At 43.1% G+C, this 130,790-nt stretch overlaps 1 protein-coding gene across 1 annotated transcript; it reads left to right on the top strand.

Moving 5' to 3' along the window:
- Positions 1–44,134: 44,134 nt before the first annotated feature.
- LOC134575071 (hexokinase-1) lies at positions 44,135–101,889 on the top strand. Its single transcript, XM_063434212.1, has 18 exons — positions 44,135–44,381; positions 67,765–67,927; positions 80,524–80,672; positions 83,023–83,142; positions 83,754–83,849; positions 85,226–85,325; positions 85,408–85,591; positions 86,093–86,248; positions 88,205–88,438; positions 89,574–89,878; positions 90,912–91,060; positions 91,229–91,348; positions 92,798–92,893; positions 97,019–97,118; positions 98,195–98,378; positions 98,836–98,991; positions 100,128–100,361; positions 100,586–101,889. The coding sequence occupies exons 1-18, from the start codon at positions 44,319–44,321 to the stop codon at positions 100,728–100,730; spliced, it is 2,754 nt and encodes a 917-aa protein (XP_063290282.1). The 5' UTR covers positions 44,135–44,318; the 3' UTR covers positions 100,731–101,889.
- Positions 101,890–130,790: the final 28,901 nt, after the last annotated feature.

Genomic DNA, 130,790 nt, shown 5'->3' with positions numbered 1-130,790 from the left:
TACCAAGTTCTTTTTATAGAACAAATGTACAAACAAAGGTGACATTTGTTTGACATATTTCTTCAATAGGAAAATCAACAATTGCAAGCAAAAAGAAACCCGGGCTTGGTTTGTTTGCTAACCTTTCTTTGATACAGCCAGTCTTTATAAAATGGACAAAACCAATCTCGGTGTTTGCAATAATCAGTAAAGTATTATAGCAGCACCTAAAATAAAAGTTTGCATTACAATATTCCCTCATTTAGTTAATATGATTTACTGAAATAGAGTAAATGACACTATGAAGAAGTGTGCAAAACAGAACCCAAATGTACTTCATGGACAACGTAAATGCTGCCATCAGTAATCCAGAAATCCAGGGCCCCTTAAAAAAACAAGTTAAATTGGTTGGGCCCCCTACCATGCCACACACAGAAACACACGCATACACTGTTACATCTATACACTCTTCCAAAATAAACACAGACACAGTGCCGGACACACATACACAAAGTCCACAATGTCAGATGTACACACAGATGCAAAATGTTAGACACACACACTCTGTTAGACATACATGCACAAATACACTGTCAGACACAAACAGAAAGTCCACAATGTCAGACACACACACACTCTCTTTATCTCTCTCTCTCTCTCTCTCTCTCTCTCTCTCTCTCTCTCTGGCACACATTAACAGACACACACTATCAGACACATACACAAAGGTAGACTCACCCAAACTGTCCCCTCCAAAGTACTCAGTGCAAATACATCCCATGCCCCTACTTTCTACTCCCCCCTACTCTTAGGCAGTTTTGCTTCGGATGCCATAGCAATCAATCCGGTGCTTGGCAGCACCGTGTGAGAGGCAGAGGGTGGGGATTTGGCATTTTATGCAACACACGTTACAGCATTTACCCCCTCAGCTTCTATTTTTCCAGTTATTCCACATTAATGCTGGGAGAAAATCATATCTATGATGCAAGCTCCCATCTGATAAGGGATCCAAATCCTGCTGGCCAATGTGGTCCCAATAGGGAAGATATAACTAGCTCCCCAACTGGACCACTAAGCACTACAGGGCCCTATGTTGGTCCCATAACTGGACTGGGCTGCTTACCAGGGTACTGTCTGTACCCCACTGATGGCAGCCTTGGCCAAAGTTTTGTGTAAACCTCTGCTTGCTGAAAATTTAACTAACTGCTGGATGCTATTGGCTCTGGTAACCTGTTGTGACAATCTGCGTCCATTTGACCTCAAAATGATTAGGGAGGGAAAACACTAATTTTAGCCAATTAGACCTGCTTCACAGGAGATGTTTTAATTTACCCCAAATACATTTGATGGGGCTGAAGATGTCAGGGTTCTAAACAGGCCAATTAAGTTATTCCACTTGCATGTCTAAATGGATTTTGTTTTAGTCAAAACAAATTTGTTTTCCTGAATTAGAAGAATACCTTCCCCGAACTATAGTTACAGAATTTGGAGCAAAATTATGTACAATGTCAGTATATACTATAGCAGTAAGGGTACACTCCACTAGAGATAAGATACTTAGCTTACACCATGAATCATTATTCCTCCTCCAAAACCATTAGAGATGGGACTATGAAATCAGGGAGGAAGTGTTCTCCTGGCATCACCAAACCATTTATAATTCAAATATTCAATTTACAATTCTCCAGAGTTTGATGGTAATGAGCTTCACACCACTTCAGTCAATGCTTGGCAATGACTTTGGGACCTTTTGTATCTCATTGCTGGGAAACTATTTCGCGAAGCTCCAAAGGGTCTGGTGCTGACCGTGATTTCAGAAGAACTTTGGTTCTCAGTAGTGAGTGTTCAAATTCAGGACCAAATTAAAGGTTTATTTACATACTACCAGCTACTATATTGCATTCTGTAATATTCAGATGCCTATAACATTATGGCTGCCACATATACAAAAAACAGAAATGTCTTTTAATATTAAAGGGACACTATAGGCTCCCTGACCACTTCATCAAATTGAAGTGGTCTCGGTGCGGTGTCCCTGTCCCCTTAACTCTGCAATAGAAAACAATGTAGTTTTAGATAAACTGCAATGTTTAACCCCTTAAGGACCAAACTTCTGGAATAAAAGGGGATCATGACGTGTCACACATGTCATGTGTCCTTAAGGGGTTAAACTGCAGGGTTAAGACTAGACTAGAGGCGCTTCCTCCTGTTTCACTGAATTTAACTCTGTGAGATGACACTGGATGTTTTCACACTTTGCATGAGGATGTGCAACTTCTTAAATAAAAACATTGTAAGACATTGATTCAATGCTTTTCTGTGAGAAAGTACCTCATAGGAAGGACTTCAGCATTGGAATCTGGAAAGTGTTTAAAATGGTTTTTAACCCTTAAAATGCCAGGGGAGCAAGGGAAATATGATCCACACTTGGTGGCACTGCCCTCGGCTCAGCAAATATCGTCAAGAAGCAGCGGACATGTAGAAGCACTGCACAAAAATAGACCTCCCCTTCCAACCCGAAACCTTTCTACTCCTGCTGCTGCCGAACCGGATTCCAAATAGCCAAAGGTACTTACTATACCACATCATCATAGCAGCCCTTACATTATCAGCAGGCAGTGGAAACAAACCTCTCCCCCCTAGATAGGTCAATGCATTAAAGGGACAAACCCGTTTTCCTGCCACTAGAGGATCCTGGAGTGCACCCCTCCTTCCGCCCCCCCCCCCCCCCATCCCACGTCGCTGAAGGGGTTAAAACCACTTCAGACACTTACCTGAATCCAGCGCCGATGTCCCTCGGTGCTAGGTCAGGCTCAGCCCACGCTCCTCCCCCGTCAATGCCGGTGGAGACCTAATGTGCATGCGTGGCAATGGCCAGGCGTGCATTACACCTCCCCCTAGGAAAGCATTACTGAATGCTTTCCTATGGGGATTCCGGTGACTCCATAGTAACAACACTAAAAACTCCAAGCTCAATGAGGCATCAGCCAAGCTAATCCGACGTCAGACTTTTAGGTACTCCTTCACGATCCTCCCTACACACCTATATAGTGATACAAAAATGGTTTTGTGACTAAAATTGTGAATGATGTAACACTACTCGTACTGAACAACATTTAAAACAAAGTTGATGGTTCAGTTTATCTTTTCCCCCTTAACGATTCCCCTTTTCCTCTCTGTACCCTGAAAACAATAATAAGTGTAAAATCGAAAAGTGCCAGGGGAGGATGGGTGTGGATATTGCCACTATAAACACTAAAACATAGCATATAACATTTAGATCCTGGTGGACTTTCCTGGTTGTGAATTATGATCCAACTCTTACAGGATTATTCACTAAAATCCAAATGAAATCTAAATTTAAAAACAGAGGTAAAAATTGTTAAACTATAAAAATTCTCAAATTCACTCACTATGTGGCCTCCGTTTTTCTATTAAGATTTAATTTGTGAAAATGTGGGGTTTAGTGAATAACCCTGTCAATGTTCTAGAGCAGGGGTAGGCAACTTTCGGCACTCCAGATGTTGTGGAATACATCTCCCATGATGCTTTCACAGGCATAATGCTGGCAAAGCATCAAGAAGACTTAGTCCACAACATCTGGAGTGGTGAAGGTTGCCTACCCCTGTTCTAGAGCTATATATTATTTCTTTATCTACCGATGTATCCACCTGCATTGTTCATTCTCTGGGTACTCTACACTGACGACAATCTAATTCTAGTGCCCAAATACTAAGTGCCAAATTCCCAATAATACCCAAGTAAAAGAACACACCCAGGCCTGGTCTAATGTTCTAAGCAGTGGGCATGAATTGTGTTGTTATAAAATTTATTCAGACAGAGGCTGATATTTGGAAAGTTGCAAGGTCATTCCTTTCATACAAAAACAAAATACCATTCCATGAAGAGGATTGAACAGCTGAATTGTTAAAGGATGAAATCTGCCTATTCAATAAGAATACTTAAAGGCAGCTCACAGTAGCAAAATAAAGTATATTTTCAGTAAGTCTGGAGTGGCACAATCATCCGTTAGCTGTTTGGAACACTGCACGTGTCAGTTTCTCTCATGTCAGCTAAGGTAAGTTTTCCAATGATTTACAGGCAAAATAAACAGTCTGTCTTAATTCTTGTCGCAGAACTTTCAAATGTCCTTCCGTCATTGGTACAGAGCTGTAATAGTAATGCATTATGTACCTCAGCCTCAATGTTGGTCTAGTGTCCAGAGCAATGCAGAAATGTTCAGGAAGACCACCGGGGACTGTCACCAGCGTAGGTGACTTTGTATATATTAAGACATTAATTGATGCATCTATGATTATATGAAATCATGTTACGGGTTACTTGAGAAGTAATTCTGAGGAACTAGATTTACATCATCAAATTTAAAATGAAATTCTTGGTTAGAATCTAGCTCCTGCAACCGTTCAGCACAAACGAGGATGACATGAGGCTGTAAATTGTGTGGTTTATGGTTTTTCTGGGGATTTTGTTAGCATCATGGAGTATCAGTCTGGCATCCAGATATTTTCCTACAATTTTGCAATTATAGAGATAATGTTCCTGTTTCAACTGTGCCTCACAAAATACCCCGTTTGGTTGGTGGCAGAGTTTTCATAGCAGCTCCCATTGTTATTTGATTGGATATTAGGAAATGTTTGCATTTTGTATTGCATTCAATGCTGTACTCCATGTTTTAATAAACCTGTGTTATATTACGTTATTACATATTTGATAAACATAGTCTATTCTTTGGTGATGTATTCACTTCATTCCTGTATTGCAAGACAAATTAAGCACCAATACAAGTCTCTAAACAATATTAGCTGAATATTTTCATAAATCCATATCCATACATCCACATGCCATCGATAATCGGTAATACCTAATATTACACGTCATCACATTCTCTTGTGCATTTGAGGTGACTGAAAAGTCTCAGGATAAAAGTTATGATTGAGGTTTAACCCCTTAAGGACCAAACTTCTGGAATAAAAGGGAATCATGACATGTCACACATGTCATGTGTCCTTAAGGGGTTAAGAGGTTGTGGCACAGTTCTACGGCTAATTGGTATTCGGGTGGACAAGTGTACAGCTGGATAGATGTCAGAGGACCCACTATTAAAGTCTGAGTTCAATAAAGTGTCGGGGGACATGTGTCCTGTAAAAGAGGAAATTTTGGTACATGTGGGTTTAAACGGGGGTTACAGACTCTCTTACAAATGCAGTCAAAGCCTGTGGTATATACAATCGTTTTGTTACAGGGATCTAATTTTATAAGCTCATTAGCGTGCCAAATAACCAGATGTCTATATTTTTCTCCATGTACTTCCAAAGCAAATAGGACAACAGGTAAGTTAATAGTGAGTCTTTCATTCTCTCTGATGTGACATTAACTATTAATAATAATAATAATAATAATAATAATACAAATTATAAAAAAACAATAAAAAACAGAGGTCGTTTACTGCTTCTCCCAGTTAAAACCCTGGGCAGCTGATGTCTTCAATTTTCAAAATAATGTTCTAGGAAAGTGGTGGAATATGACCGGGAAAACACGCAGATGAACATCATTTTGCCCTCAAACACACATTTTTTTTCCCCCCATCTTGGCCGCCAGATGTTTTTCGATATTAGGATTCCCCTTTCTTTTGTTACACAGTGCCATGAAGGTCCTCTGTCCACATTCTGGATGGGACCCGAATCTAACAGTAGGATTCTTCTTTGAAGGTCAAATGCATATTGTCTGTCTGATTACTAAATATAGGAGTTGAGTTGAAAGATTTTAGAATGAGAATTTTAGAGAATGAGTGACATGCAGGCCACACCGATATGTGGTAAGAATAAAAGTGTCCTCTAATGGAAATCTTACTTTGTGTGGCTAATCCCTTCCAGCAAATCACGATCACTTCCAGTCATTAACAGACTAATTACCTAACATCATTTTTTAATTGCAGGGTAATTATTTATGTGAACATTTACTTTCTATAAATTTGAGACTTTTGCTAAATTTTACGAGTATGATATTTCATAATGTAAGAAATCAGCTTACCACACTGTTTATATAACATTTAGCTGGAATTCAGTGGTTAGTTTTATGCAATATAAATTGTTGTTTGTAGACAAAATCAGCAGCTAATCTGTACTATGCATTAATCAAATGTAATCATATCTTACTGGTGGAGTTTTTTTGTATCCTCATTCAGGGTAAGAGATAGCAATTGCAAAGTACAATGGTAAGATGAGATAATATTTATCACTGTGTTTTACTGTGAAGGGTACAGTAATATGTCTAGAGTGGAGTTCAGATTTTATAATTACCCAACTCACTGACACACATTTAACTGACAAATATTGAAATTTGAGTTTTAATCAGGAACCAACTTTGAAACTAATTTAACATTCTACTTCATTACTCAGAATACATGCACCCTGAGCTTGTGTTAGTTAGATATTCACTTATATTCATGAAAACAAGTGAATGTCATCCATATTTATGGTCAAAGAAGAGGAATGGGCATGGACAATTTGAGATCGAGGAGTACAGATATCGGATAACTGAGATATAAAGATGGGTCACTGGCTACCAAGAGCAGAATATACAAAGTAGGGTTTAATAATACAAAACATACAGGATATTAACAAGGTTACACACAAAAGTGACAGGAATTCAACGTGAATTTCAAATTTAAGGTCAAAAGAGCTAAACTGGAAACATTTTCCAAGTCCGCTATCTATCCAGTTCGACTCCAGTTTTGGTTATAAATTCCTGCAAATTCCCAACAATTCTCACATTAGTTTCTAACCCTGAATATAATATACTTTTAAAAGTACCACAACAGGGAATATCACGGAGGTGAGTATTTATAGCACGCGACCCGTAGCTGTTTGCCAGAGTCATTCCTGCATACCCATGATGCAGTAGAAAGGGCTGTAGTCTTTTCTTAGAATTTTTCAAATTTACCACCCTCCCAAGTCTGGCAGAGCACCTGCCTCCGCGGTAGGAGACGTGATAGTGTGATATTCACTTCTACAAGATATGAGGCTTTTGCTGGCGGCCCTTCAGAGGAAGACACCTTATACTTTTGAAAGTTCCAACCTTACGTTTTTCCAGGACCTTAGTCTACAGTAGCGTAGGTCCCTGAACCCGGTCACGAGCCAACTAAAAGCGGCTGGAATAGAATATAGGTGGATGTCGCTCAGGCTACTGATGGTGACACATCATGGGACTGAACATAAAATCTCTATAGCAGCCAAATCACCTACCCTCCTCGGGGCTCTGGGTCTGCAGGTTCCAGCGATTCCTCCTGATTATTCCTATATCTGCTTGGAACCCTTCCCAAGTTGTACCTTTTTGTTTTTCTGCCCTCAAGTCATCTAACACCACAACCTGGTACTGGCACAACCTGGTACTTGATCTTGATAAGAGCTCTACTTATTGTCTGTGGCTCGAGTTTTCTTGTTTATTTTGCAGTTCCTACCGAATTTCTTTTCTATTATGTTTTTACGTTATCACACTTGTATGTCACCTCTCCAGAGGTATCAAAGTGTCTGGTTCTCCATGGCTCTATGTTCTGATGTCAAGGGCCTAACCCTTTCTTTTCAGTAGGTGCCTAACTCCACATCTACTTGACTCTCCCCTATCCCCTTGCAACCCGCTTGGTTAGGGGTACCTTATGGACACTGCCTGATCATCCCTATCGTGATTTTACCATACCTGACACTAGCTATTCATAGCAGTGTAGCATCAGTGTTTATCTTGCCATGCAGGCTGACTTTTACAATAAGTAGATACTTCCTCATGAAAAAAAATTGATGCTTGGTACTTGCTAATTTATGCACATTAATCTGATACAATTTTTTTGTGCTACTTTTACATGCATGTTTATGTTTTTTTGACTATTCATGTTCTGCCAAGTATAGTATTGATATGAAAAATTAATAAAACAGATTGTCAAAGGAAAAAAGACAATTTTTCTAAAAGCTTGATCCTTCTATTCCTGATCTTCTCATTACTCTGACCAACTATCTCAGCAGAATATCCTCCTGTACTGGAACAAAACTTTGTCTTATAATGCACTGCTACTGTTACTTGAATTTCCCTAGACTCCACTGGCGGCTGGTAAACTTTAACTTTAGAAATAAAATCTGCCCCTTGACTTGGTGGGTTCTACCCGTTTAATCCCATGTATTCAACCCCAGACCATCAACCACAATGCAAAGCCAATTAAGGACACCATATATTATGTTAGATGAAACTTAATTATATCTGAGGGGTCTATACCAAGAAAATGGCTTGAGATTTCAGAAATGCCCCCCCAAATGTTGCTATGATAAGTTACTTGTTAGCTTCACCAATAGAGGGTATGGGGCTGCAAAGATGAAGCTGACAACATGTTTTTTTTCTAACAACATTTATCATTAGTCCTTACCATAACAACAACCCACACAAATGGTCTAAAGATGTATAATCTGTTTTTATGTAATTTGGATGATAAGATTCTTAGATTCTAGCAGTTTTAAACGAAGAATTGTATTTCTCATAGATTAGTAAATGTTAATATTTTCCTTTTGGATATTGTTGAAACATTCCATTTTATTGGAATATGACGGACATACATGTGCAGGTTAGGTATTAATACATTATTCCTGCTATTTATTAGAAAGGTCATAGCGATCACTTGTCATTGAGATTTGCATACTAATACATTATGCATGATGCTAATATAGATTTTGTGCTTCTGAACAAAAATGTGGAACGTTTATTATCAACTAGAACCCTTTGTGATAGGTGGAGGGTGATATCACATAAACAATGAAAATTACAGATATTTCTAAAGAATTGATGTCATTGTAACCTGGTGCCTGCTCTTTCATTGGATCATTATGTAACAGTATTTACTACAGCAGAATGAAGTTAAGCTGTGACATGCACATTCAGGATATTACAAAACCGTGAGAGCAGATTGGTCCGATTTATCCTCTTCAGAGGCACACTTATGTGGCCTTGATTATGTCACTAACAGACTTCCTTAATCAGCCAGAACACAGAGTGGCATAGCCTGGCTGCATTCACTTCAAGCTGGCATTGATCTTATTATATAGTTCTTTTCATAACAGTGAACTCTGTCTTACAAGATGGATCACATCCCAGAATTCTAAATGGCTCAATAAGGACTTTGTATAGGGTAATCTGATGCTGTTCAGATTTTTAGGGTGAATAAAACTGTGTGGATTTCCTGCCCACATCGGTGGTCATTAGAGATGTCCCGAACAGTTCGCCGGGAACTATTCGCTGGCGAACATAGCTTGTTCGCAGTCGCCGCGGCGGGCGAACATATGTGATGTTCGGTCCGCCCCCTATTCGTCATCATTGAGTACACTTTGACCCTGTACCTCACAGTCAGCAGACACATTCCAGCCAATCAGCAGCAGACCCTCCCTCCCACCTCCATGACGAATAGGGGGCGGACCGAACATCGCATAAGTTCGCCCGCCGCGGCGACCGCGAACAAGCTATGTTCGCCGGCGAAATGTTCCCGGCGAACTGTTCGGGACATCTCTAGTGCCCATATTTACCAAAGGAGAACATTTTTAAAATCACTATTTAATACAATCACTTTAGAAATAAATACAGAGGAAACATAACTTATGAGTTGTGTACATGCTTAAATGTGTCAAGTCATACATTTTAGTATAGAGAAGCAAGGTATTCTACAGATAAGATATGGAGACAGGCTTCCTGTCTGCCTCTAAATGGAAGTTACTTTTTCAGTGTGTGCTCAGCTCTAGAATGCCTGGAAGCAGTTATTGAGTTCTATATTGCACTGTATATCTCACTAGTTTAGTGGCAGTTCCTTTAAAGAGAACTGGCTTCAAATTAAGCTGTCTAGAAATATACTAATAAGGACAACAAACCCTCCTCTAGGCCTAAAGGGAGTGAGATAGAAGTCATGGTACATGGTGCTGGCATTAATCTGTGGCATTCATCATATTACACAATATATAGGGTGTAACGGAGCGGCAGGGGTTAATCCAAGGGCTCTCCGCTGGTAATCAGGATTCAGCATACAGAAGGCAGGACACACAGCATAATTCCCATTCCCAAGGACCAGACGACACATAGCCTGGGAGTCAACTGACAATTTTTATTCACAGCTCCAGGAGTTAACTGTCAACTGTCAATGTTCTGCAATGCAGTAATAGCAAGATATATACAAGGACATTCTGTAAGTGGCTAGGTTTGCCACAGGGGACAGGGGCAAGTGATTGCCAAATACAAAGGGAAACACATACTCAATAAGGGAAAACCATCACAGTACATATTGGAGACACAAAATATAAAACCAAACCTCTGAATACTCAGGGGACATGGCACTTAGTGGCGATGTCCCGCCACATATCTCCCCCTTGTCCACTCCCGGCAGCCCCAGCCTGACTCACACAGGTCAGCTGGCTGCTGCCCGGAGTGGACACAGTCTTTTAGTGCCATGTCCCCTCCCCAATAGTCCTTGTCCCGACCAGCCCCCTTTGAGTCCTGGGCACGGCCGGCATTGCACCCTGCACCCTCCCTGGGTACAGGGTGACTTAGACATAAAGTCTCTTTAGCCTGGGGAGCCATCCATCCCAGGCTCTATTCCACAGGTGGATTTGCAACCGGGCCGCCCCCCACCCAAACAAGGGTGACCCCCTGGCTTCCCAAGCCCATAACAGCCCCCACCCAAACAAAGGTGCCCACCCAGCCCTTCTGTCACCTGGGTTCCTCCGACTGGCCGAGGATGATGGGAGTTGTCTGCTGGGCTCATCTTGGCTTGGCTTCTGGGAAGGGGAGCCGACTGTGCTCTCCCTCTGGCGCTGTTCGGGATCCTTGGTAGGGGGAGAGCCTTCCATCTCCCCCTGGATCTCACTCAGCTGCTGGGGGGCTGTACCGGCTGCCCCTTGGTTGGAGGTCCGCACCTCTGCGTTTACCGGCTCCGGGGGTCCTGTACAGCTGCTGGGACCCGGTTCAGGCAACAAGGGCGGGCAGAGGCTAGCTGCCCTCTGCCCAGAGGCCTGCTCCTCTACACTTAAGGGATCCTGGGGCAACAGGGGTGGACAGAGGCTGAAGGCTCTCTGCCCGGAGGCCCGCGCCTCCACACTCATCTGCTCCTGGGGAAGTAGCAAGCAGAGGCTGGGTGCCCTCTGCTCGGATGCCGGAGCATCCTTAGGGAAAGGGGTAGCGGATACCGTAGCTTCACCTGCTACTTGCTGACCCGACCATACCAGGTCTCTGGGCTCAGCTCCAGGGAGAGTAGGAGGAGCCAACTCTTCTACCTGCTGGGTGCCTGTGGCGACCGCAGTCCCAGCCATGACACCCTCCGTACCTGGGGTTATCTCTCCTGAAAACTCACACTACCGCTGGAGAACGAGAACGGTTGTCTCCGTTCCCTGGACTTCACACTGCCGCTGGGGAACGAGACCGACTATCTCCGTTCCCTGCACTTTGCACTACCGCTGGGGAGGAAGGATGGTACCTTCAGCTCCCTGTGATACATACTGCCGCTGGGGAGGAAGGACGGTACCTTCGGCTCCCTGTGACTCACACTGCTGCTGGCGTTTCTCCCTTGCCTGCTCTGCTTTGAACTGCAGTTGCTCTCCTACTATTCTCCTCACAAGCTGCACGGATTTCTCCTGTGGATTGGGTCCGAAGAAAGCCAGCAGACTTTTCAACATAGCGTCAAACTCCTCCTGAGTATAGCTGGGCACCATGCTTGCTCTGTAGCTGTCCTCCTGGGCTGTAGGAAGGATCCCGTCGCTTGCCACCAATTGTAACAGAGCGGCAGGGGTTAATCCAAGGGCTCTCCGCTGGTAATCAGGATTCAGCATACAGAAGGCAGGACACACAGCATAATTCCCATTCCCAAGGACCAGACGACACATAGCCTGGGAGTCAGCTGACAACTTTTATTCACAGCTCCAGGAGTTAACTGTCAGCTGTCAACTTTTAAATGTTCTGCAATGCAGTAATAGCAAGATATATACAAGGACATTCTGTAAGTGGCTAGGTTTGCCACAGGGCACAGGGGTAAGTGATTGCCAAATACAAAGGGAAACACATACTTAACAAGGGAAAACCATCACAGTACATATTGGAGACACAAAATATAAAACCAAACCTCTGAATACTCAGGGGACATGGCACTTAGTGGCGATATCCCGCCACATAGGGATATCACTTTTGATTATGGGGTAATAGCCTCCTGATCCAAGGAGATATCTGACTGCCATTCTGGGGTTAAGAAGGAATTTTTTCATAGTTTGCTGCAAAATTGGAAGTGCCTCAAACTGTTTTTTTTTTTTGTCTTCTTTTGGATCAACAGCAAAAACAAATGTGGGAAAGGATGAACTTGATGAACGCAAGTTTCTTTTCAGCTATGTAACTCTGTCCCCTCTTCTATCTCAGCTAGAAAGGGTCATCATCTTGTGAACTATAATAATTAGTCCTCCTGTGGAGTATGCATAATTGTGTAGTGGTAGCAAGACAAGACCTGAGCTTTATGTATAGTATACATACCCAGTGTACATTTCCACTTTTTTTTTCACCATGCGTATTCCGATTAAGGATACAGACTCTGAGAACACCATCCAATCAGGGACATGTAGTTATATAATACAATAGAAACACCCTTAGCAATCACAAGTGGAAAGACGTAAAGTGGGGAGGTAAAAAGCATGAATTCGGACGAATTTCGGGCAATTCGGACATTCGGGTACTTCCGAATGTCCGAATTGCCGAGGCTCCGAAGTTCCGAAGTGTTGAAGTTCCGAAGTGTCAAAGTGACGAAGTTCCGAAGCACAGTATTGCCTAAGTACTAATATACTTACCCAGTGAAAGAAGAAGAAGGTTACATTGTATACAATTTTAAATAAAAAGTATACAAACATAGCCAGGATTCAGCTGTAAGCATTTGCAACACTTACAACAATCAAGTAACATACATTCATATAAAATGTAAGTTACTTGGCCAGTCAATGTAATGACAGGAATGAATAAGTAAATAACTCCCTAATTCCCACGGTATTAGGGAGCTATCTATTAAAAGGCTGAAAGACCTAAATCGGTCTTTCAGCCAAATTTACTAATATTAAGTATTAGTATTACTATTAGTAAATTATGCCCTTACTCGCTATACCACGAGTAGGGGCATGTCTATTAAACAGTGCACAGCCTGTGGCTGCTCACTGTTGAAAAAAAAAAAAGGTCCCCCTTCCTGAGCCCCCACCCGCGCTTTTAAAATAAAGGGGGGACCAATTGCCCCCCCGCCCCCACCCCTGAGCGGCAGGTGGGGGCCCTAATGTAAAATAATGGGGGGGACCTATTGTCCTCCCCCGGGCCCCCACCCCTGAGCGGCAGGTGGGGGCCCTAAATCCGAATAGGGGGGGATCTAATGTCCTCCCCCTGGCCCCCACCCCTGAGCGGTGGGTGGGGGCCTTAAATTATAATAAGGGGGGAACCTAATGTCCTCCCCCTGAGCGGTGGGTGGGGGCCCTAAATACTAATAAGGGGGGGACCTAATGCCCTCCCCCCTGGCCCCCACCCCTGAGCAGTGGGTGGGGGCCCTAGAGTAAAATAAGGGGGGAGGACCTAATGTCCTCCCCCCCTGGCCCCCACCCCTGAGCGGCGGGTGGGGGCCCTAAATACCAATAGGGGGGGGACCTATTGTCCTCCCCCCCAGGCCCCCACCCCTGAGCGGCCCTAAAAAAATGTTAACCCCCCCCCCCCTCCCAGGTGACTAGGGGTCCCCAAACCCCTAGTCACCCCCCAAAAAAAATATTAACCCCCGACCTACCCCCCTCACCCTATAAATAATGAGGGGGGGGACCTTTACCTGTAAAAAAAAATAAAACTTACCAGTCGATGTTTTCTTTCTAAAATCTTCTTTTTTCAGCCCCAAAAAAGGGCAAATAAAAAACCATAATAACCGACGCAATAAAAAAAAAAAAACGAGCGCAAAAAAAAATAATCCTTCTTCACCCATGGAAGACTCTGCGCAGACTGAGCTCTGCAGGGCGGGGGAAGGCTTATAAAGCCTTGCCCCCAGGGCCGGCGCTACCATTAAGGCGAATAAGGCATTAGCCTGGGGCGCCGCCCACTGGGTGGTTTCCCGGTGGGCTGCCCTGCTGCTGTCTGGGGATGCTGTGCTGGGTGAGCGGCTCCTTAGCCACCCCCCAGCGCAGCCATTCAGCTGCTGGGCTCCCTCTGCAGCCGATTACCTGCTCAGGGAGTGGGGTTTACTGTAACCCCATCCCCCGAGCAGAGCACTGTGCAGGCTGGGGGAAGACGGGATGTAAACTGGTATCCCGGCTGCCCCCTGTCTCTGAACACCGGAAGCACTCAGAGGGGAACAGGAAGCAGCCTGTGCTCACAGTGCACGGCTCTACTGCTCCCCCAGCAGAAAGAAAAACAACATCCTGGATCCTGCTGCCTGGAACTCTTCACAGCACCCAGGTATGGCATGGGGGATTGTTTATAGTATGAATGTGTGTTACATTACTGTGTTTGTGTGTGTAAATAAAGTGTGACTATATGTAGAGTGGTGTGATTTTGTGTTTGACTGACAGTGTGTGTGTGTTAATGAGAGTGTGCAAGTGACACTGTGTTAGTATGTGCAAATGACACTGTGTGTGTGTGTGAGAGTGTGCAAGATACTGTTAGGGAGAGTGTGCAAGTGACACTGTGTGTGTGAGAGTGTGCAAGTGACACTGTGTGCAGTGGCGTACATACCGGGGTCGCGGCTGCGACCGGGCCCGGCCCACCAGGGCCAGCCTCTTCTCCTGGGGGCCCAAGAGCCGGCCACCTCAGGGCCCCCAGAGGCTGGCCCTGCTGTCACCCGGCTGGCTGGTCCTGCGGGCGCGCGAGGGAGCACTCTCCCCTGGGTGCTCCCTCTTCAGCTCCCTTGCGCGCCGCACTGAAACCGGAGCCGGAAGATGACGTCATCTTCCGGCTCCGGTATCAGTACGCAGGGCTGCCATCAGAAATTTTAGGGCCCCTGACACAGCTCAAGATCTGGGCCCCCGGGGCCAGCCCCGAGTCCGCCCACAAGGATGAAGTGTGTGTGTGTGTGTGTATAGTGGATGCGGTATGTATGTCATGGATGCAGTATGTATAGTGGATGTAGAATGTGTATAGTGGAGGCGGTATGTGTGTCATGGATGCAGTGTGTATAGTGGATGCAGTATGTGTGTCATGGATGCAGTGTGTATAGTGGATGCAGATTGTACGTTTTGTGTAATGTATGTAATGTTTGTATGCATGCATTAGATGCAGAGTGTGTGTGTAGTGAATGTAGGTGTGTGTATAGTGCATGCAGAGTGTGTGTTTTTGTAGTGGATGTAGTGTGTATAGTGAATGTAGTGTGTTTGTAGTGAGTGAAACGTGTGTATAGTGAATGTAGTGTGTGTGTGTGTGTAGTGCAAAGTGTGTTTAGTGAATGTAGTGTGTGTGTAGTACAAAGTGTGTTTAGTGAATGTAGTGCGTGTGTAGTGCAGAGTGTGTTTAGTGAATGTAGTGTTTGTAGTGAGTGCAGAGAGTGTATAGTGAATGTAGTGCAGAGTGTGTTTAGTGAATGTAGTGTGTGTGTGTAGTGCAAAATGTGTATAGTGAATGTAGTGTGTGTGTGTGTGTGTGTAGAGCACAATGTGTATAGTGAATGTAGTGTGTGTCTGTAGCGCAAGGGTGCAAGAAAGTTAGACAGAGAGCAGCTGGAAAGGAGGACAGAGTGTGCTGCTGGGCCCCCTCTTCATCGTACAGGTAGCAGGGGGCCCTCTGTGCACATATATATAGCGAAAATCGCTCTCTCTATATATATATGTGCTTCTCTATGACAAGCGTTCAGCGTCGACATGCAGAGCATGGAGATGTTGAATGTCAGTGCTGCACATTTTGCAACACTGACACAGGAAGCGCCTAGGTGTTCCTAGGCAGCAATGTAAACACTGCATTTTCTCTGAAAAGGCAGTCTTTGCAGCAAAAACCCTGCAGTGGTAGACTATACTCACCAGAACAACTACATTAAGCTGTATAATATAAATTAAGCTGTAGTTGTTCTGGTAACTAAATAGTGTCCCTTTATGTTTGTGTGTGCAAAGGGGAAGGGACTGCAGAGGGTGCCGAAAGGAAGGGGCTGTAAAGGGTGTGAGTGGAAGGGGCTGCAGAGGGTACAGGGGGGAATAGAGGCTGTAGTGGGTGCAGAGGAGGGACAGGATGTAGTGGGTGCAAAGGGTAATAGGAGCTGCAGTGGGAGCAGTTGGGTAGGGGATTCAGTGGGAGCAGGGAGGTAGGGGCTGCAGGAGGTAGGGGCTGCAGTGGGAGCAGGGGTAGGTGCTGCAGATGGAGCAGGGAGGTAGGGGCTGAATTAGGTAGGGGTTGCAGAGGGAGCAGGGAGGTAGAAGCTGTAGGGGGTATGGGCTAGGGGCTGCAGAGGGAGCAGGGGGTAGGGGCTGCAGAGGGAGCAGGGGGTAGGGGCTGCAGAGGGGGTAGGGGCTGCAGAGGGAGCAGGGGCTGCAGAGGGAGCAGGGGCTGCAGAGGGAGCAGGGGGTAGGGGCTGTACGGGGTATGGGCTGCAGTGGTCGCAGGGGGTAGGGGCTGCAGAGGGAGCAGGGGCTGCAGAGGGAGCAGAGAGGTAGGGGCTGTAGGGGTTATGGGCTGCAGTGGTCGCAAGGGTTAGGAGCTGCAGAGGGAGGTGGGAGGTAGGGGCTGTAGGGGGTATGGGCTGCAGTGGGTAGGAGCTGCAAGAGGTATGGACTGCAGTGGGATCAGGGGCGTAGGGGATGCAGTGGGAGCAGGGGGGTGGGGATGCAGTGGGAGCAGGGGGGTGGGGGCTGCAGAGGGAGCAAAAGGGGGGGCTGCAGAGGGAGCAGGGGGGTGGGGGCTGCAGAGGGAGCAGGGGGGTGGGGGCTGCAGAGAAAGCAGGGGGGTTTGGGCTGCAGAGGGAGGAGGGGATACAGTGGGAGCGGGGGGTAGGGGCTGCAGAGGGGTAGGGGCTGCAGAGGGAGCAGGGGATGCAGAGGGGCTAGAGGCTGCAAGGGAGCAGGGGGTAGGGACTGCAGAGGGAGCAGGGGATGCAGTGGGGTAGGGGCTGCAGTGGGAGCAGGGGGGTAGTGGCTGCAGAGGGAGCAGGGGGTAGGGGCTGCAGAGAGAGCAGGGGATGCAGTGGGAGCAGGGGGGGTAGGGGATGCAGGGGGGGTAGGGATGCAGTGGGAGCAGGGGGGTAGGGGATGCAGTGGGAGCAGGGGGTTAGGGGCTGCAGAGGGAGCATGGGGGTAGGGGCTGCAGAGAGAGCAGGGGATGCAGTGGGAGCAGGGGGGTAGGTGATGCAGTGGGAGCAGGGGGGTAAGGATGCAGTGGGAGCAGGGGGGGTAGGGGATGCAGTGGGAGCAGGGGGCTAGGGGATGCAGTGGGAGCAGGGGGTAGGAGATGCAGTGGGAGCAGGGGGGTAGGGGGATGCAGTGGGAGCACGGGGTAGGGGATGCAGTGGGAGCAAGGGGGGTAGGGGATGCAGTGGGAGCAAGGGGGGGTAGGGGATGCAGTGGAAGCAAGGGGGGGTAGGGGATGCAGTGGAAGCAAGGGGGGAGTAGGGGATGCAGTGGGAGCAGGGGGGTAGGGGATGCAGTGGGAGCAAGGGGGGGTAGTGGCTCCCAAAACCCTCCCAAACCTTACCTCTCTGGTGGTCCTCTTGTAAGTCTGCTCAGGGCAGCTCCGCATAGCTCACTGTGACTGGTGATGTCACTTCCTGCAAAACAAGCCTCACGGAGCTGCCCTGAGCAGTGTTACAGGCAGCTCAGTGAGGCTCTGTTTGGAGACAGGCACACTGTGGGGCAGCCTAGTGGGGTCTTTGGGAGGCCCCTATAGCTGCCCCTCAGTATGCCCTGCACGGAGGGAGAACATTTTTAGCAGCAGGGGCCCGCGGACGGCTGTGCGGGCCCCTTGCTGAGTGCAGGCTGGCTGGGGAGATTGTTTAACTCCCCAGCTCAGCCATTACTTACTGTAGCAGTATGTGGGGCTCGGGGCCCCCCAGGACTGCCGGGCCCATGACAACTGTTATGGTTGTCATGCCCTGATGGCGGCCCTGTCAGTACGCGGCGCGCGAGGGAGCTGAAGAGGGAGGGAGCACCCAGGGGAGAGTGCTCCCTCGCGCGCCCGCAGGACCAGCCAGCCGGGTGACACCACTGGACCCCAGGGAATCCCCTCAGCTCTCCCACAGGTAAGGAGGCTGGGGGGATTAAATAAAAAAAAAAATAAACGTGTGTGTGTGTGTGAGTGTATGTTAGTGAGTATGTTAGTGTGAGTGTATGTTTGTGTGAGTGTATGTTAGTGTGAGTGTATGTTAGTGAGTGAGTGTATGTTAGTGAGTGTGTGTTAGTGTGTGTTAGTGAGTGTGTGTTAGTGTGAGTGTATGTTAGTGAGTGTGTGTTAGTGTGAGTGTATGTTAGTGAGTGTGTGTTAGTGTGAGTGTATGTTAGTGAGTGTGTGTTAGTGTGAGTGTATGTTAGTGAGTGTGTGTGAGTGTGTGTGTGTATGTTAGTGAGTGTGTGTTAGTGTGAGTGTATCTTAGTGAGTGTGTGTTAGTGTGAGTGTATGTTAGTGAGTGTGTTAGTGTGAGTGTGTGTTAGTGTGTGTGTGTGTGTGAGTATGTTAGTGAGTGTATGTTAGTGAGTGTGTGTTAGTGAGTGTGTGTTAGTGTGAGTGTATCTTAGTGTGAGTGTATGTTAGTGAGTGTGTGTTAGTGTGTGTGCGTGAGTGTGTTAGTGTATGTTAGTGAGTGTGTGTTAGTGAGTGTGTGTTAGTGTGAGTGTATCTTAGTGTGAGTTTATGTTAGTGAGTGTGTGAGTGTATGTTAGTGAGTGTGTTAGTGTGTGTGTGTGTGTGTGAGTGAGTGTGTGTTAGTGTGTGTGTGAGTGTTAGTGAGTGTATGTTAGTGTGTATATTAGTGAGTGTGTGTGTGTGTGTTTTAGTGTGAGTGTATGTTAGTGAGTGTGTGTGTGTGTTAGTGAGTGTGTGTGTGTTAGTGAGTGTGTGTTAGTATTAGAGTGTGTGTGTTAGAGTGTGCGTGTTAGTGGTAGAGTGTGTGTCTGTGTGCGTCTGTTAGTAAGTGTGTATGTATGTTTGTCACTGAGTGTGTGTCTGTCAGTTAATGTGTGTGTCTTAAGCACTTACCTTTCTCCAGCGCCGGACTCCCTTGGCGCTCGGGATCTCTCCGCCCCGATCCGCCTCTCAGCTCCGAATGCGCATTCGTGGCAAGAGCCACGCGCGCATTCAAACCGCCCATAGGAAAGCATTACTCAATGCTTTCCTATGGACGTTAGGCGTCTTCTCACTGTGATTTTCACAGTGAGAATCGCAGAAAATCCTCTAGCGGCTGTCAATGAGACAGCCACTAGAGGCTGGATTAACCCTCAGTGAAACATGTTTTCAGTTGCAGGGTGAAAACTAGAGAGACCTGGCACCCAGACCACTTCATTGAGCTGATGTGATCTGGGTGTCTGTAGTGGTCCTTTAAGTGTATGTGTTTATGCATGCACTGGCGTACATACCGTGGTCGCAGGGGTCGCAGCCCTGCGATCAGGTGCCCGCCGCCATGTGTTGCGGCCCCAGCCCGCGCAGAGTAAGCGCGCGCACGGGGGGGCCCACGGATCAGTTTTCGCACCGGGGCCCCATGGGTTGTGTGTACGCCACTGACTGTGTGTGTGAGAGTGTGCAAGTGACACTGTGTGTGAGTGTGTGCAAGTGACACTGTGTGTGTGAGTGTGCAAGTGACACTGTGTGTGAGTGTGTGCAAGTGACACTGTGTGTGAGAGTGTGCAAGTGACACTATGTGTGAGAGTGTGCAAGTGACACTGTGTTGTGTTAGTAAGAGTGTGTAACTGGCAATGTGTGTTGGTGAGAGTGTGTAGGTGACACTGTATGTCAGTGAGAGAGTGTGTGTGTGTGTTAGTGAGAGTGTGTAAGTGACATTGTGTATGTCAGTGAGAGAGTGTGTGTGTTAGTGAGAGTGTGTAAGTGACACTGTATGTCAGTGAGAGTGTGTAAGTGACATTGTGTGTGTGTTAGTGAGAGTGTGTAAGTGACACTGTGTATGTCAGTGAGAGAGTGTGTGTGTGTTAGTGAGACTGTGCAAGTGACACTGTGTATGTCAGTGAGAGTGTGCAAGTGACACTGTGTATGTCAGTGAGAGTGTGCAAGTGACAATGTGTAGGTCAGTGAGAATGTGTATGTGTTAGAGTGTGTAAGTTAGTTAGAATGTGTAAGTGTGTATGTATGCCAGTGAGAGAGTGTGTGTATTAGTGAGATTGTGTAAGTGACACTGCAAAGGTAATTATTGCAATTTTTAAGAAACTGAAATAATTACTGTCCTGGGTTAATGGTAACTCCTCTAGTGGCTATGCATTGAGACGTCCAGCGTCACGCAAAACCTAGTGTCATGGAAATACCACTGCGAGCGCGGCCATTAAGGAGCGAAGGCGGACCCAAGCCAGCACAAAAGACATTGGTGCTGGACCCAGGTAAGTGACAGAAGGGGTTTTAACACAAGGGGGGTGCGTTTGACAGAGGGGGAAGCTATAGTGCCAGGATAACAAGCTTTTTCCTGGCACTATAGTTTCACTTTAATGCCTACTCAGTGCGTCTCTTTCCCTAAATGTATCTTCACTGTAATTCAGAGTTTAGTGAATAAACATCTAAAGGGAATGTAGTTGCATTCATGAGGGGGCGGCAAAATGGATTGTTGCCTAGGGCGGCAAGAATCCTTGCACCGGCCCTGCTTGCCCCGCCCTGCAATTAGGCTCAGAGCACTCTGATTGGTGGGTTTAAGCCATCCAATCAGAGTGCTCTGACAGGTAAATGAAGAGACTGACAGGTAAGTCTCTACATTTACCTGTCACAGCACTCTGATTGGTTGGTTTGAAATCCACCAATCAGAGTGCTCTGTGTCATTTTACACAGCGTGGGAAAGTTCTTTGGAATTTTCCCACGCTGTGTAATTTGACTCATAACTCTCTGATTGGTTACTTAATCCACCAATCAGAGAGTTATGAGTCAAATTACACAGCGTGGGAAAATTCCAAAGAACTTTCCCACGCTGTGTAAAATGACACAGAGCACTCTGATTGGTGGATTTCAAACCAACCAATCAGAGTGATGTGACAGGTAAATGTAGTGACTTACCTGTCAGTCTCTTCATTTACCTGTCAGAGCACTCTGATTGGATGGCTTAAGCCCACCAATCAGAGTGCTCTGAGCCTAATTGCAGGGCGGGGCAAGGCTTTATAAGCCTTCCCCCGCCCTGCAGAGCTCAGTCTGCGCGGAGCCCTCCATGGGTGAAGAAGGATTATTTTCTTTTTTTTTTTATTTGAAATTTGGTTTTATTAGTGTATCACAATAGTTAGCGTTTGGCTCCTGCTCGCCAGGGTACAGAATAAAAGAGGGGGTTATGCAGGACATTTTGTTACATCATTGGGGTCACGTACAGTTACAATTTTTCACATAATGCTTTAATACATTTCTGTCCTATATTCTGTTCAGTATAACTCTTTTAGTTATAGATTGGCTCGGACTCCCCTGGTCCCCTTGTTGTCAATACGTGTATTTTGTTCTAGGTATGAGTTGTTCGCTCAGTGTCCTGTCCCCTCTATTAGTTACCCCATCTCCTCACCGTTTTCCTTCTCAACTCTGTGTCTTCCCCCCTCAATCCAGTCAACCTGGGTGTTCGTCGAGATATGCTCTCCATCTGTCCCCCGCTTGGCTTGTGTGCTTCCTTCGCCCTATGTGTTTGTCTGCCATTAGCTCATATTTCCAGTTGAGGGATGTTTGTGTTATTAGTGCTTCTCTAGTGGGTGTCTGTGGTGATTTCCATGCCCTTGCTATTATGGTCACTGCTGCTATAAGTAGGTGGAATACCAATTTCTCTTCTGCTTTGCTCAGTATCGTAGGTATCATAAATAGTATGCCTTGTTCTATTGTTATAGGCCATGGTTTACCTAGCAGCTCCGTCGCTACCCTTTCCACATCTTTCCAAAACGGTTTTATGTTGTCACAAGACCACCATATGTGGTTCATTGAGCCTTCCCTCCCTCTACATCTCCAGCATTCAATTGTCATGCCCTTGTATATCGTCGCTAGTTTCTCTGACACCATGTACCACCTGTATTGTAATTTTCCGATTGTCTCTAGGTGTGTTGTGCATAGCGTGTTCCCCTTGTGTATTGTGAATGCCCTCTGCCATGCCTCCGCCCCAATGCTATCCCAATTCTGTGTGCCATGCTGTTTGGAAATTCATGACCGTCTCTGTGTCTGGTGTTAGGAGGGAGGTGTACATAGTAGACAATGCTTTCTTAAGGGGTCTGCCCGTCAGGCACAGTTTTTCAATGCTGTTCGTGTGCAGCGCCTCTTGTCTCAGTATTGTCGTGCCTGCCAGGAGCGACTTCATTTGTAAGTACGCGAAGAGCGCACTATTAGGTATATTGTAAAGTGTTTGGAGTTCTGGGAAGGGCAGCAGTTTGTTTTCCTCATAGAGATCCCTAACCTTTGTACAGCCCCGCTCTTCCCATTGCTTTGTGTCTAGAGAAGGGACTTCCACTTTGAGACATGTAAGTGGTGCTTCCTGCCTTATTACTCTTTGGTCTGTCTCGCTTTCCCTAACCTCATCCCAGTGTTTAAGTGTCAGACTAGTAGTCGGTAGGGGGTTCAGGTGTTGTGGGCGCATGGCCTTCGGGAGCCAAAACAGGTCCCTCAGGTCATGTTTATTGATCCAATGGGCCTCTATTTTGGTCCACTGTGGTGTTTCCCCCTCTGCTGTGGCCGCTTTGACTGTCGCTAGCTGCGCTGCCTTGTAGTAGTCTTTGATGCTTGGAAGGCTTAGCCCCCCTCTCCGAATGGGTTGTTGTAATATGCCAGCTGCCACTCTTGTTTTTTTGTTGGCCCACACGAATCGGGTTATTAATCTATGTAAGACGGCTAAGTGTGTAATTGGCAGTGCGATAGGTAGGGTACGTAACAGGTATTGGAATTTTGGGAGTAGCATCATTTTCACTGCTGCCATCCTCCCCACCCACGATAGATATTTCCATTCCCATGATCTGAGTGTGGTGGCTATGTCCTTCGTGAGTGCGGTGTAGTTTTTGTCCAGTAAGTTGTTGAGATTGGGTGGGATTTTGATGCCCAAGAACGTTAAGTGATCTGTTCTCCAGTCTAAAGGGAAAGCTGCTTTGAGTCTCTCTAGCGTGGTTGTTGGAATCCCTATACCCATGGCCTGTGTCTTGGTGACATTCAGTTTATAATATGATTGTTTCCAGTATTCAGGGATAGTTGCCATTAAGTTTGGTAATGATATGTGCGGCTGCGTTAGGGTCAGTAACACATCGTCTGCGAATAAGTTCGCTTTATATTCTCTGTCCCCTATTGTTACTCCATGGATTGATGTGTTTTGTCTTATGGCCGCAGCCAGCGGTTCTAGGGCCATCACGTATAGTAGCGGTGATAGGGGGCACCCTTGTCTTGATCCATTCGTTATTTTAAGAGGGTCTGAGACGAATCCCGCATTTAAAACCCTTGCTGTGGGTGAGTTATACAGTGCTCTGACCACTGAGAGGAAGCCCTCTGGCACCTCAAACCGAAGGAGGACCTTTTCCAGGAACTCCCAGCTCAAGCGGTCAAAAGCTTTTTCTGCGTCTAACGATACCAATAAGCCTCTCAGTTTCATACTGGGCACTCTGAATGATATCTAGTACTTTCCTGGTATTGTCCCCTCCCTGCCTATTCTTTATAAATCCTACTTGGTCGGTTTGTATTATGTGTGGTAGTATCTTGCTGAGGCGCGTTGCGTATATTTTAGCATACAGCTTAGCATCTGTGTTCAACAGGGATATGGGGCGGAAAATTTGTGGGCTAGTGGGGGTTTTCCCTGGTTTTGGGAGAGTGATAATGTGGGCTAGCAGGGTCTCAGTGGGCAATTGTTGTGCATGCGTGGCTTCATTAAACGTTTTAACCAAGTGTGTCGTTAGGGTTTCGTGAAACATTTTGTAGTAGCTGTTTGCGAAACCATCTGGCCCCGGGGATTTTCCTATCGGTAGGTTCAGGATGGCTTCTTTTACCTCTCCGTGTGTTATGGGGGCGGTGAGTTCCTGTTTTTGCAGTTGCGTGAGGGAGGGTCATTTTATTGTACCTAAATAAGCCTGTATGTCTTGGGGGCTCGGTTTGTGCATTTGTTTGTCCTTGGCTAGGTTGTATAGCGACGTGTAGTACTTTGTGAAAATGTTGCTGATGTCTTTGGGTGCTGTGACTTTATGTCCTGCTTCCGTGTATAGGTGTGCTATTTTTTGGTTGGTTTGTTTGGCCTTGAGGTGTTGGGCCACCAACTTTCCCGCTTTGTTACCCTGTGAGTATTGAGTCGCTTTGAGCCTATGTAGTTGGTGTCCTGTCTTTTCTAGAGCCTGTTTGTGTATATCTTGGGTAATTTTGAGTATTTGTTTTTTGAGCTCCTGTGTGGGTGTCCTTTGATTTTGGGTCGTTAGGCTCTGGAGTTCTTTTAGCCACTCCCTCATTTGTGTTTGTGCTTGCCTCTTTAGTTGTGCCGCTCTCTGTATCATCATTCCCATAACTACTGATTTGTGCGCTTGCCATATGGTGTTGTGTGGCATGTGTTCTGTGGCATTCTCAGTGAAGTAATGCTCAAGTTCCGTTTCCACGGTTTTTGTGAATGTTGGATCTGCGAGCAGGGAGTCGTTTAGCCTCCATGGGCTGGAGTCATATATATCGGCTAGGGTTGCCACCACCGGGGCGTGATCTGACCAGGTGATCTGTTCTATGGTGCAGTCCTTAACCTGTTCTAGGTGTTGACCGGTTATTAGTATGCCGTCAATTCTAGAATACGAGTTATGTGCGGTAGAGAAGATTGTGTATCCTCTCTCCCCTACACGTGTCGCTCGCCATATGTCATAGTAATGGTGTTCATTCAACAGTTTGCCTATAGCTTTTCACTGTCTTTTAAGTGGTCTCAATCTCGCTTCTGAGTGTACTGAGGAAGTGTCCATTGTGGCATCTAAAACATGGTTGAAATCCCCGCATACTATTTCTATACCCTTCCTATAGGCTCTATTTTCTTAAATACGTGGTGGAGAAAGTTCCTCTGTTCAGTGTTAGGGGCGTATACATTCGTGAGAGTATATTCAACGTCATTAAAGGTCCCCCGCACTATGACATATCTCCCTTCTTTGTCTATGTCTAGGTGGGAAAGGGTAAACGCTATGTCTTTGCTGTTGAGTATGGAAGCGCCCTTGGATTTGCTTGTGTTGGTGGCATGGTATTGATGCGGGTAGTCCCGCGTCAGCATGGGAGCGTGAGCATTGGTCTTGAAGTGTGTTTCTTGGAGACATATTACGTCAGGTTTGTATTTAGTCAGGTCTCGACGCAGTAGGCTCCGTTTTGAGGGGTGGGTATGGGTGTATATTTTCATGGGGGGTCGTACCTTTTGGGTGTGAGTGGTAGTATCGCTAGTGCTGTTTTGATTGGGAGTGCCTCCCTTCCCAGCAGCGTCGACCTAGGTGGCATCTCCCTGTTGTGGGTGCATCATGTGTGTGTATTCCCAAGCGGGCAGTATGCTCCTACTTCTCCGGATTGCGGAGATAGTATAACAATAGTGTGCTTACATTGTGATTCACATAAAAACAACATAATAAAATAAACATTCCAACATTTAACTAAACAAATCGCCATATGGATGGCCTGGAGCCAGCGGTAGGCGCAACGGGGTAGGAAGCGTCTCGTTTCCATGCCTGTACAGCTCGGTCTTGGCCTTCGCTATTTCAGTTACTTATTTTATATATATTGTTTATTTTTATTTTTTTGTTCGCCATGTTTGGGCTCAAATCGTATTCTCTAGCCCCCCCCCCTCCTTACCTTGTTAATTGTCCCCTTTGATTATGCTATCTGCCCCAGAGTCTCTGTGTGGGTACTTGCGGGTTATATGTGCTTCCTCGGTCCATTCTTGAGGACCCTCTTCCACTCTGGGATGGATCGGTCGCGGTTCACTGCTGTGGGTTGCAGCTTCGGCGGTGGTAGGCCCCATTCTGCAAGGATCTTTGCTCCAGCCTCTGGGGAAGTGATGGGTATAGTCTTGCCTTCGTGCATGATGAGCAGCTTTACCGGGAAGCCCCATCTGTAGGGTTTCTTATGGATCCTGAGCTGTTCTGTGATGCCGGAGAAGGTTTTCCTTTTTTGCAGCGTTGCTGCTGATATGTTAGCGTATATCATTGTCCCCTGGTATGGAGATGGTAGGTTGGTAGTGTGGAGGTTCGCACCCCTATATCTTGAAGCTCTGACCTTATTTCTTTTAGGGAGGCTTGGATGGTGCTTTGAATATTCGCCTGCATTTCTTCCAGCATCCTCTGTAAAATGCCCTAGGTTACTGGGCCGTCATCCGCGGTATCTCTTAGCATGTCGCGGGCGCCATCTTGGGCCTCCTCTGCCGCGTCCGCGGCTTTCACGTGGGTGCTGCAGACATTGAAAAAGCTTGCCTTTTCGCCTTTTTCCGTTTAGCGTCTACTCTTTGGTTGGGACATCTCTTGGGGTGTATGTGCCACTCAAGGGTGGGGGCCAGGGGGGAGGACATTATGTCCCCCCCCCTTATTAGTATTTAGGGCCCCCACCCGCCGCTCAGGGGTGGGGGCCAGGGGGGAGGACATTAGGTCCCCCCCTTATACCAATTTAGGGCCCCCACCCGTCGCTCAGGGGTGGGGGCCGGTGGGGAGGACAATAGGTCCCCCCCATCATTTTACTTTAGGGCCCCCACCCGCCGCTCAGGGGTGGGGGCCGGGGTGGGGGGCAATAGGTCCCCCCTTTAGTTTAAAAGCGGTGGGGGCTCGGGAGGAGGGACCCTATTTATTTATTTATTTTTAAAAAAATTATTTTTAAAAAGACATGCCCCTACTCGCAGTATAGCGAGTAGGGGCAAAATTTACTAATACTAAGTCATTTTTACTTAGTATTAGTAAATTTGTCTGAAAGACCAATTTAGGTCTTTCAGCCTTTTGGTAGATAACTCCCTAATACCGTGGGAATTAGGGAGTTATCTACTAAGCGGCTGCAATAGAAGTCCCGAAGTGCCCAAGTCCCGAAATTCCGAAGTTCCGAAATTCCAAAGTTCTGAAGTGGCGAAGTTGCCGAAGTTCCGAAGTGCTGCAGTGCCGAAGTTCCGAAGTTGCCGAATTTCCGAAGTGTCGAACTTCCGAAGTTCCGAAGTGCCGAATTGCCGAAGTTCCGAAGTGTTGAAGTGCCGAATTGCCAAAGTCCCGAATCGCGAAAATCCCGAATTTCGGAATGCCGAACCGAACCGAAATTTTTTCCCGTGCACATGCCTAATAATAAGGTTGACAGGCGATCTTACCCTCGTATAAGAGCATGTAGGGGAGAAAGAAGTAAAATAATAAGTGCAGACTATTGTTAACCTGGTAATGCACTAGATATTAAAACACTTACAAGATTGCAGAGGTGTAAAGGCATATCATATCCCAGGTTACCAAGATGTTCAAACGTAGTCCGCCAGAGAATTCAAGTACAAGTGAACAAGAAATCCTTGCTGCTTGAAAATTTACATTTATTACAAACAAATAACCATAAATAAAACAGGAATAAAACCAAAATGCTCTCCTACAAAAAGTCCCAACCCACGCGTTTCGTCTGACAAGTCAGACTTCCTCAGGGGTAAAGTAAAAAGTCAGTCTCCTGTATAAAATGTCTTTGCCGCCCGGATCGGTATTTAAATCCGTTATGCCCCTCCTCCGGATGCCATCAACTCTTCCGTGTCGAGGGGATACAGCTGCCGCTTACTCTGTTAAGTGTGTGTTCCAAGCCTCGCTTCTGACCGCATTGGCGGTCACATGAGCGTTCCAAGGGATCTATCTGCGTGCCAAAGGAGGCCGGAAGAGAACGCTTGCGTTTCAGCAGAAAAAGCGTTCAAAACTGGGTACTGTGATTGTCAACTCAAAAAATCACAAAGTGAGAAAAAAAAAAAAGAAAAAACATGTATCATGATCTTAATTTAATGTTAATACAGTATACAGAAAATATAAATAACATCACAAAAAAGCACCTCCGCAATCTACAACGTACAAAGGGATTTTATTATGCCCATGCTAACAAGGGGGGGAAATACTTGGCTAGACTACTGAAGGGCCCATGCCCCGTAGGCAAATACGAAAACTGCGCCTTGCCTCGGGAGAAGTGACCCCCTTTCCACAGAAGATAGCCGAAGAGTTCAGGATTTTCTACCAGACCCTTTATAATCTACATCCACACCCTAGGACAGCTCACGACGACAGTCACGTCACGCGGATAACAGACTACTTGTCCAACACAATCACCAACACAATTAGCCAGGACTCAGCGTCCACGCTTGACGCACAAATCAGCACAGAAGAGCTGGCAGGGGGGCGGGGCCTGACCATCATGGCGGAGAGTCGTGTTTTCCGTGAGCTCCAGCACAATCTCCACAAAACGAGCCGAAAACGACCCAAACAAGCGACACAACCGGCAGTATCGAACACCCACTGGTCGCCCATGATAAAGGGCACACAGTGGGCCACTCGGCTACCTGACTGGAACCAAATGGAGCCACGAACGGCATCGCGGCCTAGTGTACGCCGGGCGGGAGAGGCGGCCGCTCCCCGGATCCGGAGGCGCCCTGGAGCTGACAACCGCACAACTCAACCCTGCTACCCCCCCCCTGGACCGGCGGGGGTGATCCCGGTCCACACTGGGGTGTCTATCCCAGATAAGCTGAAGCATGGAAAGTCGCCCACAAACGGAGACCCACCTAAAATGGCGGACCCGACATGTGCCGACGACTCACTCGACAACCATGATATCCTTCATCGACTTAACCTCCATTTCGAAGCATTCTGGAGGAAGCTGGAGCACAAGCTGAATCAAACCCTACCTACCGGGCCTCCTGCTCCCTCGAAGCGACCGCAAAACAGCGACCCGCCTCAAACAGCCCGACGGCTGAGGCATCGCCCAGCACCAAAGACCACCCAAGCAGGGCACCAACGCAAGCCTGCCTGCCCAACATGTCGATGCTGCACCACACAGCGTTCCGGCAGAGCCTTACCCCGTGCACTCAGGTCACTCGGGCAGAAGGGACACGCATCACAGCGTCACCCACCGGCACAAAGAAGGCCTGAGAGACCAGCCACAGCCCGGGAACTAAGCCATGGGCCCCAGCCAGACCACACATCACTGCGCTCACGCCGGAGAAAGAAAGAAGCAGAGCCACGCATGGAAAAGCACCTGTGGGGCCACCGCATCACCCCATGTCCCCGACACTCCGACAACCACCAGAGCTCACAGGGCTACATGGACTCCCTAAGCCTCAACTCCCATCCACGCCCTGGGCTAGCACACAGCAAGGGCATCGGCTGAAAGTGGCAAAACAACCCTCCGCAGCTCTGTTATCCATGCTGCAAGTTCCCTAACACCAGAGGCTGCAGGACACCCACATGTCTCCCCGGCCCCAGGGAGAAGGAGGAATGGACAGAGACGACTGGGTCCTTGATTGTGAAATCCGGTCCGTTGGTAACTGTGAGTGGGGGCAGCATTATGGTGTGGGATTAGGCCGTTGAGCCAGGCCACAAGACTAAATAAGTAGAAAAAAGGTCCACAGAGACCCGCTGTGGGAGGAGGTGAAAAATGTTCAAAACTTACTGGAAACACGGGCCTTTCGTGAAGCCATACATTTGTTACATAGAAAAAGTGATTTGCTAGTGTTCTGCTGATTATTTTGATGAATTTATTTTCTTGCCCCCAAGAATATGGTGTCCTGCAAAGTAATTTGATTCAGTGCCAAACTAAGCCTGGCTTTGGTGCAATCTCTGAGCATATCTTACAGTACGCATCTGTAGAGACTCGAAATTTTAATCAAAAAAACAGAATTCCCTTTTTGAAATATTTTTTGTGTGGAAATTCTTGGGTGAAAGAGAAATCTATAAGGATAAAATTTGATTTGTGTCAAATAAATCAGCATATATAGAGATACACTTAAAATAAAAAGGAAAAATAACTATGCGAATAAGCCCTCTTAAAGAAACAGCGTTGGCCACTCCTTAAACCACAAATACTTTAGTTCGGCACTGTCATGCCGAACTTACCTTTCCCAATCGATTCCTCTTCTCTCCCTCTGCAGGATCTGTTATTCATTTCTTCCTGTCTGCTCTAGTTTTCTTTAAGACATAAGACAAAGTAGGGACCATTTTGTCTTATGGAGGTTTCCTACCCCTGACCATCTCTGACAATTCTTACCTTTCCTCCATGTTCTCGCATTGCTTCCTGTCAGGATTCCCGAACATCCTGTCATTTAGATATATATTACTCAATCATCTGGGGTGGCAAGACATAGCCCTACATATTACATGCGAAAATATATGGCGCAATGACTTATGGGGCTGTACATTGCGGCTATTCTCAATCCAGCAACACGCCAGGACGACAAAAACCCGACTACTGCTATTATCAACTGATGCAGAAAAAGCATTTGATAGAGTCGACTGGACGTACATGACAGCCACCTTACAAAAGATGGGATGTGGGCGGAGGTTCCTCGAGTGGATATCAGCCCTTTAGAGCAAACCACACGCGACAGTGAGAGTCAACGGGGCCACGACAGCTGACTTCGCGATCAGCAATGGCACCCGTCAGGGTTACCCGCTCTCACCGCTCCTGTTCGCGATGTCCCTGGAACCACTTCTTTAGGCAATTTGCCTAAACCCAAACATTCAAGGGTACAGCTGGCAAGAAACACACCATAAGGTAGCCGCATACGCGGATGATCTCTTGTTTTTCATACGGAACCCTAGAACAACACTGCCATGTCTTCTCTCAGAATTCGACAAATTCGGACAAATCTCGGGCTTCAAGCTTAATCTCTCAAAATGCGAAGTCTTGAACATCACGATCCCCACAGAGGATCCCTAGACTCGCAATTCCCATTCCGCTGGTGTTACGGTAAGATGAAATACCTGGGCATCTGGGTGGCTACAGACCCAGACGATACATACCGACTCAACTTCGCGCCCCTTCTAAAGACAATCTTGGCTCACCTGACTAGATGGTCGTACCCCCACATAACATGGCACGGAAGAGTGGCGGTACTCAAAATGAACATCTTACCGAGAATCCTATACCTCATGCAGACAATCCCACTAGCTATACCAGGTACCCTTTTCTCCTTTTTGAAAATGGCGATAATGAAATTTGTATGGCGTGGCGAACGTTCCCGAATCCGACACGACATACTTTGCTGACCAAGGAACCATGGAGGAATAGCACCACCGGATATTAAGAAATATCACCAAGCCACGATTATGCAACGGATACTAGACTGGCACCTGGAACCTACGACGAAACAATGGGTAGAACTTGACAGAGGCCTCATCGGACCAACACTTGAAATGGAGATATGGGGAAGGGCAAGGGGACAGATGACCCACAACAATAACGAGGGGCCGATACAACAAACGCTTCTCGGCTGGAGGCCGTTGAGGAACCAGAGTCACATATTGCCTACCCCCAGCCCCATGATCCCGCTTACACATAACAAGACCATAGGAGGGGGACATCCATCGGGGGCATGGACCATCACGAGTGCAAGGAAATATATCCCCATGTATAAAACTCTCGAAGGGGGCAGGTTATGGGACCTGACCTCGTTGCTGGGAACAGAACCCAGGACCCCCCTCACGTTACTCAGATACCTACAATTGAAACATTATTACGACACAATGCCACATTAAGACCGCCTACATCGGGATCTCACCTGGTTCGAGGGCCTATGCGACCATGGTGTCCCATTGGACCACGCAATCTCAGCACCAACACTTAATTATAGGAGATACAACCCAGGCCTCCACCTTCCGTCGACAATGGGAAGGACAACTCGGAAAGACACTAACACCCTCGCAATGGGATACGGCATTGCTATGGCAGCATAAAAGTTCTATGAGTTCATATTATCAAGAGATAAACTACAAACTGCTCTCTTTATGGTACAGAACACCGACCCTGCTACACTGGATCTTCCCATCAATCACCCCAATATGCTGGAGATGCCAGGCAGACCGTGGCACACTGATACACATATGGTGGGAATGCAGGGACATTGTCCCATACTGGGTAATGATTAAGGATACCGTGACCAACATCTTGGGAGACATACCGTAATGGAACGCAGAGCTGGCCCTGCTACACATCTCGACACAACCCATCCGGACGTACAAAAAATCTATACTCCGTCACCTGCTAAACGTGGCCAAAGCTAACATACACACTGGACACTGGAAAAAAATGGAAAAAACGTGAAACACCGACAAAGAAAGAATGGATCCGCAGGGTGGAAGACATACATGTTTGCACCACACATGTTATTTTGTACGATGATAACACATGGTAATGTTGTACAGCTGTAATCTTGAACGCATGCTTAATAAAGAAATTTACAAAAAAAAAAAAGAAAATATAAATAAAAACATATAAATTCTTCCAAACAATTCATACACATTCTTTGATAAATACCAATAAAATGGAAATAAAAACTTAATCATATGAATAATAAAAAATTCATACAAAAATAAATAAATATTACTCTCAAAATGATTATAATGTATATATATCTACCCTAAGATTATAAATGTTAAATGCGAAAAATGTAGTCACATGTAGTGCCTGATAAATCTGGGAGCTCCACGTTTCTCATGCCTGACTGGTAATGTTACATTTAGATACCTTCAGATAATTCTCACAGCTCGAGTTATTTAATCCTGACAAACATTTTTTTTTGTTTCTCCCAAGAGGGCTTCTTGTGCTGAACAATGGTTTACTTGAAATCTGAGCACAAACCAACTTAACTTAGAATTCATAGTCCTTCCCCCTTCCTTCACCTGTGCCTAGCGAAAGATCCAGAGATTGTGCCAAACCCAGCTAAGAGGAGATAGTCGAGCAACAGGGAAAAAAAAATCTATTTATGAATCCTAATCTATCCCGTGCTTCTTATCCGGATGCTACCGCCAATCTAGAAAATGGCCTAGTGGAACAATTTTATGGTGTCTCTAGGAATGTGAGCTAGTGTAAGATATATGATCAAGAGAGCAGCAATGAGATACCAATGAAAGAAACAGTATCAGGTTTTATTCCCTATGTTTATCTAAGATTATATAATATAAAGCCTAATAATGTCTCTACTTTCTTCCTCGTATATCTTTTTATTTCCTCTCTGTGCTCTCTATGAGTCTGACCTAAAAGGACCACTATAGTGCCAGGAAAACATACTCGTTTTCCTGGCACTATAGTGCCCTGAGGGTGCCCCCACCCTCAGGGCCCCACTCCCGCCGGGCTCTAGGGTGAGGAAGGGGTTAAAATCTTACCTTTTTCCAGCGCCGGGCTCCTGCTCCTGCTCCTTCCTGCGCTGGGGAATCTCCTCCTTCTTCTGCCGTCATCGGCTGAATGCGCATGCGCGGCAAGAGCTGCGCGTGCATTCAGCCAGTCTCATAGGAAAGCATTCTCAATGCTCTCCTATGGACAGCAGCGTCTTCTCACTGTGAAAATCACAGTGAGAAGCGCGGAAGCGCCTCTAGCGGCTGTCAACTAGAGGCTGGATTAACCAATTTGTTTTAAATGTTTTTATTGTTTTCACAATATAAATGCATGTATCAAACTGACTTTTAAAATAGAGTAGCAAGTGATTGCCCACGCAGGGGCTTAAGCATTGGTTTAAAACAGTGTAGACATTTGGTTGCCTGCGCAGAGGACAGTTTAGCTTAACATTTTCGTTCACGGTACGTGGCTTTGTTTTAAATCGGTTTTATTGTCATCACATTCTGTTTGTGGAATTCAAACGCAGTATTGTAAAAGCATACGGTCGCCTACGCAGAGGCGGTAACTTTGAAACAAGAATATTGAACATGCGTATTTAGTTTAATTAAGTAGGTGCGCACTTCAAGATACATTAACTAGGTGGGTATAGCCCAAAGTAATATTTGTCTGTGTGGTTGTCCTGTTTTAATTGGTTTGCGTAGTTGTTTTGTGTTAGTTGGTTTGCGCAGTTGTCTTGTGTTAACTGGTTTGTGTATATCGTTTTTTTTTTTTTTGTCCTCTGGTTTGGATAATCGCCTCATGTTAGCTGGTTTGGGTGGGTGCCTTGTGGTAGCTAGCTAGCGGAGCGGCTTAGTGCTAGACGATACTTGTAGTAATCTTGGGTTGGTTAGTTTGTTGTGATTATGTGTGCTTGTCCCCTACGTGGTCCCGGCCTATATGTCGCCTTCAGTGGTTTGGCGCCTGCCAGAGGTATCGCACGTTGTGTATCTGGTTTGAAATTGTACCCGGCTAGTCAGCAGGTGCGGCCAGTATGTTAGTATATCGTTTCTTGTGTCTAGGCGGTCTATGCTGACTGTTGTTCCGGTGTTAGCGGTTTCAACCGTTCTATATAGCTTGGGATAGTGGGGGCGTGTTTGTGGCTCAGTCCGTAGCGTCTGTTCTGAGTCTTGGTATGCTCGTAGGCAGTGCATGGGGTTGTGCTTTGGTTAAAATTGTAGGTTATGTTGTTAGTTGGGATCTGGTTTATGTTTGTATGTCTGTGTGCCTCCCTCTAGGGGTTGTGGTCGTGTTTGGTGTGAGTCCGGTATGTGTGTGGGGAGGACGGGAGGGTGGGGAAGAGGACGAGGGGAAGAGGAGGAGAGAGGAAGAAGAAGAAGAAGAGAAAAAAAAAAAAAAAAAAAAGGGGGGGGGGAGGGGCGGCTTGGCGGCAAGCGGGTATCTTAGTCAGCCGGTCTCTGTGTGTCTCCCATCTCTGTTCTGGGCATCTCCACTCCGCCGGTGCCCCAGATGGCCACCCCCCACCTGTTGCCCATGTGTTCCTCTCAGTGTTCAGATGTATTCAAGAGCGTCACAAAGTCATCCGAGGCGATGTGTCTTAGCCAGTAGAACCATCTTGTACGGTATTTTTCTTTGGCGTTTGTAGTTGTTGCCTTTAGGTCCTCGAATCTCCGGGTGTCTTCCACCTCCTCCACCCAGCGCTTGAGTGAGGGGGTGCATGGTTGTCTCCAGAAGATTGGGACTGTTGCTTTCGCTGCATTGAGGAGCCTTGGTATCACTGATCGTTTGTATGCCGGTGTGGGTGTTGTGGTATGGTGTAGTAGAAATGGTGCCGGTGCCACTGGGATGTTTTCGTCTGTGGTTTCGTGAAGTACTCGGCCCACCGCTTCCCAGAACGGACGGATGAGGGAGCAGTCCCACCATAGGTGGAGGAACGATCCCGGCTCCTTTCCGCATCGCCAGCATGTGTTTGGTTTCGTGCTGTCTCTAGCATGTAGATTCGTTGGGGTGATGTACCATCTCGTGAAGACTTTATACGAATTTTCTTGGAGCCTCGCTGACCCTGGGGTCTTCTGGGTGAGTGTTATGATCTTATCCCAGTCTGCGTCCGTGAGCGTTACGTCTAGGTCTTCTTCCCAACGCCTAATGCACGGTGGCGCCAGTAGGTATCGTCCAGTCGTCAGTGTGGTGTAGATCTGGGAGATCGCTCTCAGGGGGGGTGCCTCCAACAGGCACATGGACTCAAACTCTGTACAATCCCGCGTGAGGCTCGGTCGTTGGGGGATCGAGCGTGCATATCTCTGCAGTTGTTCCCTTGCTATAGTGTGGAGGAAGGTATGCCTTTGGTCCGGGAACAGGTCCGCAAGTGGTTTTATAGAGCAAGGGGGCGTGAGTACGTCCATCATTCGGGGTATTGTGGTGTCGGTCCGCGGTCTCAGGGTGGGCCCCATGTCTCCCGCCGGGAACTCTGGGTTTCTCCTGAGTGGGAGTAGAGGGCTCGGGTGTGTTGTGAGGTAGTATTTGGGGCCGTTTTGGTGCCAAATGCGGAGGGTGGCTTTCACAAATGGGTTCGCGTGCGTGGTGCGTCGGCTCGCTTCTGGGGTGATCCACGGTAGGGCTCGGAGGTCGCAGTCGGAGCTATCTGCTTCAAGTCGAACCCATAGCTTATCTCTTGGTGCTGTCGACCAGCCGATGATTCGGGTGAGGTGGGTCGCAGTGTAATACTTCCTGAAGTCGGGAAGAGCCAGTCCCCCTTTGATTTTAGGGAGTGTTAACTGGGAGTGGGCTATTCGGGGGGCCCTGCCCTTCCAGATGAAGTGACGGACTGCCGCTTGGATGGATGTGAAAAAGCTCTTCGGCGCTGCGATTGGTATCGTCTGGAAGATGAAGAGGAATTTAGGGAGTAGGGTCATCTTCACCGCGTTGATGCGGCCTAGCCACGACATGTAGTAGGTATTCCAGGCCTGAAGTTCGGCCTGCGCGGTTTTGAGAAGTGGTAGGTAATTGTGTTGGTAGAGATCCGCTGGGTCTGGTGTGAGCCAGACCCCTAGGTATCTCATCTTGGTGGTGCACCAGCGGAAGGGAAAGCGGTGTCTGAGCGTCTGCGTTTGGGTGTGTCTAACATTAATGTTTAAGATTTCTGATTTGCTGTAGTTGATGCGTAAGTTGGAGACCTTGCCGTATTTTTCGAATTCATTTATGATCGTGTGGATTGTCGTGGCCGGTTGTTGTACAATGAAGAGCAGGTCATCCGCGTATGCCAGGACTTTGTGGTGTGATCGGCCTATACGGAGTCCATGGATCGCCTCGTTGCCTCTAATGTTGTTAAGGAATGGCTCCAGGGTTAGTGCAAAGAGCAGGGGGGATAAGGGGCACCCTTGGCGTGTTCCGTTGCGGATGTAGAACGGGTCTGTGAGGGCCCCGTTGATGCGGAGTCTAGCTGTCGGTGAACTGTAGAGCGCCTCTACCCATTGTATGTATTTGGGGCCGATGCCCAGGCTCCGGAGGGTTTCGAAGAGGAATTCCCAGTCCACCCTATCAAAAGCCTTTTCGGCATCCGTGGAGAGGATCAGGGTCTGTTGGTCAGATTGCGCTGCTACGGAGATCAGGTTCAGTGCCCGTATGGTGTTGTCTCGGACCTCTCTTCCGGGGATGAACCCAGTCTGGTCTGGGTGGACCAGGTCCGGGAGTAGTGGTGCCAATCGGTTGGCCAGCACGCTCGCCAAGAGTTTGACATCCACATCCAGGACCGATATCGGGCGGTAGCTTGCGCAGGATGTCAGGTCTTTACCCTCTTTCGGGAGGAGGGTGATGTTTGCTGCCGTGAATGGGGCTGAGGGGGTAGCGCCGTCTAGAATTGAGTTCAGAGCTGAATGTAGTTTCGGCAGGAGGTCTGGTAGGAAGGTTTTATAGTATTGCAGCGGCAGTCCGTCTGGCCCTGGTGCTTTCCCTGTCTTTGCTTTTTTGATCGCGTACGCCAGTTCTTCTACTGTTATAGGGGCCTCCAAGTCATCCCGGTTTGGGGTAGATAACTGTTTCAGTCCGGCTGCTTCAAGATATGCATGAATGGCCTCTGTCTTGCGGGGTTCCCTGTTAGCCTGTGCGACACCTTGTAGATTGTAGAGGTCTTCGTAGTATTGGGTGAACGCCGCTGCGATCTGGTCCGGGAGATGGCACATTTGTTGGTCAGTGTTTTTAATCTTGGGGATATATAGGTGATTTCTGCGCTGTTTCAGCAGGTTTGCTAGGAGTCTGCTGCATTTGTTTCCGTGTTCATATACCAGATGTTGGAATTGTTAGAAGGAGCGTTGAATTGCTCGGTTCAGGTGTTCGGTGAGCTGGGTTCGCTTGAGAATCAGATCGCGGTATGTGGACGGGTCCATTGTCCGTTTGTGGTGGTATTCCAGGTCCGCTATGTCCTTGTTGAGGTCTTGTATTTGTTTGTTGTGTGCCTTTTTCCGTGTCGAGCAGTGCGCAATAAAATGTCCACGGAGTACTGCTTTGTGTGCCTCCCAGCACATCAGGGGCGTCGTGTCTTCGGTTTCGTTGTTGCGAAAGTAGTCTTGGATAGTTTGTTTTGTCGTTGTGACCAGGATTGGGTCTGCAAGGATCGATTCATTGAGGCGCCAAGAGAGCTGGCGAGGTCGAAACAGGGGTGACTTGAGTCCTATCCGAATGGGGTTGTGGTCTGACCATGTCATGGGCAGAATTTCTGCTTCTACGAGGAGGGGTAGATGGTGGTATGGCAGGAGGAAGTAGTCCAGCCTGGTGTAGGTGGCGTGAGTCGTGGAATAAAATGTGTAGTCCCTTGCAGTGGGGTTCAGTGCTCTCCAGCAATCCGTGAGTTGGTGGTGGTGTAGGAGCTGTATCGTTCGCGCGTGCCTGTTGGGTGCCTGTTGAGCGGAGTTTGCCGAAGTGTCTTGGTGATGGAGCGGTAGGTTGAAATCTCCGCCTATAATCATTGTGCCCTCCGTGAATCCCATCAGGGTGGTCAGCGTCGTTCGGAGAAATCTGTATTGGTTAGCATTTGGCGCATAAATATTCGCAAAGGTGTATGTCTGGCCGTGTATGGTCCCCTTCGCAAAGATGTATCTGCCATGAGGGCAGCGAAGTGTGTCTGATTCAACGAATGGGGTCCCCCTGGAGAACAGGAGATTAACCAATTTGTAAACATAGCCGTTTCTCTGAAACAGCTATGTTTACAGCAGAAAGGGTTAATCCTAGATGGACCTGGCACCCATACCATTTTATTAAGCCAAAGTGGTCTGGGTGCCTACAGTCGTCCTTTAAGTATATGTATCCTCACACCAATCTACTTTAGGGACCCAGAGTCCTCATTTCTTAAGCGCATTCTATTGTCACCAACTTATTCTAGTGAGTACGATCTCCCCCTCCCTGGCACCCCACATTAGCCACTGGTCTACATCCTCATTCCAGAACTCTCCTAAGTGACAGCGCAAGGGAAGAGCTACAGAGGGAAACATTTGAAACAGAACAGTGATGAAAGATTAGAATATATAGGAGAATCTGCCTCTATGGTCTTCTATGCACATGACATGGCATTGCTACCTAATTAAATGAGTGTGGACATTTAACACATTCAATGTTGTTAATAATAAAATTAATATAATTGGGGTGCTGGGTTATACAATGATTACCAAAGACATGCCTTTTAACTAGAGACCACAGCTGTGTTTTGGATGGGGGTATTGTTTTAAAGGCATTAATCCTTCCTAAGCTCATTTCATCCTGTCATAATTAGTGCTTATTCTATTCGAAAGTATACTAATACACTCTCATTGTGGCACGTAGTGTGCAGTCTCAATCACAAACCAATTTGAAAGGATGATCAATAAATATAATTCCTTCTTAAATAGTTTCAGTCCTTTGTTTGTTGCTCCTTTGAGGATCCTGACAACCACGACATTGTTCATGATATTGTTTCGTTACAGACTGCACTGGACATACTGAGATGCTTTTAATTGTGTTCAGGGAGCTAGCTACAAACCCAGCACACTTGGCCTTGGGAGCCGAGAACTATTTTACATCTGTCGTCAGCATACACTGCACACTTGAAACAGACAGGCAGAGTACCTGCAAATGGAAGCAAGCTCTCTCCTCCCACCCTCGCTCCCTATGGTCCCTTCTCTGTCATTTGCATAGTCTAAAATAACTCTTCCACACTCCCACCCCTTGTTGGCCCAGAGCCTGTGCATGCGCTCTGAGCCAGCCAATCACAGGCTTCTCTATGAAAGATGATTGGACCATGCCAGTGCTGGATGATGTCAGGATGGACGTGGAAGTGCAATGCTAGGAGCTTTGCCCGGCGTTAGATTAAGGTTACTAATGAACTTTTTTTGTGATTTTAAGTGCCCTATAGGGCATTTTCAGCTTAAAAAGGTTATACATTTGCTAAGGTTTGGAATAACCCTTTAATGGTTACTGTATCAGATCATATTTCTTCTCTCTTCAACTCCTGAAGAAGGTGAACAAGAGACACACAGAGAGGCTGGAGAAGGGGTGAATGAGACAGACACACTGTCTGTGGGGAAAGAGACATACAGAGGAGTTGGGGCTAAGAGACACAAAATGGGCTTGGCGGAGAAAGACACACAAAAGGGACTTGGGGGAAAGAAACACACCAAGGGGCTGGGAGGAAGAAACAGAAACACAAATGGGGCTTGTAAGAGGCACACAAGAGGGGTGTAATTGTGTAAGACACACAAAGGGGAAAATTGGGAGATAAGATCCACTAAAGTGGGTAAGACAATGACAAGAGGGGATAATAAACACAAAAGGGAACAACAAATTCAAGATGGCGGTTAAGAAAAACATAGGTGACAATGCATTTATTATTGCAGGGAGGGGGAGGGAGGAGGGTTGCATCTTTGCCTGTGTCTCCTGCTCTGCTTGTAACTCAGTTCTTCAGCACATGAGTCTATGCCGAAGAGTTGATAGACATCTTATTAAACGGACACTATATTCACCAGAACCACTGTGGACACTATAGTCACCAATTTTAAGTTGTGGTATAAACAAGGTTATGAGATATGATGGTAACTGCCCGCTTTCTATGTTGGTTTGCAGCGATCGCATGTGGGCGGTGCTTGAGGATGGGATGTTCCATCCCAGTACTATTGAACACACACTCTGCGCACGTCACGGATGCTGCCCATGTCCCACGTGGGGTCGGACCTATGGCGCTGTATACTGATGCCTCCCGTGCAGGCAGTTTGATATGGACGAATGGATGCTGCTTTCCTGTAACGGGTAATGTGAACAAATATCACCTAATTGGCATATAGCCATGCTAGTCACAGGTGGTGACTGCCTATTGGCGGACTCCCTAATCCCATTGATTATACACCTCCCGGCGGGTGGTGCCGAGGTATTAGGGACAGAGTATTTTTGTGGGGTATGATGTGTACCTATTATTGATTTTCTAGCATTTTTTTATTTTTGCTTTTGTTTCAATATTTGCATTGGAGATAATTCTGCTCTTTGTATAGTCAGCTCTTTATCTACAATTACCGCTGGATGAGTGATATGCAGACAATTCCCTTGTGCCCCATCTACACTTTGTCAGTACCTGTTTATTAGCAGGATATCTAACCAGAGTGGAGTTACTTTTGTGCCTCTCATCTGTCCTATAGGGCTACCCTCTACCCGGCATTCAGACACTGTCTTTCCTATTTAGGACCCCTAGTTAGGTATAGTGGCTCTATGTTTTAGTCTTAATAAAGGTTTTTCATTCAATTTATTTTGGTTTTGCTACTATAATATTTTAGGTTGTACTCTTTCTCATACACCCCGTCTGTTGGGAGTGGATGTTTGGGATTCTGTTCCTCTACTTTCTGACTGTTAATTACTAGGGTTACCCCTTTACTATGAGTAAAACCTGGTGACCTTTCTCTCTTAACTAGCGGATATGGTTAGGTGATTACCCTAGCTTTATTTGCCTTGGCTGGCGGAGTATCATTTGACCTGTCCCAAGGTTAATATTCTTTTCCGTTTTTATTGAACATATACATTGTGCATACTTACCAACACCTGACATTCCCAATAAAAAAATATTGAAAAAATATATATATATGCAAGCGTCATGCATGTGTGTCGATGACGGAATGACGCCATGGAACCAGCATCACATTATTGATGCATGGGTTGTTCATAATAAAAGGGCGCCATAGGTCAGACAATGAAGCCAGAATGACGTGGAGTGGGGAGCACAGAGCAGGAATGTACACTTTGTTTGCTGTTAACCTGCTTCAATGATCCAGTTGTTTGTTCAACAAATACCTTCCAATACCAAGATTACCATCAATAGCAGATACCCATTTCTGCTTTTCCCAGAACTACTGAAAGGCTGAAAGCCACTTAAATTTACACCTAACAAAAACTCTGAGAACCTTACAAACTTGTCCTCATTAGACCTGAGCATAAAACTACTTGTTATAGCACAAAAGACTTGTTATAGGCTAAACAAGTAATGAATTAGTCGTTCGGTCTATGTAATGTCCTAGCAACTACTGTTAACAAAATGTAAATAAAAACAACAACAAAGACGACTTGCCTTCTCCTCCTTATTAAAGTTGACAAAACAGGTATAACCATACCTGAGATAAGAGTATTATTTACGTGAATACCTAAAATATCATTAACAATTTAAATCATGAGGCTGATTATTATCATTTCAGCACTAGGGTTGAATAAGTGCATATGTCACAAAAATAGATTGTTTCCATTAAAACACAGAATTAAGACAAACTAAAACTCGCCATCCTTCTACACACAGAAGTCCAATATAATATTTGTATTTTTGTTGTAATGAGATAGGATAGCTTTTTGTCTTTATATCTTGTGTACTTTATAATGTGTATAGTTTTTGTAGGTGTGTGTATTGCACCAAATGGTACACTCTATTTTCTTTATTTAAATATTCAGATATGCCTCAGTGAGTTGCAGAAAAGTTCACAAATCCGGTGCTATGTGTATAACATTTAAAAAACTATAAAAAACTAAAATTGTGAACTGGTCTGTGTTTTCCCATTTACTCCGTACCTTTGCATTGATTTACTGCAGACATTTATATATATATTTATATATTTTTTCTTGTATGAATCAAAAGCACATCACAAGACTTCTCCGTAATAATTGCTGAATTTGGAATGTTTTTTTTTTATTTATTACTAGTAATATTCTTTAGGTTTTTATTGTACAAATGTCTTTATTTCGTTTTTTTTTGTCCCAAATATCCACTCTTTCACTGCGGCTGTACCAAAGAGCGCACAATCTTTTTTCCAATACGATGGGTTGGTGCAATATAGATCAGAATATGGCTTTTGTTAATTCTTGGAATAATTGTTTCCGCCCATGCACCTGGTGATCGTAGTAAAACATGGGGGGAAGGGTTGCTGTATCATTGCAGGTTCCTTAGCAGTCACTGTGACATGTCACCATGACTAGAACAATTGCGTGTTCTCTGTCTTAGCAATGCTATAGGAATTTAAACTCATTTCCTTAAAAGCAACCAGACATTCTCTGCAAACTAATAAAATGAATACGACGTATCCTTACACTGCTCAGTGGTGAATTTCTAAAGCTGCATGAACCATCACTGCGATAGATAGATAGATGGATAGATAGATGGATAGACAGATAGATAGATAATCCAAATCCATTTATCTGAAAACATATAGTATCACATATATTTCTGCACAAATGATTTACAGATGTTGATATTATACGAAATGCTGAGTAAAAAACAGTCTGTCAATTTCCTATAAACTCACATAACTATTGAATAATGAATATTTTATTGGAAAGCATATCTATAAGGAAAGAAGATAAAAAAAATTAATACAAATATTTACAAATATAAAAAATATATAGTGTAACACTGTAGAAATACATTTTTTGGGGGGAATTAGGTAATCATTGCACTCACAATTTACCTAATTCCCATATATTTTTATTTTTACAGGTAATTATGATACTTTATGTATATATATTTTTTTTCTTCACTGGTGGTGCTTAATTTGGGGGGTGTTCTTTGGTGTATAAGGAAAGTAATTTAAAGAAAAATTCAGAGTTAACCACACAAACACATCAGGCATCCCAAATTTTGTGTTATGTACATATTAATACATGCAATATTTAAGGTGTATATATGTGCCTGTCATTTCCTCTCCAATTCAACCCTTACTGGGACATCTGAGGATATCATATCATGCCTTAGCCCTGTGCCCCACTAAGCACTGTCTAACTAGTTTAGTAACATGAAACCATAGACTGTGGAACATTGATAATGTTACAGGAAGTGATGATGGTGTGACAGCACCAGACGTCTCTCAGCCTGCACTACGTGATGAACGTGCTACCCAATTACATATTTGGCAGCAATAATTAATCCAGCCCCCTTCCTTCCTATTCACATCACTATGATATTGTACAGCCCCTTCCTCCTATGCTGTACTATAAGATCCTGCTCTACTGTTGCTTAGTGTATACACTGTATACAGTCTTTTTTTTATTAGTATACCCACCCCCACCCCCTTTTACCATAAGATTCTAAGCAGATAAACTGTTTCATTGCACTATTTTACCTTGCCTCCCCAGCTCCCCCTTCCTCCACCCAGGTCCTTGCACAGCCCCCACTACTGATGAGCAAAGCTTCTCCCTCCAATACTGCAGAGCCTTCAGACATTAGCCAATCCAAGGACAGGCAGTGGGCTGGTTTTAATATGTCACTGTCCCAGGCAAAAAAAAATAAAAAAGCCTCCTGCATCTTTTAGTGTGTAGGGCAGGGATCTGGGAGACATAACTGCCTTATATCAACTGACTTGTCTGCCGATTGAGTGCTGCAGCCCTTGGACAGGAACCTTGCAATTCTGTGTTTGTTTCTTTGCACTTGAGAACATTTGCTTATTGGGTTTGACTGGTCAATATTCAGGATGATAGCTGCCCAGCTCCTGGCCTATTACTTCACCGAATTGAAAGATGATCAGGTCAAAAAGGTGAGTGGTGACTGTCCCTTTAATGTACAGCAATGGGGGGTACAGGGAGCCCCTTAGATGGGGTGCAGTAGGCATAATTCCATAGGCCCCCCCTTTTTTTTATAAAATGTATCACAGCCAGCAGGAGAGGATGGAGTCTGTGTATCTATCAGCTGGGTTTATGAGTGGGGATGCAAGAATTAAGGACCCCCAAAGAAAGAGAGGAGGGTAATTCTGCAATGTCCTTGAAAACAGGATGTAGATGACATTCTGCCTCAGAGTGTGACTCAGTTTAGGCCTTTCTCACCATAGTACGCAGGCATCATAGAAATGCTCATATACATATATAACAAATATATATATATAAAAAAACATTCATGTATTGAATTAACCCGTTGAGTGTCGAATGGTCGCAGAATAATTTGGAACCCCCACACCCTTCCGGCTGGAACGCCGGCTAACTGTAACAATTACCTGCCGTAAAAATAGCTCAATCCGGGAGCCATGCCAATCTAAACGAAATACCTTTCATCCCCTGTATGAAATGTCACCCCGGTGTGTGTTATATACATGGATGTGTCCTTAGCTGCAGTGTAAGCTTATGCAAATGCCTGGAAGTTGTACTGCTTTCTTTAAAAAAATAAATAATAAATATATATATATATATATATATATATATATATATATATATATATATATATATATATATATATATATATATTAATTCTTGGATAGTGTTGGTATTTGATTAAATCTATCTGCCTATCTTTTTATACCTAAAATAAACTGAATATATTTCTGTGTGTTAGAATTGTTACATTTCACCTAGGCCACATGCATTTTTTTGCTATGTGTGGGTGTGTGTAGGCACTGAGAGATTATGCCATACATATTGAGACTCTTTGCTCATCATCATTTTTCTATAAATAATATGCCAGGTATTTATAGATATTATTAAATATGCTACGTGTGTATCTAATCTTATTACCAATGATTGGATACATTATTCTTTATGTGTTCCCTGTTAATCCTCATCCTTCATAGATACAGCAAGATGGATTTAATTCCAAGGACATACTTTGCATTGCAGGAAGGCATGCCTGATGCACCAGCTCTGCCCATTCAGCATCACTGGTTATCTTTAAACAATTCCCCAAATGCCCTCAATGTGGTGATTCATCAGCATCTAGGTTATTGGGACCTTGAGGCATGTGACCTTTGCGGCATCATATCCTGTATCCTCTCAAGGGAGGTCAAACCTACATGCCTATCTGCCATGTCTAAGGATGTATTTGTGCAAATATATATATATATATATATATATCTATATATATATATAGATAGATATATATATATTTAAAATCTTATGCTACCTGCTTCCTGCGGTAAATTAAGTTATCTTTATTGAATTAGCACATTATACCGGCTTTGTGACCTTGAGTGAATTATTGTATCTATGCTTTGCAGGTGAAATAATAATAATAATAATAAAACTAATTTTTCACTACAATAATATTTTTTAAATGTAAGGATGCTGAGGTATCCAGACATTAATTAAGCACACTCTTGATGTATTGTTTATATGAAGTCTACAAAAATATCATAATTTATTAAAATTTATATCATATACATTATATTGTAGTCTGTTTTAGTCAGAACAAGGTTATAATTACAGTGCACCTATTATCCCAAATATAACAAAATACAATTTCTTACATATAATGTTTTAGCAAATGCGCAGATGACAAGTATATATCTGTATACCACTTTATTTCATTTTACCATTGGCATAGCAGTAAAGTCTACAATTTGCATGCCATTAGTGGCTATGCATACACTGCCACCAAGTGATGGGCCAGCATCCCACAACTCCTGTTATACTCCTGCATTCTAGGATTTTTTGGAATGTGGTACACATAATTTATTGGCCAGTCTATATCCAGCTGCAGATTTAAATTAATGCATTTCATTTGTGTTAATCCCAATCAAATATAAGAAATTACTTATTTTTAACTGGGATTGATTGCTGTATGTAGGAAGGACTATGAATCCCCTATCCGAGAACCAATGTCAATCCATTACAGGTAAATATATATATTTAAATTATTACATTAGCAGCCTTGTGTATCAACTAAGGCTATATCTATTTGGTAAATTGACTTGGCAATAGATTTGTAATTGTCCTATTTATAGTTAAACCCCCTCTCATAATATTGTAGAGCGCTACGGAATCTGTTGGCGCTATATAAATGGCAATAATAATAATTTTAAAAATGATCGACTGTTGTCAAGGGGTTTTATATTCCTCCCAACAGTACTGGATTCTGCAGTACAGTCCCTCATTTTAGGTCCCTAACTCGCCATCTCTGGTTTGCACTATGGTGTCCTGCTTTTGGGGAAATTCTACACATGGACTTACCCGAGATGGTATAGTCCATGCATTGCAGACTGGCATGTCCCTCCCGTCTCCGTCCCCCCCCCACCTTTACTCATTCTTACTTTCCAAAGTATTGCGATATTAGTTTCAATGAACAAATAAATGAGACGGCAACCTACTTGCAACATTTACGCTAAAATAATAGAGTTGGAATAAAAATGTGGCCATCACTATACAGCCAAACAGCTCCAATAAAATAATAATAAAACGTTGAAAACGGAAATATACCTCACAGACACTATTTACTATATAGATGACTTACAAAATTAGGCCACAACAACAGATCTGGAAAAAGGCCACTAGGTTGTTTTGGGGTAATAGTGTGTATTACCAAATGGAGAATGGGGGGCTACTAGAGGCTAATAAATAGGAAGTAAAAGGGTATTTAAAATACAAACGAGTACAATGGAATGGGTGTGAGGGGGGAGGGGACAAAGCATTTTTTGAGAGCTTTAGCTTCTTGTTGAGATTTGACACTTGGTCTCTAATCTCTTGCCTCTCTTTGCCCTTGCAATGTTCCCATAATGTTGATATAGCTACAATGTTTATTGTATCTTCCATTTACCATATTTTTTAGAATACAAGCTTTTTCGAGCAGGGTCCTCATCAACCTATTGTTCCTGCACCAATTTGTAATTGTCTCATGTATTGTTAAATTTCCCCCTTTATAATATTGTAAAGCGCTGTGGAATAAGTTGGCGCTATATGTATGCCAATATTAATAATAAGATGCCTTGGGTAGCATCATTTACAAATTGTTCTGTGGAATGTTGTGTATCCCTAGGGTCCATTTTTACCAGTCTGGTGGTAAAATAAGTGCTGGGTGGTGAACCTATCTAAAAATAGCTGGTGGTGTATTGTACATGTTAGAGGGCATTCTATAATGTACTGTAACTATGGTTACAGCGGAGGTGTCAAGTGTATAAAGATTCCTTGGTGAGTGACGGTTACATGGTAAATCATCAACCCCCCTACCGCACACACACATACACTAACAAAACAATGATCCAACTTGTTAGTCTTATGCTTTTATTACAGCTTTGTGTGGCTTGATCTTTTATTTATTTATTTAATTGTTTTATTTATTTTTGTTTGTTTTTTAATTTAAATAATATTCCAGTTTTCAATTCACCATAATTTTTCCCTTTAATGAATAATGATGAGTATATCTTTTTCAGGTATAATATTATAAAATATAATGAGAGGTTCTTTGATTAAAAGGATTTTTACCCTATATTTATAATACTTTATACAAATAATAGATAAAAATAAACATTAAAATACATTTTAAAAATTAAGAATATATAAAGTTATCTTTCAAATTTCCATCCATGCACTGCTTAGTGGATATATCTGCTGCTGCAGAGATACCTCTCCTACCCCAAGATGAGACATTTTAATCTGGAGTGCAGTAGGAGTTTATGGGATAAGTAGTTTATCATATAGGATAGTTGGAACTGCTCAACACCATGCTCAACACCATGATAGCAGCCATAGCGTGGTTGCTGTAATCTTATGCTGTTAAGTGAACCAGGCTGTGTTTTGTTTGTTTTTTTCGGGACTAACAGTTCCGTTGCTCACTGGGACTGCTGTCTACCTCCCTTAATATAGGAAAGTTTGGTTAAATAAAGATTACTTAACTTGCCAATACATCTCTGCTGCAGCATGCCTGCTGAGTCTTTAGTAGTCTCGTCCAGTCCAATGCATCTCTAAGAGAAGCCTTAAAGATAAGATACACATGCACAGCAAACCACAGCGCCCCTCCAATCAAATGCTGCTATGAGAATTTGATTGAAGAACCAAGTTTGACTCGGTTCTGGCAGAGTAAGCACCACTACTGGCTGTCAGAAAGACAGCCAATAGAGGTGTATTTAATCCTTTAATGTAAAAATTGCTGTTTCTACAAGTGTTTTACATTGAATGGTTAAAATGACAGGGCCACTGTTCCCAGGCCACTTCATTGAGATGAAGTGGTGTGGTGGGTGCCTTTAGTGGTCCTCTAACTGATCCGTAGGCTGAGCTTGCAGAGTCCACGGCTCATCTCTCTCTCTCTTTGGGGAAGAGGAGCATCTTTGTTGCGTTTGTGAAGTGTAAATACAGCCCATACATTACAAATGAAAATGATACTGTAACAATGGGAATGGTGGAAAGGCGCGGGGGTGAATTGCTCCCAGGGCCACTAACACTGTGAGCTACAAACACACACTATTTTTTTTTCAGATTTGAAGATGTTTCTGTTGGCACAGTTCTGTATAAACTATAAAGGCAGCAGGATTTGGGCAGTTTTTTTTACTAGCCTAGATTTCGATGGGTTTGTGCTTAGGATGGTGGCCTCAAATTCAATGATCACCAAGATCTGGACTGGCCCGTTTTTGCTAGTGGAATATTTGCTAGTGCAATACATTATCTGAGCCTTACCAGACTTCCAGTCTATGATGAATATGTGTGATGTCCCTGCTAGGATTTATAAGTGATTTAAGGGTGAAATGAGACAGTTCTCACATTTGAAACACGTCATGTGTCATTGATAGCAATGTAGTTGAATGAAACAAATTCTCTGTCTGTACAGATTTCTTTGAATGCTTTGTCATGCTATGCAAGTCATGCTGATGGATATTACAGAGCTATATGAAGTCACAAGTCCCGTAGCCTCCATCTGTCAAATTCACATACTGCGTGTAGGACCAGTCACATATAGATCTTTGAGTTCCTTTTATTACAAGGCCATTTGTTTGTATTAGTCACACAGTTAACATCCATCCCATGTTGGCAACCTGGAATTAAGATTTCTAATGGGCTTTCTTAAAGCAGTAGAGATTTTTAAAAACAACTGTCGCTATAAACACTCAAAGAAATTAGAGTGTATTCAGGGTTCTCTAAGGGCCTTGCATGTTGCAACAATGCAGAGTTCTTATAGTGCTTAATTTAGTATTTTAATCAAATTGTAGTGTACTGACAGCCTAGAAAAGAAAATCAGTCACCACAGCAAAGTTGAAAAGGCCTCAATTTGACTATTTTGGGCATAGTTCTTCAGGTCGCCATTTTTTTTAAATATGTACCAAAATGTGTCAAAACAAATCCTTTATATTCAGTACTTTTGATCTATAACAAGTTTTAAATCTAGCTCCAACATTTAAACTCACTCAAGGATGATAGCAGTGGAAGCAAATGGGGGAAGGCCCTTACGCAGAACCTTGTCTTTGTCATAAATTATATATATGCAATGTTTACCCATTGCTGAATAGGATGTGGCTTTAAAATAATGATTTAAAAACGGCATGCTTGTACTGGCCCTAAAGTGAGCCTGTTTAATAAACCCAGCTGGTTGTGTGTTCCGTCCTCTTTAACCCATATCTATTAATATAATTGAAATATTCTGGTGAGAGACCCTGTTTAGCTCATGGCATGCCATCGACTTGCTCTAAATGTAGGTATATAGATTTATTTACAAACCAACACTGGGAAGGATGTATTTGCGTTATCAGAATTCTAAGGTGAAGTGAAAATGACTTTACCTATTGTAATGCAGAAAGTGTTGGAAGCTTTCAAAACCAGCTGTCTATAAGTAAAAAAGGCTAGCATAATTACTGGGAGAATTGTGATTTCCACCAGGCTTGTCAAGATTTTTCCAGTGTATATAGCTTTATATTTCTATTTCTACATATAGAATCCTTGTTATGAAAATAATGTATGTAATCATGTGGCCTTGCTTACAAATCTTCTTAAAGGGGATTGTGACTCCCAGTGATATTTATTATAATATTTAGTTATCCCCTGTGTTTAACCAATATGTACTTGTGAGGTGTTCAAAAATAAAATTTGAGTATAAAAATGTACACCCCTATTTTGTCTCCTCATTTGCATTGAATGCCCTGACTGTGCCTGTGTCATTGGTTAAAAGAAAATATATTAACACAAGTTATTGGTGGGTTTCAATGTTATAATTTCTAAAGAAATGGTAGTTGCCCTTTAAAAGAGTTTATACGACTTACAACAACAAAGTTTGCTCTCAAGCTCCGCATCTCCCTTTCCCCAGCGGGACCTGGCTTCTTCAATTGGGTTTCAGGAAGGACAAAGTGCCACTGAGCAGGAGAGCCGCTCATTAGCTAGAGCGGTCAGCTGACGCTCTAAGCCAATCAGTAGCTCCCCATTTATAAAAACAGGTAAGTACTGGCTATTAGTATAGGACCTGCATGACAGCATGGTATTTCACACTAACAAATGGAAAAGGAAAGTGTCATCAGGGCAAGCCACAAAAAGTATAGCCAAGGAGAGCAGTAGACAAATATAGCTGCTCCAAAGGTCAGTAGTCCAAATTCTTGGTCTTCAGGCAGGATGACAACACAAGAGCACAGTGTCGACTTTGCCGTGGGTATTTATAGGTCGAGTATGAGTGATGTTGTAGCATTCCTGCAAGTGACATACAATAGTCATCAGTCATCATAGTTTTTATTGAAGTTTTCAAAAGAGAAATATTAGTTACATATCAAAAGCATTCGCCTAGTCATACTGTACATGACGTGTGCAGACAATTTCAATGGACATAGTCACAAAATATTTGTTTTATGGGTCATTTTGCACTCGAAAGAGTAAAAATCAAGCTTGTATTACATCATATACAGAAACACTTGCATCATTTTGAAGATCTGAGGTGCAGAATGACACAATTAACAATGTAGACAATGCTATTGGTGCAAAAGGGCAGCCATATAGAGTGAAGTGCAAGAAGTGGGCATTTTGTCAGCTATGTGTTGCTCTATATCTATTTGAGAGGATATAACTCAGTACAGTAATAAAAAGGCACTTGAACCCTCCCAGACACATGGTAGGGAAGGGAGATCTACTTGTCTGAGCTAAGGTCTACCTTCATGGTTCCTGCATTCTTAGGTCCAGCAACATCTTCAACATCTGTCAAATGAGACCAGGAGTAGCTGCCTCACATGGGTACAAAATAAGGTACCGTATATACTCGAGTATAAGCCGAGTTTTTCAGCACATTTTTTGTGCTGAAAAACCCCAACTCGGCTTATACTCGAGTCAATGTCTGTATTATGGCAATTTAGATTGCCATAATACAGACTGAGGGCTGTGTAGGAGGGGGCTGGCAGGAAGCATTTATTTACCTCTCCTGCAGCTCCTGTCAGCTCCCTTCTCCTCCGCGCCGGTCCGTTCAGCACCTCTGTCAGCTCCCAGTGTAAGTCTCGCGAGAGCCGCGCTATAACCCCGCGGCTCTCGCGAGACTTACACTGGGAGCTGACAGAGGTGCTGACCGAACCGGCGCGGAGGAGGAGGGAGCTGAAAGGAGCTGCAGGGGAGGTAAGCGCTCTATGCCAGCCCCCTCCACTGAACTACCAATGCCACTGGACCACCAGGGAGTGAGAGCCCCCCTCCCTGCCATGTATCAAGCAGGGAGGGGGGAAGAAAAAAAATACTAATAAAATAAAATAATAATTAAAAAATAATAATAATAATAATTGAACCCCCAAAAAATATTAAAATAATAATAAAAAAAATAATAATAAAAATGCCCACCCCCCACCAAGGCTCTGCAACACACACACACACACACACTGCATTCATACACACACTGCACTCATACACACACACTGCACTCATACACACACTGCACTCAAACACACACTGCACTCATACACACACACTGCACTCATACACACACTGCACTCATACACACACTGCACTCATACACACACTACACTCATACACACACACTGCACTCATACACACACACTGCACTCATACACACACACACTGCACTCATACACACACACTGCACTCATACACACACACACTGCAGTCATACACACACTGCACTCATACACACACTGCACTCATACACACACTGCATTCATACACACACACTGCACTCATACACACACACTGCACTCATACACACACACTGCATTCATACACACACTGCACTCATACACACACTGCATTCATACACACACACTGCACTCATACACACACACTCATATACACACACTACATTCATACACACACTGCACTCATATACACACACTGCATTCATTATATACACACACTGTAAATAAATATTCAATTAATATAATATAATGTAATTTTTTTAGGATCTAATTTTATTTAGAAATTTACCAGTAGCTGCTGCATTTCCCACCATAGTCTTATACTCGAGTCAATAAGTTTTCCCATTTTTTGGGGGTAAAATTAGGGGCCTCGGCTTATATTCGGGTCGGCTTATACTCGAGTATATGGTATATGGAATATTTTATGAGACCATGGGATCCTCCTTAGATCTTGTCTTTACAAAAAATGCCATAGGCATTTGTGAGCATTTCACAGGAAGGTGCTTATTCCTATCCATCATTCTGACTGATAGCTGATGGCAAATGAGAAGAAACTGCACGCATAAGTTGTGTGAAACTCTGCCTTTTGTTATATTTTGCAATAAGTCACGTTGTGTGGAATACAAAGTATTCCCTATTTTTAATCCTAAACTATATTTATACAGAGTAGGAATTTCAGTGAATTTCTAACGCAATCTTCATTATTCTGAACGATTTAACCTTTCAGAGTCACTGTCAATTTTAAAATTGTTATGCAACCAGACAGCTCATATGGTAAAGCGTTGCGGAAAAAATTGGCGCTATATAAATGCCAATGATAATAATAACAATAATAACTAGAAGTCATCTATTAGTTGTGCTTAGTTTTTTGTTTTATTTTTGCATAGTAGATGTTTTAAAAAAAAAAAAAAAAATATTTAAATGCCATGGCGGTCACACTGGGAAACCATTTAAATAATTTAACCCATGCAATGCTGTACCCACATCTCTACTGAAGAAGATGCTAATGCAAGATACTATACTTTACATTTGTATAGAATTTACCTTTGCTACTTTATTAACTATTACAATTGTAGATTATGCTAACGTAGTATAACTATAATCTTAATTTTAGTAATGACAGGAGGTGAATATCAGATCATAAACAACCAATCAGAAAAAAGAAAGATGTTACACAAAAGTTCCTGTAAGACCACGTCCTTCCTCTTTCTTTGTAGCGACAATAAAAACAGGTAACAAATACATAAACCATGAACAACAAACGTGTGGTAAAGTTCCAAATAATCAATGCTGAATTCCATAGATCCAGAAGGGGAAATAGTCGAAAAAGGATTCGTGTGTGACAGAGTACCCTCGCCAGCATGAATGGAGGGAAAGCATGGTTCCGTCTAGGCCAGGGCTTCCCAAACTTTTATGGGCCGAGACCCACTTTTCAAAACGGTAATTTTTCGAGACCCACTTGCTTTTAATGCATATTTTAAAAAGTGAACGCCATTGCAATCCGCTTTAGATGCACACAATTGGCACACCATGACAATTACTTTTAGAGGCATAAAACTGGCACACCATGGCAAACCGCTTTAGAGGCATACAATTGGCACACTATCCGCTTTAGATGCATACAATTGACACACCGTGGCAATCAGCTTTACAGGCATACAATTGGAACATTATGTCAGCTTTAGATGCATAAAATTGGCACACTATAGCAATCCGTTTTAGATGCATACAATTGGCATACCATGGCAATCAGCTTTAGATGCATAAAATTGGTACATCATGGCAATCAGTTGTAGATGTATAAACTTGGCACATCATGGCAACTTTAGAGGCATACAATTGGCACACCATAGCAATCAGTTTTAGAGGCTTGCAATTGGCACACCATGGCAACCAGCTTTAGAGGCATAAATTCAGAACGTCGTGGCAATCAGTTTTAGAGGCATAAAATTGGAACATCATGGCAGCTTTAAATACATAAACTTGGCACAGCATGGCAATAAGCTTTAGATGCATAAACTTGGCATATTACGGTAATCACTTTTAGATGCATAAACTTGGCACATCATGGCAATCCGCTTCAGAGGCATACAATTGGCATACCATGGCAAACAGTCAGATGCATAAAATTGGCACACCATGGCAATCTGTTTTAAAAGCATAAAATTGGCACACCATGGCAATCAGTTTTAGATGCATAAAATTAGCATAACATGGCAGTTTTAGAGGCATAATTCTGGGATATCATGGCAGTTTTAGAGGCAGAAACGTTGCACATCATGGCAATCAGTTTTAGAGACATACAACTGCTTACTCACAGACTCAGAATCAGAAGTGCTGTGTCCTGCTCTTTCATCCAGGCACCTCACATTGATTATCCCAGTGGTGGAACTAATGTAGAGAGTGCCCTGGTGCAAATATGTTTTCTGGGCCCCCCTCTAGTGCAAGTGTGGCCAAAAGGTAGATCCCCATCTGTCGGAGAATTTCAATAATGCTATACCAGATGGGGATCTACCATTTTCTTATCATTGCAGGGTTATATTTGTGAGCAGTGTTTGAGCGTTTGAATGTAAGCATGTTTTTGTATTAAGTATATGTGTGCATGTATGGGTGTATTTGTATGTACTGTTGCCATTGGAATGTAGTGGTATACTTGTTTGTAATGTTTGCGTCTGAATGCATGGGTGTTTGTATGTAGTGTCGGACTTGAAATGCAGGTGTGCTTTTTGAGTGTTGGTGTTTGAATGAAGGGGTGTTTGTAGATAATTTGTGTTTTAATGCCGGTGTGTGTTTGTATGTAATGTTTGCGTTTGCAGTACGTGTGTAGTGGATGCAGTGTGTGTGTGTGTGTGTGTAGTGGATGCAGTGTGTGTATTGTGTTTATAAAATATACATATACACAATGTGTGTTTTAATGTAATCATGTTTTTTTGTATGTAGTATGTGTGAAGTGTATACACATATACACACACACAAATACACACCCTGACAGCAATACACAAAATGACACCTAGTTTCCCACACATAGATAAACAGACACTCATGTACACAGATACACACAGACACACAAATATACACACACTGACACAAAAGGACACACAGATACACATACACGCAGAGACAGGAGGTGAGGGTGACAGTGTGTGGGAGAGGTGAGGGAGGGAGTGTGTGTGCTGGTAACAGTGTGAGGGCAAAGTGAGAAAGGGTTACAGTGGGTGGGCAGGGGGAGAAGGGGTGGGCAGGCAAGGGGAGAAGGGGTGGGCAGGCAAGGGGAGAAGGGGTGGGCAGGCAGGTGGAGAAGGGGTCGGCAGGCAGGGGGGTAAAGGGTTACAGTGTGGGGGCAGGGGGAGAAAAGGCTACAGTGTGGGGGGCAGGGGGAGAAAAGGCTACAGTGTGGGGGGCAGGGGGAGAAAAGGCTACAGTGGGGGGTGGGCGGGAGTGAATGGGTTACAGTGTGGGGAGGGGGCAGGGAGTGAAGGGGTTACCGTGTGGGGAGGGCAGGGAGTGAAGGGGTTACCGTGTGGGGAGGGCAGGGGGTGAAGGGGTTACATTGGGGAGGGCAGGGAGTGAAGGGGTTACATTGGGAGGGCTGGGAGTGAAGGGATTACACAGTGTGGGGAGGGGGCAGGGAGTGAAGGGGTTAGTGTGGGGAGGGCAGGGAGTGAAGGGGTTACATGGGGGAGGGCAGGGGGTGAAGGGGTTACATGGGGGAGGGCAGGGAGTGAAGGGGTTACATTGGGGAGGGCAGGGAGTGAAGGGGTTAGTGTGGGGAGGGCAGGGAGTGAAGGGGTTACATGGGGAGGGCAGGGAGTGAAGGGGTTACATGGGGAGGGCAGGGAGTGAAGGGGGTACATGGGGCGAGGGCAGGGAGTGAAGGGGTTACATGGGGGGAGGGCAGGGAGTGAAGGGGTTACATGGGGGGAGGGCAGGGAGTGAAGGGGTTACATTGGGGACGGCAGGGAGTGAAGAGGTTAAATGGGGGGAGGGCAGGGGTTAAATGGGGTAGGACAGGGAGTGAAGGGGTTACTTGGGGAGGGCAGGGAGTGAAGGGGTTACATGGGGAGGGCAGGGAGTGAAGGGGTTACATGGGGAGGGCAGGGAGTGAAGGGGTTACTTGGGGAGGGCAGGGAGTGAAGGGGTTACTTGGGGGAGGGCAGGGAGTGAAGGGGTTACTTGGGGGAGGGCAGGGAGTGAAGGGGTTACTTGGGGGAGGGCAGGGAGTGAAGGGGTTACTTGGGGGAGGGCAGGGAGTGAAGGGGTTACTTAGGGAGGGCAGGGAGTGAAGGGGTTACTTGGGGGGGGGTGTCAGGGGGCTGTGTCCTACCTTCACTGAATTCCCTGGTGGTCCAGTGGGGGGTTCCTTTCCGGTCTGCAGCTCACCGTGTAATAAAAGTCTTGCGAGCTCCCAGAGTGTTACCATGAGAACGCTCTGGGAGCTCACAAGACTTCTATCACACGGTCTGCAGCTCTGCACCCGGCGGAGCTGCAGACCGGAGCTGCTGGGCAGACTGACTCGAGGGAGCCCGGCGGCATACAGGGCAAGCCGCCAGGCTCCCTCCTGTTGTCAGGCCCGCGGTCACGGACCGAGAGCCCGACTAATCAGTCTGCCTTTCTGAGTACCCGGCTGCCCTGGATGTGTGAGTCAGCGCGACCCACTGGGAATCGCCCTGCGACCCACCAGTGGGTCGTGACCCACACTTTGGGAACCGCTGGTCTAGGCAATTGATATATTGCACCGCAGAAACCTTGTTCATGCGGAGTAGGATCTAGCAGTTTGACATGTCTTTGGCCAGACTGAGAGTTGCGAAGGACACCGTGACCAATTCTAGGCAGTTGATGTGGAGGCTGGCCTCCTTGTCCCGCCAAGGTCCCCCATAGAGGAATCTGTGCAGTGAGCCCAGCAGCCGCAGAGGCTGGCACCCGATTCCACTAAGAAATCCGGAGAGGAGCCAAAGACCACTTTGCCATGCCAGGCTGTCATGTGTAGGAGCCACCAGTGGAGCTCTGTCCTCACGTCTATTGAAAGTGGTATACAGTAGTCGTAGGACTGTCCGGAACAAAGGCCGTTCGCTGTCAGGCATTGCATCACCCTGTAGTGTAGTGGTCCTGGAAATATTGCATGAATTGGGGGCGATAGAAGATCCACTATATGGGCAAGCATCCAGAGGGGAATTGTGAACCCATCTAAACTCTTTCCGGTGGGATGTAATCTTTGAGGCTGGAAGGAGCAGTACACAGTTCAGCGAGTCGATTACGAAACCGAGGAACTGGACTGTCTGCGAAGGGGGAGAGTGCTGACTTCTGTCTGTGCCAGGATTCCAGAAAATGGACGACACATTTCGTTTTCTAAAATGGGACATGGACACAGCGTAAAAATTTAAAGTTTGAAAAGAACTGGAATGGCTGTGTCCCAAATGTGCCCCTCCGATGTCCACATATACCAGGCAAAGGTACATACGGGGGTATTTCTGTACTCAGCCGACATAGCTGAGCAACATATGAAGTATTACACAGTCGTAGCACACATACGATTTGAAAAATATACTGTGCAGATTCACTTTGTGTGTCAAAAAGGCAAAAATTATCATTACACTTGGTACAAGCTAGCGGAAAAATTATCCCACGCTAAGGTTCAAAATATGCCTTTTGAAATACCCTGGGATGTGTTCTTTAAGAAATGGTATGCGTTTATGGTGTAATTGTAATATGTAGCCTGCTTAAGTGCTCCAAAGTGGGACACGGACGCATCAAAACCCTCCATGAAAATTCACACTTAAAAACCTTAACTTGTTACGTCTCTTTTACAGCAGTGTAACTTCACAAAATAGTGTCTAGGTCATACATTGGGCATATTGTTTTACTCAGAAGACTTAGCTGAGCATAATTTGGGGGGTTTGAACTTAGTGGCACATATGAAATGTACAAAATGCCCAGCAAAAATGTAATCCGTATGTAAAAAATGCCCAAAATTATTTTTTACCACATACTTTGGCATATATTGGTGAAAAAATGGGGGCATGTTAAGGCACAATATGCACCATATGAGATACCCTGAAGTGTCTACTTTTACAAATGGTAGGCCTTTGTGGGGTTTTTTTGAACAGTCAAACTGCTATAATACCCCAAATTGAAGCATAGGCCCATTAAATCCGCCTCTCAAAATTCTACTGTAAATGTTGAAACGGACAGGTCTCCTACATGGCACTGTAGCTTCACGAAATAGTGCCAAAGACATAAAATGGGGGTATCGTTGTACTCAGCAGAAGTAACTGAACACAAAATAAAACTTTGTACAGGAATAACACACACCAACTTTACAAAATACACATGAGAAGTTATTTGTTATAAGTTTGTGTGCCAAAAAACCCAAAAAACTAAATTTTACTCCAATATTTAGCAGAGATTGGCGGTGAAATGGCTACTTAGAAAGTGTCAAAACAACCTTAGGACAATAGCCTGTGATGTATACTTTATATAAATATATACTTTTGTGTGGCAATTTTGTTTTCTTTTATGGCTATTAATCTTACAAGACAAACATACCAAATTCTAAAATCGCTCCACATTAAAAGTTTATTTTACTCCTTGTGCTTTGTGACCTGTAACTACCAAAATAAACTTAAAATCCCAGACACATTATATATTCTGTAAAAAAGAACAACTAAATAAATTTATTTTTAATTACTTTCTTTAACCTGCACTAACTAGGCACACATTATTATTGCAAAAACTGTACAAAAAACACAACATTTATTTTTTGTTTGCATTTTTCTGTATTTTTTTAATAATAAATAAGCATTTATATATATATATATATATATATGTTACATCAAATTAAAGCCCTTTATGTCCTTTAAAAAACAGTATATAATATGTGTCGTTGCAATAAACGAGAGAGATCCAAATTGCAGTTGAACGCATACAGCAAGAAAATGCAAAAATTGCTTGTGTCATTAAGCGTAAGACAAGCTTCTGAAGCTGTGTCCTTAAGGGGTTAAGCACAGGGAGAACAAATGACTCTGCCCTGTGCACTTGGCTGGAGCAGCAAATAAAGAGGAAGGGCGCGGTCTTACAGGGCCTTTTTTTTTAACATCCTCCTTTTTTCTGATTGGTTGTTACTGTTTCTGTGCTGCTAGAGATTTTCAGTAAAGAGAGTTATGCAAATATGAAGCCTCCTGTCATGTGGTAAAATTATTTATATTGCTCCAACATTTCCAGTAGCGCGTTAATTACCTCAGGTTCGGTTTTATAGCAATTGATGTGTTGAAAGAACAAGGAACGTCACTTTTCTGAAAGTGACACTTTTGCTTTAAGAATAGTGACAGTGCCATGCAGGCTTAAATATTATCTATACATTGTGTTGGCCAAAATGACAGTGAATTTATAGAAGAAAGGATATTTCTACAAAGCGTTTGCTATTTACAGCTGCAGGCACTCTGTACTCGTGATGCCGCCCACTAACTGGTGCAGAACAAAGCAGCATAAAAGAAAGGTATTTATTTTTCTTATCACAATGTTAATATATGTTTTTAATCTCTAATCAGAGCAGGTTTTATCATCCACTTGGGTGGAGCTTTACAATGTAAAGAGCTTCACAGTGTAAAAAAAAAGGTAATATTTTAGCTTTGTATGTAATATAGCTGATGAAATCAGTATATAATTAAGTGACTCTTTAAGCACCAGAACCACTACAGGTTAAAGGGACACTACAATCACCAAAACAACATTGGCTTAATGAAGCATTTTTTGTGTATAGATCATGCCTCTGAAGTCTCACCGCGCAATTCAATGTCATTTAGTAGTTGAAACACTTGTGTTTCTGTCAATGATTCCTAGCCACACCTCCCCTTGCTGTCACTCACACAGCTTGCATGAAAAACAAAATGGTTTCACTTTCAATCAGATGTAACTTACTTTAAAAGTTTTTATCTCCTGCTCTGCTTTTACTTGAAATGTAATTACATTCAGAAGGCTTTTGCGGGGTCTAGGAGGCTTTTAAAAGGAGATAAGAAGTTCCAAATTAAACAGAACTTCCAATAAAGAAAGTAAACATTAGATGCCTCTTTACAGAAAGTGTTGGAAGGCCCTGTAATTAACTTGCAGGGAGGTATGCCAAAGGCTTCATAAACAGAGTTATTTAAAGGGAAACTCCAGTGCCAGAAAAACGATCAGTTTTTCTGGCACTGGAGGGTCCCTCTCCCTCCCACCCACCAATCCCCGGTTACTGAAGGGGTGAAAACCCCTTCAGTGACTTACCTGGGACAGCGGCAATGTCCCTCGCCGCTGTCTCCGCCTCCGCGCCGCTCCTCCTAGTGATTACGTCGGCCGGTGGGCGAGACTAATCTCGCTCACCGGCCGAGGAGACCTAATGCGCATGCGCGGAAATTCCGCGCATGCGCATTACGTCTCCCCATAGGAAAGCATTGAAAAATCATTTCAATGCTTTCCTATGGGGTTTTGAGCGACGCTGGAGGTCCTCACACAGCGTGAGGACGTCCAGCTACGCTCTAGCACAGGAAACCTGTGCTAGAACCCAGGAAGTGACCTCTAGTGGCTGTCTAATAGACAGCCACTAGAGGTGGAGTTAACCCTGCATGAAAAACTGCAATAATTACACTTGCAGGGTTAAGGGTAGTGGGAGTTGGCACCCAGACCACTCCAATGAGCAGAAGTGGTCTGGGTGCCTGGAGTGTCCCTTTAACTCCTAAATGGTAGTGAACTGACCAGTGAGACTGCAGGGGCATGATCTATACACCAAAACTGCTTCATTAAGCTAAAGTTGTTTTGGGGACTATAGTGTCCCTTTAATGTAGTGGTTATAGTGCCTTAGTATAATAATGTGGCAGTTAGAATGTTCCGCTTTAGTACATCCGCTCATGCCAAAAGCAGCGCAGGTCAAGTAAGTGCCAAACTGCTTGTAAACAATTTGTCAGTTTACCATTGGATGACACAGGTTTGCGATGTGCTGTAGTGGTTATGGTGCTCCGAATGTTCTTTCAACGGTGAAGCCCTTTGCCTGTGGAATTTGTGTTTCCAGCACAAATGAATGATCACTTCAGCAAACATTAGAGGCTGCAAGTTACACAGGTTATGCGTGTTCCCAGGTCATATTACTGTAGAATAGGTTACAGATTGCTCCTTTGCAATCTGTGTGTAAATTATTTTTGGAGCTAAATATTCATGTGCACAATCAAGGAAGGTTGCTCAAGCATAGATAATTTTATTCAATTAGAACAAAACTGTAGCCAAATGCTTTCAGTTTGCAAAAATGTGCCTGTTTCAGCTGAATGTAACCCAGTTGGCTAGCCACAGCATGCAGATCTGGTCAGTTGAACTGAATGGGAGCTGGAATCTGGCTACTGTTCTGTTAATAGTAAAGTTCCGTTAAGATTAGACGGATCTACTATTACTTTATAGTTGCCGAATCTGCATTTCACAAATAGCCAAATTACAACTGAATTCCCTTCATTTGGTACAGATCAGGGGAATTAGATCTGTAACGTTATGTCACCATGACCCTAGGTTGTTCTAACAGTTCCTCCAACCCCTGTTAACGTTATAGTGATACCCCAACATAAAAACCCTCCTGAACATTTGCATATTTTTTTTCCTTCTTCTTGTAGCAAGGCTATTTGGCTTTCTTTCAGCTGAAGTTTAAATGAGCTATTTTCAGATTAATCTATTTTTTATTTTTTTTTGAGTGTACATTACACCAGGACACATTACAGATCCAGTACATGCTTTGGTGCTAAGGATATCATTCAAATTGCAGGTTGCTCCAGCACACAGAATTTTTTTTTAACTTCTGTAGAGTACACTTTTTATTTCCAGAATGCTTTTTTGTTGCCCGCCTTTACACATGAAAGCCTATTTTAATAGACCTTGTTTGTTATTGCTTGCTATTTGTCCAGTTTTTCTACATTCCTGTCCGCTATTGTTGGTTGTTCAACACTATGAAACTGAAGAAGCGTCTGTGTCGTATTACATTGTGTCTGGGAGGTAGATTTCACTGATCATTTCCGGGAGTAAAATTATCCAAAGCAAAAAGCATTTTTTTTTTCATTCTCTCTTACTATCCAAAAGCCTTATTTCACCCTTACATGCTTACGACATGCTGTGGGGCACAAAGAGTAGCATGATTTTGGTCACTTTAGGTCTTCTGAGCCACTGATACACCATTGTCTGCAAGGGTTAATGGCTGCACATTCATTATAGCTGAATCCCTGTAGCCCAATGCTTACAGGTTATAATTACACAGCCTTAGCATACAATCCAAGTTCATGCCCTCTAAATATTTGGCCAGATGAGAAGGGACATTCCTTCATATTAAGTTAATGACTGAGGGGGAGCATTTAAGGTGCTGGGAATCTCATTTTTTTGCATCAAAGTTGGTGAAACTATTTTGACAATATGCAGATTGACTGCAGTCCAATAGCACCATGACCACCACAATGAGTTATGCGTTTAGAGTGCCTATTTTGGCCTTTTCATTCTTCCAATGCATTTCTGCCCTGTGCATTATAAAGGGAGGAAACAGAAAACAATGGCGGGGTTAAAAAACAAAACAAAGACGTTTTTGACTTATAATCACATTAAATTTTGTTCTATGTTTACCTTATGTATAAATATTGTTGATTTTTCTGAACTACATACTGCTCAGATAAATTATGTAAAATGTTCTATAGTAATATATGATGAGCAAAGAATCATGGGATTTGTGGTCCAACAACACCAGAGTTCATCACCCCTGCTCTAACTTCTCTTGTGCTTACTCCTCCACCTTAAAGGATCACTATAGGGTCAGGAACACAAACATGTATTCCTGACCGTATAGTGTTAAAACCACCATCTAGCCCCCCTGGGCCCCTCATGTCTCCATAAATATAGCAAAATCTTACTGTTTTTTTTTTTTTTTGTGCTGTACAAGATTAAAAGAGGAAATAATTCGGCAAGTTATTGACAGAAACAAAAGGTAAAGACAATTCTATTTAAACAATCTTACAATCTGGAAGACATTTTTAACCAAACAATAATCATTAAATGAATGTGAAATCACATTTGAGGGTAAAATAGAATAATGCGCTATTGGTATTAGGCTATCGTTTCCCCAAAAACTAAACACTCAAAGATTGTTTTAAATCCTGTTTAACTCACCCTAATCCAGGCCCTGGCGAACCTTCCCAGAGACAGAACTTCCTGCCTGAACTCTAACATCTGCATTTCAAGGGACAGATCTGTTTTAAATTGAAATGTGAATTTGTTGACATTACCTGCGTGGATTTGTGTGATTTGAGCAGCACAATGCGCTTACCTCTCTCTTTACTCCAAAACAGCAGCAAAGAAAAAAAAAACAACGAAAAAAGAACGTAGACATGTAAACCTCCTAAACTCATTATATTTAAAGGGACACTATAGTCACCTGAACAACTACAGCTTATTGAATTTGTTCTGGTGAGCAGAATCATTACCTTCAGCCGTTTTGCTGTAAACACTGTATTTTCAGAGAAAATGCAGTGTTTACATTATAGCCTAGTGATAACTTCACTGGCCACTCCTCAGATGGCTGTTAGAGATCCTTCCTGGGTCATGGCTGCCTAAAATGCATCCAAACATTCAGTATTGCCTCCCTCTGCATGCAGACACTGAACTTTCCTCATAGAGATTCATTGATTCAATGCATCTCTATGCGGAGATGCTGATTGGCCAGGGTTGTGTTTGAATCATGCTGGCTCTGCCCCTGATCTGCCTCCTTGTCAGTCTCAGCCAATCCTATGGGAAAGCATTGCGATTGGATCAGGCTACCACTTCTGATGATGTCAGCAGACTGTTTGTTTTTCTGAGTCTAACAGCATGCAGAGTTACAGCTTCAGGCTTGAATACAGTAAGATTTTTTTATATTTATGGAGGCATGATGGGCCCAGGGGGGCTAGATGGTGGTTTTAACACTTTAGGGTCAGGAATACATGTTTGTGTTCCTGACCCTATAGTGATCCTTTAAAAATGCAGAAATAAATAATTAAATGCAAATACACTCACATTTAAAGTGATGGCATTTGTAGTTTCTGCAGTAAACTGTCACCTGGTCAGGAAGTAGCCAAAGCTTCCCAATCAATCTTTCCCTTTGCCAGAGTTCATTCATAAAAATTCATAAACTAAAACACTCTTTAAGAAATAGCTCCATTCATATTTTTTCATGAATTGAGTTGGTTGTGGTTGCACATAGCATAGGCAATTAGGGAAAATAGGTAAAGGAGCTGTCTAGAATCAGGAGTCAACAGCTTCATTTAACATATTACAATAATTAGTATGTGAAGAAAAAAAGCTATCTGTATTTTCCTAAAGAGGCTCTGTAAGTGTAATTATTGGTCATCTGGTCTTTCTATGGCTCCCCTAAAACTCCAATGATAATTAGTGGCCCTGGGGCCGATGCTACTTACCTCAGTTTTCGTTATGCCAGTACGGTGGGGCCTTCATTCACGGTGCTACCATTTTACCATTCCCAAGATGGCAATTGGAAATCTCCTCCTCTTCCCTTCCAAGGGCAAGCATGTCAAATCATGTGCACACCTGATGAGGACCTCTGGTGGTTTTCAGCATTGTGTTGAGTCTCAGTATCCCGTGATACAACACTGGAGAGAGGTAGTACTAAGTTGCCTGCCAATGGCAAACTTTTAAAAGGACGTGGAGATTGACAGAAGCTCCACCTTTTCCCAACTTTTGTCATCCTACAGGTTATTCAAAATGAAAAGTTGTCCCACTTTTCTTTATGTGTACATTTTAAAGTAATCCTTTTGAAAAAAGACAAAAAAAATTGTACGTGCTTTTTTATGGATGAGATGCTACTGATTGGCTTAAATTGTGAGCTGACTGCTCTAGCTAATCAGCACTCCTGCATTGTGGCACACCATGCTTCCTGAAACTGAGTTGAAGGAGGAGGCAACTTTTGGGGTTAAACCGTTTGAGAACAGTTCTACCTCTTCAGGTAAAAAAGAGCCATGGGGTTCCTTGGCATTATAACAACGTATTTTCAATGAAGTTGTTATGAAGCCCTGAGCATTCCTTTAACCCCTTAAGGACACATGACATGTGTGACATGTCATGATTCCCTTTTATTCCAGAAGTTTGGTCCTTAAGGGGTTAAACGGTAGTCTTCTAATGAAAAGTGTAAGAAACATTTTTTTTATCTTCTTTACAACAGGGCTTTTTTTTGCGTCTTCCTAATCATAATGCTGGCAGTGAATCGATAGATCTGTTGTGCCTTCTAAATATGAATACCTGATGCATTTTAGAAAACGCATTAAAGTAAATGAACACTTAACATAAATTAATACTTTTTTTTCAATTTCTCTTCAGTAACACTCGTTTGGCACACTGAGTGGTGGTTTATTGCAAAGTTTTCTAGTAAAGTCTTCTTGTCAGTTCTCATCACTCAGATAAACGGATTTAAATGGCAACAGATAGTCTGAGATTACAGGAGTCACCTGTTCTTTTGAGTAATACTTGGCTGCTAGTCACTTGTTCTATGCTGTGCGACATTGCTGGATATACTACATTGTGATAGTAAGCTCTTTCTCTCTCTTTGGGGTACAGTCAATGATGACTGAGTTAATGACCTATCCTACTTTGTCTACTTCTGTCTGCGTCAATGATAGATATTGGTAACCAGCAATCATTACTGATGTAACCTGCTTACATAACTACTGTCACAATAGATAGTATTTTTGTGCTATGTCCACCCTCATGTGTCATTGAACATTCTATATAAACATTGAAGTAGGACACTGCCACTTCTGACAGTAGTAAATTTGTACTAGATTGATTTTTTCTTTGAATGTCAATGAGAATGCAGCTATTCATACTTCATGAGAGTTCAATTATGTATCAGCTGTTTAGTAAGCATCATATCCAGGATTTGCGGTTCATTGTGATTGTGGTTGGTGTAATTTTTGTAATCAGGAACACTAATTGCTAATCTCAAGATCAATATATAAACGTTTAACTTGCTGTGTACTATATCCCTGCTGATACAGTAGTTATATCCAGGCAAAGAACTGTTGCCAGACACTGTGTAAAATATCTGTATCTATGGATTAGACAATAATCAGTGTTATCAGGATTTAATGGTTATTACAGAGTATAGTAGTTACACACCTCCATTATCATGATATAAGACCTACAACTTGTCTGTTTGGCTGCCAGGTGTGTCATACATCCCTGGTCTGTGCGACTGCCTGTTTTAGAGTTTAATTAGTAGAGAGATGGCAAAATAAACATTTCCCCCCTCCTCACATGAGCCCACACTGACATCACTGCGGAGGCAAGGCATCTCAAGAGGATAGCAAAGGATTTCCTCATTCTGTTTGAATAAGAGTGGGGGTTAGCAAATGTGTGTCCCAATGCTATATTAACGAGTCTCTAGTGTTTGGAACAGGCTCATCATATTCCTTAGTCTACAGGAAACTGTTCTCAATAAATTGTTGCTGTAGCAGCAATGCCTTCCTTGTTGCAGTGGAAACCCAAATTACAACAGGAAGAGTCTAAATTTTGATAATTTATTATTTTCTGTACTATGTTAAATTAAAGAGTGTGCCACTGAGCATATTTTAAATCTGGACTTAACGGCACTTAGCAAACTTGGGTTAAAAAAAAGAAATACTAGTTAAACCGTAACCACTTCTTATGCTTCTAGGCCGCAAGTGCTGTTCTTTGGTATTGGGGCAAACCGTTTTTGAGCGGTGTGCCCAAAACCATGTATACTTATGGCATATGTGGTACAGCACCCGATCACCATATGGCTAAACGAGAATTTCCTGTTCCTAACTAAAGATATAACTGCTACAACGGCATGTACTGCTATATTGCTTGCATTGTCCCTTTAACTGAAACGAGATAGAAATTAGGGATCCACCTAATTATCATTTCATTAAATTATATTAATTTAATAATAATCAAAAAAAAATTAATCATTAAGCTACATTTACTTGCAAATTTAAAAATATTCTTATCACAAATATGACAGACCCACTTATATAGCTAAAATTTAACAGCCTGTTTATATGAACATAGCAGTATTAATGTAGATCTTGTAATATGTTATTGAATAATCTAATTATTTTTTCCACAGATTGATAAGTACCTGTATGCCATGCGGCTGTCAGATGAAACGTTACTGCATATTATGTCTCGCTTCGGAATAGAGATGGAAAATGGCCTTTCAAGGGACTCAAATCCAACAGCAATTATCAAGATGTTGCCAACCTTCGTAAGGTCAATTCCTGATGGAACAGGTAAGATTACTGGGCAGTAATTGAAAGTTTGGTCTTGTAGACATGCAACTGCATGAATGGACATTTTCATTTTACATTGTAACCTGATTATAACTAAGCAGATTTGGTGGGAGCTTAATTATTTTGTTTGGATTTTTCATTTACTAGTGTTAGGACTTCTGGATTATCTGTGACTAAGACATCTCCCTAATGCTATGCAAATCAATTTCAAAAGTCTATGTATGATGCTTTTTAAAAATGCATGAGGGATGACAACCAGTGACCTTCAGAGGTAACTTGACTTAAGTATGGAATGTTCTTGACAACAAATTAATTTATCTACAAAGTACTATAAAATGTTTTTAAAGGAATGCAAATGTTGCTTAAATACATGATAATGGTTTCAGATTTGTCTTGTAACTATATTGTCCTATGAAATCACATCATTAGATACAATAAACAGAAAGAACTCCACTATCTACATTTTTTTAAAATAAGGCATGCTTCTAGCAAGTATGACAGGGCTAACAATAGACCATCAGGAAAAATCCATTAAATGGTTACGTAAAAAAAAAAAAGAATTAATTAGCAATGCGTTATCGGCATTATTCTTCAGGTCTTCCCCTTGAAAGCACGAAAAATAAGTCATAAAATAAGTCTGTATTAACCTGAACCCCAGCACTGTGTGAAGAACCCAGCACAGCTTTTTAATGCCCTGTGCTTCTCCCCTCCTTCTCATAGAGATGATTGGACTGTTTAGCAAACTCAGAGCACACGTGCGCTTTCTGAGCTAGGAGGGGAGCAGGGGTGAGCCTAAAAAAATTGAATGGAGAGTATAGGGTAGTGGTAGGTCTTCAAGGAAGGGAGAAACATTCCCCTTGCAGTCAGATTACGTCTGTTACCAGCATGCATTGCTCTCTGTTTTGGACTACCAAAGTCACGTGTGCCATGGGTATAACTAGCCCCCAGCAAACAAGAGCAAATAACTCTGGATATGCATTGTTTTAAGCTGAACCACTGCACAGCCAGATTCCTTCCTCTATTGCCACTTCAAAAAGCAGAAGTGGTCATAGATGTTGGAATAACCCTTTAAATGATTCTAGAGAGAGCTCCGCACAAACGGGCTCCTAAACGAGAAATAAAAGCAATTCAGCGACTCAAAACCACGATCCCTCGACACCACAACACCGGGAGGCATCTCCAACTCGCAACCCAGTGGTGTGCCCGACCGTGACCGGTGGAAAACCCTGGAGGAGAGTCCGAGGCCTATAAGAGGCCTAACAGCAGCGCACGAGAGGGAGTCGGCCGATCCCTCAGCCTGCGATCAAGCACTCACCCGGGAGGACCTTCCTGCACCTTCCCCCCCCCCCCCCCCCCAGCCGGTGGGGGTTATCCCGGCAAATCTCAGCGCTGTCACACTAGCTAAGCTCCTACTAGCATGCACTCGGGTCTACCCACCCATGAAGACCAAGATGGCGGACGCCTCGTGCAACCCACTGCCTCAAACTAAGCGACTGCCCCTGCAGGAGAAGCTTGAAGCTCTACTCACAAACTTTTGGGCCACATTGGCAGCACGCCAGCACAAGCCTAATAGAGCCCAGCCAGGACTTCCCTTGCCACTCACCACAGAGCAGCCTGCGACTTCTAAACGACGCCCTGGGGCGGCATTACCACTAGGGAAGAAAACACAGAGGCCACGGACACGAACACGGCACCAGGCACGACCCAGCAACCGCCCTAAATCACTGTCCCAACTGGGAAAAGCACCTGGGCACAATTTACCTCCACGGGTGACCACAACTCTAAGGGGTTGGAAGCAACCACTTACAGGACATCGAGCAGCGACTGGTGAGCCAAGGGGTCCCCTGGAGGACTTATTAGCTGCTATGATGCAATGCCCAGACAGGGATTAGGGTGAAAAATCCCCGAGTGGGGAACAGCTTGCCTACCGGATACAGCGACAACCTGCTATACCAAGGGACAACCCGACAATAACTGACGCTAAAGTAACGCTAATTAATGTCAGAGTGATGTACTTTCTAAGTGTCCTAAGCGTTCTCTTTTTTATATTTGTGGCAAGAGCCCTGATGCTAATGAACTTATCTACTGGCCATCACATGTTTTACCGTGATATTCACTCAGCAGACACTAGCTCATGTAATTTGTTCAGCATACGTTTATCAGCTTATGTACTCGTCATGCATACATATGATATCACTTTGCCAATTGACCCATATCTAGCAACCATAGTCTACACGGGTACATAGAGATGGTGTCAGCTGCCTGATTAAGCCTATATTTTTTTACTCTAGTGTTTTTTTTACATTATGCTGTCTACACAACCAAGACCTAGAACACAACTCCTCCATCTACGAGCCAGCACTAGCACTGTGCTTTTCTCACTTGAATAATTAACGCATGTACCTAGCACGATCCATACTGCTAGCCTGTTTAAAGTCTCTGTATAATCTATACTACAGGAAATGTCCCACTTAAGCTTATACTCACATGGCTTCCAATCCTTAAGTCAGCAGTGTCAATATGTCTCAATTCCGACCCTATATTACTTTATAGCCGACACAGAGACTTCTCTTGAACCCAATCGTTTCTTATAATATAAAATGTGCACCATTAATGTATGCCTATCATGTTTATAAATGTTGAATTGACTGGCGAGCAACTGCTGTTGTGGCATTGCATGCCTATTTGTTTTTCCGCAAGCACAATAAAATAAAGAATTTATAAAAAAAAAAATAATAATAATAATATACATAACTGCCGGGATTACTCACTAAAGTGTACATTTTTGGGCAAATTAGCCATATTGGAATATTTTGCAAATCACTTAATTTCTCAATTTTTGCCTTGAAACTGATATTCATTTTGAATTCCGGACAATTCAAAATCAAGTGAATAAGCATATTAGACAGCCATCCTTGGCACAGTAGATTATTATATATTTAATATTCCACAGCACTTTATAATAGTAGAAAGAGGACATATTAGTAGTGAAGAATGCCCTGTTCAAACAAACTTACAATCTATGAATATTTTTTGCAAAGGACAATTACTGGAAAAGTGGTCTGTCCAGTATTCGAACCTGGGTTTCCCAGGTTCCAGTTCTTGTGGTCTACAATTCTGTTATGCTCAGTCAGATTTAGTCTAGCCGAGATTCATGGGAAATATCTTAAATGCCAAGCTTTGCCATTACTCATCACTGCCATATAATCACTTAAAGGGACAGAATGTTATACAAGAAAATGTTTGAAAATGTTACTTGCTAAGATCTGCACATAATCATCGAATGCATGTAACATTTCTTTCATAATCCATTCAGAATCTTTACACCAAAATTGTGATGAATGACAGTCTTGGTAGTCAAATGGTTAAATCTCTGAAATACAGCCAACCTATGCAATGAACGACAGCAGTTGTTAAATATCTGGCAGTGTGCGTGTGTAGATTCTTCGATCTCTGAATATAAATACATGTGTGCTCTGGAATTAATGTAGCTTGCCTAATGCATCCATTGAATGCGTGTAGGTAAATCAAAGACGCTCATTGTCCTGATTCTCTGCTTGCATGACCCACTTTTTGCCTTCATGCGTAAGCAGGCTATAGAAAGGTCCGGTGACCTGGTGCCTAATCTTCTTTACAGGGTGAGTGACAATAAGGCGCTGATTTGTTCGCCTGTATCCTTCTCTGTAGTTTCACTTTTCAGTTTGTTAGGCCGTCAAAAGGCAAAATGTTTTTAAAGTTTAAAAAAAAAATAATTAGTAAAAAATATATATATATATTTAGATATAACCACTGCTAACTATAAAATAGTTTATACTATTTACACTGGTTTGTACTAATAAAAGAAAGTTGTTCTAGAATATGGCCTCTTTCTTTAAAAAAAATAATTTAAAAAGACAATATCATTAAATGACCTACAGCAAATTAAACACCACTTCTTTATTAAAGTGAACATTTAATTTTTATAGGTGTTTTTTTTTTTTGCACATTTATTTATTACTGGTTTTTATGAAGCGCCAACATATTCCACATTGCTGTGTAATTAGGGGAGAATGTACAATATACAGACAAAAAGTAGAGAGGGCCCTGCACGTAAGCCGTGATCTAGCCATTGAAGCTCTTTTATACAAAATGCTTAGCTAGATAGCCCGTGAGCTTACAATCTAAACATCGTTATAAAGCCTCCCTTGTAGCACTATTACAGTGTGTACCATGATTGTTGGTAGTCATCCACCAACTGGTGAGTATTGCCTTAGAATGACTTCAGAGAGAGAGAGAGAGACCTTTAATGTTAAACAATCTCTGCTTTAAAGGACCACTCTAGTGCCAGGAAAACATACTCGTTTTCCTGGCACTAGAGTGCCCTGAGGGTGCCCCCACCCTCAGGGACCCCCTCCCGCCCGGCTCTGGAAAGGGGAAAGGGGTAAAAACTTACCTTTTTCCAGCGCTGGGCGGAGAGCTCTCCTCCTGCTCTCCTCCTCCGATCCGCCTCTTCTCCTCCCCGTCGGCTGAATGCGCACGCGCGGCAAGAGCTGCGCACGCATTCAGCCGGTCACATAGGAAAGCATTCATAATGCTTTCCTATGGACGCTGGCGTGCTCTCACTGTGAAAATCACAGTGAGAAGCACGCAAGCGCCTCTAGCGGCTGTCAATGAGACAGCCACTAGAGGACATAGGGGGAAGGCTTAACCCATTCATAAACATAGCAGTTTCTCTGAAACTGCTATGTTTATGAAAAAATGGATTAACCCTAGAAGGACCTGGCACCCAGACCACCTCATTAAGCTGAAGTGGTCTGGGTGCCTAGAGTGGTCCTTTAACCTGTCCAGCATCAAAACAGTTTGAACAATGTTGCAAATGAAAGAATATAGAACATTTACACACAAATTGTAGAATCACTTTATGCAACCACTCAAACCAAAAAATAAAAAACAACAATAAACACATAATCAGTCTACTTTAATAATAACTGGTTGAATGGAACATGCCCATTGAATTCTAACTGGCTGAATTAGGTTGACAGTGTTTAATTTCACTAAGTGCAACATATGGCTAACCGGTGTGAAAGGACTACTGTGACGGTGCTTTAGACATTTTTGTTATGTTCTACATTTGGAAAGTGCATCTACACAGATCTTAATGAACAGAGCTGACAATCTGTAGTTGCTGAGCTATCATGGTATAGTCAAAATAATTTTTCACATGCAATATCCCTGGGACTCTGTGTCAATCTGCACTCTGCGGAGAAACTTGTCAGCCTTCCCCTCTGTCATTGTGTCAATCTGCACTCCGCGGAGAAACTTGTCAGCCTTCCCCTCTGTCATTGTGTCAGTCTGCACTCTGCGGAGAAATTTGCCAGCCTTCCCCTGTGTCATTGTGCCAATCTGCACTCTGCGGAGAAACTTGCCAGCCTTCCCCTGTGTCATTGTGTCAATCTGCACTCTGCGGAGAAACTTGCCAGCCTTCCCCTGTGTCATTGTGCCAATCTGCACTATGGGATTTACCAGTCTGACCAAACTCTGTATATGTAGAAATGGCTAATGAACAAGTGTGTCATGGCAGTTTGCCAGTGGAGTTTAGATCTCTGTTTTGCATTGCAGAGGAGAACACTATGTCTGCGACCTTTAAGATATCTAAGCTTTCTTAGCTGTCAGTGCAGGGAACATCATTCTGTGAAGTTATTAAAGTGCTAGATCTATAAATAGTCGGAAATAATATAACAGACAGTTATGCTGGAAAAAGCATTAATAACCTATCAGTGTTAGAAAAGAAATTTAGATTATCGATGTCTGGAAAAACGAATGTATTACATAGTTAAGCATTTTATAAATATTTCACTAAAGCCAGGCAGTATCTATCTGCAGATGATTTTTTTTTATCATTCAGCTTTTATTTATTATCAGTGAGGTGTTAACAGTAAAGCCAATGGAGGTACAAACAAAAATATACCAAGAAATATTAAACACTCTAATTCCTGTTCCAAAGACAAGGAGTAGCTTAAGCTCAGCATTCCATAAGGAATTATTAACATGAGTTATACAAACGAACTAGGTAGGAGCCAGCTTTCCTCCCCCACCACCCAATTTGTATTTTATTGGATTTTGCATACATAGGTATACTTCCGTATCAAGGAATGAGATAATATAAATGAAAGAACATAAAATAAAGGAACATATGATAAGACAGTATTATAAACCATTACGTATTAACAGTGCTCTATGCAATTAGTGTTGGCTGTTTAGCAAAAGGTTGTATGATAGCATTCCTCTTCGGGTGTGTCTGGGGACTATACGGCATAGGTGAGAGCTCTGGTGAGGTTCGATCTGTCATGACAGTGTGTCTGTAATGAATTGGCAGTGTGCCCAGGGTGTCCTTTGGGACAGATTTTAAAAAGGTGAGAGTCAGCGTCTAGGGGTTATTTTCTTGGTAAGTTTGGGTTGGGTTAACAAGGTTCCTTCTCCTGCGTCTCTGCGTTTTCCCTCCTGAACGCTCCTTGGTTGGTCAACTTCAGCTTGTTGAGTTTGCAGGTTAAGGCTTTGGATGATCTTCTCTGGGTCTTCGTCTGAAGACAGTGTAAGGTTCTTGTCCCCTTGTGGGATTTGTAAAGATCCCCCCAGCGGTAGAGGACTGAATTGTCCCTCAGTTTCTTAGCTACTGGTGCTTGCTTTCGCCTTTCTATGAATGCAGCAAACGGTATGTCATTGAAGATTGACACTGCGGTTCCCTCTGTCAGGGTACCTGTTGTCTCTACCTCAGAGGAGGTGAGACACTTAGAATTCCGTCCTCTCAGAGGGGCTGACTCACTCGTTCCTCGCGGTCCTCTCGGCCGTTTACACGCCGGACGCCTCTGATCCGCCTCCTTTTATGACGCGGTTCTAGTAGCCGACGTCATGACGACTATCCGTTCCGACCTGTCAATCAAGTCCTGAGCACGAATCAGGACTCGTCGGGGGCGTGATCATCTATTTAGAACCAGGGTATAAAATAAGGTTTTGTGTATTGGTTCATTGCCCTGTCGTGGTTCTAGCTAGTCTAGTCACTCAGCGCTCTTATTTCTATTTGTCTCTTTGGTTCTGACCCGGCTTGTATTATTCTACCCTGCTTACCTCTATTACCCTTTTGACCCGGCTTGTCTCTCGTTTACCTGCTCTCTCATTCCCTCGACCTCGGCTTGTCTCTAGACCATTCTTTGCTTACTCCTTACGTTAGTCCGGCCATTCTAAGGTCCGGTATACGTAACTTCTCCTGTTTGTACTCTGCGTGTTGGATCCCTGTCCCGATCCTGACACCCTCATACTGAACCGTCCCCATAGCTCTGGAGCTGCTCATTATGGCTGTACGCACTGTTATTCCTGGTGACAATGATTGTATCTTTGGGGGCAGCGGACGGGGCTATAGCTGCCTTGCGCACCTGGAAAGCAGTCAGTATCATGGAAGGGTCTGTTCCCCCCTTTAGGCCCATTGAGGCTATTAGCTTTTGGGAGTAGGGCAGTAGTGTCTCCCCTGTGACCTTCTCTGGTATACCTCTTAGGTTGATATTACGGCGCCTATGTCAGGCTTTCATCGTGGCTACTGTTCTGTGCAGTTTCTGGACTTGTTGGGTCAGGCCCTCCAGGTGAGTCTCATGAGCTTGCAGACGTGCAGCACGGGCCTGTTCCCTCTCCTCTACTCCTCTGACCTTTTGCTGGAGCGCTCCCACCTCCTGTTGTGTGTCTTGGAGGTCCGCTTTCCATAGTGCACGCAGGTCCAGGAGTAGCTTTTTTAATGTCCCCCTTCATAGAGGGAGACGAGTCTTCCTCTGGCTCAGTCTCCGGGGAGTGCACGCTCTGTCTGGATGAGGCCAGGTGCTTCTCTTCCTCCTGTGATTCCTCGGAGTTGTCCTCCTCGAGCCTCGTGGCGGGTGCCCTCTTTGGAGGTGCAGGTGGTACAGGCCTCTCGAAAGAGAGCCGTATATCTGGTTGTCTGGAGAGCTCTGGTGGATAAAACATGCTGTGCTTGCGCCCCATTATGTCTCTGTGGGGGTGCAATCATGTGTAGGTTTCATAGAGTGAGTCTATTGTAATGAAACCTATTTTTTCAATGGCAGACTATCCTCTTAACGGGTAATGTAGAGATCTGTTTCCCGAGGTACTAGGTGGTTAGAAGTGGAGATTGGCTACCTAGTTTTTCAGTGATAATTAGACTTTGAAGTTATAGGTATTTGCTAGTATTTAAATATAGTGTTCCTTAAAGGATCACTATAGTGTCAGGAAAACAAACTCGTTTTCCTGACACTATATAACCCTTAGGTCCCCCCAACTCAAGTCTGATGATTTCAGCCAAGGAGATGGGCCGTGAAGGTCTGAAAGGACAGTGTTTACAGCAAAAAGCCTGAATTGAATTATTATACTCACCAGAACAACTGCATTAAGCTATAATTGTTCTGGTGACTATAGTGTCATTTTTAAATCATCTCTAATATCACTTCCTTATCTTCATTGTACTTCCAGGTGGCTGCAATATGAGCAATCCTCAGTACACCAGGTGAGGACAGATACCTGCCGTATGACCACATGCCCACACACAGCATTCCACAAGGCTTACATTATTTTGCACCATATGCTCTGGATGAGCAAATGCCGGGTTTAAAATATATATATTATTTAAAAAGCACACCTTTTCACTTGTAAAAGATAGACAAATAGTGGCATTTCCCTTTTAAGGTAATTATACATGGAATTAATTTGTTCTCTCTTATTAGTTGTCTATGTGCTAGTGCCAAACATTTGTTTGATCTTTGTTTTTGATTTATTTATTTTATCTATTCCACACGTTTTTGCACTTTGCATCCTTGGCTAGAGCATGGATGTGCAACAGTGACCTTTAAATGAGTCTAGTTAAAATTAGCTAAAAATATATGTATAAAAAAAGTTACTGGGAAAACAAATTGACTAGGCGTGTGAAAGTTAGAGTATGAAACACTTTCATTATAGTTCGGGTACTTAGATCTTTTCACCATGGCATTTGTATGGGGCTTGTCTGCCCTGCTTCTCCAGTATCTCTTTCTATAATTAAACAGACAGCAGGGACAGCTGAGATAGCAGCTGGTTAAAAATACAACCTGCTAACAAAATGAGAACGACATCGTGGTACAGAGATTGGAAGTCTCCGGAGGGTACCGCTAATACACCTGTTTATCTGACGTTTGTGATGAATGTAACCCTCTATGCCAATATCACAATTTTTCCCAAAAGACCCATTCAATTAGTAGTCAAAGCTGTATAAACAGAACATTCCATGCTTCCGTAAGGTCTGTATCAGATTGTGGTGATATTAAAGTGTGACATTTGGTCTAAAAGGGGCTTAACACACAGACAGTATTAAAATATTATGAACAGCAATGCTTGTTCTTAAATAGACAGAAAATTATGTGTTTCTCAAGATATGTCTTTCAAGATGATGAATTTTGAGGCTGTTTGTGACCCAGTTAATCCAATTGATTTTTATTTTAAAGGGGAAATCTAAGTACCATACACACTACAGCCTGCTGTAGTGGTTATGGTGCCAGGAGTCTTCTTTCATCATTTTCAAACAATGGACACCTCCACCCTGCCTCCTCTTCTCCTAATATTTCTAAAAATGTAAGTTCATTGGCCTAAAACTACACCTGAACACCTCACAACTAACGGAACGCAATTTAGTTATCTAATGTGAAAGTAGGAACTTCCTCTATAGCTGTATCTGTAGAGGAGGCTGGATATGAGGTGCCAAGGGGACCCAGTTAAATGTCAGTCCATCAGCTGTAGTGGTTATGCTTAGAATACCCCATTCAAATAAAACTGCATTATTACATAGATCCCAAGATTGATAATGTATCATGCCTCCCAACAATCGCTTAAATATTCAGTACGGGGGGGCGAGGCCATGAGAAGTCATTAGCAGTTCTGAAACCTGCGTCACAAGCTATGTCCAATAGGTTTGGACCTGCCCGCTGACAAGAAGTTTGGCTGGTACCCAGCCCTCAGGACCATGCAGGGAGTGCTACTGGAAGAGCTTCCTTCATGGTCCTAATGTCCACTGCACAATGCGAGCGCATCTAATTTTTCTGGACACCAGGGAACCAAAGTGAGACAGGACCCACAAATCGTGACTGTCTTGCTGAAAAAGGGACTGTTGAGAGGCCTGATGAATGGTCACCTTGGCATTGGTACACTGCATAAACGTTATACATTCATTATACATATTTCTTAATTTCCACTTAATTAACATAACTAGTGATTAGATGACTGTTTTTGTTGTTACAAAACATTCACGGACCTTGAAGTGCATTATACATAAGTAATAATTCTGCCAGGCATTAATGCTGCATTTTTATCCATCAGCTTATCTAGGCACTTGTTTGTAGAGTGAAATTACAGTAGTCTAGGGTTTGGTTTCCATTAACTCAATATAACAAAGCGTTATTTTAATGTTTGCCTTTGCTATTAGTAAGTAGCAGTTTTAAGTGTGCCTTACCAAGCATTCAGGCTGAAAGATGAAACATCTGTTGGTGTTTACTTTACATTGTAATGTGAGTTGTTTTTAATTAGTGGATGGATTTTGCTACATTACCCAATGTAGATTGCCCAGATTATATAACCCTTAAATAAAGGACTCTTTGGGAAATCGTGTGCTATGGACCTGTGTGAGAACCATTTTCTTGTAAGTAGCATTTTTAGAACTGTTACCCTATTTAACACAATAACATTTTAATTCAGGCAATGATTATGATAGATGAAAAATAAAACATGCCAATATCTTGGCTCATACTGATTTTCCTCAAAGTTAAAAATCCTTTTCTTTGCGGCACACTGGGATCGAGCAGACAAAAAACTAGCCTCTATCGTGCTCTTAGCAGCACGCCACCTAATAGCACAGAGCTGGAAGAGTAATGTATGTCCCTCTAGAAGGGAACTAATAGAGAGGGTAAAATTATTCTACAAGTATGAACTGCTTATTGCAGACTCATATACGAAGAGACATCGGTTAGAACTAATGTGGAAACCCTGGGTTGCCCTCTTGGAGAAGGACAACCCCTAGGAGTTCACTCATATAACCTCCACAGCACACAACAGCATTACCTCCACTAACTGAGTGAAAAAGGGAGGGCCACACCGGAACAACACTACTCGATAAAGTTGGGTGACTGATATGCCAACATATGTTATCACAAACTATTACATGTTATTTGTTCCTAGATTGGTAAAATTTCCCAAATACGAAAAGAACTGTATGAGTGCCCATTTACAACTGCTACATGTGGACCATCGAGTTTTGTGTATAAGCAATTTTGTACATACGGTACAGAATATTGTGAATGACAATGTAATGTAATGCAAACTATCGACACATTGTATGTATATATATGCACTGTTAATACAATTTGCTGCCTTGGTATGTACCCTCCCATACCCCCACCCCCCCCTTTTTCTTTGTTCTGTATCCCACACCCCCTAAGTACTTGAAAAATAAAAATCTCAAATTTAAAAAAAAAAATCCTTTTCTTTGGCCTATAGATTTTTTTTTTTTTATTACACCTTCTGCCTTTAGATTGTGAGCTTCTTTGGGCAGGGCCCTCTTCATCTTCTGTTTCCATATCTCATGCATGTTTTTACAATTAAATGTCGTACACTGCCGAGGAATATGTTGGCGCTATATGCATAATTGCGATTGTAATCGCTAAAGAGTGAGTAATTGTATTTTTCGTTTCCTGAATCTGCCTTATTAAGACGTCTTTAAAGTGTACGTCCATTATCTGTAGGACTTTTATTCTGGAAGCATTTCATATTTTAGACATGGTCCTTCCTATAGCTTACTTTTACAAGAAATGCCTTATTTCCTGTTGTCTCTTTTTGTCCAAACCTAATGTTGTCAATTATGTGTACATTGAATTCACCCAGTTTACAAGCAGTGGGGTACATATTTATGATTTCTTAATAAATACCCTGGGATATCATGTATTCTAGCATTCTGCTTAATTAAAGGGGAACTGACACGTCTCTGGAATCTGCATAATTGAATGAAACAACGAAAATCACTGAGAACTTGTGTTAACCTTTTTGTTTCATGAAATACACCATTTTCTTTTAAATTTATATTAAAGATTTAGAAAATGGTATTAAAAATCAGTATAAAAGGCGTCCAAATGGGCAACCATACAAATGAGGAGAACGAATAGAATTATTGCTTCATTTTTCATCTTTCCATGCTTCCGCTCTATGCTGACCTTACGAAGGGCAGCGCTTATAGCAATCATTGACAGGGAGCTAAGATGGAGGCACCCAGTTTCAGGATATAGAGGTGTGGATTTATACATTTAATTATATTTTCCTACCTCACAAATACGTATTACTTTAAATCTAGGTATAATTAAACATCGTATCAAAATTCCTTAGAAGGGAGAGTTTCCCTTTAAGCTGCGTTAAGGAGAGTATTATTGAAATGTCAGCTGAGGAACAGACCACTGCTCTTTAAAAAAAAAAAAAAAACAACATGGAGTATTGCTTTGTTTTTGTTTTTTGTTTTTTTCAAAACAAGTCATTTTAGTTATGACATTAACACATTTTGCTATTTTGAACAGAAAAGGGAGATTTCATTGCGCTGGATCTTGGTGGATCTCATTTTCGAATTCTGAGGGTAAAGGTTTCTCATGAGAAGAAGCAGACAGTTCAGATGGAGAGTGAGATTTACGACACCCCCGAGGACATTATACATGGAAGTGGAACTAGGGTAATTATATATTACTGTGCATTTACATTGTAAACAATTATATCCATTGGCGCTGGGGCGCCAGACTGGACACATGGGTTTGACTCTGCCACTAAACGTTTTTAATCATGAATAGAAGAAAAATTATATATGGCTCTATTACCTCCAAAATACATAGATGATCCCATATATAGGGAATAAACCATATAGACATTGTCCTGTTAATGAGTTAAACAAGTTTGCAATTTTGAGGCTAAATTCAAATTATAAGTGTAATACAGAATTTAGGATCAATATGTCTCCAAAGGATTAAAAATAATTTTGCAGTGAAATGCTAAATAGAATTTCTCTAGCAAAAAAAAGGAAATTATTGAGATTTTGAGTTATAAAATATGAAAATGTTATAACTAAACAAAAACCATTAAACAAATAAAATACCGGTAAATGAGAAGTTTGTCCAGTAGTCAGGTTGCTTTAGTGACAGGAACCTGCTGTTATATGGTTCCTGTCACTATTTGGCTGGGGTGCCGGGCTCAGGGTCTGAAGGGCCTATAACACTGAAGAAAGGCAAGCACCACTTCAGACACTTGGTGCCTGCCTTACACAAGTGTGCAGAGGGGAGCTGGGTGACCATGCGGTGCCTACCTAACAGCGGAGGGAACTGAGATTGCAGCAATCTTTATCACTTCATTGTGATTTGAATTTAACCTAATTGCGGTAATTTTAATTTTTAATTTTAGTTGAATATCAATGATAGTCATATTTTATATACTTTATTTCTAGAAATTTTTTATTTTCCTTTTGTCACTTTATCAATTGGGGTTACCCCCCTTCCATCTTTTATATAATTAATTGGGACTAGCTTCTTTTTGTTGTTTATTTTAAGTAATTTAAGATTTATCATGCAGATAAATTATATATTTAATTTGGTTTAGGAGTCGTCATTCTCTTTCCCACTTCCTGTGCAGCATGCTAGCACTGTCATTTCTGGACATCCTTGGTTATTACACTACTCATTCCCCCGAGCAATCCTAAGGATGCTGGCCTCATTGCATCAGATCAGAGTGATATCAGCCACTTGGTTACTATATTTCCTAATAAGCATTGCTGTAGGGAATATCTGTGAGAGAGAGCAGGTTCTCTTGCACCCCCTTGTCAGTCAATTGTCATACTATAGAGATCTATGCAAAGAATTCATTGACAGGTGAGGGGGAGGGACCACATTTTTAAAAAGCTTTAATTTAAGCTCTATACACGTGCTACTGTTTTTGCTAGCAGAAGGTATAGATTACTTTTTCAGTCCTTTAATTTAATTAAGTTTGTGTGTACCATGATAGATACACTTTAAATAGTTTGAAGACTCACTACTGACTACCATTTTAGCTTCACAGATTGGGCTTGGTGATTATTAAACTTTGCTCACCAGAAGTTTGTGAATCATATTTTAAGGTTGTCTGAGCATTGTAAGATTAAGCTAAATGTATTATTGCCTGTGTTCTAACCTCTATTATTGTGGGAAAACACATCCAGGCCTCACATGTAGTGTGAAGTATAGTAACTATGCATTGTTATATTGGTTGGCAAGCATACATTTGGGACAATTGATTCTGCAAATTGCTCATTGTTTAAACCAAGCAGACACAATGTAGATCTCTCAGCTGAATAATTAGGGCATGCCCACCTATTAATGCTCACAGTCGGAGGTATATTGTAAGTATTAAGAAGACAATGGTATAGCAAACAGTTGCTACATTTTGCATTTAGCAATAGTTCTTTGTTATTGGCAGATGGGGTCGCTTTCTTTAACATTCCAATTGTAACACCACCTGCAACTCAGGGCCTGTTGACCTTTTCCATGACAGCGGCAACATATGGGATTAACAAAGGGTGGTGATGTTTAAGTGGGAGATTCCGAAATAATGTGCAGTTCCAGAGAATGTTTCTTGCAGCACCCTGATAAGAACTTATTTTTAACCTTTTAAGTTCTGGAAGGAAAATGATAGGGTTTACATTTTTTTTAGAATCCTTAAGTATTCAGTTTCAGTCGATACTGTGTTTTGTTTTTTTTCCATGGTTTTGAAACCTGAAATTAGCAGACATTTTCACATTACTTTACATTAGTCAGAATTGTACATTAGTGAATGTCTTGCTGACTTAGTGTAGTGAAGGATTCTGGGTCGTGATCTATTAGTGCCAATATCTAGTTGGACCAAAACCTCAGTATGTAGTGAATCATGTGTTAGGTTACTGGGATGAAACCAAGTATTTTTGGAATATGATATGACATATGAAGTAGATTAAATATTATTTTACTAACTGTGTATATATCCATCTTTCTAGACGTTAACATAGTTACATTGTCTCCCATCAGCTTTTCGATCATGTTGCCGAATGCCTGGGAGATTTCATGGAAAAGAAACAGATCAAAGATAAAAAGCTTCCTGTCGGATTCACCTTCTCTTTCCCATGCTTACAATCCAAACTAGATGAGGTATGATTTATTATCCCTATCTTTTATGCACACTGCTAGGACAATCGCAGTTCCTTCAACTAAATTAGCATAAAAATGTGATTAGGTAACTTCAATCAAACATAGAAATATTAGTGTCTAACAGACTGTTCCCCTTATGGTGAGATAGCTCGGTGGTACTCCACTTGCAATATCCACTAGTGCCTGTTAAATCCTTATTGTGACAGGTTTGATTTCCTGTTGGGTGAACTTAGTCCGTTCTCTTTCTGAGGTCCATAAAATGAAAATAATTGAGTTGCGTAGTCATTATATCTATACCCCATTACACACTTGAAAACTAGAAAAAGTAAAATGCATCCCTCCTAGTTAGCTGTTTTGATAATATTAATGTTGTTCTGATTAGATAATTATATTATTTTAAGAATGTTAAAATATAAGTTTCTCATGACAATCTTCCTGTTAAAGAAACATCATTCAAATTATTAGAAGCGTACTTTGATTTTTCTTCTGGATTGTATATCAATATAAAGCAATAATCTCCCTACATACCCATCTATCTATAAAGAAATAAATGTATGTATCAGATATTAAAATATATACCGTATATATAATTCACTATACTTCTATTTAAGGGTGTTTTGCTTACATGGACCAAACGTTTCAAAGCTAGTGGTGTGGAAGGAATGGATGTGGTGAAACTGCTAAACAAAGCCATCAAAAAAAGAGGAGTAAGTAATAATTGTTTCGTTATCCATGTGCGATTATTAAAACGCTACACATTTTTTAATATTTAAACTCAAAATTGGTTCAATGTCCTATCTACAGGGGAAAAGCTTATTTTACAGATAGACAGCACTGGCTTATCAAAAATAATTTATAGCCCAAAAGGCAGTTTAAGATTTCACATACAGAAATAGCCCTGGCTATATCAGGTGCAAGTGATGTCGTGTAAGAATTTGTACTCTTTTAGAATTATTCACAAAAATGGAAATTGTCATGAATTTAGGCCCAATAATTTGCAGATTTTTTCCTTTTGGTTTATTTTGATCTAAATTTACATTGACTTCTTGACAATCCACACTTTGGTGAAAAACTGTGTTTCTATTACTCGGATATTTATATTTATATGTGTCACCGTTTTAATAAACCCACACTTTCTCAAAATCCAAATCAGAGTCAATTGCCAAAGTCAAATAACATGTTTTCCTATATACTACAATGCAATTATGAGGCCATGACATGCAAGAAACACAAATTGCCACATACCGCCCAATGATAAACACAAAATAAAGTTGGTAAGGTAATTATTACTCTTTTATTAATCATTGATCAGGCAGATAAATATCTTTACCAACCCAATCAGCTCACAACGTACCCTGTGACATCTGCCATCTGCCATAAGACCATTCTATCATCACCTGTCTTAAAGACAATGTGGGTCCGAATTATCTGATGCGGTTGTGACTAAAATTAAAAAAAACAAAGCAAATCAAAAAACATTAAGAAAACACAGGGTATAGAGGTGTGGGATAGAAAGGATGTGCACTGAGAAAATCCAAACATTATATGGAGGGATTAAAATGTCATATCCCACCCTAATAGACAAGCCTAAAGGTTACTTGGTTTTGCAAACCTAAAGGGTCCTTGACGCACTCCGCAGGGGTGAATTTCTATTCAGCAGGGCTGAATTCTCCCTGGCACATGACAAGTGAAGAGTTGAAATTTTGAGCCCTGGCATATGCATGCGGCTAGAAGTCATGTCTTCCCTTCTTGTATGTTTCATCTCTGTGTTATGATGGAGAATTCTCGTTTTTCCAGCTTACAAAAGCAATCTGTAATCTCTACTCATGCTTATTCAATAAAATGAGAAATGATGGGAATTCAAAATACATTTCAAATTTAAAGCCAAACTAGCTGAACTTGAAGCATTGGTAAATAGGAGATTTTTTTTTTCATTTTGGCTATTATGGCCATTTGAAATTCACATTGAATTCACTATAACGTTTTGACTATTCTCAGGTGAATAACCTTTCATTGTGTTCTTTGCTGGCTATTTCACCTTTCATTTTTAAGGTATCTAATTGTTATAATTTTCTTTTTGTAGGATTATGAAGCAGATATCATGGCTGTTGTGAATGACACAGTTGGGACTATGATGACTTGTGGGTTTGATGACCAGCGGTGTGAAGTTGGCATTATCATAGGTAATATCATGTTCTGGTACTCGTGGAAGCTCCGAGTGATTTATATTGTAAAGCTTATAATTACTCTGACCTCTGTTCTAAGGTACCGGGACAAATGCCTGCTACATGGAAGAGCTGAGACACATCGATCTAGTGGAAGGTGATGAGGGGAGAATGTGCATTAACACGGAGTGGGGAGCTTTTGGCGATGATGGGTCCTTGGAGGATATTAGAACAGAGTTTGACAGAGAGATTGACAGGGGTTCAATAAATCCTGGAAAACAGCTGTAAGTAAATATCACTCCGTTTTACAATACTATTGAATTTAACAAACACACCCCAACGGTTCACCCATGTATACCCAGTGCACATAATGCAATTGATGTTTGATTAAAATTATAAATCCTGGTAGTCAAATAATTTGTGAAAAAACATGATAAAATGTCCCACAATTTATTACAGATTTAATTTAACAATTACTGTTGTCCATCTCAGAATTCCCAGCTTGACATGCAGATAACAACATGATACCTGTTCATTTGCATGTTATTCTAGGAATTCTTAGAAAGTTGTGAAAACACGATTTCTCTGAATTTCTGTGCCCGTGGCAGACTTCGCAAAGTCCAGCCTGAGATATTCAGTTGCTGCATAACAGTTATTTTTCTAAATCCTTGTAGGAAGCCAATGCTATCGGAGATAAAGCACGTAGAACAAACCCTCAGTGTCTGTGATGCAAACTGAATGAGCAGATCATTTGTGTATAAAATTGCCATGCTTTCTTGCTGCAGGTTTGAAAAAATGGTGAGTGGCATGTACATGGGCGAACTTGTCAGACTTATTCTAGTAAAAATGGCCAAAGAGGGACTTCTGTTTGAAGGGAGAATCACTCCAGAACTCCTTACTAGAGGGAAATTTGAGACCAAGCACTTGTCTGCCATTGAAAAGTAAGTGAACTGATGAGAGAATGAAGTACACCTTTTTCTTTAACACTTCTTAATCCTTTTTACTGTTACTTGCTCTTTTGTCAACTATATCTCATGTTTATTTGTATTTTTTTGTAATTTATATATTTTTTTTTTATAAAATTGATAGCATATGTAAAATGAATATGCAAATGCTTAGCAATAAAAACACATTATAGTTAACATACGTTGAACTGGCAATTTGAGAGCATCTAATTTTATGGGAAGAATAGGTAAATGCAGGATACGCAAATAGTGACAGGTCATTACACAGAAATAACTTTCAGCAGTTAAAACACTAGTCGTGAGAATAGACATGAAGATTGATATAAACTAAGGTAGAGTTATTGCTTGAAGCAAAAAATTGAAAAAGAATACAGCATGAATTGTAAGCAAATCTGAATAATGGCAGATTGTTTGACCACCGACAGCGACTGGAATAGAGTGAAAAACCTCTATGTATAACATCCAACTTTTAAATTGTAGACTGCAGAGATCACCCCAAACAAAAGTAAGTGTTGCTATCAAATAATGGCTGGCTGAGCTTTTTACTGCCTTCTTAATAAAAGCAGGCGAGCATGGAACCACACTCCCATCATGCCAAGTCAGCTAACTCCCATTCTACATGGGATGGACAGTGTACCCGTTAGCACCATCAACAGGGTTAAGCATAGAGCTCGTAGCCACGAACCTCTGCATGGCCTGTCAATAGAGCCAGCACCAGATTCCACTCCCCGCCAGCGCCTTTAAATGACAGATCCAGTGTCTCATGGTCCCTAGTCCAGGAAGCTGAGTGCGCTCTCATAGTCGTTGCATGTGGTAAAGGGTTGGAGCCCCGGTCTGCTTAAGATCCAGGTGTTCACGGCCTACTGGCCTGACCAAGTGGTATCCCATCATGCAGTGGACATCCCATCTGGCAAGGGTCTCCCATAAGCAGGCACATATGTGATGAATTTGGCATCTATCTCAGATCTTGGGGTGTGTAGTTGGCTGTTTCTCCCTGTCTGCTCTTTGGGGCAACGTCCGCCATTTTGAGTAAAGGAGATGGAAGCAGCACCATTTTTAGCCCAAATTCTCAAAAGAGGCCTTCAGCAAGTCAGTGGGGGATGGGGGTTCTGAAAGCTCAATGCGAGCAGGCCGCAGGCTCTGAGATACAGTGAAATGAGGGGCGTAACAGAAATTTGTCAGCAGATGAGGTCTTAATGGTACCAAGAGCTAACAGACCTGAGTGGGTCTGAAGATCTGCTAATAAGGAGCATTAAATCAGAATATTGGAGCCAGGTTCGGAGGAGCTCCAGTGAAACATGTCTGCAGAGCATGGCAGTCAGGCCTCACCCCTATGTCTTTTTTTCTTAATGCAATCTTTATGTTTAGCTAGATTAATTTTCTTGTACCGTATATCTTTTCATTCATACTTTTAAAACTACTTTTAAAACTAAAATGAAAAATAAGTGAACCAAATGTAAAATGAGTAAATAACAGATTTCTTTCCGTACTGAACTCCACCTGCAGTATCATTTGTACCTGATAAAACCTTATGGTTCTGGGCCCGTCTTATTTGTCACTAATATAAGTATCATTGAGTTGGGTAATATTGACAGAATGTGCCCCAAGATATAATTGTTTCTGCTTTCCTAGAAAACATTGATTTGTGGCTGCTGGGCTATATTCAGGGTAGTTCAATTACTTATTTTTATTTGAGTTTTCCTAAACCGTTTAATAACATGTACTCTTTGAACATTTTATATTTAATGTTAAAATGCACTAATTGTATACAGTAAAACCGTATTTTAAATGTATTTTGATGATAAATAGAGTGACAGTCATTTATTTTTTTAATTAGCATATTTGTAATGTCAAAGCTTTGTGCAATCTAGAGCTTAGTACATAGTTTGTTATTAAGATGTAGAAATTAAAAACCTTTTTTTTTGCTTCCAGAAATAAAGAAGGTTTAAGCAAAGCCAAAGAAATATTGACCCGATTGGGGGTGGAACCCTCCCATGAAGACTGCATTGCTGTACAACACGTGTGTACTATTGTCTCTTTCCGATCTGCTAATCTGATCGCATCTACATTGGGAGGAATCCTTAACCGTCTTCGAGATAATAAAGGGGTACCCAGGTTACGAACCACTGTGGGCATTGATGGATCCCTATACAAGATGCATCCACAGTAAGACTTTTTTGTTTGTTATATCACTCACAAAGAGATAAGATATCAAACTCAGGCTGACCTTTCCTGTCAGTAACAGTTGCCGTACTGTCCGTTCTTTTAGAAGATGTGCTTTGACAGCAGGTTTCCCCGCAGGACTAAGAGAACAACAATAGTGTAGTAACAGAACTGTCCCAATCTTCCTTTCCCGACAACTTTTGTTAAATGTTTAGAGATAACAGTTACGTTTTACTCATATTTGAAGATTTTACAGAAGGAAACTATGCAGTGGAGCAATAATCCCAAAAGCTTTACAATGATATGATGTACCCTGCCACAACAATGTGGAATGTCTGCTGTGATGAATTTTGTTTTAATTGTAAAAAACAGCTTTCTAATATAAAAGTTGTGTAACACCCCTACTCAATTTCCTAGTTTCTTATATTTGGAGTCCGTTCCTGGCCAAACTATGTCTAAAACTCCCATAATACATGGGCAGTTTACTTTTGACCGCCCATATTCCTAACCATACACGTAATAGAGATAGAATCTTCACCCTGCTGGTTTCCCATTGGACTGGACCTTTATGTATAGATAATGATGTACCATTAGAGAAGCTATCATGTTTCAATGTTCCATCATAAATCACTTTCCAGCCAAGAGGAATTTATAAATATAATGTGGCTGATGCTCCTTGTGATGGCCAGAGAACGACGATTGAACAGTTAAGGGCCAAGGTAAACTAGAAATAATAAATTATTGGATGATTGATCCTATGAAAGGTCATTGCTCTAAAGCCTCATTTTAAACTGCAAGCACCATAACCACTGTAGCTTATTACAGCAGCCTAAATTAAAAAAAAAAACAATGTTTGCCATTTCCCGGGTCTATCTGGAATCCATACTGTCTGCTACCCCAGCAATATAGGACACTCAGTTATCTATTTATTATATTTGTACTGCTCATCATGATTCAGCTGTGCCTAATTGTTGATAACCCCTTCTCCCCTGCCTACCTTGTGGTTATGGTGCCTCGAGTGTCCATTAAGTATGTTATGAATTTGACATTTATTAATTTACTAATCTGATAGAGGCATTTTTCAGTTCACTAGACGTTAGTGTATTTCATAACTATTATTTATTTTATTGTTCTGCAGATATGCCAGGCGCTTACATAAAGCTGTGAGGCGTTTGGTTCCCGAATCGGATGTGCGCTTTCTGTTGTCTGAGAGTGGCAGCGCTAAGGGAGCCGCCATGGTGACTGCTGTAGCTTACAGGCTGTCCGAACAGCGCAGACAGATGGATGAGACATTAGAAGAGTTCAATCTCACTCGCGAACAATTGCTGGAGGTGAAGAGAAGGATGAAAATTGAAATTGAGAATGGACTAAGGAAGAAGACACATGAAAGTGCAAAAGTTAAAATGTTGCCAACTTTTGTTCGGAGCACCCCAGATGGCTCAGGTATTGAAATATGATTGATATTTTGTTAAATAGCAGACAGAAATGTATATGAAATCAGCTTAACTCTACTGGCTGAGATTATCATTTCTAATATCTTTTCTCATGTGTTCTTCCTTATAGCTAAAAATGCTTTCATTTATTTTTAGATGTATTGGCTGTGCCTTATTGTAAAGCAGTTCTGCCATTATATGGTCATAAATAAACTTCGGCACTCCAGATGCTGTGGACTACATCTTCCCTAATGCTTTGACAGCATTATGGTTGCAAGAGCATTATGGGAGATGTAGTCCACAACATCTGGAGTGTCAAAGCTTTCCTACCCCTGATTTAATATCACAATTAAGTTTTGTATGGGAATTAAAAAACAAATGCCTCTATTAATTATTATGGAATTTCATATTTTAACAAAAAAATATCGAAAACACAGCAATCTCACATTTTTACCCTTTGTATAAGGAGTTTAGACTCTGAACACAAACTAAGCTTCTGTGTGTAAAATATTGTGTTTACCATCACTTCTACGACTCTCTCCCTCCCTGTCATATTCAATACTCTACACAAAGATTCAGTAGGGCATACTGTACGTGTAAATGTTTGTTTTCACATGTGGTTTTATATGGGGTGTTTGCGCAAATTATACTATATGTCTGTATCACGGTTACATTTTTTTCTTTAAATTCTTTACATTTTTTTCGACTACAATAAGTGAAACTTTTTTTTTGCACTGTAAAAGTATTAATTTATGGCTTGTGGTTGTGAGGGGAGTTTCATTTATGGTCTTTTTGAAAGGGAAACAGCCAGGATAGGAACAACCTCGATTCTTATTTAAATCCAGTAGATTTGTATTTAAACTTTTCTTTTAAGGTGTCATCTCACACAGACGAGGAAGAAACAGTGATAGGTGACTGATCTAGACCTGTTACCGTTCTGATCTCATCATTGTTAAAAAATAATGTAATTCTAAAACTCATGTAATTTGAAATAAAACACATGTGCGCCAAAACAAACATTTGTGCACACTTAATTTTTTCAGAAAATGGAGACTTCCTGGCTCTTGACCTGGGAGGAACAAACTTTAGAGTTTTGCTTGTCAAGATTCGGAGCGGCAAAAGGAGAACCGTAGAAATGCATAATAAAATCTATGCCATCCCTACAGATGTCATGCAAGGAACCGGAGAAGAGGTAGTCTATGTTTTTATATATTTCTTTATTAGTGTTTATTTCAGTTAAATACAGTGACTTCCACTTATCGATCCAGTTTCATCAAGAAGACAATATTTATTGTTTTAAGTGGTAAAAATGCAAATAGATATTTTTCATATAACCATATCTTTATTTATTTTTTTCTAGCTTTTTGATCACATTGTTCACTGCATATCCGATTTCTTGGACTACATGGGAATTAAGGGAGCTAAGCTTCCCTTGGGATTCACTTTCTCGTTTCCGTGCAAGCAGACAAGTCTGGATGCTGTAAGTTGTCAATGCTGTGCTTAGTTACCTGCTGTTTTTATCGAGACGATTCTATGTCATTAATCTGTTTGTTTACTCCTGCAATGGCAGAGCTAAACACAGTGCTCACACAAATATGTCATGGGGTTGCACCTCCTTATAGAGATGCATTGACTAAATGTTCTATCAGGAGCGCTTGGCATCTCAGTGCAGAGCATGGAAAGTTCCAAAATTAGTTCAGCAATCTTTGCAGGACTGCAACCAGGAAGCCCCTCTAGTGGCTCTATGAATAGCGGGCACTGGAAATGGTGTTAGGCAGTGTTTACTGCAGAGTATATAGGAACAGTGTCTTTTCCCCAAAACCACTACACTAAACTGTAGTGGTTCTGGTGCCTGGAGTGACCCTTTAACTGTTTAACTGGACAAAGTTATGGAAAATGTAAAACATATTTATAGACACTGTTGTATTATTTTATTTGAAAATGGAACTTTCATTACTTTGAGATTAATAGTTTCTCATTCCCTCTTCCCAGTAAGCATCAATAGTAGCCCTCAATGGGGCCAGTCGTGGGGTAATGTGAAAGGGCATCCAGACAAACAATATAACTTAAAAATCGAAAACATTTTAGAAATAACAAGATATAATGTTATGCGACAAGTTCCCATGTGACAATTCCAGTTTGACAAGAGTCCCGCTTACATCTTACACTCTCAGGATCCAGCTTTTAACACTGTGTGTTACAGTAACAGTACAGACAACACACACTTCCCACACGCAAACTTCCGACCATATAACATTCAGTCTATACATTTGCATGGAATTAGGTTGTAGTGTAACGCCAGTTGGTTTTCCATAAATGTATGAATGATGTTCCCACTTTAACCTTAACACTGACAGGGTTAGGTATCTGTAAGAGAGTGCCTTGATAATTCCATTTGCTTCCCTCCTAAGAATTCTTATGAGTTTCCATAGTAACACACAGATAATACACATATGGGTTTTTTTAAATGTGGGGTGGTAGTACTGGCCTTGCTGCAAATGATAGAAATGTCAGTTCCTTACCCTAACTGAACAGCTGACATCAGTTTGTGCTCCAGGACCTCACTTAACTGGAGTGTAGGAACTAAAAGACAGGATTTTGAAGGAACTAGACTGGAGAAAATGAGGAATATTTTATATCAGATAACATAATGAAACTCTGATTTTACAACTAAGAAAAAACAAGTATGCCCTAGTTCTGTACACAGCACTGTCTGTACATAGAGATTTAAAAGATACGTTTTCTAACACATCTCACTTGTTTAAAATAATGTAATAATCCTTCGCAGGCTGTGATAACAATGTCTGAACCTTGGCACTGATGCCAGGTCTGGAAACATAATCTGTAATAGCTGCAGTGTCAGATTTTATGGAATCTCTGGTCTAAATATGCCAGAAGCAAAAGTAATTGATTTGTATTTACTACACAGGGTATCCTACTAACCTGGACCAAAGGATTCAAGGCTACAGACTGTGAGGGAGAAGATGTGGTATCTCTTCTAAGGGAAGGAATTAAAAGGAGAGAGGTATGTTGGTTAACTATTTACTAAGAAGTAAAAATATCAACGTCTTTGGTTTCTATTCAGTTTTTGAACGAAGAAGAATGCACAAGCAACGCACATGCTAAACGGTATTGAGATAAGTAAAACAACAGGAGAAGGGTTTGGAAATTGTTATAGACTGCAAACTAGACAACAATGTCCACTGTCAAACAGCAGTTTCTAAGGCCAGTAAGCATTGTCATGTATAAAAAGAGACATTCATTCTTAGGACAAATAAAAATGATTTTGCCTCTTTATATCAGTGGTAAGACCACACCTTGAATATGACATGCAATTTAGGCACCTGTTCTAAAGAAGGATATTATGGCACTGGATAAACTGCAGGTGGCAAGGTAAAAAAATTGATAAGGGTCGACAAAGATTTTAGTTATGAAGAAAGGCTAACAAATTTAAATATTTTTAGTTTAGAAAAACAGTGTCTCATAGGGGATATGCTGTTATTATGCAATATATATTTGGGGTCAAAACAAATCATTGTTTGGACATCTATTCGTAAATAGAAATATACATAGGGCACAAAGTCGCCCATTTAGACTGGAAGAAAGGAGATTTTGTCTAAGGCAAAGGAAAGGTTTTTTTTTTACAGTAAGAACAATACGGATGTTGAATTCTCTGCCTGAAGAGGTGGTTTTATCAGAGTCCATACAGATATTTATACAGCAACTTGATGAATTCTTGCAAAAAGATAATATTCAGGGATATAATTTTTATTATGTGGGGTAACCAAAGAGAGATCTGACTGCCATTCTGGTATCAAAGGTAATTTTTTCATAGTTTGTTGCAAAATTAGAAAGTGCTTTAAACTGGATTTTTTGCCTTCCTTTGGATCAACAGCAAAAACAGATGAACTTGATGGATACAAGTCTTCTTTTTAGCGATGTAGCTATGTAACCTGCAAAGATTACCTCCTGTGATGTAACTAGGAAACCAACAAATGACATATATTTAAATAGTTGGTGAGGTCTCATAAAACACTAGAATTTAGAGGAAGTGGAAGAGGCTGCTAAAATGACAATAGGAACACATCATAATTCTAGATATACTAATGCATTCAATCTTAAACTATTCTAACAATACACATACAGTTTCTTTTTTACTTCAGTTGTAAAAGCTTTTTACAAACACAAAAGAACAATGATTTAACGGTTTACAGGGTGACTAAGGGACAGGAAGGTAAAACTTGTCTAACACGTTTCTGTCTCTGAAGACCTTAAAGGGATTCTCCAGTGCTGAAAACAAACCTGGCACTAGAGAATCCTGGAGTGCCCCCCTCCCTCCCGCTCCCCATCCAACGTCGTTGAAGGGGTTAAAACACTTACCTGAATCCTGCACCGATGTCCCTCGGCGATGGGCCCATGCTGCTCCCCTGCCGACGTCCGCCAGCGGGAGAGAACTAATGCACATGTGTGGCAATGGCCGCGCGTGCGCATTAGACCTCGTTATAGGAAAGCATTATTCTATTTTTTCATATGGGGATTCAGGCGATGCTGGAGGTCCTTATGAGTAGCCTGAGGACGACCAAAAGTCGTTTAAGAAGCCGGAAGTACTCTAGTGGCTGTCTGGTAGACAGCCACTAGAGGAGTAAGAGAGGTCCAGGCACTCCCTGGTTCAAGACAGGTACTTTATTAGGAACCACAACAGCAACGTTTCGACCCCAAAAGGTCTTTGTCAAGCTTGACAAAGACCTTTTGGGGTCGAAACGTTGCTGTTGTGGTTCCTAATAAAGTGCCTGTCTTGAACTAAGGTGGGACTGGACCTCTCTTATTTTGGCCACTAGAGGAGGACTTAACCCTGCAAGGTAATTATTGCAGTTGATAAAAACGGCAATAATTATACTTGCAGGGTTAAGGGTGATGGGAGTTGGCACCCAGACCACTTCAATGAGCTGTAGTGCTCTGGGTGCCTACAGTGTCCCTTTAAAGCCCAAATCAGACTTATCTACCATAATCGTCAGTCTCCTTCATTACAGAATACATTATGTGCTTTTCAAGTTCACATAATGAATAAGTAATCCATTAGTATTTTTATCCTTTAACCCCTTAAGAACCAAACTTCTGGAATAAAAGGGAATCATGACATGTCAGACATGTCATGTGTCCTTAAGGGGTTAAGGCAATGTATACATTGTTGTCATGGCAGTATGCAGAATGCTGAAATTAACATTCTTCCATACCGTTAACTTCCAATGATCTTTGTCTAAACAAAAAGTTCTTGTAAAAAATGTCCTGTTGTGTTCAAGCTGGTTGGAAAATTTACATTTCTGTTTGGGAGTGAATAAAATGTTATTTTACTGTAGAAACAAGGGTCCCCCGCACCACCTCCACGAACAAGGTACTTAGCTGGACCTGAGGTTGACCAGAGCTTGGTTAATAATAAGAAGAACAGGATGGCCCAGGCACTCAAGGTGTGTGAATAAGGCAGATTTATTGGGGAACATAGCAATGTGTCTGTTACGGTTGCCTCCAGGCTGGCTGGAAGTTGGACCGTAGAAAAGGATGCTCCTAGCGCTCACCAAAGGACCATCAGCACCGCAGCCACCATAAGCACTGCAGACTCCACGAACCACCGCTGCTGGGCTGGTATCTCGCCGTCTGCTCTGCGCCCTGGACCTACGACCAGGCTCCAGGTTCCAATAGGTGACCCTCTCCCTTCTGTAGAGCGAAGCAGGATCAGGAACAAGAGCTCTTACAAGAGCTCAACAGCTAAGGGAGTATGAAGAGCATAGCAATCCCTGTAGTGATTATAGCTGTCCCCTACAAACATGAGTCGAGGCTGCAAGTTAGAGGGTCAGAAGAGGTCTGAGGTGCTGGAACACCCAGCCTGGTTTTTATTACCATTTTGAAAATACAGGACCACCCACAGGGCGGGACAAAACAACCAATCATACACGTACATCATTAAAACCACTCCCAGTAATTACACACAAAATCCTCCCCTATGTCTGTGATATAATTATGCTACACAAGGGATTAACATAATTATCACAGACAGTAAAAACAGTTTTTACACAACATTCATAACTCCCAAAATATACATCACATTCGCATAAAAAATACATATTCACAATCAATCCATTCAGGGGAACAACATACTCAAAAATCATACGAATTGGACCAGGGGTTCAGAAGTTAGTACAAATGTGCATTTGACCTTCTGGAAGCATGGTTTTACAGGGCCCTCTATCCTGGAGACAATGGGGGGAAGTAATTCAATTATCCAGGACTAGAGGCAGACTCCATTAACCACATGGTTGCAAAACAACATAAAACACTTTAAAATACATAAAGTCACATTTTACACATAACACACAGACATTTCACATATCCCCAGATAGCTGGGATCTGAGCGCACAAAACTACCGAATAGCGCGCAGATCCTATTCACACAGTTCAATTGCCACGGAGCTAAAGTCTTTCCCATAGTCTTTCATTATATGAATAGGCTCCATGGCATAGCCATCTGGGGTATCACCGCTCACACAGGGCCATAGTCATAAGGAAGGAGGCTGGCAAATAGGCTTCTCCACAATCCAGGGAAGCAGGGCAATTTTTCATTTAAAGGGCCAGTTACAAATAGCGATTTGTAACAGTGTCGACCTCAACTGAGGTCTTTATCAAGCTAGATACATCAGTTGAGGTTTAAACGTTGCAATGCTCTCCAACAAATCTGCCTTATTCACATACCTTGAGTGCCTGGACCATCCTGTTCTTCCTAAATTGTTATTTTAGACTGAAAGAGGTTTAGTTCGTATGGTTGGGCAGCTACAGTTTGTTTGCTGACCATCCACCCAAGAAAATCAGACACCCAGTTGGCTTTTATTAGTGGTCAAAATCTATATCTCTAATACAGGGGTGCCCAAAATGTAGATGCCCAGATGTTGTAAAACTACAATTACCTTGATGCTTTGCATACCTTTAAAATGCTTTTAGAATGACAAAGCATCATGGAAGGTGCCATTTTATAACATCTGAGGACCTACCTTTTGGGCATCCCTGCCCTAATGGATTTTTGTTCAACCTAAATGTTTTCTGGTAATGATATTAACTTTAACATACACTAATAAAATTCTTCAAATGATCTTTGTTAAAGGAATTTGACCTGGATGTAGTCGCCATAGTGAATGACACAGTTGGCACAATGATGACCTGTGCATATGAAGATCCAAACTGTGAAATTGGTCTCATAGTTGGTAAGTAAACAGAGATTTTGTATTTTGCATTTTAAATAAATGTTTCAAGATAGTAATATGTCAAACAGATGTGATATTGTGAGCATTCCATTATATATCATCACAGTGAAGCAGGATTGCCTCACGTAATTTAGTTTCTACCTATCAAGATCCCTTGATTACCCAAACTCATCTGACAGTGGCACACTAGACACAGATATGCATTTTGGGCACACATCTACAGAATACTAGAAAGACAGCTCATGTCATTGGGGTACTAAGAATTTTGAAATTCTCTTTGAGTAAGATTTACTAAAAAGAAATGGAATGCTGTCAACCTATATAACTATGCATTATCTGAATGACTAGTTTCTCGATAGTGTTTGTAATAGGATTTATTGTCCAAGTAGGTCTCAGCTCATCCTTCTTTCAGCTACCTCCTATTAATGATCAGTCCAATGTAGACTGATGGAGTGCCCATACCACAGGTTAAAAAAAAATCTAATTTCACATTAAAGGACCACTATAGTGCCAGGAAAACATACTCGTTTTCCTGGCACTATAGTGCCCTGAGGGTGCCCCCACCCTCAGGGACCCCCTCCCGCCGGGCTCTGGAAAGAGGAAGGGGTTAAACACTTACCTTTCTCCAGCGCCGGACGGGGAGCTTTCCTCCTCCTCTCCTTCTTCCTCGCGACGTCATTGGCTGAATGCGCATGCGCGTGAGGAGCCGCACGCGCATTCAGCCGGTCTCATAGGAAAGCATTATCAATGCTTTCCTATGGACGCTGGCGTCTTGTCACTGTGATTTTTACAGTGAGAAGCACGCAATGCCTCTAACGGCTGTCAATGAGACAGCCACTAGAGGCTCTAGAGGTTGGATTAACCCTCAGTATAAACATAGCAGTTTCTCTGAAGCTGCTATGTTTATAAAAAAAGGGTTAATCCTAGATGGACCAGGCACCCAGACCACTTCATTAAGCTAAAGTGGTCTGGGTGCCTATAGTGGTCCTTTAACTATAGGTAGCAAATAGCTAGTTATGAATGGCAACTGCTTAGAAAACAGATGTCTACCTGTCTTACCACTTCTTTCTTTGTAGGAACTGGCAGCAATGCATGTTATATGGAGGAAGTCAAGAACATAGAAATGGTGGATGGAGAAGAGGGGAGAATGTGTGTCAATATGGAATGGGGGGCCTTCGGTGACAATGGATGTCTGGATGATATTCGCACCGTTTATGACAAGTCTGTCGATGAATTGTCATTAAATTCAGGAAAACAGAGGTATGTGACTAACGCAATTGGAAAATATGATTGCCAAGGAGTTCAGTAGAAGACAGATGTAGAATGAGATACTTTGGGGTGTCTACTCTTTGTATTTCCATGGTAATCCTCACTACCGCATTGTGCATGCTAATCCTCCTATAACCATATCAAGAATTGACCAACATTCTAAACTGGTATTGAGGAGGAATTCTAGTTTACAAATGTTCTATAGTTAGTCATACCTCTTTCATTCATCCATTGTGTGAGAAACTTAAGTACCAGAAACATGGCATGGATCCATTCAGTCCATTTGGTTCCCTACACCTGAGGCCCACCTAAACTTCTCCCTAGAGTAATGTTTAGAATAATGTCAGTTCACAGTTGTTATACACAGTTAGAGATTTAGAGTTTTTCAATGTCAGGTTTTTCCAGTTCAGGATTAACATTTAAACATGTTCTAATCCTCTGGCTGCAGGTATGAGAAAATGATCAGTGGAATGTATTTAGGAGAAATTGTACGCAACATTTTAACCGACTTCACAAAAAGAGGATTTTTGTTCAGAGGTCAAATTTCAGAGGCACTGAAAACCACAAGCATTTTCGAAACGAAATTCCTGTCACAAATTGAGAGGTAAGTAGCAAGAACAATTATTTCTGTATGTGTGTGCCTTTTACTGGGGGAGGGGAGGAGGAACCTCAAGCAATAAAACATGAGCTATGAAACCACTTATTGCATAAACGAGATGGCTGTCTGTGACACCATGTGCCACCTAGTGGCTCATAACTGGTAATGCGTCAATCTGTAACAGACAAAATGTAAATGTTAAAAGGTAGAATACAAGGAAAAGGGATTCCATTACATGTGATAAGGCAGTGTTCTAAGTACAGGACAGCAGTTTGCTAGGGGGGAGTAAATCACTTCATGAAGAATGTATTCTCATATATTTTGGAACTTATGGCGAAAATTGTTGAGGGGAGATGTTCATTTAAAATTCTAGAGGAAAGACTGCACCTCCGTGACTGTTTTAAAGTGTATTTATATTATAAATAGCCTCCTTTAATAAGCTGAGATCAAATTGCAGTCTGTGTAATGTGTTAACATTTTATAACAGCTGCAGATTTCCTGTATATTCTTCTACTGCTTTGTATGACGAGATTTAGAGACCACTTGCTTGCTAAAAAAACAAAGAAACCACACTAAAAATAAAGAATACAAAAAAGCAAAAAAAAACAAAACCAAAGAAGGATTCTCTGATAACCAGGTCCAGAAGATTGGGTCGAGGAGGCTCTGCAGCCTAAATAGCATAGCTGCATACTCTTGTTCTCTAAATAATGTTCTCACTGATTTGCCATGTTTGGGTACTTTCTGAGAAGATGAGAGACTGACAGAGACAAAGAGATTTATCCACTAACTGGGTTATTAACTGAAGTGAGAATTCAAAAGTGATTTTCAAATTTAGGGTCAAAGTAACCAAACTGGAAAAATTCTTTAAGTCTGTTATGAATTTCGGCTGCTCTGGCACTTAGTATGAAATTCACTTTAAACTGTCAATCATAAGTTACAGAGAACTGACAAAGGAAAATATATTTCCACCCAATTATTCTCCACCTTGCCTGTTATGGCCTGAAACACATCATTACAATTATCTACAATTCCCACTAAAAAAAAAAATCTGTGTGTTGCATTTATTGCATTTTTCTTTCAAGTATAGCGCAGGATTTTCTTGGGAGTTTCTATTTGCTAACATTCTTGATTTTGTCCTGCAGTGACAGGCTAGCTCTGCTCCAGGTACGATCAATCCTTCAGCAGCTGGGTTTGAACAGCACCTGTGACGACAGTATAATTGTAAAGGAGGTGTGTGGTGTTGTGTCAAAGAGAGCGGCACAGTTGTGTGGTGCGGGAATGGCAGCTGTCGTGGATAAAATACGAGAGAACAGAGGACTAGATCACTTAGACGTCACAGTTGGTGTCGATGGAACACTGTATAAATTACATCCACAGTAAGTACATAATAGGTTTTTCCCTTTATATTGTGCCTTAGAGATATAATAACATTTATAAAAAAAAAAAAAGAAACATTTTGGGAGGCATAATTTGTACAATACGTGTTCACCATTAAATATCATATGCATAGTAATAATGATGTAATATACAGTATAATTATATATATATATATCTGCATTTTTGGATAGCTGATGTTCTAATAAGTATTATTTTCTCATAGCTTTTCTAGAATCATGCACCAGACAGTTGCCGATCTTGCCCCAAAATGCAATGTCTCCTTCCTTCTATCTGAAGACGGCAGCGGCAAAGGAGCGGCCCTGATCACGGCGGTGGGCTGCCGACTTCGTGAAGCCGAACAAAACTAATTCCCGAGCATCGTGATGTGTGTTTTCCTGCCTTTTTTTCAGCACTTTCATTTCAAGCAGTAACTGTAAAAAGGCTGATGCCTTTCACTGATCATAGGAAAGTAAAGGGGAAGCCGAGCAGACACACAGGAAGTGCGTCCGCTTCAGCAACCTCTGTTACAGAACTCTCGTCTGCATCACTCTCCATCTAACAACTTCTTAGGCCATTAATATGTAATTTATTCTTTTTGTTTTATACTTTATTTATCGGTTTGTGAGATCCCTAAAGCGGTCATGTTTCATTTCATAAAATGTGTGGTTATTGGGTTGGTCGCATGGTCTGTTTTCAGCTGTTGCAGATTAAAAGTGAGAATAAAAGTTCAATATATTTAATTCAAAATGTATCAAGTAATATAGGATAAGGATAAAATACACTTAGATTTCAAATTTTTATATTTTTCCTGACATATAGAATATTCTTTCTTGTCCTGCACCCTGAAGTGTGAAGTCTCTGTCTTTACTATCAGTTGAGTAACACAGAAGCAGGGGTTGATTTTCGCGAAATGAGTGAAACCACTTTAGAGCCGGGGTGGCCAGTATCTACATACAACTACAGCTCCCATAATGCTTTGCAGTTCTTACAGCAGGTATGGGGATTGTAGTTTTGCAACAACCAAGGCCACTTGTGCTTCAGAGTGTATTTTGCAAGAATTTAATTGACAAGTTACACGATAATAATAATTTTTTTTTTTTTTTTTTTTTTTTAAACACAAGACGATATAAGATTCCTAAAATGTCCAAAACGGGACAGCCCACCTTTACAGAACAGGAAGTATGTGGTGATTCCGGTGTCAATAGCTACGTTGTTAATCGTACTTAAAGCCCATTCTTTGTTTTGTTTCTGTCAAAACAAAAACAAAAAAGTCATCCAAAATAGTCTTGCAAAACGTTTCTGTTGATCTCCGGTATATTGCAGGACCTGAGAAAACCAAGGCTCAAACACTTTTATATGAATATTATGTTGCACTGTGTTTGGATGTGTTGAGATAGGTGTGAATTTCAGTTTTTAAATGTCTGTGTTACAAAATGATTGCCTAACATATTGTTAAAGTCAGAACGAAGCCTATTTACCACACTAGAGTCACTGTTATTTATCAACTGAATAAACTTTTGCAATGTGCATTGATTGTGTTTGTGGTGGAGCCAAGAATTGCACAGTTTGGTTTTGATAATCAGTATGTAAATGTATAAATATTGGTTATCCAGGAAAAAGTGATTAAAGACCCTCCAGTGTCGGTAGAATAAGGTCGGTAAGCAATGTTGAGACCCACTACACATCATACCAGAAAGAGTATGTAAAGCAAAGACATGCATTCTTGATATACTACACCAGACTCAGAATGCTTGACAGTAAATATTCTTATTCTGACTGTTTCCAGAATTATCACTTACCAGGAATTTCACTATTACGTTTTCTATATTTAACGACTGTATTAGTGATGTGGATTTCTGCAATTCATTTTATTTTTTACACATTTCTTTATCCTGCAAATTGACATCTCCACCTAAGCTTCCTGCCAATCACTGTTATAAACTCTATCCTTTCTACCTGACAGTCACATAGAGAAAGCATACAGAGTCTACCCTAGTGTTGTCTTCTCCGAACTAAACTATGATGTAATTTCGCTAAATCTATAATGTATTTTTATTAGTTTAACAAAAAACGGAGCATCTAATTAAAATATATTAATACAAGCCATGCATTATTTTCAATGTTTTATTCAATGAAGTGGTCTGGGTACCAGGTCCCCCTAGTTTTAACCCTGCATCTGAAAACATAGCAGTTTCAGAAAAACTGCTATGTTTACACTGCAGGGTTAATCCAGCCTCTAGTGGCTGTCTCACTGACAGCCACTAGAGGCTGCTTCCGCGATTCTCAGTGAGAAAATCACACTGAGATGACACTGGACGTCCTCACGGAGTCCAGCATAATTTCAGATCCCCATAGGAAAGTATTGGGTAATGCTTTCCTATGGGCAGGATTGAATGTGCGCGCGGCTCTGGCCACCCATGCGCAATAGGAGCTGACGTTGGCAGGGGGAGGAGAGGTCACCGGCGCCGAGGGAGCCTGGCGCTGGATTAAGGTAAGTGGTTAAAGGGGTTTTAATCCCTTCAGCCCAGCAGGAGGGGGGGACCTGTTAACCCTATAGTGCCAGGAAAACAAGTTTGTTTTCCTGGCACTATAGTGTCACTTTAACCTAGAGGGTTTAGTTACTAAACATCCCAACTTAGTTCCCCGGTGTCCTGCTTTTAAGTGCACAGAGGAACTGTTGCCAAGAAGTATAGCGCATGATTAGACACACTCACACTATGTTCAGGGCACTAGGAACGTGCAGAAAACACTGAGACAGGGCTCCCTCCTGGGTCTGCCCTCTGTGGGCCGGACCCAGAAGTATTGTGCATTTATGCCAGGTTGACCTGCCAGTTATGGATGTGATGGACCTGCCCCCCCACGCCCGCTCCTAGGCAGACCTCCCTTTTTTGTGAAAGGGACACATTTGCATCACTGGTCCATCCCCTCTCACCGACATCCCAATTCCTGGAGTTGGGAGGTATAAACACAGTGTAGAATAAAACCAATGCCGAATGATATGACCTAGAATAGCTTGTTGTTGAAATCACTAAAACTACCTGAGTAAAGTAAAACAGGAAAGAGGAGATGAAACTGCGTGTGAATGAAACCTGAAACAACATGTGAAGATGTAGAGTGGATGCAAGTAAGAGGTGGCAAAAGAAGCGAAAATCAATCACAGATAACAATCAACAGAGACGGGAACAGTATATGTGTGAAAAGGAGCCTCAAGGGGAAGAACGGACCTAACACAAGCACCGTGATTGCCAGACGTGAATGATGACGTCCCCGAGCTCACGAGGCTGGCAGCCCGCGATCAGGCCCCGAAACGCCGGGAATGGTATCGGTTACAGGAGAGGCCGTAGGTAGAGCCACGTTGGAAAGAGTAGAAGAGGCACAGGACCAATCGTACGAAAAATAGGTGTAGGAAGCCCGGTTAGGATCTAGCCGAAGCGGCAGGTGCCCTAAACTACCCCCCGACACCGCCCCATAGACGACAGCAGCAAAGACAACCAGGGGTGCGAACAACGGAGAAGAGCGAAACAACAGTGTTACCCGTGGAGGCAGACAGACACTGAGAGTACAGCTGACCGGAAGGCTGCCGGGTGGGGGGGGGATAAGTTGACTCGCGAAAACCGCAGCGAAGCGAGGAATAACCGCGCACAAGTGACCCAATGTGCGCATGAGTGAGAAAGTGTGTGAGTGTGCGGGCTGGCATACTAGCTAATGCCAAAAAGGCAAAGCAATTAAAACTAGGTTAAGTGACAGGTGAGGCCCTGCTAGATGCCAAACGGCGAGAGAGGCTCTATCTATGAGTTGACGCGAGGGGATAACGAGGCCACTGACTGTTGTGGCGGGGTGTTGGCCTCTCGGTGACAGTTAAACATAACATAGAATGGGAGTGACAGGTGAGGCCCTCCCTATGCAACAATGCGAGGCGACTAACTATTATTTGGTCCGAGGGGCGTAGTACCTCCGAGTATGAGGATGGGTATTGGCCTCGCGGGACCACTAACCTAAGGCGAAGAAGCCAGGGGGGAATTACCAACTAGTGGACACTTAGGACCCTGACAGCCAGCCACAGCCAACTAAGAGGGGAGGGAAGGTAGTGTGCGAGGATAGATTTGCTAAAAGTGCATCGAAGACGTGAGTGTGAATGAGGAAAATACCGCAGGGCCGACCGTAACCGAAAGCAGAGTAAGCACGTCAGTGTCCAGGCGGACCGACGAAAGGAGCGAGCCCGGCAGTAGGTAACAGAAACAGAGTTGGGGTAAACCCCACGGGGGTCACGAGACCCAGTGCGAGTGTGTGTGAGCATGCGGTGGAGTGCTGGCATACTAAACTAAGCCAAAAGGCGAAACAATAAAAACTAGGAGTGGTGACAGGTGAGGCCCTGCTAGATGCCAAGTGGCGTGAGAGGCTCTATCTATGCGTTGGCGCGAGGGAATAATGTGGCCACTGAAACATTGTGGTGGGGTGTCGGCCTCTCGGTGACAGCTAAACATAAGATAGAATGGGAGTGACAGGTGAGGCCCTCCCTATGCCACAATGCGAGGCGACTAACTATTATTTGGCCCGAGGGGCATAGTACCTCCGAGTATGAGGATGGGTGTTGGCCTCGCGGGACCACTAACCTAAGGCGAAGAAGCCAGGGGGAATTACAACTAGTGGACACCTAGGACCCTGACAGCCAGCAACAGCTAACTAAGAGGGGAGTGTATGAGTGAGAGAGGGGGCGTACTGTGTGAGTGAAAAGGAAGAGGGGGGCAGGGTACGAGGAAGAACCGTGGGGTCGACCGTAACTGGAGGGCAGAGTGAACCCGTCGGAGTCCAGGTGATCCGGCTGTATGGAGTATGAAAAAGAATGCGCAAACGCGTGTAGAACCCACGGGGTACTGACACCGCCGGAAAAGGAAACTATAATGGGAGAAATTATCCCCCTAAGTTATATATGGAAAATTTTCATGTCTCAGATTAGCTCATGTGTGCTAACCTCCTCCTCACCCCCAGCACACTTTTTTTTTTCCCATTCCCACTTGCAAGGCAAGCAGCGCTCACGGCACCTTACAGGGCAGCGTAGCTTTCCACGGCACAGATAAGGGGATCATATCTATTTAACCCCACACTTCACTGCATGATAGATACTTTACATGGACATTAAATTAATGATCTGTGTGACGAAAGGACACACTTTCTCAAATGGAGGAAGAAATCATGTTTAGATAATATGGAGCCCGACAGGCTGCCATCACAGAGAGGGGCATGGCAGGGTCATAACAGTAAGGGTCATGGCAGTATCATAACGGTAAGGGATGCTCGGGGTCGTTACAAGGAGCGTCGTGCTGTGTCGTTAAAGTAAGGGGTGCGCGGTACATTAAGGGATATACAGCATCATTAAAGTAAAGGGACATGGGGGCGGACCCTAGCTTCCAGGCTGAGCAGACATGCAGGACCCAAGCTCCTGACCAAAACTGCTGTTTTGGGGGGAAAAACCCCAGAAATCCGGCACGTCCACTTTCTGGAGGAGAATAAGCGAGGTGGGGATACCCGGGGGAACCCTTTGACACCCGAAGCATGCCTGACACTAGCTGGGAACCCTAAAAACCTGCTGAGGCCTACCAGGGATCGAAGTGGGGAGAGGCAGCTGCTCTCCTCGCTAGAGAACAGGCTCACAGACACCTCAATCCTCCTACCCCCTCCCCCCCTCTGGACGGTGGGGGATATCCCAGTCCGCACAGGGCGCTGGAACAAGCACCACAACGCCAGAACCAAGAGGCCGCACCGGGAAATCTTGGTGAGCCACGCAACACCCTCAAGATGGCCGCCACAGTGCAACCTCAGCAAGACCCATCAAGCCAGACAGATCAGAGCAGGAGGGAGGCCTTGGAGGCCCGGTTTGACGCTATCTGCAAAGCCTTCTGGGACCGCATCTAATCTATATACAGCATGAAAAACCTCACACACTCTCACATTAAATACCAAAAACTATGCAAGCAAAACATGTCACAATCTCTGTTTAACAATGTTGATTGAGCCTTCAAATGCTGTTGTGGCAAGACAGGCACTGTTGCAACTACCTGCACAACAAAAATATAAAATAAAATAAAAGAAAGTAAAGGGACGTGCAGTAAAGTAAGGGACGCGCAATGTCTTTACATTAAGGGGTAAAGACATTGTCGTTAAAGACACAGTGTCGTTAGAGTGAGGATCGCGCTGTGTCATTACAGTAAGGGACGCACGGTAAGGTATGGGTCACACGGTATAGCAAGGGACATGCAGTACAGTAAGGAACGCACATTACAGTAAGGGGCACACAGTGTCATTACAGTGAGTCACGCAATGTTACAGTGAGCATCGCGGCAGCGTCCTTACAGGGAGCGCCGCACGGTGTTGTTACAGTAAGGGGCACAAAGTAACATAGTGAAGGTCATCATATTTGTGGCAGCAAACTGAGCCGCCAGCGGAGGTGAGCAGCAACGTAGCCGGGCTGACTCCACAAGAGCCAGGGCTGGAAGGGGGCGACGAGGAGGACGGGAGGCGGAACTCCGGATAGAAAACAGCCAACTACCCAAACCCTGCTCTGCAGCGAAGTGAGCCTGCGGACCGCAACTACCTGAGAGCAGCACTCACCGAAAACATGCCCCTGCCTGACACGCAACCATGATGGACAGCACAGCAAAGGACCACCTCCACGGCCAGGTAAGCCGGTCCCGCCGACAACACCCCTGAGAAAAGACCGCGGACGGGAAGAAACCGGCGATGGAAAACAGCAGGTCAGGTAAGGAGAAACCATGAGGGAGCCGATGGCGACCGGAAACAGCTTCCATGCGAATCTCTAAAAAACATACGGGAAGGAGGAAGGTGAGTAGGGTATTTACCACAAGGCAAACAAGGCATTTGCCTAGGGCGGCACTTTCGGGGGGGGGGGGGGTGCCAAAAAATGCCACCCCATGCTCCCAGACAAATGCCTTGTTTGCCTCATGTTCTGGGGCTGTCCACCTTACTGTGAGTGAGTGAGTGAGTGAGTGTAGCTGTCAGTGTGTGTCTTTCAGTGAGTGAAAGTGTGTGTCTTTCAGTGCGAATGGGTGTGCCTGTGAGTGTGTGTCAGTGTGTGTATGTCATTTTATGTGTAGCTGAGAATGTGTGCCTGTCAGTGTGTGTCTGTCAGTGAAAGTGTGTGTTGGTTAAACAGTGTGTGCCAATGACTGTATATCTGTCAGTGAGTGTATATCAGTGCATGTATCAATGAGGGCATGTGCCTGTCAGTCAAAAAAGTGGCCTTGACACGAATTGGGGGGCAAATTTAGATTTTGGGGGTGCCCGAATTTAGTCATGCCTAAGGCAGCACAAATCCAAAATACACCACTGCTACACCAGTCTAGGGGTACGCAACGTGATGACGCAAATATGCCGCACCGAAAATGAAAGAGGAAACAGCTGAGAACGTTTGGAGATCTATTTACTAAGGGTATTTATTACACAAGTCTCTCTGTATTTCTATTTTTTGGTAGCGCCTACACACCTTTTATATCTTTTGTATTAAATGTGAGCGTACCAATATAGAGTTATATTCATTGCACAATATTGGATATATTACACCATATAAGTGTTTGTCATTTTAGGATACTGTACCTTACCTATATAGTAAGGGTAAGTGATCAAATTCCACAGTTTGACACAGTTCCATTTTAATTATACTTCAGACATAACATAAGCAAAGATTACAAAATAGATGTTGTACCTATGTCCCAGAGAGAACAATAGGCCACTGATATTATGTAATTTAAAATGAATGGATTATAACTATAAGTTACACTGGATGAACATAAGGAAATATCTATGTTTTACATTAGAACATCACACACTGATGAAGCAAGGACCGAAGTAGCCTAGACTAATTTCACAATAATCAGAATCTGCTTATACTCAAACAGTTGTCTAAATGCAAAGATATCTGGATTAGACATGCTAGCATCACCTCACAGTGGCGTCGCTGGGGGGGAGGGGGGGAGACGCATTTTCCATTAAGAAGTACTGGTTTATGGCTAGTCATCTACTTTAAGGTTAACATTGACCAGTGAAACTAAGACATCATTAGAAGTTGTTGTGTGCGTTGCAATTTAGACTAGTTCGTACAGTACTCCATTCAGAATACATTATAGTACAAATATATGCTGTGTATAAACAAGAATATTAAGTAATGTCATAAAAAACATCATTAGAACAAAATATAATGTAATAGGGACGTTCCATGCACAAAACACATTTAGCTAAATTAAGTAGTTTTGGTGTATAGATCATACCCCTGCAGTCTCAGTGCTCAATTACCTGAACTTAGGAGTTAAACCACCTCCCTGGCAACTCTACAGATAACCCCCTGGAGTAGCTCCTTCCACCCCATGTAGCTCATAGAGTGGCTTGGCGCTCCACCTGTTCCATTTAGGTGACATGCCTACTGAGTCATTCTATCGTCCTTCTGCAGTTGTGGTACTGGTGCTTTATGCTGTGTATGCTGCAATTTCTGCTGAGGGCACATACAGCACACAGGATGTCCTCTTATAGACGGGTGCTCATGCAGGCAAGTAGGTTCTCCAGATGAAAGGCTCTGTGTAGGTAGAATTCAACCAGTGCCTCCTTCTCTTCCACAGTGCACCGCTCTTCTCTGACTCTCATCATCAAAATCACAGAAATCCTCATGCTCTCTGTTTTATAATCTGCAACCGAGTCCTACATGGTCAGTCTTTGCAGCCTGCAACAGTTGTTCTTCCTAGCCACCTGCTGCCTGTGGGTGGCCAGCTGCCACCTCTTCCACCTTCATTTTGACCCAACTAGTACTCTTCCTCTATCCTACTGTTACTTTCTTTCTTTGATGCAAGATTTGTTACATTTACTTGGGTTTTGATATATTTAAAACCTCATATTGCCACTTTAAGTAACAATTTGTTGATACTTGACAATACCAGTACTTTTCTGTCTTGATTTAGCTGAGATTGCTGAATACAGATGATTTAATTGAGGCCATCCTTGAGTTCTGACCAGCTCGATTTTGCTCTTATCAAAGTCACCTGAGAAGTGACCACAAATAATGGTGTAAGACTATTCAATGCTTGGATCATGGCTTCCGAAGTCATCTTATTAAAAAAAAAAAAAAAAATCACCTCTCAACAGCAAATTGTGTTAAACGGACACTCTGGTCACCATAATAAACTTCATCTCAATTGAGTTGTCATGGCTAAAGGAGGTTCTGTGCTCAATCTTACCTTAGTGGTTAACCCCTTAACAGATGGTCTAACTCAAAAGTCTGCAAAAAAGCACCCAATCACCTTGTCCCATTATTTACTATATGGTTCACTTACTTTTCTCAAAAACAAGCTTAAGATAGGCTAAGAGTTGCCAACCAATACTCTCGACATAGCAATGGCACCAGGTCTAAGGCTTCCTCGTTGATGCCTCGTACCTGCATAGGGAGGGGAGGAACAGAATGATTGAGCGATAACCATTAAACCATATAATGTTGGACTTTGCCCAGGACCTCCTCGCACCACTGGCAGTGGCGTACATACCAGGGTCGCAGGGGTTGCGGCTGCGACCAGGCCCGGCCCACCAGGGGGCCAGGCCGCCCCTGCGACCCGGTATGTACGCACTGTGGCCAGCCTCTTCTCCTGGGGGGCCCAGGAGTTGACCACCTCAGGGCCCCCCGAGGCTGGCCCTGCTGTCACCCCACGGCCGGTCCTGCGGGCGCGCGAGGGAGCACTCTCCCCTGAGTGCTTCCTCTTCAGCTCCCTCGCGCACCGCACTGATACCGGAGCCGGAAGATGATGTCATCTTCCGGCGCCGGCATCCCTAGGTGACGCGTGAGGGAGCTGAAGAGGAAGCACTCATGGGAGAGTGCTCCCTCGCGCGCCCGCAGGACCGGCCGTGGGGTGACAGTGACCGGCCGCCCAGGAGCCCAGCAGCACCACTGGACCCCAGGGAATCCCCTCAGCACTCCAAAAGGTAAGAAGGCTGGGGGGATTAAATAAAAAAAAACATGTGTTAGTGTGTGTGTTAGTGTTACTGTGAGTGTTAGTGTGTGTGAGAGTGTGAGTGTTAGTGTGTGTGTCTGCTAGTGAGTGTCAGTGAGTGTGTCTGTTGAGTGTGTCTGCTAGTGAGTGTCAGTGAGTGTGTTACTGTGTGTGTCTGTTACTGAGTGTGTTTGTGTGTGTTAGTGAGTCTGTTTGATGTCTGTTAGTGAGTGTGTGTTTGTCAGTGAGAGTGTATGTTTTGTAAGTGAGTGTGTATGTATGTCTGTCGCTGAGTGTGTCTCTGTCAGTAAATGTGTGTGTCTGTTAGCTAGTGTGTATGCGTCTGTTCGTGAGAGTGTGTGTGTCTTCAGCACTTACCTTTCTCCAGTGCCGGACTCCCTTGGCGCTGGGGATCCCTCCGCCACTCAGCTCCGAATGAGCATGCACGGCAAGAGCCGTGCGCGCATTCAAACCGCCCATAGGAAAGCATTACTCAATGCTTTCCTATGGACGTTCAGTGTCTTAGAATCGCGGAAGCTCCTCTAGCGGCTGTCAGTGAGACAGCCACTAGAGGCTGGATTAACCCTCAGTGAAACATAGCAGTTTCTCTGAAACCGCTATGCTTTCAGCTGCAGGGTTAAAACTAGAGGGACCTGACACCCAGACCACTTCATTGAGCTGATGTGATCTGGGTGTCTGTAGTGGGTCCTTTAAGTGTGTGTGGCGTACATAGCAGGGTTGCAGCCCTGCAACCCCTGCGACCAGGTGCCCGCCACCATGTGTTTCTTCGTGGGTAAGCGCGGGGGGGGGGGCCCACGGATCAATTTTCGCACCGGGGCCCCATGGGTCATGTGTACGCCACTGACCACTGGGGTGGTCCTTTCAAGATAATAAGGATTAGGTAGTGAAGTAGCAAGTAGCTGGCTAGAAGGTAGCTTGCATTTAACCCTTTAAAATACAAATTACCTGCCAGAGTGCAATTTTCAACGTTTAAAAATCTATAACATTTTGGTTTTAATTTGGTAGTTTAACCAAAATATAATTTGCTGAATTCTGCAAGTGTTCTTAAATAATTTTGGATTAAATAACACAAAAGAAGAAAACAAAAATGAATATATTCTACCCAATCACCATAATGTGATTAACTAGAAATTGTACCATCTACTGTTGTGTCTTTTTCATTTTTCTGATACAGAAATAAGAATTTGAAAGAAAGTTTGTTTAATGTCAGACTAGAAAGCCATTCGTCCAGCATAGGTTTAATGACTATAACAACATTATAACCGTGTGTCAAGAGAGGATTGGATAGTTGTCCAAGCAATTATGTTAGCAGTCCATTTCCCTAGCAACACGTAGGAGGTTATTTATAAAAGCCATGTATTATAAAATGTGGTCTAACCATGTAAAACAGGTGAAGTCACGACTACTGGAATGTTCCTGCTGTTTTCACTGGTTTCCATGGTGACTGCCACACTTGTACTTTAGACCTCCTTTTTTTATGCATAAATTTGCTTTGACATCACTGGTTGAATTCTGGTATTTAGCACCTCTGCATTTGAAAGTTCATTATTAACATGAGAACTATCCTTAGCAGTATTGTATACATGTTGCTTAGAAACAAATAGAAGTGGAATTACATCCCTGGTACACATGGTGATCGCCAAGCAAGTAGGAATTTCTGTTTGTGTAAATTAGCAACAAGCTTCACACCTAAGCCTGCCACATCTCCACTTTAAAGATGAATTTGAAGGATACATAATAACTGATAGGCCAGACAAATTATAATGAAATTGGAAATTAATTTGGAATTTGATAATTTTGAATGATTTTAGCAAATCTGTACTACATCTGGGCTTTAATTAAAGGAACACTATAGTCACCTAAATTACTTTAGCTAAATAAAGCAGTTTTAGTGTACAGATCATTCCCCTGCAATTTCACTGCTCAATTCACGGTCATTTAGGAGTTAAATCGCGTTGTTTCTGTTTATGCAGCCCTAGCCACACCTCCCCTGGCTATGATTGACAGAGCCTGCATGAAAAAAAAAAACTAGTTTCACTTTCAAACAGATGTAATTTACCTTAAATAATTGTATCTCAAGCTCTAAATTGAACTGTAATCACATACAGAAGACTCATGCAGGGTCTAGCAAGCTATTAACATAGCAGGGGATAAGAAAATCTTAATTAAACAGAACTTGCAATAAAGAAAGCCTAAATAGGGCTCTCTTTACAGGAAGTGTTTATGGAAGGCTGTGCAAGTCACATGCAGGGAGGTGTGACTTGGGGTTTATAAACAAAGGGATTTAACTCCTAAATGGCAGAGGATTGAGCAGTGAGGCTGCAGGGGCATGTTCTATACACCAAAACTGCTTCATTAAGCTAAAGTTGTTCAGGTGACTATAGTGTCCATTTAATAAACCTCTTAGCCCTTTTATGCAGTCTTTGAAGTATTTTGTGTTTCTGATGTACAGAAATACAATAAAACATTTTTCCCAGGCTGCCAGGTACATCTTATTTTTTTCAACATATAGCTCATCTTCATATTCTAAAAATGAGCTCCTTGTCCTCCTCCTAATACCGATCCTCCTCTTTCGCTCTCCCTTGGTAGCATCTTGCATAAGAAAGGTGCGGATGTGGGCTATGTTTTTAAGATGGAATCTACAGGATTTGGCAACATACTGGATGTGAGGCTCCAAGGTGAGGCCAGAATCAAGTATGACGCCAAGACAGCGCGCTTGCAAGGATGGACTTATGTGGATACCACTAACTTGAAGGGAGAGCAAAAGAGGAGGATCAGTATTAGGAGGAGGAAAGACAAGGAGCTCAGTTTTAGAGAGATTGAGTTTCAGAAAGCAGGAGTACATCCAGTCAGAGAGGGAAGAAAGGCAAGCAGTGACACGTTGCAGGACGGCAGGAGAGAGGTCTGAGGAGGAGAGATATATCTGGGTGTCATCAGCGTACAGATGGTAGTGGAATCCAAAAGAGGTAATACGTTTGCCAAGAGAGGCAGTAAAAAGATAAAATAGAAGAGGACCAAGGACAGAGCATTGGGGGACTCCAACTGAGACAGGACGAGGGGAGGAGGTATCATTAGAAAATGAGCGTTGGGAGAGATAAGCGGAAAACCACAAGAGGACAGAGTCACAGAGACAGAGCGATTGAAGAGTTTGAAGAAGGAGAGCATGATCAACAGTGTCAAAGGCAGCAGAGAGGTCAAGAAGAATTAGTATGGCCTTTGGATTTAACTGCGATTAGGTCGTTAGTATAATTGATATGTGTCCAGGAAAACCTGATGGGCCTAGCCACAGGTAGGTTTGCCACATACTGCAAGATACAAATTTAAGCTTAATCAACAGCTTCTTTAAAATCTAAAGGTCAAAGTTGGAAATATAATCTTCAAACACTGACAGTGGCTTTAAAGGACTCAATTTTATCTGAATTTGTACCTCCCAACCCTAAGTTTGTACATAAGGGAGTATTGAATATGAAAAGAATTTTAACAGATGCGGCACCAGTAATTCCTGCCGCAATACATCTAACAAAAAAATATGTATTAACGATTTTAGGGTGAACAGTAAAACTTACCACATTAAAGAACTCATAACGGGTAAATCGCAGAATGTGATATATATGCTACCTGCCCCTGTGGATTTAAATGTATGGGCTGAACCACTAGACCACTTCGTATAAGAATATGTGAACATGCCTATAATATAAAGAGACAGTACACACACAAGTCTCTTTGCGTTTTAAGGAAGTTCACAATTCGGATTCGTCCCTGTTAGAGTTTGTAGAAATTCAGAATTAGAAGGAAAGCATTGAGTCACTGCTTTCCTATGGGGAAGGCCTGATGCATGTGAGGCGCTCGCTGGGCTACAAAAGACTCATTAACCCCTCAGTGACCAGACCGCTTTTCGGTGCCAAAGTCAGGGGCTGACGAAGGTGCACTACTTTGGCACCGAAACGCACGTCGGGTTGAGGGTTTATTCCTTCACTTTCTTTCACTTCACAGGGCACTCTATCACTATGTGCAGGTAACCAACATTCTAAGTATGGTTCTGCACAGTAGCACGGCTTTATTTTAACACCGTTTCTCTATTCCTCCGCTATTGCCTTAAATCCAGTCTGAGTGGGGTTATTTAAGCATTTTGCTACTTACAAAAGGGTTGGCGCAAATGGTTACATTACTTTGATGTAATCTCTCTGGCCATATGATCGGTTTATTTACCACTAAATCAGTTTCCATCTGCAACTAGTGGCAACTGTGACAAGCTATGTCTACCGTGCAAAATAATTAATGTATGCTATTTTTTGCTTTTTTGCAACTAATATAAGTTGATTACAGCAACTGCGGCTGGAGTGATTATTCAACCGTATAAATTCAAAGTTCATTAGCCTGTCACAAAGTTATTTCCCTCTTTACAACTAGGGGCTATGTGGATACATTCTGTCAACTTTGTAATGATTTGAATTACAAATTATCCCGTTTATAGCCACATTGGGTTGTTTCTTTGTTGTTTTTTTGTAAGACTCTATAACATGCTTTGACTCCTACTCACCCCATTAACCCCTTAAGGACACATGACGTGTGTGACATGTCATGATTCCCTTTTATTCCAGAAGTTTGGTCCTTAAGGGGTTAAGGTGACTAGTATTCTCAGAGAATTAAGAGTGGCGTTATTCCGGGGGCGGGGCCTGAAGGCCGACCAAGATGGACGCATGATACCGGAGCTCCTCATGCAAAGCTTCCAAATAGCCTGATCCTGGACTCAAACATTTAACTTGTGGCATAAACCTGCACATTAATACCAAGGAGCACCATACCGAACAAGAAAACCACTTTGCCGGCTTTCTTGGCGGGCAAAACTTCGGCGGCCTGCCGACATACTCGAGGCAGAGGAGGCGGCCGATCCTCTGCCCGAGACTGAAGAGCCCCTGCTGTTGAGCCCTGTCCCCCCCCCTCTGGACCGGTGGGGGTTATCCCGGTCCCCACTGGCACTGGCCCCACTGGCACATTCATGTGGACCCCTATGGGTCGCCTGAACACCTAAGTGATACACGAGGCTGTAACCTGCTACCCAAGATGGCTGCTGTACCACAGACTACACAGCCCTTCCCACAAGCAACTACCTATGCTGACCCGCTCCGGCAGGCCTTCGACCGATTGTGCGCCCAGTTCTGGGCGAAGCTGAGCTCACGCACGCTCACCAATTTACCTCCAAGCCCAGGCGAACTCCCCCTGCTCGGGTCCGCGGACCAGCACCACGAGGCGGGTCCAGGCAAACGTGGCCAGCATGGGGCATCACAAAGCGGGAGACCCAAGCACCGGATGCAGGGGGCGCACAGCAGTCGCGTCCTGAACCCGAGAAGAGGAAGACAGGGGCCGCGGAGGTGGCCGCGCACTGCTCCCCGCCAACGTGTCTCGGCGAGCCGACCTGGAAGAGGCAAGCAATACCTGCATGGCGGGAAACCTGCCGTAACACTGGAGAGCTGGAAGCTTGTTCCTGCAGCTGCCCGACTCAGTACTACAACATGCCGTCCACAACATAATGGACAATCACACATGATCAATTGCCTTCCACCTGTGGGTATTGGCTGAGCAGACCCAAGTAAATATGTCGGAGATAGACTGTTTTATAGGCCAGTAGCTTATGATCCTTGTCCTGTCTCCCCTATGAAGCTAATGTCATAGAACACTCGCTTTAAATTGCTTACCTTAAAATTCTTATGTCGCTTCTCAGAAGGGGTCAGCGCTGTACATTAGCAAGCCATACATGCTGGGGCTGTGGGTTATCAGCACTAACTCTATTAGGGGACCCTAATGGACTGTCTATACTGATTAACCTAACCAGTGGTATTATTTCCTGTAATTGAGCAACCACAGATCTGTTAGAGCCTTAGGATTCCTCTTTCAGTTGGCAAACCTGTTTTATTATTAGCAACCTTATAGTTTAAGCTTGTATACCTAGCCTGGTAATAATCGTTTTAGAGCTAACCTGATATCAAATAGATTGCTAACGTTTAAACAAAACTGCTTAGCTTAGCATGTTTTACAAAAAAGAAAAATTGTGCAAGTTTATCATGCCACTGTTTAACCTATGTATGTGTCTTTAAGTAAACGAACGCTGTTGTGGCGCATGACAATGCTCTGTAATCACCCGCACAACAAAAATAAAGAATTAAAAAAAAAAAAAAGAGTGGCGTTATTCCTTTATGATATTATGATTATGTCCATTCTTTTCTGAGAACTCAGACACCACGGGGTCAAGGCAATTCTCTACGTCTTTAATTGTATCTGTTTACACATACAGTTCATATTTCCCTCAGACATTGACCGTACCGGATTGCATTAAAGTCTTAAGTCTGAGAACATTAGCAATATCGCTAGAGACGTTAGGACAGGAGGTTAGCCATTTGGCTTGAATAATTCTTTATCCATTTCTGACCATCTATTTTGGGACTATTTTACCTATACCACTTTTTTTATTTATCATATATTATTTTTCATGTAACTAGATTTCCAGCTGATACTCTTGCATCTGGATCTTCTATCCAGCAGTTTGAGGATCGTTTTGTAGTTCTAATCTTTAGGGGTTATGCCCCATGACACCTTTGGAGTGTCTTCTAAGGTGTTATCCTCTACGGGTTTAGTGGACTAGTCCTGTCTTGGACAGCCACTACCTGTAGACGTTGTTTCTTTTGTAATAATGGGGGCTAAATCCTGCGGCATCCACATTAATGCCAGGATTTGCGGTGAAGGGTAGTATATCTGGCCTCTGGCGATGAGGCACTACCCACTCCTCAGCAGTACTGCCAGCTGGAGCAGCATGTCTCCTTCTGGCAGGGGGCTTAGCAGCCACAGATAGATCACTAGATACATCACTAGCAGCAGACACTGTATCTAGTGATGTATCTGAGCACCTGGCAGGGTCAAAATCAGTGTCAGAGTCAGACATAGACGCGTCAGACTCTCACACAGGATGGCATACGTGTGTTCAGCGCTATATGACCTCTGTGACATGATCACAATCACTTGATTTAGTGATCGGACACACACAAAAATCACAGAAAAAAATTAACCCCTAAAAAAAATGCACAGAAAGCAAAGAAGTGCTGTTGCGCAAGACCCAGTTATTATAGTAATCACTGGCACGATAGGGGTTAATGGTTCTGAAACTAGATATTAGGTCCCACACAAAAAAAAAAATCACAAAAAAATGCACAGACAGCAAAAAAGTGCTGCTGTTCAAGAACCAGTTATTTACAGTGATCACTGGCAATATAGGGGTTAATGGCAAGATAGGGGTTAATCACGATCGCTTCCAGCACTCATATTGCCACAGACGTACTGGGTACATCCGCAGTTCTTAAGGACCGTTTTTTGTCGGACATACTTAGTACGTCCACGGTCCTTAAGGGGTTAAACATAGAAACATAGAATGTGACGGCAGATAAGAACCATAAGGCCCATCTAGTCTGCCCAATTTTTTAAAATACTTTAATTAGTCCCTGGCCTTATAGTAAGATGCAAACATAGAATTATGCATTAGGTCCCTCCATCTGCTGACGTCAGGGGAGGAGCAGCCCGACCCAGCATCTAGAGACATTGGCGGTAAGTGCTTAAAGAGTTATTTAAGCTTTCCTGGCCGAAAGACTTGGGGGGCACAGGGGCAGAGAGACAATTTAGTGTTAGCAATACAGTTTAGCTAAACTGGAAACAGAAGATTTTTTTTTCATTTTGTTCTTACTTAAAAAGATTCACTTTCAGATTATTCACTGTAAGAACATGCCATGTACACCTAAAAGACAAAAACGTTGCAAAATAATATAGCAATCACAAAGAGTAAAAAAAATCACATTACTGTGCAAGAAAAGTCCCCCAATGAATGGTATTCTCTACAGGGTATCGAATCTTTACAGTTTTTTACATTAAAAATACTCTGTTGAATCAACATGGCCTGGTTCCTTACATAATAGTGTGGACCAGGAGTGGGCAACCTCCGACACTCCAGATGTTGTGGACTACATATCTCTTGATGGTTTGACAGCAGTGTGGCTTTAAGAGCGTTGAGGGAGATGAAATGAAGTACCCCTGGTGTAGACTCTTCATTCAGCTTATTCACTAACATTGAACTGTAGTGAACTAAAAACTGAATTGTAAAATGGAACCAAAAATAACTGATTTAGAATTTGTTTTCCATACCAGCCACAATTACTGCTTGGCTAGCCTGACCCATATTCCTGACCCTATAGAATAAAAGTAGCATCTAGTCTCCTCCTTTACTGTGTTGATTCCCTTTATGTATTTAAATGTTTCTTGTCTCATCTTTCCTCCAAGCTACACGTTAAGATCCTTTAACCTTTCCTGGTAAGTTTTATCCTGCAATCCATGAACCAGTTTAGTAGCCCTTCTCTGAACTCTCTCCAAAGTATCAATATTCTTCTGGAGATACGGTCTCCAGTACTGCGTACAATACTCCAAGTGAGGTCTCACCAGTGTTCTGTACAATGGCCTGAACACTTCCCTCTTTCTACTGCTAATACCTCTCCCTGTACAACCAAGCATTCTGCTAGCATTTCCTGCTGCTCTATTACATTGCCTGTCTAACTTTAGGTCATCAGAAATAATCACCCCTAAATTCCTTTCCTTTAGATGTTGAGGTTAGGACTCTATCAAATATTCTGTACTCTGTACTCTGCCCTTGGGTTTTTACGTCTAAGATGCATTATCTTGCACTTATCCACATTAAATGTCAGTTGCCACAACGCTGACCATTTTTCTAGTTTACTTAAATCATTTGCCATTTGGCTTATCCCTCCTGGAACATCAACCCTGTTACATATCTTGGTATCATCAGCAAAAAGACATACCTTACCATCAAGACCTTCTGCAATATCACTAATAAAAACATTAAAGAGAATGGGTCCATGTACAGATCCCTGTGGTACCCCACTGGTGACAAGCCCATGCTTCGAATATACTCCATTGACTACAACCCTCTGTTGCCTGTCACTCAGCCACTGCCTTACCCATTCAACAATATTGGGATCCAAACTTAAAGATTGCAGTTTATTGATAAGCCTTCTACGTGCAACAGTGTCAAAAGCCTTACTGAAATCTAGGTAAGCAATGTCTACTGCACCACCCTGATCTATTATTGTAGTTACCCAATCAAAAAAATCAATAAGTTTGGCATTATCTCCCTGAAGTAAACCCATGTTGTCTCTGATCTTGAAATCCATGTATTTTTTTTTCTTTTTCACTAAAAAAAACAAAACAGAAATTGACCCTTTTAAAAATTATACTTCATGGTTTGTTTATGTCAGGATCGGGTCAGGGATCCAACACGCAGAGTACAAAGAGTAGCTGATACGTATACCGGTCCTTAGAATGGCCGGACTTAACGTATAACTACGATAGAATGGTCAGAGACAAGCCGAGGTCGAGGGAACGAGAAGACAGGTAAGCGAGAGACAAGCCGGGTCAAGGATAACAGAAAGACAGGAGAGTAAATACCAAAGCCGGGTCGGAACCAAAAGACAAGAGAATAAACAAAGCACTGTGTGACTAGGCGGACTAGAACCACGACAGGGCAATGAGTGAATGAGAGAGCCACTGTTAAGTATCCTGGCTAGGGAGAGAAGACACGCCTCCGGCGAGTCCTGATTCGTCTCCCGAGATTTGAGTGACAGGACGTTCCGGGTTGGCGTCATGACGTCTACCTCCGGTCCTCCTGTTATAAAAGGAAGTGACTCCCTCGCGGCCGGCGTTAGCAAGACCGAGTGAACCGCGAGGGGCCGAGGAGAGATGCCGTCCGGACGGATAAACTTCTAAGTCTCTACCTCTCTCAGAGGTAGAGACCTCAGGTACCCTGACAGTACCCCCCCTCTCAGATACGCCCACCGGGCGGAAGGAGCCGGGGCGAGATGGAAAGCGGGAGTGAAATGCCCTGCGAAGGCGAGGAGCATGAACATCCTCTTGTGGTACCCAACTCCTCTCCTCAGGACCATATCCCTTCCAGTCAACTAAGTATTGTACTCTCCCCCGGGAGACACGAGAATCAATAATGGAGTTAACCTCATACTCCTCCTGACCCTCCACCTGAACAGGGCGCGGAGGGGCGATTGTGGAGGAGAATCTGTTACAGATTAGAGGTTTCAGCAATGACACGTGAAAGGAGTTCGGGATGCGTAAAGTAGCTGGGAGAGCTAGACGATACGCCACTGGGTTAATTCGAGTCAAGATCCTGTAGGGACCAATATAACGAGGGGCGAATTTCATGGAAGGAACTTTAAGACGAATATTCCTAGTACTCAACCAAACTCTATCGCCTGGAACAAAATTCGGAGCCGCCCTTCTACGTTTGTCAGCATGTTTCTTAACCAGTACAGAATTGTGTAGAAGAATCTGTTGAGTCTGATCCCACAACTTCCTCAAATTGGCCACATGGACATCAACCGACGGCACTCCTTGGGAAGGAGAAACCGAGGGAAGAATAGATGGATGAAAGCCATAGTTCATGAAGAAGGGGCTTGAATGCGTAGAGTCACAAACGAGATTGTTGTGCGCAAACTCCGCCCAAGGAATCAAACCCACCCAATCGTCCTGGTGTTCGGAAACAAAACAACGTAAGTATTGCTCAATCTTCTGGTTGGTTCGTTCGGCAGCTCCGTTAGACTGAGGATGATAGGCGGACGAAAAATTCAATTTGATGCCTAATTGAGAACAGAACGACCTCCAAAAACGTGAAACAAATTGGGAGCCTCTATCAGAAGTGATCTCCGAGGGAATCCCATGCAAGCGCAAAATCTCTTTAGCAAAGATTTCCGCCAATTCAGGAGAAGTCGGAAGTTTAGGCAAAGGTACGAAATGTGCCATCTTGGTAAATCTATCGACTACGGTGAGGATAACCGTGTGCTTTTTAGAAACAGGCAAATCCACAATAAAGTCCATTGCCACACAGGACCAAGGTTTGTCAGGAATTTCCAGAGGTTGTAGAAGGCCACACGGAAGTGAATGCGGTAGTTTAGTTTTAGTACAGACCACACAAACTCCGATAAAATCCTTAATATCCCTCCGTAACGAAGGCCACCAGAAATCCTTGGAAATCAAAGAATACGTCTTGCGAACACCCGGATGACCAGCCACCTTACTCTCGTGAAGACACTGTAAGAGCTCCAATTGGAGTTCAGGAGGAACGAAAAGTCTGGAAGCTGGAGTCAGTCTGGGTGCCAGATGCTGCAAGCTCCTTATCTGATCAAGTAGCGGAGAATGGACTTTGAGAGTAGTGTTAGCGATAATGTTACACTTGGGTACTATAGCGGACAAAACCGGCTCAGATACGGCAGCTGGTTCATATTGGCGAGATAAGGCATCGGCTTTAGAATTCTTAGAACCTGGCCTATATGTGAGTACGTAGTTGAAGTGAGTGAGAAATATGGACCAACGAGCCTGTCTAGATGATAGATGTTTAGCCTCTCCAATATAGGATAAGTTTTTATGATCTGTCAAAATAGTAACAGGATGCAAAGTACCCTCCAATAAATGTCTCCTTCAAGGCCATTATAACCGCTAGTAGTTCCCTGTCACCAATGCCATATCTGCTTTCAGTACCTGACAATTTTTTGGAAAAGTATCCACAAGGATGTAAAGGCTTATCTACACCCAACCTTTGGGACAGAACAGCACCTATACCAGTCTCAGAAGCGTCAACTTCGAGTAGGAAAGGTAGTGTAGTATCAGGGTGAACTAAAATTGGTGCGGAAGCAAACAGCTCCTTGAGTGTCCTAAAAGCCAGAAGTGCTTCAGTAGACCAATTCTTAGTATCAGCCCCTTGTTTGGTCATATTGGTGATGGGAGCAATGATAGAGGAGTAACCCTTAATGAAACGTCTGTAGTAATTGGAGAAACCAATAAATCTCTGGATAGCCTTGAGACCCTTAGGTAAAGGCCAATCTAATATGGATTGGAGCTTCTCTGGATCCATTTCAAACCCCTCCCCAGAAATCACATAACCAAGAAAGGTAGTTTGGGATTGGTCAAAGCTGCATTTCTCTAGTTTGCAGTATAAGCCATGCTGAAGAAGTTTGTGTAAAACCCTTCTGACTTGTCCGTGGTGAGTTTCAATATCCCTGGAATGTATAAGTATATCATCAAGGTATACAATCACACAGTCATCTTGAAACTCCCTAAGAACCTCATTAATAAGGTCCTGAAATACCGCCGGGGCATTGCAGAGACCAAAAGGCATTACAGTATACTCATAGTGCCCATAACGAGTATTGAATGCAGTTTTCCACTCGTCACCGTCGTGGATTCTCACCAAATTATAAGCACCTCTAAGGTCTAACTTAGTGAAAATTTTAGAACTTTTTAATCAATCAAAAAGCTTGGTGATCAAGGGGATCGGATATACATTTCTGATGGTTATCTTGTTAAGACCTCGGTAGTCAATGCAGGGTCTTAAAGAACCATCCTTCTTTTTAACAAAAAAAAATCCAGCCCCAGCAGGCGAGGAGGATCTTCTAATGAACCCCTTGTCTAGGTTTTCACGAATGTACTCCTCTAGAACTAAGTTTTCATTCGTAGACAAAGGGTATACATGACCCCTGGGGGGCATGGTACCAGAAAGTAAATTAATTTTGCAATCAAAAGGCCTATGTGGTGGCAAGGTATCAGCCTTTCCTTTGTCAAATACTGCCTTTAAATCTTGATACAAAGACGGTATCTGTACTTTGGTAGAGTCGGTAGCGTTATTAAGTGAGTTGACACTACAAGGAGGTGACACTTTCTTTAAACAATTCTCTTGACAATCCTGACCCCACGAAACTATTTCCCCTGATTTCCAATCTATAACGGGGTTGTGTCTCTTAAGCCAGGAGTATCCCAGGACTATGGGAACAGAAGGAGATGAAATGAGTAGTAGGGATATTTCCTCCTTGTGTAGAATACCAGTAGTTAAGTAAAGAGGTGTGGTCTCCCGGAAAATCACAGGCTCAACTAAAGGTCTACCATCAATGGCTTCAACAGCCAAGGGTGTCTTCCTTAACTGGGATGGGATAGTGTGTTTGGTGAGAAACTTTTGGTCGATAAAACTCTCAGCAGCGCCGGAGTCTATCAATGCCATAGTCTCTAAAGTTCCCTTCTCCCAAGTTAAAGAGACCGGTAATAGGAGTCTATGTTCCTTGTAGTTATGAGTAGAGGACAAAATCGAAACACCCAAGGTCTGTCCTCTAGAGAAACTTAGGTGCGAGCGTTTCCCGGACGACTGGGACAGCTCAAACGTACATGGCCTCTGGCCCCACAATACATACACAGTCCCTCCCTTCTCCTGTACTGTCTCTCCTCCTCTGAGAGACGAGTAAGGCCTAACTGCATAGGTTCTGAAACCTGTGGATCTTTGGTTTCAGAAATTTGAAATGATGGTGCTAGTCTAAAGGAAGATTTACCGGTTCTATCTCGAGTATTCTGTCTCTCCCTTAGACGTTCGTCAATACGAGAGATAAAGGAAATTAAGTCCTCCAGATTCTCGGGAAGCTCTCTTGTTGCTACCTCATCAAGTATTACATCAGATAATCCATTTAAGAATACGTCTATATAGGCCTGTTCATTCCATTTTATCTCTGCCGCCAAAGACCTGAACTCTAGTGCGTAATCCACAAGAGTTTGGTTGTCTTGTCTAAGGCGCAACAGTAATCTGGCTGCATTGACTCTCCTGCCAGGAGGATCAAAAGTTCTTTTAAAAGCAGCTACAAAGGCATTATAGTTATAGACTAATGGATTATCATTCTCCCACAACGGATTAGCCCATCTCAGAGCTTTCTCAATGAGTAAGGTAATAATAAATCCCACTTTTGCCCTATCCGTAGGGTATGAACGAGGCTGTAGCTCGAAATGAATACTGATCTGGTTCAAAAAGCCACGACACCTCTCAGGAGAACCAGCATAACGTACAGGTGGGGTAACTCGGGAAGAAGCACCTACAGTAGCTACCTCTAGACCTGAACCCACAGAAGAAGCAGACATATTACGCATCTCCTCAGGTGGATTAATAGGACGAGACAGCAGCGCCTGTAGTGCTAGAGCCATCTGATCCATCCTATGATCCATGGCGTCAAACCTAGGATCAGGAGAACCAAGCTGACAATTTGTACCTGCAGGATCCATGGCCCTGTCGTAATGTCAGGATCGGGTCAGGGATCCAACACGCAGAGTACAAAGAGTAGCTGATACGTATACCGGTCCTTAGAATGGCCGGACTTAACGTATAACTACGATAGAATGGTCAGAGACAAGCCGAGGTCGAGGGAACGAGAAGACAGGTAAGCGAGAGACAAGCCGGGTCAAGGATAACAGAAAGACAGGAGAGTAAATACCAAAGCCGGGTCGGAACCAAAAGACAAGAGAATAAACAAAGCACTGTGTGACTAGGCGGACTAGAACCACGACAGGGCAATGAGTGAATGAGAGAGCCACTGTTAAGTATCCTGGCTAGGGAGAGAAGACACGCCTCCGGCGAGTCCTGATTCGTCTCCCGAGATTTGAGTGACAGGACGTTCCGGGTTGGCGTCATGACGTCTACCTCCGGTCCTCCTGTTATAAAAGGAAGTGACTCCCTCGCGGCCGGCGTTAGCAAGACCGAGTGAACCGCGAGGGGCCGAGGAGAGATGCCGTCCGGACGGATAAACTTCTAAGTCTCTACCTCTCTCAGAGGTAGAGACCTCAGGTACCCTGACAGTTTAGCTAAGTGGAGCTACACTCAAGAATCAGTTAATTGCTCAGGGCACCCACTTGCAAATACTTCTCATTGAGCTGCACTGAAAAGTCTGTGATTGGAGAGCCACAGAAAGGCTGGGCAGGTTTAGAAGGGGAGGGTTTGCAAAGGCTTTAGGCAAGAGATCTGCAGTTTTTGCAAGTTGTTTTTAGATATAACTCCAATTAAAAAATGCACAGTTAAATGCATGCAAGTCTTCAAGGGGGTATATCTACTAAACAATTATATTTGCTTGTAAATTCCCTTTAAACAAGTTTTGTTTATGAAGATTCTGAGAAGAAAAAACTTGTTAACACAAAATGTACAATTTACATATCTTTTAAGTTCTTGTCTTTAGATATAATACTGTTGCATAGTTATTCACAAAAGTGTGAATTTCCAGCAAGTTAGAATGTATTGCAAATTGTTAAGCCAGAATAGCCTCAGCTCAAGCATAGCTGACTTGGCGAATTTCTCATTTGAATTCACACTTGAAAAAATCCTGTGCGTCCTGGATAGGTAGAATGGTGGCCATAAAAATGATGCTCTTATCCAAATACCAATATTTATTACGCACACTACAGATATTCCTCCCAAAATCCTAAATTAATAAATTACGGCGGCTAATCACAAGATTTGTATGGGCGAACAGGAAAGCTAGAGTAGCTACAAAGATCTGTGCAAACCACTGACCAATGGGGGGCTGGGTCTCCCCAATGTACACATGTACTAAAAAGCCGCCGTCCTGTCAATAGCCCTACAGACGAACAAAACACGAATAACAGAGGACAGACCACAATGGGAGGAGATAGAATCTGGTATACACCACTTGTTCTGGGTGCCACATAATTTAAGGCCAAAACCCCCAACGCTACTCCCGACAACAGCACTACTGCTGGATATCTGGGACTCTACGACACAACAAATGGGACACCTTAACAAATGGGCGAAGCAGACACCGATGCAGAGTCTGTCCATAGTGAACCCCACACTGAACGTTCGCCCGTGGATACAAAATGGTTGTTCAAATATAGGCCAGTTACTCTGTGATGGCAAAATCATACCGTATGCAGACCTACGACAGGCATATAACCTACCTAATAGCACGCTGTTCTCCTACCTTCAACTGAAATCACTATTAGAGCACAATATAGACACGACTCCCTCCCAACCTCTTGAGATGCTATATACACTATGTGGAACTGGCACTACACCGACAAAACTGCTATCTAGACTCTATACAACCCTAAACACCAGCCCACCCAATGGTACACTGGGCAAATTTAAAGAGCACTGGCACAACGACATACACAAACAGTTCACGGATGCTCAATGGCGACAGGCTTTTATAGCACACAAAGGAAGATCGAGATGTTCTTCCCACATAGAGTTGATGAGGAAAATCCAATATAGATGGTACTTGGTACCGACTAGACTAGCGACCATCTATCCAACTACATCCAAACTATGTTGGAGGTGTGGGGAAGATGAAGGTAGCATGTATCACATATGGTGGAAGTGCCCACGGATAGAGAGATACTGGGAGCAAGTGGAGGAGCTCATTAATGGTTCCTTACACACGAAACTCACTCTGCAGCCGTAGACTGGGCTGCTTTTTATGTTTCCAGATACGCTAGATAAAGCACAAAAGACACTTCTGTTTCACATACTTATTGCTGCAAACACACTGATTGCAAGAGCATGGAAGCAGCCCACTTGCCCTAACCTCACAGAATTCCTATCCCAGATTTCCATGAATCTAATGTATGAAACGTTGCTTAGAACAAGATACACTCCCCCGAGCCATCTCTTAGAGGCCAGACACCATTGGGAATTGTTCACGATCGAGAAGGACAAAACGATACCCACATCCTAACACAAATCACGTAGGAACGACATGCAGTAGAGCAAAGCCACACGACAGGGGACTTAAACCACAGATTTAGATTGGTACCATTACTGTCACGAAGGCTCTGCGCAGCCTACGATATTAAAATGTATGTCTACTGCATGTAAAATGTGGCGTAAACGCCAATTGTTGAAACATTGGCACTAGACCTTGCTTACGATAAACCGTTGACAACACCAAGAACTGTACACTGTTGCAAATACCATGTTGTGTTAACCATGAAACTTGTTAATTTATCATGAACCTGGAAGCTTTTTTCCCCCCTCCCCCTTTTTTCTTTCTGTACCCCTTTATGTTCACGTTGTCTGAGAAAATCTCAATAAAGAATAAATTGAAAAAAAAGAAAAAATCCTGTGCATATTCACAGTAGCTTTCTAGAGAGCGTGAAAGGACTGACTAATTGTCCTTTAAATCCTTTGAAATAAATCTGTTTTGAGAACTGAGCACGGCTGAAACATTGAATGCCATTCTCAGTGTACACAACAGACTCATCTGGAGATAATTTCAGAGGATTGCGGTGTGTACCATTTAATGTACTGGTTGTGCACACTGTATTCAAAAAACGTTTCCTTTTACTTTCCACATTTGAAACCTGCATTGTGATATGATTTTTTTTCCATAGAACTGAAGGAGGTGGGAGGAAAGGATTGAGAGAAAATCTTTAAATTGATGGCGGTCTAAGTATATCTGCCCATATAGCCTTGACATTCTAACCAGGAAAACCAAGAAATTCTATACATTTAAACCAGAAATCAGAGAATTCTAGGATACCGCCCATTTAGAGACAGTGTGCTGCCATGGTTACAGTACAAGGTTAATATAACTGATTTATAGCACGCATCGTTATGAATATAACCGATTTGTAGCACGCATCATTATGAATATAACCGATTTGTAGCACGCATCGTTATGTGTCTAATGAGCACACAAGTAGAGAAAAGTGCTGGGAAAAATAAGCATAGGACAACTTAGAACTTAAAGGGATACTAAAGTGCCAGGAATATAGAGCTGCTCGTGCCCCCCCACCAACGTGAATAAAGGGGTAAAATTCCTATTTTTACTTACCTTATCTCAGTGCCGATGTCCCTCGGTGCTGGGTCTTGTGTCCGCCTCTTCCGACGTCCCAAGATGAGCGGGCGCTAAAGCGCATGCATGTCAAATGCTGCGTGCGCATTAGACCTCCCCATAGAAGAGCATTGAATCAATGCGTTTCTATGGGGAAAAATCTGACACTGGATGTCCTCATGCAGAGCTGTACCAAAGGTCTGTTAGGATCCAGTAAGCGCCTCCTGTGTATTTCTGGTAGAGAGCCACCGGAGGCAGAATTAGTGCTATCATGCAAACTAAGCAACTAAGTTCAATAAGCTGAAGAGGTCTGGGTGCCTATAGTGTCCCTTTAAACAGCAGTGGTATGAGTGGCAAATACATAATATCTGGTTCTCCTAGCCAGGGCCGGACTGGGAAAAAAATTAGGCCCGGGCATTTTTCAATCAGAGCGGCCCCCTAAGAAGCACGCCACCTCTCAAAGTGAGCATGTTAGTTCAATGCGCAGAGCCCGCTGAAGAGCTCTGGCATTAGAAAAAGGCCCTGAATTTGTTCTGCGCAGCGCAAGCAAATTTAATAACATGCTTGCGCTGTGTTTGCTTTTAAATTGTCTCTGGTTTCTCCACAAGTGGGATACCAGAGGACAAAAGGGCCAGTAAAGTGCATGGTGCATATGTTTGGAGCCTGCTTGTGGGATTGCGTGTGTGTAGAGTGTGGTGTGGTATTGTGTAAATAGGTCAATTTCATTTGTGTTTGTGGTGTAATATGTGTGGCTAGGGGCTGTAGAGAGTGTGTGTGTATAGGGGGCATAGTGTTATAGGGGATGTAGCGAGTGTGTGCTTACGGGCTGTAGTGTGTGTGTATAGGTGACGTAGTGTGTGTAAGGGTTGTAGAGAGGGTGTGTGTGTGTGTGTGTGTGTAGAGGATTAAGAGTGCATATAGGGTAAGGGATCTAGCGTTTATCTGGAGCGTAATGTATGTAGTGGTACAGTGTGAGGGGTGCTGTAGTGTGTGTGTGTATGTGTATATATATATATATTTGAACGTATTGTATGTGTGAGGGGCGCAGTGTGTGTGTGTGTATGTAAGAGGGGTGCTGTGTGTGAGGGTGTTTTTTTCTACCGTCACATTCTAGGTTTCTAATTTTCTTTGTTAACTCACTAGGGTTATTTTATAACTCAGGGTTTATAACTCAGGGTTTATAACTCAGGGTTATTTTATTTATTATATATATATATATATGTGTGTGTGTGTGTGCTGTATATGTGTGGGAGTGTGCTGTGTGGGTGAGCGAGGATGCTGTCTGTCTGAGGGTGCTGTGTGTGAGTGAGGGTGCTGTGTGTGTCTGAAGGTGCTGTTTGCTGTTTGTCTGAGGGTGCTGTGTGTGTCTGGGGGTGCGCTATGTGTGTCTGGGTGCGCTGTGTGTGTCTGGGTGCTGTGTGTGTCTGGGGGTGCGATGTGTCTGGGGGTGCGCTGTGTGGGTCTGGGGGTGCGCTGTGTGTGTCTGGGGGTGCGCTGTGTGTGTCTGGGAGTGCTGTGTGTGTCTGGGAGTGCTGTGTGTGTCTGAGTGCTGTGTGTGTCTGAGTGCTGTGTGTGTGTCTGGGAGTGCTGTGTGTGCCTGGGTGCTGTGTGTGTCTGGGAGTGCTGTGTGTGTGTCTGGCAGTGCTGGGCGTGCGCTGTGTCTGGGGGTGCGCTGTGTGTGTCTGGGAGTGCTGTGTGTGTCTGAGTGCTGTGTGTGTCTGGGTGCTGTGTGTGTGTCTGGGGGTGCGCTGTGTGTGTCTGGGGGTGCGCTGTTTGTGTCTGGGTGCTGTGTGTCTGGGAGTGCTGTGTGTGTCTGAGAGTGCTGTGTGTGTCTGGGAGTGCTGTGTGTATCTGGGGGTGCGGTGTGTGTGTCTGGGAGTGCAGTGTGTGTGTGTCTGGAAGTGCTGTGTGTGTGTCTGGGGGTGCTGTGTGTGTGTCTGTGGGTGCGCTGTGTGTGTGTCTGGGGGTGCGCTGTGTGTGTGTCTGGGGGTGCGCTGTGTGTGTCTGGGTGCTGTGTGTGTCTGGGTGCTGTGTGTGTCTGGGTGCTGCGTGTGTCTGGGTGCTGTGTGTATCTGGGGGTGCTGTGTGTGTCTGGGAGTGCTGTGTGTGTGTCTAGGAGTGCTGTGTGTGTCTGGGGGTGCGGTGTGTGTGTCTGGGAGTGCTGTGTGTGTGTCTGGGAGTGCTGTGTGTATCTGCGGGTGCTGTGTGTGTGTCTGGGAGTGCTGTGTGTATCTGGGGGTGCTGTGTGTGTGTCTGGGAGTGCTGTGTTTTTGTCTGGGAGTGCTGTGTGTGTATGGGGGTGCTGTGTGTGTCTGGGGGGGCTGTGTGTGTCTGGGGGGGCTGTTAGTGTGAGTGTATTTTGTATTTAAATTTAAATCTATTTTTTTATTAATAATAAAAAAATAAAAAGTTATATCCCCCCCCTTCTTACCTTTAGGGGGTGGGAAGCCGGGTTTCCATGGGGGGGTGCCTGATCCCTGGTGGTCCTAGTGGAGGTGGGGCAGATTGCTAAATATCCCCCCTCCCTTCTTACATCATGCCTGGGAGGGGGGATCCTTTCTGCAGCTTCCTTCCCTGGTGGTCCTAGTGGTGAGAGTTCACTCTCGCGAGATCTGAGCGTTGCCGCGGCTCAGACCTCGCGAGAGGACCCGGCGGAGCTGCTGGCTAGAGCTCCGCCGGTGTTCTCTCCTGCCTCCCTCCATCCCTCCCTCTCCTG

This window comes from Pelobates fuscus, chromosome 10 (genome assembly GCF_036172605.1).
Source record: "Pelobates fuscus isolate aPelFus1 chromosome 10, aPelFus1.pri, whole genome shotgun sequence".
In the NCBI taxonomy this organism is placed as follows: Eukaryota; Metazoa; Chordata; class Amphibia; order Anura; family Pelobatidae; genus Pelobates; species Pelobates fuscus.
The sequence above is the reverse complement of the archived record's forward strand: the minus strand, read 5'-3'. Positions and strand labels throughout refer to the sequence as shown.

Bases quoted from the DNA above. Each gene is read 5' to 3' on its own strand.
- LOC134575071 (XM_063434212.1), top strand. From the start codon at position 44,319: ATGATAGCTGCCCAGCTCCTGGCCTATTACTTCACCGAATTGAAAGAT. The intron at 44,382-67,764 runs GTGAGTGGTGAC...TTTTTTCCACAG, and splicing joins AAGATGATCAGGTCAAAAAG to ATTGATAAGTACCTGTATGC. The intron at 98,379-98,835 runs GTATGTGACTAA...CTCTGGCTGCAG, and splicing joins TTAAATTCAGGAAAACAGAG to GTATGAGAAAATGATCAGTG.